Source organism: Miniopterus natalensis, chromosome 4 (assembly GCF_054644295.1).
Source record: "Miniopterus natalensis isolate mMinNat1 chromosome 4, mMinNat1.hap1, whole genome shotgun sequence".
NCBI classification, from domain to species: Eukaryota; Metazoa; Chordata; class Mammalia; order Chiroptera; family Miniopteridae; genus Miniopterus; species Miniopterus natalensis.
Window position 1 is genome coordinate 68,653,823 of NC_142084.1, and position 140,241 is coordinate 68,794,063.

The 140,241-nt window shown below is 50.6% G+C and overlaps 5 protein-coding genes across 9 annotated transcripts; 3 read left to right on the forward strand and 2 right to left on the reverse strand.

The window, feature by feature from the left end:
* The first annotated feature begins 11,815 nt into the window (after positions 1–11,815).
* On the forward strand, positions 11,816–20,848 carry GIPC1 (GIPC PDZ domain containing family member 1). The gene is made up of 9 exons (XM_016219686.2): positions 11,816–11,926; positions 13,714–13,768; positions 15,216–15,304; positions 17,219–17,539; positions 18,218–18,403; positions 18,474–18,654; positions 19,414–19,526; positions 19,865–19,946; positions 20,062–20,848. Exons 4-9 carry the CDS (start codon positions 17,252–17,254, stop codon positions 20,211–20,213), a joined length of 1,002 nt encoding a protein of 333 aa, XP_016075172.1. The 5' UTR covers positions 11,816–11,926; positions 13,714–13,768; positions 15,216–15,304; positions 17,219–17,251; the 3' UTR covers positions 20,214–20,848.
* Positions 20,849–23,998: 3,150 nt separating this feature from the next.
* Positions 23,999–25,804, forward strand: PTGER1 (prostaglandin E receptor 1). Its single transcript, XM_087816027.1, has 2 exons — positions 23,999–24,960; positions 25,538–25,804. The coding sequence occupies exons 1-2, from the start codon at positions 24,019–24,021 to the stop codon at positions 25,802–25,804; spliced, it is 1,209 nt and encodes a 402-aa protein (XP_087672153.1). The 5' UTR covers positions 23,999–24,018.
* Positions 25,805–26,420: 616 nt separating this feature from the next.
* Positions 26,421–49,526, reverse strand: PKN1 (protein kinase N1). Of its 4 annotated transcripts, XM_016219678.2 has the most exons (23): positions 48,802–48,814; positions 48,333–48,397; positions 44,996–45,299; positions 43,520–43,671; positions 41,938–42,073; positions 39,151–39,296; positions 38,610–38,823; positions 37,678–37,872; positions 35,226–35,335; positions 34,992–35,135; positions 32,904–32,979; positions 32,681–32,822; positions 32,500–32,593; positions 30,282–30,361; positions 30,130–30,205; positions 29,944–30,035; positions 28,343–28,519; positions 28,098–28,160; positions 27,901–27,977; positions 27,591–27,733; positions 27,213–27,320; positions 27,042–27,122; positions 26,421–26,692 (listed from the first exon to the last, which is right to left on the reverse strand). In XM_016219678.2, exons 2-23 carry the CDS (start codon positions 48,387–48,389, stop codon positions 26,489–26,491), a joined length of 2,871 nt encoding a protein of 956 aa, XP_016075164.2. In that variant the 5' UTR covers positions 48,390–48,397; positions 48,802–48,814; the 3' UTR covers positions 26,421–26,488. The 4 variants fall into 4 exon arrangements, with proteins under 4 accessions (XP_016075164.2, XP_016075166.2, XP_016075167.2 ...); XM_016219680.2 differs by lacking the exons at positions 48,333–48,397; positions 48,802–48,814 and adding an exon at positions 49,423–49,526; XM_016219681.2 differs by lacking the exons at positions 43,520–43,671; positions 48,333–48,397; positions 48,802–48,814 and having other exon boundaries at positions 44,996–45,115.
* A 9,431-nt stretch (positions 49,527–58,957) lies between these two features.
* On the forward strand, positions 58,958–66,846 carry DDX39A (DExD-box helicase 39A). Of its 2 annotated transcripts, none has more exons than XM_016219674.2 (11): positions 58,958–59,041; positions 62,904–63,115; positions 63,212–63,339; positions 63,961–64,053; positions 64,418–64,601; positions 65,288–65,406; positions 65,753–65,884; positions 65,980–66,089; positions 66,192–66,336; positions 66,462–66,609; positions 66,696–66,846. In XM_016219674.2, the coding sequence occupies exons 2-11, from the start codon at positions 62,908–62,910 to the stop codon at positions 66,710–66,712; spliced, it is 1,284 nt and encodes a 427-aa protein (XP_016075160.1). In that variant the 5' UTR covers positions 58,958–59,041; positions 62,904–62,907; the 3' UTR covers positions 66,713–66,846. The 2 variants fall into 2 exon arrangements, with proteins under 2 accessions (XP_016075160.1, XP_016075159.1); XM_016219673.2 differs by having other exon boundaries at positions 59,012–59,095.
* On the reverse strand, positions 66,830–97,838 carry ADGRE5 (adhesion G protein-coupled receptor E5). The gene is made up of 21 exons (XM_087816174.1): positions 97,830–97,838; positions 82,962–83,154; positions 79,779–79,829; positions 79,471–79,602; positions 78,829–78,984; positions 75,520–75,648; positions 74,820–74,966; positions 74,102–74,248; positions 73,512–73,555; positions 73,332–73,409; positions 71,274–71,451; positions 71,085–71,192; positions 70,654–70,877; positions 69,899–70,075; positions 68,970–69,161; positions 68,476–68,702; positions 68,269–68,335; positions 68,053–68,144; positions 67,809–67,977; positions 67,610–67,708; positions 66,830–67,523 (listed from the first exon to the last, which is right to left on the reverse strand). The coding sequence occupies exons 1-21, from the start codon at positions 97,836–97,838 to the stop codon at positions 67,494–67,496; spliced, it is 2,649 nt and encodes an 882-aa protein (XP_087672300.1). The 3' UTR covers positions 66,830–67,493.
* Between the last annotated feature and the right edge of the window lie 42,403 nt (positions 97,839–140,241).

A 140,241-nucleotide genomic window follows, 5' to 3' on the forward strand; every position in this document is an offset into this window, starting at 1 on the left:
GAAGACCATTTCCTGTCCTCCCTTTATTTGCAGGCCACTGAAACTGCTTTTACTTTGTAACTTTTTTTAAGGAACTGGTTTTACTATAAGGTAAGTAATTACACAGGCTGGAAACAATGTGTTGCTACTTTGCTACAAAAAGTCAATAAAAATAAGACCATATTAAAGTCAACCTAGGAGTGTTTTTTTTTCCTTCCCATTAAAACAATTTAACTACTGAAAACAGTCTGAGACCACTGTCCAAAAAAACTTTGTAGTGAAGGGAATGTTCTGTCTTTAAATGGAAGTTAAATTCAATAAAATTAAAAATTCAATGTCTCAGTCTCTCCAGCCCCACGTTTCAAGTCCCCAGCAGCTGCACATGGTTAACAGCAACTATTAGCACAGACTAGAGGACTTTTCACCAAAATCTAAGAAATTGGCCTCTCAGAAGAGCAGCCACATTGAGCCATTCTAGTTGGGAAGTGACCCCCAGATAGAGCGAAAAAGGACCTTGTCACAAGAGATTACTGAACTACCTCAGATACCAAGAAGACACTTAATGTAGAACTGAACCTGCCCTCAGACAGGGTCACCATCCCCAGGGCTACCAACCCCCTGCTCTCAGTATCCATTTATGTAGCAGGTTCCTGTGAACGTAATATCCAGAACTGCACAGTCTGAATGTGCTCACAGTAATGGGAACTTCGGAAGCAACCTACCAAGGGTGGATTCTTCAGAGCAGTGATTATGGTAAAAAAGACAAAAAGGATTCAAGTAGAAAGAGAGCCTGCTTTTCGGGTGTGCACTATTTTGCCCATGCTGGGCCTGGATGTGTGTCCAGAGGTGTTTGGGGGGTCCACTAGCAGACCACTCCTTCCTGGGCTGCCCTTTAGGGATTCATTTTCCTGTTCTCATGCTGCCTTCCTGGGCATGTTTTGGAGTTCCTTCCCTGTCAGTACGTGCAGAGCTACCCCTTTGACCAACCTCATCTTACTGCATTGCACCAGTAGTGTCGCATTTTTGCATGATTTAAACACAGTACAAAACTCAAAATGTTATCTAGCCTGTGGTGAGAAGTCAAGTCTCCTCCCACCTCTGGGCCTGCAGCTCCCTTTCCCTCCGTGCCAGTATGGACAAGCCATGGCATCAGAGATTTTTTAAAACATGTTTTGTGCATCCCCAGAGCATGCTTATATAAGCATAAGCATAATTTCTAAATTTTTGTTCAATTGTTGGCTATGTAATCACAGTACCAAACTTGCAAGGGCACAGAGTGAAAATCCTCCCACTGTGCTATACAAGTCCACCCCCATCGAATATTCCCAGTGTCTTGTGTGCCTTCCCTGAGATGCTATGTGAGTGCATCTGTTTTTATACAAATAGTACATATCGTACACTCCGCATTTTTTCCCCTTAGGTGGGAAATAAAGAGCTTCCTCATTACTGTTACTCTACGCCTTTATTCTGCCGTGCCTACCCACAGAGGTGTGAAGATCAAGGTCAATGTTTGGTGGTCCCTTACTCTCCCCTAGCCATTGCTCCTGCTTCCAGGTTTGAGTCCCAGCTCAACCACTTTCTAGCTTTGTGATCTTGGACAAGTGACAACCTCTCTGTGCCTCAGTTTCTTCAACTGTGTAACAGGCATAATAATACAGTAGGTTCCCCCATATCTGTGGTTTCTCTTTCCATAGTTTCAGTTAACACAAGTCAAACACAGTCCAAAATATTAGATGAAAATTCCAGAAATAATTCATAAGTTTTAAATTGCATGTCATTCTGAGTAGTTCAAGGAAGTCTCGTGCCAACCCGCTCCGTCCAGCCCAGAGCTGAATCATCCCTTTGTCCAGCACAGCCACACTATACACGCTCCTCTCCTCCCCACCCATTAGTCACTTAGTAGCCATCTTGATTATCAGATCAACTGTCAACATGGTATCTCAGTACTTGTGTTCAAATAACACAGTATTTTACTTAATAACAGCCCCAAAGGACAAAGGTAGTGATGCTGGCAATTCCTATATGCCAGAGAGAAGCCATAAAGTGCTTCCTTTAAGTGAAAAGGTGAAGGTTCTCAATAACAGAGACCACATTCACATAACTCTTATTACAGTATATTGTTATAATTGTGCTATTTTATTATTAGTTATTGTTGTTAATCTCTGACTATGCCTAGCTTATAAATTAAATTTTACCATAGGTAGTTATGTATCGGGGGAAAAAACAGTATATACAAGGTTTGGTACTACCTGTGGTTCCAGGCATCCACTGGGGGTCTTGGACTGTATTTCCTGTGGATTAGTCCGGGACTACTTCAGTACCTCTTCTAGGGTTGTAAAGTAGTTCTAGATACAGGTACACACAGCCCAGGGCCTAGTGTAGAGCCAGCACTGTGTGTCAGTTATTAGCATCACTACATCCTTACGTGAAGCTCTCTTAGCCCACAGTCTATAACCCCAAAGACCGAGGTGTATCCCAGGTCTTTTAGGTCAAGTGCTCTTAGCTGAGCTTTTTGTTGTTGTTGTTAAATATGTTTTTATTGATTTTATTTTATTATTTTTTAATATGTCTTTATTGATTTCAGAGAGAAAAGGGAGAGTGAGAAACATCAATGATGAGAGAGTCATTGATCGGCTGCCTCCTACACCCCCCTACTAGGGATCGAGCCTGCAACCCGGGCATGTGCCCTGACTGGGAATCAAACTGGTGCATGGGACGACACTCAACCAACTGAGCCACACCAGGGCTTGTCTGAGCTTTTTAAAAATCAAATTCCCAGGCAAGTTGCTAAGACCCTCAGCTCAAGCCCTGGCCCCTGCCCAGCTCAAGGACACTATCTAAAGCAGGCTCACTCCCCTGCTATCTTGCAGCAACCTGCTCACAATTCCTGGGCTGAGCCATCCTGGCTCTAAATCCTGGCTCTTCCACTCTGCTATTGAGTGTCCTTGGGCAAGGAACTTCATTTCTCTGAGTCTCAGTGGCTTCCTTTGACCACCAGGGACAATGAAGGTACAAATTTCATGGAGTGTTGTGAAAACTGGGCGAGGCAATATATTAGGAGGCAAAACAAATGGCTAATAACTTGGTTTCTGGTGGTTGGCTGTGCCGAGTTCAAGTTCTGCTCACTGCATTCCCCAAGAAAAATGATGAAACCTCTCAGAGCCTTGGTTTCCTCCCATGTGAAACAGGACTAATCATAGAAGTCACTCTTTCTCACTCCCCCAGAGCAAGAACTCAGCTAGCCACAAGCCTGGCCCAGATCAAGTGTGTAATTAACATGGACAACCTTTCTAAAGCACTTAACCTGCTTAAAACCTGCTCTCGGTCTCCTTGAATGCTACTTATTTTCATTAGATTCTAATTATTGAAGCACACCGCATAGTGCCTGACACATTATAAACATTCATTCAATAAACATTTATTGAATACCTACTGTGTGCCCAGCCTTGTTCTTGATGCTGGGGACACAGCAGTGAACAAAACTAGACAAAATTCCTGTGTTTGCAGAGCTAACAAGTCGGGGGGGGGGGATAATTAAGAGTAAATAAAGCATTAAATATGCTAGATAGTGATGAGAGTGATGAAGAAGTATAAAACAAGTGGTTAGAGAATGTTGTTATAATTTTAAGTAACAAAGTCAGCAAATACCTCACTGAGAAGGTGACATTTGAGCAGAGACTTGAAGGAGGTAAGGGGGAAAGCCAGGTGGAGAGTGAGGGAATAGCATTCCAGGCAGAGGGAGCAGCTTGTGCAAAGGTCCTGAGGTAGGAGCCTGCCTGAGTTGTATAAGAAACAGCCAGGAGCCCAGTGAGACCACAGCAGAGTGAATGAGGAGAGAGTGAGAGGAGGGGACATGGGAGGAGAGAACAGTGGGGGTGATTGGGCAAATGGTGTAGAGGGGGCTGGGGCTGTAGGGAGAACTTTGGCTTTTCCTCTGAGTGAGGAAGGTTTTAAGATTGCGAGGTTTTGGCTTTTTGTTTTGACTTAATTTTTCTTTGCTGGGGGTGAGGAGGTGGAGTGTTATTTAATTGTAAGATAACTTCAAGTCCCTGAAATATGTCATCATCAGTCTCTTGAAATTTCAGTGTACCAACCTTCCATCTTAAAATAGCACAACACGAACATTAGGCATCTATATTTTCTATTAGAATCTAGCCCTTAAAGTGCAGGGACTCCTGTTCCCTCCCACAGACCTGAGAACACTTTCACAGTCTGCTGATTCCATACTTGTCCAAGATGGGGTGGGGAAGGGAGACTGAAACTCTGTGATTATTCAGTCAGACATCTCTTTTTTTTTTTTTCTCTAAATATGTTCTTGTTGATTTTTAGAGAGAGAGGAAGGGGGAGAGGGAGAGAGAGAAACTTCAATAAGAGAGAGAAACATCCATCAGCTGCCTCCTGCCCACTCCCTACAGGGGATTGAGCCCAAAACCCAGGCATATGCCCTGATGGGAATCAGTGGGTAGGATGATGCTCCATCAACTTAGCCACACTGGCCAGAGCAGACATCATTCCCTTTTTGTCATGAGGGGAAGAGAGACAATCCTGGAACACTCAAGAAGGTCCCCCTCCAGAGCCAAGTTTCCTTGAGGTCACCACAATCTTTGCATCCCCAGTGCCCAAAGTGACACCTGGTCCAGAAGTGACCCTCTGAGTGTTTGTTGAATGAGTCATTGAGTGACAAAGTGATTCAGACAAGAGGATCTGCAACATTTGTTCTATGACCACTCACATCAGGGAGTATGCAGAGGAAGGACAACCCAGGCTGGGGCTCTGCTGGGGTTCCCCAGGAAGGGCCTCCCCCTCCAGCTCCTTCAACCCCTACCTGGGAGGAGTGGATGTTCTCTTTGGCTCCAGAAAAGCCCCTCTTTCCTGGGCCCTGCACCTACTTCATGAGTCATGTATTCGTCATTGGGTACAGCTCCTGAGGGCCAGCTCAACACTAGGCGGAGGGGATCCAGTGAGCAACAAACGCAGCAATCTGGGGTACCTTGTGAAACTCAGTCTTCTGGGAAAATACAGACCTCACTATAACAGAGGTTTTAGTGTCCTGAGGCTGTCATAACAAAGCATCACAAACTGGGGAAACTAATACAAGAGGAATGTATTCTCTCACGGTTCTGGAGGCCAGAAGTCCAAACCCAAGGTGTGGGCAGGGTGGGTTCTTTCTGGAGGCTCTGAAGGAGAATCTGTCTCAGGCCTCTCTCCCAGCTCCAGGTGACCGCGGGCCATCCTTGGTGTTCCTTGGCTTGTAGCTGTTTGCTCCAATCTTTGCCTCTGTCTTCACATGGCCCTCCCCTCTGCTTGTCTCTGTGTTCTCTCTATTACAGGAACATGTGTCACTGGATTCAGGGCCCACCCTAACCCAGAATAATCTCATCTCAAGATCTTTCATTATGTCTGCAAAGATCCTTATTCTAACTAAGGTCACTCTCCCAGGTTTGGGGACAGGAAGGAATCATTTTGGGGAGGAGCATCATTCAGCACATTACACTGAGCAAGGAACTTTTTCTATGGCCAGGAGCTTGGAGGGCAGAGGCCCAACAGGCCGTGGACACACAGGCCAGGGGACAGGAGCTTGTTAGGGCTCAGGGATGAGCCATCAGAGCTGAAGTCAGATGGAGGAGGCCCCTTGGCAGAAGAAGGGTGTGGACCCAGCAAGCCTGGGGAGCTTGAGGCCTGGTGTGGTCTGAAGAGAAAGCAGGAGAGAGTAGGGTGGGGCATGCCTAGGATTAAGACAGGCCAGGTGTCTGGGCCCTGCTCAGACAGGCCTGGGTGCCCCAGGCAGAGAAGCCGGTTGAAAGAGTTTGAGTCAGGAGGCAGCATGATTTCCTTTTGCCCAGAAGTTGGCGCTGGGACCTGGGTTGTTTGTCTCACTGGGGGCCCAACTTTCTTTGGGAAGATTACGCTAGATGTCAACATGGCCAGGCCTGGCTCCAGATGAAATACTGCAGCAAAGTGTGTTTTTCAGGGCACGTGGTCTCATGGTCGGGGGTGATTAGCAGAGTAGGGGAGCAGAGGCGGGGGGATCTGATTTGAGTGCTCACAGGAGCGCTCTGGCTGCTATGAGGGAAACAGACTTTGGGTGCAGTGAGGAAAGAGCCTGGAAACCAGAGAGTCAATTGCTGGAGATGATGAGGCTGGACCAGATGGGGCCAAGGTGGTGAGAAATGGTTAGGGATGTATTTTGAAAGGAGATCTGCCCATCCAGAAAATGGCACTGCTGCTAGGTTTTATCGTGTCTTCCTAAAATCCAGTAGCCAAAGGCAGGTGCCCAAGCCAGGGCTGAGACCTGAGGCCACAGGACCTAGCCTAGTCAGGGCCACCTCTTCTGCTTCCCCTCCAGGCCTGTTCTGCTCAGTCCAGTCCTGCCAGGCTTTAAAGGGAGTCCAACCTACAGGCCACTAAGAACCAGGCAATCAAACTTGGAGATCAGTCTGTCAGGGCAATATGCTTTAGCACCATTCTTCCTCAGTCTGCCCTGTCCCCACATCTTAGAGTCAGGTTCAAATTGAGGAAGATGAAACTCACACCCCAAGACGGGTGTCACGTGTGCTGGGGTTGGAGCTGAACCAGTGGCTCCCCCTCTCTGAGCCTCAGTCTCCTCCTCTGTAGAATGGGAACAATATCCAGTGGCATTACTCCTAAAAAGCTGCCAGCACAGTACCTGGCACACAGTAAGAGCTTAATAAAGGTTTCTACTTCTATCACGTTTCTATTATGACTATAGTGTTTATTCATTCCTGTATCCTGAATGCAGCTTAATAACAGCAGCGAGCTGAGCGCTTACTACCTGCCAGGCACCACTGTGGACATATGACACAGAATAGCTCATTTCATCCTAATATAATTGTAACAACTTTATTTTATTTTTTTAATATATCTTTATTGATTTCAGAGAGAGGAAAGGAGAGGGAGAGAGAGATAGAAACATCAATGAGAAAGTTGTCATTGATCAACTGCCTCCTGCACGCTCCCCACTGGGGATCGAGTCCGCAGCCCGGGCATGTGCCCTGACGGGAATCGAACCCTGATCACCTGGATCCTAGGTCGATGCTCAACCGCTGAGCCACGCCCGGCCAGGCAATTGTAACAACTTTAGAATGATCATACCCATAGATTGAGGCACATAGGGGAAGGGGCTCGCCCAGGGTCGCATAGCTGGTGAGCAGTGCAGGTTAAGGAGAAATATGACTGTATCCTGCCTGACAACCCAAGGGGGATTAGAGACGGAATAAAGACACAGGAAAAGTAAAAGCAGAGAATGAATAGAAGAAAATGAAGAATACCTTTGTGATTTAAAAGTAGAAAGGGCTTCTTTAATCAAATTTTACAGGCGCAAACCGCAAAATAGATAAGTTCTATTACATTGAAATTAAGAATTTTCTTCTAATGAAGTGTATCAAGGGTTAAGCAGATCATCACATGATGAAATGGGAGAATATATTTGCAAAGTTGAACACTGTAGCTATCTCATAGGGTCGTTAGGAGAGTTAAATGGTTTAATAAATATAAAATTCTTAGAATAGTGTCTGGCTCTATCTAAACATTATCTATCATTATCGAAACTGACAAGAGCTCTATAACCCAGTTCTATTCAGTAAAACTACACAAGCACATATGGAATTTTAAATTTTCTAGTAGCCACATTAAAATAGTAAAAAAAAAAAAAGTAAAATAAAGCGAAATTAACTTGAATAATACATTTACTTTAGCCCAATACATCCACATTATTATGATGACATGTAATCAGTATAAAAAAGCAGTTAATGAGATGTGATATTTTACAGCCTCTTTTCTTTCCACTAAGTCTCAGAAGTCCAGTGTGCATTTCACACAGCATATCTCAATTTTTATTAGCCACATTTCAAGTCCTCGTGTTAGACAGCTCAGATTGGACAATGTAGATTGAGACTCTGTGAGGAACTCATGCAAACGGACAAGAAAAGATAGGAAGGTCAAGTGCAAACAGGGCAAAAGTTATGAACAGATAATTTACAGAAGAGGAGAACCAGAAGGCCATCAAGCAAATGAGGACATGCTCAAAATTAGAGAAATATAAAGTAAAGCAAATGAGATATCACTTTACAGTGAGTCAGAGTGGCAAAAATTAGTAAGCTGGGAAATACCAGCAGCTGGCGGAAATGTGGGGACCTGGGACACTCCTGTACTGCCAGTGGCTGTGATGGGGGCAGCTAGTCTGAGGGGCCACATAGCAATTGAGTGTGCCCTGTGACCCAGCATCTCTGCATCCAGGTCTCTCTCCTAGGGAGATTTTTCCAGGCCCCTAAAGGGGTATGTCCATGGCTGTCCATACCCCTTTGTGGTATGGGGAGCTGGAGGCTGCCTGGTTACCATCCTTGGGGGATAAATGAGTAAGATATGAGGGATGCATGCCCAGCCGGTGTGGCTCACTTGGTTGAGCATTGTCCGGTGCACTAAGAAGTCACTGGTTAGATTCACAGTCAGGACACATGCCCAGGGTTGCCCACTAGATCCCCAACAGGGGGTGTGCAAAAGGCAGCTGGTTGATGTTTCTCTATTTCCCTTTCCCTTCCTCTCTTTCTAAAATCAATAAAAGCAAATTAAAAAAAAAAAAAAAAGATATTAAGGATGCATCTCATGGAGCATCAAGCATGAGTGTCCTTGACCCAACATCAAACCCGTGACCCTTTGGTGCACAGGATGAGCCACGCAGGCCAGGGTTAAAAGATGCACATTAAATGCATTGGAAGTTTGCCTCTGGGGATGGGAGACAAATGGGGGTATTTTCCCACAATGTTTATTTTGAAAATTTCAAAGCTATAGAAAACTTACAAGAATAAAATGAATACCCATATAGAAGTACCGCTCTTCTGGATTTAGTAGCAGTTGTTACTATTTTGCCACATTTGCTTTCTCTCTCTCTCTCTCTCTATGTATATGTATTAATACTGTTTCTCTATCTCCCTCTCCCTTCCTCTCTCTAAAATCAATAAAAACATATTTTTTAAAAAGATATTACAGATATTAAAAGCAGTATGTGCTTATAGGTATTCATTTTATTCTAGAATACATATTATGATGCTGCATATAAAATACTATATACATATTTTTAGGCAGGACAAAGTATTTTGCAGGTAATGTTGTGTCCTTCACAGGACATTACAGCAGGGGGCACATGAGCATTGCCTGTCCCATCACTGGTGACGTTAACTTTGATCACTTGGTTAAGGTGGTGACTCCTAGGTTTCCCCACTGGTACCTTTTCCCCATTATAATTAACAAGTAATCTGTGGGCTGGTCCTTTGAAACTGAATATCCACTTTCTCATCTTTGAGCCTTGCCTGAATCATTTATTTTATATTTTATTGTTTTAATCTTTATTGTTGAAAATATTACAGATGCCCCCTTTTTACCCCCATTGATCCCCTCCACCCCATACCCACCCTACCCCCAAGCCTTCCCCATACCAATGTCTGTGTCTATGGGTTATGCTTACTGAATCATTTATTCATCTACTGGCTGCGAAATGGTGATTTTTCTAATTCAACCTTTCCTTCTGCATGCAATAGTTGGCAATCCAGAATTTTTTTTTTTTCCCAAAGTGACTTAAGTAACATTCAAATCTGAGCTCCTCACCAGCTGGGTCTCCCAGCCTCAGGTTTCAGGCATGCCTCTTGAGCTCTAAGAGGGTAGGAGGTGCCAGGCACTGCTTTGTGCCCTTGGTCAACTCCCTTACCCTTCTCTGGACACTTCCTCATTAGTCAACAGATGGATTCAGGTGGACTCTGGCTCAGGGCAAAACTGTTCCTTTGGCCCTACATCCTGCCCTGTCCAGGTGTGTAGGGGGCAACTCAGATGCCAGGTGCAACCAGGGCAGTGGGCACAGTCCCACAGAAGGCACTGGGCCAGCCAAGACAACCAGTTGCTCAGTGGGAGTGGCAGAGGTCAGCAGAACAGGAAGAAGAGGACAATAGCTGAACCTGTTGCCATGGCAATCTCGGTGCTTGCCAGCTGGGTGGGGCCCGCCGGCAGCCCTCAGCAGCTAAGCCCAGGGCCCACTCTCACCTTTCACTTTGCTCCTCTGCTGGGTCCTGGGATGCACAGCAGCTCACTCTGGGGACTGCAAAGACCCAGTCATTTAATGAGGCTTGAGCATGGTTGTAGCAATTAGAGGCCTCCAAGGAACTACAGTTTCCAAGAACACACAGTGAGCTCCTGGTCTAGCCCCAGCTGCGTTAGTGGCCGGCTTTGAAGTAGAACAAGGAAATAGCTTACCTGTCCTGGGAACTGAGCGTCCTGGCCTTTGCTAGGTGCGTTTGTGTCTTTGTTTCTCTGATCTCCCACCTGAGCAACCCTGGTTACAGGCCAAACCTGGAGATGGTGAGATTACCTGGTCCTTTCATACACACATGTGTGCTCTGTACCGCGTGGGGTGGCAGGTTGTTCACAATCAGATGGAGGAAACTGAATCATTGAAAGGTCAGTCTCTGAGGGCAGGGGCTTGGGTTGCCTGGGTACCATTTGTACGCCAGCACCTAGTATGTGGTCTATAAATGTTTGCTGGTCTAATCAACAAGTGAACAGGCCATCTCGCCCTGTCTTCCATTCCATTGCATCCTTTCACACTGCTTTGCTATCTCCTACGATATTGCACTATCCTAATGGGCTTTATCTCTCTGTCTGGCCTCCAGGTCATTGTACACGCTGTTCCCTCTACTAGGAGCATATTCAGCTTACTCGTGTGTGTGTCCGTAGAGATAGGACAGAGCCTGGCACCGAGCAGGGGCACATTAAATATTTGATGAGTGTATGAGTGAATGAATGAATGCCCTTGTCCATTGTACACCGCAGGAAGCAGAGACACTCAGGACCCTCCCTATTCATCTCAATCCTCCGCCCGCCAGCCTGGAATGAATGCATCTTTTTATCCGCTCCGAGGATGGCCGGGCTGGGGCAAGGGCAGGCTAGGCGGAGAACTGAATTGGGGGCTGCCCTCGGGCCCCTTCCCAGGCCTCCTAACGGGTCCGCGTTTCCGGACGTTGAGTTTCCCTTCTCTCCCCAAAATTCAACCTCGGTCACCTGGCTCCCACCGCCAGTCCCCTTCCGGTTACCACTCAGTACCCGCCAGAAAGACGGACACTCAGCCCGCAGCGCATGGCCCAGGGCCCCCAGCTTCCCATTGGTCGCTCGTCTCTTTCCTTCCCCTCGATTCACCGGGACCCAGCCTCAGCTCCCCCCTCCGCGGTCCTGCGGTGGTATAGCCCGCCGCGGCTTAGGCGGGGCGGGAAGGTCCACTGCGCTGCAGCGCGGGGGAGTCGGGAAGAGCCGGACGAGGCGGAGGGATCCCTCTGGAATGTTTCCGTAAGATCTACCAGACTCGTTGAGGCGCGGCATGGATTGGCCGCGGGCTCCTGGAGGCCACTCCTGATTGGTCGAGAGCGGCAACTGGCCCCGCCCCCTGTTCGAGGTTGCGGGAGAGGCCCCGGCCCGAGTTTGCAGTGGGCAGAGCTGGGCGCGCGCAGGGAGGCGGCGGCGCAGGTGAGTGATCCCCTCTGGTGGGTCAAGGCGCTGCAGCTCCGGGGACCCTATCGTGATCCTGCAGGAATCGGGCTGATTGTATGGGGTGGGGGCGGCCTCATGGGCGCGGCCCGGGTCGGCTGGGCAGGCAGGGGGATGCCTGAGGCCCCTTCCCAGCCGGGAGCCTCCCTTCCCTCTTGGGGCAGGGGCCAACGCCTCCGGCCGCTGGGATGAGGTCTCCAGCCACACCCCTGCACCCCTCTACACAGCCCCCGCCCAGGCACGAACGGACGCGGGATCGGTATTTCTGAGCTCTACCCAGGCACCTCCCGGAGCTGGCGGCGGCTCAGTCCTCCAGGGCCCAGGGGGGCTTGAGAAGTACTGAGGTCCCGATAATAATAATGAAAAAAATCACCCTAGCGTTGATTGAACACTTCCGTGTCAGGTATTTACCGTGCAGATCATTGAATTTAAACACTTCATAGAAGGCCCTCTTACTTCTTTTAGTAGTGAAGCAGCAGACCCAGAGAGGTGGAATGACTTGCCCAAGGTCACACAGCTAGTAAGTGGCAGATCTGGGACTCAAACCCATACCTCAGAGGCCAGAACTGGAGTCTCAACAACTATACTACATGTCCAGTGGCCCCATGGCTCAGATGTTCCTGAGCAGCTCCTCCACCTGCTGCTGTCCCCCCCACCCCCCCACACACAAACACTATACATACTATCTGGGCCACACCTGCTGTTCTTTGCTTTTCTCACACTCCCACCTCCCCCCTAGAGGTCACCAGACACCAGTCTCCTTAAGCAATAAGCTGCACCCATGCCCCTTCTTCCCTGAGTTGGAAGACAAGGCTGGAGTACCTGGGTCCTGAGAATAGAGTGACATCTTCAGGGAAGATAGGCAGGGGGCCAGGATGCTGGGGTCCCATGCCTGCTGGGTCCCCCTGGGAAGCCTGGGCCCATGCCAGGGCAGTAAGCATTCTCCCCGGAAACACCCAGGAGCTGGTTTTTCAAGACTGAATCAGAGGCCTCCCGCCCTCCTCTCCAAAGCAATATCCTGCTGGACAGGGGAACCTGGGTGTGGTACCCGCCACTAGCTTGTGTGAGCTCCTAGGAACCCCCTTCCCCCGCTTCCTGCCCCCCATTATGATTCTGTGTGGCTGTGGGGTTGCTAAGTTTCAGGCCTTTCACAGGGAAGAGAGGGTGCGGATGCTGGAATTCCAGCTAACCCAATCTGTGCCAGGGCTGAAACTCTTCTCAGGCCCTATGTTCAGGTTTGAGGGGAGCCTAAGAACAAGGGGACAGGGTGGCAGTTCTCCACGGCAGACTTGTTCTGAGGATTTAGGGGCTCAGAGAGCACTCAGAATGAAGATATAAGATACTTTCATTTATTGTACAAATATTGAGCACCTACTCTGTGCCAGGTACTGTTCTTGGTACAGAGGATTCAACAGTAAACAAGACAAAAATCTTTGCTCTTGGGGAGCTGTCATTCTAGTAGGGGAAACAGGCAACAAACAAGCTAACAGGTAAATAAAGAAGATACCTACAGATGATGTGCTATGAATAAAATATGAGGGGCTGGCATGCTAGAGACTCTGGGCAAGGGGGGTTCTCAGAGGAGGTGACTTTGGAGCTGAAGCCTGAATGACAAAAAAGGAACCAGCCCTGCAAAGATCAGGCAGAGGGCACAGCCAGGGCAAAGGCTCTGAGGCTGGACCAAGCTTGGAATACAGTGGCTGGAGCAGGAGATGCAGTCACAGTGGCAATTCTGCGAGTCAAGGGTCATATTAAGGAGTTTGGAGCTTTTTCTCTGTGAGGTGGGAAACTGTTGTAAGATTTGAGGCAGGAGAGTAACATGATCTGGTTTACATTTTAAAATAGAGACACGGAGTTAAATAACAGCCTAAGACTGGAAGACAAGAGTTCTGCCAGGGCAACATGTAATTAAGTTCATGGGCCTGAGCCGTCTGGACCCTAGGGGTGATTCTAAGATGGTGGGGCAAGCTGGGGAGGCTGCTAGGAGGAGGTGGCCTGGAGTAGGCCTTGGCAGGCAGAGAGGACTGGGATGTTCCTGGGCAGGATGGGGAGGAGGCAATATAATAATGACAATAACAATAACAGCTTCCTTAAATTGAATGTTAGGCAAAGTGCTAAGCAGGTTACATGCATAATCTCTTTGAATCCCCACAAGCACTCTGAGAGACTGGAATTCTGTTCATTTTTCAGATGAGGAAACTGAGGCCCTGGCAAGTGAAGTGAGTTGCCTACGGCCACACAGTTGGTAAGTGGTAAGGGTAGGATTTGAACCCAGACCACCCTGCCTCTTCTGGCCTGGGAGGCAAATTCATTAATGACCCACTTTCTTCACCACTGTGATTCCCCCTTGCAGGTGAGGACATGGCTACCAGCCTGAACCAGGGCACTGAGTGTGAGCAGAGAGAATAAGGAGCTTAGGAATTGGTGAATAGAATGTGGGGTCCTGAGGAAAAGAGGACATTTGAATCTTCTGTTTATAGATGGAAACAGTAATAATCACCAATCTTTATAGAACCCTTATATTGTGTGCCAGGAACTGTTCCAGGCACATGTATGATTTCCTTAGAACTCAGAGAGCTTGAGACACTTGCCCAAGGTCACACAGTTACTAAGTGGGGAAGCCAGATTTCAGACTCAAATTCTTAGCATTCTACCTTCCACTGTAGGGTGGGGGAGGGGAATCAGGGGAGGTGATGATGAGGGTTTTGTTGTTTTTTTAAATCATTGAGTGTAATGGAATAACTTGGGGAGGCAGTACTGGTTTATTCATTCAGAATTTATTTTTTGTCAAATATTCAGTTAGTGCCTAATGTGTGCTAGATCCAATGATGGGTACTATCAATGAAAGTAACCAATAAAAGACTAGTCTTCAGAATATATAGTGTTACTATCCAGAATATATAGAGTTCCCACAAATCAATGAGACAAGTTGTGTAATTATTTTTAAATGGGAAAAGACTTAAACAGACAAGTCACAAAAGGGAAAATCTAAATGGTTGATGAATGTATTAAAAGGTATTCAGCATCATTGTCTCTCACAAAAAGGTAGAGAGACAATAACTGTCTCCATGGATAGATGAAGCACCTGCCCTGTGCCCAGCTCTATGCTGAGAAGCAAGGGATAGGGGACCACAGAGGTGAGGCTTGTGTTTTTGCTGGGGAGACAAGACCCTCTTGAGGGCAGAGATTACACCCTGTGCCCCTTTGTCTCCCCAGAGCCAGGCATTGGGTCTGGTGGGCTGGTGAATATTAGGATAAATCATTCAACAAATATTTATTGAGCACCTATTATGTGCCAGGCACTGTTCTCTGCACTGAGAGTGTAGAGATTAATAAGACAGACAGAATTCCCTGCCCTTTCAGAAAACAGACAATGAACAAGATAAATGAATGAAATATATTTTCCACTTGAAAGACGTGAGAGTGAGTTGTATGGATACCAGGGAGCACAGTCAGTGCGAGGCCCTGAGGCTGGACTATGCCTGATGTGTTGGGATGAGGCCTATGTGACTGGAGGAAGTGAACGAGGTGGAGAGTGGGAGGAGATGAGGGCAGGGAGGTCACGGGAGGGGGAGCAGATCTTTGGGGACCTGTGGGCTGAGGGGAGGACATTGGCTTTTACTCTGAGTGAGTTAGGAGCCCTGGAAGGGTTCACAGCACAGGATAGATGTGATATGGCATATGTTTTACAGGATCACTCTGGCTGCTGTGTTGACAAGACACTGTGGGGGGGCAAGGGTAGAAGCTGGAAGACCCGGAGGAGGCAACTGCATTACTCTAGGTGAGTGGTGATGGGTCTGGACCAGGTGATACTAGAGGAGGTGTTGGAGAATAGATGGATGGATGAATGAATAAACGGATGAATGAATGAGGACAGGTGCTGCCCACTGGGCTCGACTGAATCTAGCACAGCTCGTGGAATAGGCAATCTAAAGGGAGGGAACATGAAGTCTTTTACACAGAAAAATATAAATTGGTATAATTTGACCCTCATCGCAACCTGGCCAGGGATAAAATGTCCCCATCTGCAGGCCAAGCATCTGAGGCCTAGGAAGATTGAGTCACTTAGGGGACAGGCTATTAATTGGGCTTGTGAGTCAGACATGAGGATGTAGCCGGTTTCTATGACTTTGGACATGTCACTGAAAAATAAAATCTGAACTCTCCCAGTCTATAAGGCCCTGCAAAATTCCCTAATGTCGCCTCTTTCACCTTCCCTCTTCACACCCTCCCAGTGCTTACTCCACTTCATCTACTCTGGTCTCTGGCCGATCTGTGACCTGTGTCTGTGAATCTGCTCAGAACCCTCCATGGCTGCCACCTCATGCAGAGCAAAAGCCCAGGTCCTCCCTGCAGCGCACAAGGCCCTGCTATATCTGCCTGTCACCTCCCCACAATCTCCTCCTGCTGTCCCCCTTACTCACTCTTCCAGCTACATGGGCTCCTCGCTTCTCAAACATGCCAAGCACCTCAGGGACTTTATACTGGCCGTTCCCTCTGCCTGGAACGTTCTTGCCTCACATCCTCATGTGGTTGCTTCTTCCTATCAGTCAAGTCTCAGGTTCAGCTTCACCTGCTCAGAGAGGCCCTCCCTGACCTTGTCTATGGAACTTTTCTTGTTTTATTGTCTTCATGGGACTATTAGAAGTTACATTAGATATTTATACCTCCTCCTCTGAATTGCATGCTTCTGGACAGTATGACAGGGCCCTATCTAGCCAATATAGCACGTAGGAGTGAATTAGGAAAAAGCAGCCCTTCCTCCCAGCATACACATCACACCAGGGTCTGGTGCTTTTGCACAGTGAACAAACTGTGTAACTGCACATGGTGGCCCCAGCCAGGGACCTTCCTTATTGAAGGCAGTATCTAAAATGGTGAATGGAATATTTTAAATACCAAAAAAAATGTTTGTTGGAAGGGAGGGAGGGAGTAAGAAAGAGAGAAAGAAACAGAGGATTGGGGAAGAGAGGAAAGAAAACTAGTGTATCAATCAGGACAGGTTGTGCTGCAGTAACAAACAACTTAGTGGCCAAACAAAAATCTTAGTGGCCAAACTCAACAAAGGTTTAATTTTTATTCCACGTCTATTGCAGCTTGTCAGGAACTTCCATTCACTATAGTTACTTAGGGCCTGGCCTGATGGAGCCACCACCATATCAATTGTGGCTGGTCACCCTGCCAGGGAGAAACAGACCCCTGAAGGCTCTCCCTCTAGTAATTAAATGCTTCAGCCAGAAATGTCATGTGTTACTTTCTCTCACAACTCATTGGCCAGGACTAGTGACATGTCTGCCCAGTCATAAGGAGGTCTGTAAGTGCCATCTGCCTATGTGCTTTGAAGGGAGAATTGGAAATTTTTTGCACAGCACTAATGACTGCAACTTATAGAAAAATAAAGAGAAATTTAACTACTCCATTTTCTCATCCTTTAAATGGGTGTAATTATCACATAATATGAGCCCTACAACATGATGTGGTGTAACAATTAAATAAGGTCATGGAGCAGTTAGCATGGGTTGTAATAGATATTAGCTGCTAATATTATGTATGAGTGTAAAAGTGCTAGAATGGGGATTGGAACTGAGGCCATCTATTCTCTGACTATGTCATTGGGCCATTAGGGTGCTAATGGGGGGGGGGAGTGGGCCTGGGGCCACTACCCAAGCCCTAAACCTACTTTGCCACCCTGCAGATCTTTTGGGCGTGCCCCCGCTTCCCGCTGCTCATGCCACTGGGACTGGGGCGGCGGAAAAAGGCGCCACCTCTGGTGGAAAATGAAGAAGCTGAGCCAGGCCGTGGTGGGCTGGGCGTGGAGGAGCCAGGACCCCTGGGTGGAGGTGGGGCAGGAGGCCCCCAAATGGGCTTGCCTCCCCCTCCCCCGGCCTTGCGGCCCCGCCTTGTGTTCCACACCCAGCTGGCCCATGGCAGTCCCACTGGTCGCATCGAGGGTTTTACCAACGTCAAGGAACTGTATGGCAAGATCGCCGAGGCCTTCCGGCTGCCAGCTGCCGAGGTACACACCAGGGAGCCCCAGGAGTCCCCATGGTGGGCTAGAGGCCTGGACATGCATTCTGGTCCTGAACTGTGGCTCAGGTGCCCAAGCTGCAGATGCTAAGGTGCACCACACTGAATTATGGGGATTGGAGGTCAGGGTTGGATGCTGAGTTTCCATCAAGTATTGGGAAACCTGTGCCTCAGTGGATTATGGGAACTGATGTCCAGGACTGAATGCTCCATTCCCATGACACATTGAGAGGCTTCTACCCCAGTGGATTGTGGGGATCTGGTGCAAGATATACTTCTCCATGATGCATAGGGAGGCCTGACCCCAAGGACTTTGGGCTCAAGGAAAGAGAGGACAGGAGGTATTGAGCAAGAAATAGCTACAGGGATCTTAGTAGGTTGGGTGGGTGTCTATGCTCTTCATTCCTTCCACAAGCACTTACTAAGCACCCACAGTGGGCCAGGCTCTGTGCCCTGGAATCAACAGGGAGGTTTTGCGAAGACAGAAATTCCAACCCTAGACGAGCTTGACATCCCAGTAGGGGCCCTGCCCTGGCTTGGGGAGGGGGGCGGTCAGGCACTGGGGTGGGAACCCCCAGGCCTTTCCAGACTCTCCTCCCTTCTTCAGGTTGGGGTTGCAAAGGATGAGGGAGGGAAGGTGAGAGTCGAGTGTCTCCTACCTCTGCAGGTGATGTTCTGCACCCTCAACACCCACAAAGTGGACATGGATAAGCTCCTGGGAGGCCAGATTGGGCTGGAGGACTTCATCTTTGCCCATGTCAAGGGGCAGCGTAAGGAGGTGGAGGTGTTCAAGTCGGAAGAGGCGCTGGGGCTCACTATCACGGACAACGGGGCTGGCTACGCCTTCATCAAGGTGCCTGAGGTTAGGGCGGGCCATAGGTCCCAGGGGCGGAGCCACAGGGCTGACACCCCTCTCTCCTCAGCGCATCAAGGAGGGCAGCGTCATCGACCACATCCAGCTCATTAGCGTGGGCGACATGATCGAGGCCATCAACGGGCAGAGCCTGCTGGGCTGTCGGCACTACGAGGTGGCCCGGCTGCTCAAGGAGCTGCCCCGAGGACGCACCTTTACACTGAAGCTCACGGAGCCCCGCAAGGCCTTTGGTGAGGGGCTGCCGCCCGGACCACCAATATACTCCCTGTTCACTTGGGCCCGGGTTGCAGTGCCACGAGCCACCAGAAGGTGGCGCCCCAAGCCCAGCAGGCCGAAAAGGAAAGCGTGACAGCCCGCCCTGCCCTGGGGAGGGGATGCTGGCTCTCAGCCTAGCCTGGGAGGAAGGTGGGGACGACGAGGAAGTTGCCCCCACACCCAGCTTCCAGGAGCCATTAGCCCAGCCAAGTGCCCCCAACCCTGGCCAGTTACCCCCCCCCCCAAGCCCAGATAAGCCAGGCTTGGCTGCCCTGTGCCAACCCCCTCTACTTTTCAGTCTGGCTTCACTAACTCTCAGGAATGGGCTCCAGGCCCCTAGGGTGGGGGTGGGGGACTCTGAAACACTTCCCCAGGCAGCTAGGGCTGGTCCGAGGCCCAGCAGCTGTATCCCCATGGCCCTGGGGAGAACAGCTAGAGATCAAGGCCCCACCCCCTTCCTGACCCTCAAGCCCTAATAGTAGATGTGGCTTCCTTTAGTGTCCCCTTCAGCCTTTCCCATTCCCAGCCCCTGGCTGCCCCTCTCCTATCCATGCCAAGCCTGAGTCAGGAATCCTGCCCTCCTGGGATCAACCTCAGCCCCCAGCTGCCCCTGGAGCCTGCAGGAGCTTGGAGAAGGTAGAGGGGGGTGTCTAAGACCAGGATGTCTGGGTTTCTGTCCAGAACATGCTGGAATTGGGCTTCCTCCACTCTCACACCTCCCCTGCCTCCCACAGACATGATCAGCATGCGTTCAGGGGGTGGCCGGCCTGGGTCCGGCCCCCAGCTGGGCACTGGCCGAGGGACTCTCCGGCTCCGATCCCGAGGCCCTGCTACAGTAGAGGATCTGGTGAGTGTTCCAGCTGGACCCCAGGCCCCCTTCCCTGCACAGTCATAGGTAGCAGTATCACCTTTTAGCTGAGGGGCTCCAGGCACTGGATTCAAACCCACCTCTGCCTCCTCCCAGCTCTAGGACCTTTCTTGGGTAAGTGGGCCTTATTAGTTTCCGTGTCTGTAAAATGGGGGGTAATAATACTAATAATGTCGGGGTTGTCTTGAGAATGAACTGTGGGTTAATATACATAGTTAATAAAGTGGCAAAAAAGAGACGTGACACTTAGTAAATACAATTAGAGTTATATTTACATTATTATGATGCCATTTTCCCTCCTCCCACCCCACCTCCAGCCCTCTGCCTTTGAGGAGAAAGCAATTGAAAAAGTAGATGACCTGCTGGAGAGTTACATGGGCATCAGGGACACAGAGTTGGGTAAGTGGTTGGCACTTGAATCTGTAGGGGTGGGAGGCTTCCAGATCCTGTGGACTGAGTCTGCCCTGAGCACCTCTGCTGTCTGTACCTCCACTCTGCTCCTCCCACCCCACAGCAGCCACCATGGTAGAGCTTGGGAAGGACAAGAGGAACCCAGATGAGCTGGCCGAGGCCCTGGATGAGCGGCTTGGTGACTTTGCCTTCCCTGATGAGTTTGTCTTTGACGTCTGGGGTGCCATTGGGGACGCCAAGGTTGGCCGATACTAGACCTCCCACTGGACCTTGCAATGACCTGAGCCTGGGCTGGTGGGAGCCCCTGGAGGGGGGACACCACAGCCCAGGCTCCAGCATCCGGCTTAGCCTGGCCCTGGCCCAGCAGTCTCAGGATGATGTGGCGCGGAGGTGGAGCCGAGCCCCTGCCCCACTCCAATCGGTACCACCTCCTCCCTAGTTTCCAACCTGGCTGGGGTCCCCAGCTAACCCCCCCATTCCCACCCTGTTCCCCACCTACCTCAGCCAGGTCAGGCTCTGTGAGGGACCAGCCAGATTGGGCAGCCAGACCCCGCCCGCAGCACTTTCCACAACAGCTGCCAAACTGGTCCCTCTGTCTCCCTGGGGCCTCGGGTTCTGTTGGGGGGTCCTGACTTCCCTGGTTTCCTGACACAGGGAATCCAAAAGTGGGGGGCATCCCCCCTCAACAAATGCAATAATCCCCCTTTCCACCATCCCTCCAGAGGAGCTCCCTACCTCCACATTTGAAACTCGAGTCTGCTGTGAACCCCCCATCTCCCCACCCCACTCGTGTGTCTCCCTTGGCCCAGCCCCAGATGGACGGCATGAGGAACAATGGCGGTGGGCTTTTGTATCTGAACTTACTGTTGAACATAAAGACTCTGCTGTTAGACCTGTCTGGTGGCCTTGGGGTGGGAGTGTGGGGTGGGCCCAGGCTGGGAAAAATGTAGCAGCTGAAATCCATCCTCTTCGGGCTCCAAATGGAATTAGGAGCTGGCCCTGGCTGCCCACCCCCTCCCACCCGTTCCGCCTGATGAGGCTCCTGGCTGTGGGCCACCAGGCTTCCAGGCAAGGCCTGAGCTTTTTGGCCTACTGAGGGTTCAGGTCCTGCTCCCTTTTGAACAATGCCTCCTGCCACCCCAGCCTGATGTGCACAGTGGGCACCAGGCTGCTGGCTACAGCCCAGGGCAGTGGGGAGCACCAGGGCCAGGAGGTGTGGAGGCCTGGCTTGGAAAAAGGAAGATGGGCGGTAGGGGGTTCAAACGGAGCCTTGGGCCTGCTGGGGCAAGTGCTATGGGGAGGAGCCCACCCCTGAAGCTGGGGGAACAGTCATGGTGCTCCCACACACCACGTGACTGGACGTGCAGGGTCTGTGGGTGTCCATGGCAGGCTGTGCTGTGCACTGGACATAAACCCGGCCTGCTTGTTTTGACAGCCCACTTCATCCTTGAGGATTGAAAGGGGATCAAGGAAGGGGGGGACCCCGGCCAGACCAGGAGGGAAGAGCCAGGATTGAAGGGAGGGGAGCCAGCTAGGCTGGAGGTCCCTGCACGAATGTTTAGGGGGTGAGCCAAGAGGGGAAACGAGCCCAGTCCACTCTGTTTCCACTGGGTGGGCAACTGGCCCCCTGGGTGGGGGTGTGGGGGCTCAGCTGGGCTGGGCGTAGTGTCTCTCGGGGTTACTCCATGCATTCCTGGGCACCTGTGGGTGTTTCATGTGTCTGTGCCAGTAGGAGCCTTCTACTGAAAGGGTATGGTGTGTCCCAGTGTGGAAAGTAGCACTGGGTGTATCAGAACGTTGACTTGTGACCATATTGAGGGTGTCTGGGTATAACTGGCAGTGTCTACATGGAATGTGGCTGTGTGACTAAAACTGTGAGCATGTGTGTGTCTGGATATTCCTGTTTCTAGGGTAGGGGGTGACCAGAAAGTTCTCAGGGTTGCCACTCCTTGTGTCTCAGGTGGGGAGTGTACTCATGGAACTTGTCTTGGACTATTAGGGGGTATCTCTGGGTGATATGGATATGGCTAGGGGGCTGTATTAGCGGTAAGGGTCTCAGGAGGCAGCATTTCAGAAAATGCTGAAAAAAGTGGCCAGTGATAGAGTCAGTAACTATGGGGATATCTCTGGTGCTGGGGGGTGCAAATGTCTTAGTGAATTCAGGGTTATGATGATGGCTGACCTCAAGGCTCTGAGGAATGTGGTTGGCTGGGGACAGGCTGAGATGCTGGCTGGTCTCAGGGTGTTAGGGGATATGATAGTGTCTTTAGGTGTGAGACTGTGTGTGTGTCCCTACTTCTCGGCGCAGGAGGTGAGGCTGCAGCCATGTATCCACAGGTGTATCCCAGGTGTCCCTCACTACATCCTGAAGCAGGATCTAGGAGAGTACCCTGGTCACTGGGCCTCCCCCCCCCCCCCCTTCCAGGGGTATGACTCTCTGCTGCACTGGCCTGGGCTTTAAGTCCCTGTGTAAATAGTGGGTGGATCTCCTGGCCTGGCTGGGCCTGACCCAAACTGGTCCACCTAAGGCATTGCCCACCACCACCACCCACCCAACATCCATGAAGGCTCTGGTAGGGCAAAGAAGTGCTGCTGCCCCCATAAGGGCTAGCCCCTCAACCTCAATCCCTGTGGATGCAGCGGCACCCCCTGCAGCCGCCCCAGCCAGCCCCTGGTGACGCTCACATTTTCCAGTGTTTAGATTTTATCCGCTTTATTAATGAGGCAGGCAAGAGGCCCAAGCCTGGAGGGAAGGGGGGTGCTCCTACCCTACCAAGAGGAAGGGGTCACGGGGGGCGGGGCAGGACAACTCCCTGGGAGCCCCCGTTCATCATAGGGGGAGAGTGGCCCCTATCCATTGCCAGGAGTACGGGGGGGGGTTGTCTCTGCCACCCCAGGTCCCCCACAGGCTGGTCCTGGGTGGAGCGGCCCCTGGAGGCCTGAGTGGACAGCAAGAGGAGGCAGGGAGCCGAGGAGGCAGGGAGCCGAGGAGCCGCCCCTGTAGGAAGGGAGGGAGGGAGCGGCCTGCTGGAAAGCTGGAGTGCAGCGGGCGGTGCAGCGGGCAGCAGGGACTGAGAAGCAGGCAATGGGGACCCAGTGTCGCAGGCACCACCAGGTAAGAAGGCTGGGGTGCAAGGGTCTCAGGTGGGACTGGAAGGCACAGAAGGATGGGGCCATTGTTCCCTTTGCCTATCCATCCTGTGTTCCTTGACTCTCAGCTCTATCTATATCTATCTATCTATCTATCTATCTATCTATCTATCTATCTATTCCTGTCACTTATCTGTCCCTTCTCCTTTCCCTTCTGAATCATGGGGCAGTTCTGCCCTCTCAGCCCTCACCACCAGGTACTAAGGGATGGGTGATCCTGGGTCAGCCTGGAGGCCGCTGGGGCAGGGACATGGAGCTGGCAGGAGTGAAACCCTGGGGTATCCAGGGTGAGGCAGCTGTGGTCAGGGGGTAAGGCCTAAGGGAGAGAGAGACGACAATGGAGCTTAGAGATGGGAATGTGGGGGACGGATGGGGCTGTGGGGGACAGAGATGCGGTCACGGGGACAGAAATGGGACCATGGGGACAGAGACAGTGCAATGGAGAAAGATGGGCCCACAGTGGCAGAGGTGGAGCTGTGTGCACCGAGGACGAGACTGGAATAAAGGTGACATGACTGTCAGAGATGGGGTAGTGGGGTCATGTGGAGCCCTGGGATCAGAAATGGATCAGTGAGTATCAGATGGGGCCAGGGACCAGGAATTTGCTATGGTGTAAATGGGAGGTGGGTCTGTGAGGCCCAGAGGCTAAAACAGACAGGAGGGCTGGAGCCAGGGGAGCCACAGTGAACAGAGAAGTAGGCAGTGAGGGCAGAGTGAGACGGAGCAAGAGCTGGGATGGTAAGAGGCCAAAGAGAAGTCAGGAAACTTTGGAGTTGCCATGGGGTCATGTGGGCCCTAATGCTCCAAGAAGGGACCATCAGCTGGCTTCAGCCCAACAGTGAGCGCTGTGCCCTGGGCTAGCCTCAACTTGCCTTCCTCTTCCCCCCCAGCCCCACCCCCGGGACCTGACATGAACCTCTACCGGCCCCTCAACCTGAGCCTGGCAGGCGAGGCGACAACGTGTACGACGCCTGGGGCCCCCAATGCGTCTGCTGGGCCACCCTACGGCCTCGGGGGCGCATCGCCGGCGCTGCCCATCTTCTCCATGACACTGGGCGCGGTGTCCAATGTGCTGGCACTGGCGCTGCTAGCGCAGGCCTCGGGCCGCTTGCGGCGCCGCCGCTCGGCTGCCACCTTCCTGCTGTTCGTCGCCAGCCTGCTGGCCACTGACCTGGCTGGCCACGTGATCCCGGGCGCGCTGGTGCTGCGCCTGTACGCGGCCGGGCGCTCGCCGGCCGGAGGAGCCTGCCACTTTCTGGGCGGCTGCATGGTCTTCTTTGGCCTATGCCCACTGCTGCTGGGCTGTGGCATGGCCGTAGAGCGCTGGGTGGGGGTCACGCGGCCCCTGCTGCACGCGGCGCGGGTCTCGGTGGCCCGCGCGCGCCTTGCGCTGGCTGCGCTGGCTGCCGTGGCCTTGTCTGTGGCTCTGCTGCCGCTGGTGCGTGTGGGCCGCTACGAACTGCAGTACCCCGGCACGTGGTGCTTCATCGGCCTGGGCCCGGCGGGCGGCTGGGGCCAGGCAATGCTCGCTGGCCTTTTCGCCGGCCTCGGCCTGGCTGCGCTGCTCGCCGCGCTCGTGTGCAACACGCTCAGCGGCCTGGCCCTGCTGCGCGCCCGCTGGCGCCGCCGCTCGCGATCGCCAGCCCCGACCCCAGGCCCCGACAGCCGCCGGCGCTGGGGCGCGCGCGGCCTCCGCTCGGCCTCCGCCTCCTCGGTCGCTTCGGCCTCCACGGCCTCCCGCGGCGTCCTGGGCCGTGGCTCAGCGCGTAGAGCCCGCGCCCATGACGTGGAGATGGTGGGCCAGCTCGTAGGCATCATGGTGGTGTCGTGCATCTGCTGGAGCCCGCTGCTGGTGAGGGGCACACCGGCCCCTCCAGCCAAACCTTTTCCTGCTCCCGCCTCCGCCCTTACTACCTTTTCCATCGGAGGATATTTGGGTCCCGCCCCCTTCAAGCCCCACCTGTCAGGAAAGCCCGCCCTTTGCCCCCTCTCTCTGACGTCTACCCCTCTTCCAGAGTCCTTATCTTACTCCTTCTTGGGGTCTTGTTGCTCACCCCAACCCACACAAGCGTCCTCCCCAGCTCCACACCTCTAGGCCCTGAAACTTCATTCTCTGGCCCTCTTCCACCGCCCCCCACCACCGTTTTACTTCTCCACTTCAGTCCCCTGCCCTTTGGAACACCCAGGACTTATCTCCTTTCTAGCTCGAGCCTCCACCCAATTAAGGCCTTTGCTTCCTTTAGGGCCCCGCTTCTTCACGATCTTTCCATAGCTCTTTTTCACAGAGACACCCATTTACCCCTGTGATGCTCTGCCCCTCTTCACAACCCCCTTATCTTCCAGTCATGCTCCCATCCATCCCAGCCCCACCTTTCGCTGGTCCCCTTCTCTTGCACCCACCCCACCGCTCACGCCGGCTTCTCCCGCAGGTGTTGGTGGTGTTGGCCGTCGGGGGCTGGGGCTCCAGCTCCCTGCAGCGGCCGCTGTTTATGGCCGTGCGCCTCGCCTCATGGAACCAGATCCTGGACCCGTGGGTGTATATCCTGCTGCGCCAAGCCGTGCTGCGCCAACTGCTTCGCCTCCTGCCCCCAAGGGCCCGCGCCAAGGGCAGCCCCGTGGGGCTGGGCCTAACCCGGAGCGCCTGGGAGGCCAGCTCCCTGCGCAGCTCCCGGCACAGTGGCCTCAGCCACTTCTAGGCACACCCGGAGGCCCAGCAACTAAGCCAGACCACTCCAGGCCGGGCAAGGACCGCAGCGCGTAGCCTTCGGGGAATAAAGGCATTTTGCAGACCAGCCCAGGGCGGTGTGTCCCGTTGGTGCCGCAGCACGCCTGTGACCGCGCGGGGGGCAGAGGCACAGGGTGCTCCCATGGAGATGCAGTTCCCGGACTTGCCACGCGGGGGCCCAGGGCTGCCAGACGCGGAGCCCGAGCCGAAGGAGCATGCGCAGATTGGAAGCAGAGCGAGAGGGTCGCGGAGTGCTTTTTGCCCCTGCGGCTGCCAGGGGGGGACTCCGGTAGCCATTCGCCCATTGCGGCTCTGAGCTCCCCCAACACAGCCCGAAGACCGTACCCCATCACAGCCTCTAACTCCCGACCTCCCTCAACATAGTCCTGAAACCCTCCCTGCGAGGCGTGTCCGTGCTCCCTACCATAGTGAGGTCCCCAAGTCCCCGCCCTCCCCTGACCCCTTTCAAATCACGCCCCACTATAACCCAAGACTCTCCCCATTATGTCTCCCCACCCCACTCTTCCCAGCTCTGATTATGCCCCTCCCTTCTCATTACTGTGAACAAGAAGAGCCGGGGATGCATGGAGGGGACAAACCCCAAAGGCATATTTAAAAACTAACAGCTGGGTGGGAGCAAGGGCAGGGGAGCGGGCTAGCAACCCCCAGCCACGAAGTCGAAGTCCCGGAAGGCCGCCTGCTCTGTGGCAGTGAGAGGCCTCGAGTCTCGGGGCGGGCTCAGCGTGGGGGCCTCCCCGGTGAATTCCTCGTCGAAGTTGCTGACATCCGTGCGGCCTGACAGCGTGGGCACGAAGGGCGGCGGTAGGCGCCGGGCCAGCAGGGCGTCCCAGCCCAGGGTCTGCAGGGTGAGTGGGGGAAAGTCAGTGTGGGGGGCTGAGGCGCATAAGGCATGAAGGGCCAGCCCTTGCGCCCCATCCAACTCTGGATCTGTTGAGGTTCATCTAATGAGTCAAAAGATTGAGGGGAAGAGTAAGAAGGACTGAGGGCTCGGGAAGGATCACTTGATCAGTGGAAGAGCCTGGACTCATACACAGGGCAGTGGTTCCCACCAGGCCAGCCTGGAGTAGGTTTAGGAGGGTCAGTGAGGGTGAGGGAGGAGGAAAGAAAGGGGGCGACAATGTTGGAGGTGAAGCCATCAGGTCTTAGGGGGAAAGGGCCTTGCCCTTGGTGGAAGGTGGGTTCCTCACCCTGAAGAAGGGCTGTTTCTTCACATCCTCTGCATCCCTCTCGCTGGATCCCAGCCTCCGCTCTGGATTCCTCCGCAGCAGCTGGGTGGGTGGGGGAAGCATTGTATCAGTCCTCCCCTTCTGGACCTCGGAGCCCCTCCCTAGTCCCACCACAGCTTAGAGGGTCCTCACCCTGCGCATGATGCCAATGGCTTCAGCTGACAGGAATCGGGGGTAGCGAACCTCATCGTTGACGATGCTATCGAATACTTCTTCCTCATCGTCCCCTGGAAAAGGGGACTGGGGACAGGGAGAATAGGGTGAATGAATTAAGCACCTCCTCTGGCCATGCCATGCCCAGCCCCACCAAAGCCCTCTGCTCTGGCTGTACCTCCACACAAAAGGTAAGTATCCCATTTTACAATTTGGAAACCAAGGCCAGGAAGAAGCCACCTGCCCCAAATCACACAACACATGGTGGAGGCAGATTCTGATTCCACCCCTGTGGGCACACACAGGTTCCAGTGCCATCCCAGGGACAAGCAGGGTGGGGGCAGCCTATGGCCTCACCTCGCCAACCAGCATCTCATAGAGCAGCACGCCCAGCCCCCACCAGTCCACCGCCCGTGTGTACGATGTATCTGTCAGCACCTCGGGGGCCAGGAACTCCGGGGTTCCACAGAATGTGCTGGTCCGGTCCCCATAGCCCATCCCTGGGGCAGCAGGGACATGTGAGGTTATTGGGGGGATAGAGGGGGTCCAGCCAGCCCTGTCCCAGGATCAAGGGTGGGGTTGTGAGATACCCTGGGTAGGGTTGGGGACTCCATTCCTTCCCCCTCCATTCTGTCTAATGCCCTCAGATCCCAGCCCCGCCCCTCACCCTCCTTGCAGAGGCCAAAGTCTGCGATCTTGACATAGCCCTCGGTGTCCAGGAGCAAATTGTCCAACTTCAGGTCCCTGTGAGGGGTTGGGGGGTATAAAGAGGAATGAGTGGGAATAGGGGCTCTGCCTGAAGCCTGAGTCCCCCCCAGTGGGCAGAACATGCATGCACAAGCATGTGCACACACATGCACACACCTGTAGACAATCTTGTGTTCATGGAGAAACTGAAGCCCCAGCACCACACAGGCTGAATAGAAGCTGCAGAGAGAGGTTGGTATGAGGGAGCCAGGCCTCCCAAGGAAGATCATATAAACCTGGCTGCCACATCCTCAAAAGGGACCCCCCTCAGGTTCCCCCAGACTCCAGGAGGTGGGGGGAGGTGGGGTCTATAAAGGAGTGAGAAGGGGGCTGAGGCATGGGGTGCAGGAGGCCAGGCTCACATGGCTCGGGGTTCGGAGAAGACATCACTGTGGATGTGCAGCATCAGGTCCCCACCAGCCGTGTACTCCATCACAAAGCACACATGCTCCGGTGTCTGGAAACAGCCAAACAGGTTCACCAGGAAGGGGTGTCCTGCACTGGTCACTGCTGCCAAGATCCGCTTCTCACACATCAGGCTGGGCAGGGTGGGGACAGGGGTCAGAGAGCACAGTAGCTCCCTACTCCCAACTCTCACACTCCCTAGAGTCTTCAAGCATTGGATATTTGTTGAAGGCCTCTTATGCCTGTGCAACCTTGGGAAAACTGCTTAACATCTCTGAACCTTGGCAGCCTCATCTGCTAAACAGGCACCTAGAATCCACCTGTCATCCTAGTAACAGTCCCCCAACTTCTCTTTGGGGAGGTGGCAGGGGTGGGCTTATAGGAATTTTTTTTAAAATATGTTTTTATTGATTTCAGAGAGGAGGGGAGGGAAAGAGAGATAGAAACATCAATCAGCTGCCTTCAGCACGTCCCCTACTAGGGATTTAAGTCACAACTAAGGCATGTACTCTGACTGGGATCTGCTGGAATTTTTAAGGAAGAAGGGCTCAAGTTGGGGTGGAGGGAATCTCTGCCCTTGTAAGGGGACTGCAAAGCCCATATACAGGAAAATAGAACTGAGAGACATCATCTGAGCACCTGGATACAGCCACAGCCATGCCTGAAGGCAGCCACCCCTGGACATTTCTGATCCGAGCAATAAATTCCTCTATTTGCTTAAGCCTGCCTGAGTTGGGTTCCTGATTAACAAAAGGATGTCAAGAAGACAGGGGACAATCTCAGTGTTTCTACCAAGCATTTACAGGGAGCCAGGCACTGTACAGAATGCTCTAGATTCAGTCTCTCATTTAATCCACCCGATTACTCTGCAAGAAAGGCATTAGTATTCCCCTTTTGTAGATGGGGAGGCTGAGGTTCAGAAGGGTCTCCCCAAGATCTCTAAGCATGTCTGTGGCAGAGATGGGACTTGACCTCAGGGCCCTGACCCCAAAGCAGAGGCAATGCAATGGCACCATTAAGAGCACAGGCTTCAGCCCAGGCATCAGTGGCTCAGTGGTTGAGCATCGACCTAGGATCCAGGAGATCATGGTTCGATTCCCGGTCAGGACACACACCCGGGTTGGGGGCTGGGTCCTCAGTCAGGGGCGTGCAGGAGGCAGCCGATCAATGATTCATCATTGATGTTTCTCTCTTTCTCTCTCCCTTCCTCTCTCTGGAATCAATAAAGATATACTTTAAAAAAAAAAAAAAAAGAGCACAGGGTTCAGAGCCTGAGTCCCTAGGTTTGAATCCTGGACCTGCTGCTTACTGGCTGTGACCTCAGGCAACTTTCTTAACTTCTCTCTGCCATCACCAGACTGGGAACAATAACAGTATTTACCCCCTAGGGCTGCTGTGAGGAACAAATGAGTTACTGAATATAAAGTGCAGAGTGGATGTTTTCTAAGAGTTAGAAAAGTTAAGTACTAGCTCAATAAGTGTGAGAAAGGACTGCTCTGTCTCCCATTTCCCAGAAGAGAAGACTGATGTTCTCAGAGTGCCTGAGCAGGGTCCCCACCTCTCCACCTCATCTCGGGCCACAATGTCCCCTTTCTTCAGAGCCTTGATGGCAAACAGCTCCCCACTGGGCCGGAATTCAGAAAGCAGCACCTGGAACCATAGTGGGCAGGGGTGGCCTTAGCAACCAGCCCAGGGACCCAGGGGTATAGACTCCCAGCTCTTCAACCTCTTGCCCCCATCTCACCTTCCCAAAGTGGCCCCGGCCCAGCACTGCTAGGAACTTGAAATCCTCAAGGGTCAGGGGTGACTTCCTGAGAGGACTGTGGAGAGAGGATACTGGTGGGAACTGGGACAGTGGGCAGTGGTGGTAGGTGGTGGACAGGGGAGGGGTGTCACCTGCATAGGGTGGGGCCTGGGGTCTCCTGGGTCTCCGAAGGCAGTTCAGAAGTGGCGGTTGTATCCTGGATTGGCGAACTCTGTAGCAGAGAGAGGGGGTCAGATAGAGGGAGGCCAGAGACACCCCATAACCACAACAGCCACCAAGGCTCCTGTCACGTCTCTGACCTCACCTCTCCTCCCACTTGCCCCCTTGTTCACTCCCCTCTAGCCACAAGTCCCTCTCACTGTGCCCTAATAGACCAGGCATGTTTCCACCCTAGTACCTTTGCACGGACTGTTCCCTCTGCCTAGAACTCTCTTTTCCAGAAACCTGCACAGCTCCTTCCTCATCTCCTTCAGGCCTTTACTCAACTGTCACCTTTGTAGGTGAGTCAGCTGACCACTCTATTAAATAAGTAACAGAACCCCAACACAAACATTCTCTATTCCCCCTTTTCTGCTTTATTGTTTGCCCCAGCACATTTCAGGCTGTAAATGTATTTTATCATTTATCTACTTATTCCCTTTATTGGTATTAGCCCTCCAGAGCCACTTAATTCTTTATACCACATCTATATGTAACTTTGAAAAGAATCAAAATTAATATTTTTATGGGAAAAATTACCTACCGGTCCATCAGCCTCCACAATAGATACATTTCCAAAAATTTAATCAGTACAAAAAGGTTCAACACGGTCCTTTCCTGCTTCAGCTGCCCTCCCTAGAGCCAGCTGCTATTAATGATTTCCTTGGTATCTTTCTAAATATATTTCATACCCACATGAGCAAAAGTGCTCGCACAGGCTCCATTTTTCTTGTACCCACTACTGACAATATTCTAATCTTGCCTCTCCCACTGTACAATCTGTCTTGGAAATCATTCTACGCCTGCACACCAGACTGGTATCATTTATCACAACTGTGTACTACTCCACTTTGTCATTTATTTAGCACTGGTTCCTCTGGATGGACCCTGGGGTTGTTTCTACTTTTTTGCCTTCACAAAGCTGTTATAGTGAGCATCCTGGTGGTGTATATGTGAAGGTCCAGGGTAGATGTCCAGGAGTGGGGTTTCTGGGTCAAGACAGTGCCCATTTCTAACTCAGCCAGCTAGACCCTCCCAAGTGGATGTAGCAATTGGCACGCCTCCCATGGGCTGCCTGTTTTCCTGCATCTTTCCCAGCCATTGGTGTTATTAACTTTTGGATTTTTTTTTTTTTATTTTTGCCAAACTCATCTCATCTAATATAATGAGATATCTCATTTAATTCAATGCCATGAAGCATATATTATTTTCTTTTTTAATCCTCACCCAAAGATATGTTTTTAAATTGATTTTTAGAAAGAGAAGAAGGGAGAAAGAGAGAAAAAGAAACATCGATGTGAGAGAGAAACATCAATCGGCTGCCTCCTGTACGCGCCCCAACTGGGGATCAAACACGCAACCTAGGTATGTGCCCTGACAGGGGAATCGGACTCACAACCTTTTGGTGTGCAGACAACACTCCAACCAGCTGAGGCACCTGGCCAGGGATTTTTTTTTTTTTAATGAGATATAAAATGTACTCAGTGAGGTAGGTAAAGGGACCAGATGTCATATTAGTTACCTTCCGCATGTGTCTTGACCTGGGTCCCCATGCCTAGACCAGGGCGGGCAAATGCTGTTTTTTCTATGGTTTGTGAGCTAACGATGGTGTTTATGTACATATATATATTATACATAAGTTTTTGAATTTTTATAAGAGTTTATTTGAGCCAAAACTGAAGACAATTACTGGGAAGCAAGATCTCAAATGCTCTCTAAAAATCAATGGAGCCTGGCCAGTGTTGTTCAGTGGTTGAATGTCAACCCATGAACCTGGAGGTCATGGTTCAATTCCCAGTCAGGGCACATGCCCAGATTTTGGGCTCAATCCCGAGTAGGGGGCATGCCGGAGGCAGTCGATCGATGTTTCTCTCTCATCACTGATGTTTCTATCTCTCTCTCCCCCTCTTTCTTCCTCTCTCTGAAATCAATAAAAACATATTTAAATAAATAAATAAATACATACATAAAAATCAATGAAAAAAATATCCTTGGTTCAAGGTTAACAACAACAACAAAGAACTGGACCTAGGCTCTGACAGAGAAGTGCTGTGTGACCCAGGAAAATTCCTGGTAGCCTCTGGGCCTTAAGCTCAGAAGGAGGCCCCTGATGCTGCCTAGCCGGGCTTAGGGGAGGAGAGAGATGCTCACCAGACTTGATGGGCTGGAAGGAGGGCCCAGAGGGCTCTTCTGGGGGGAGCTGTCCAAATCAGCCCCGAGGTTCAGCTTCTCCATGGATATGTTGCTATAGTACAAAAAAGGAGAGTATATCTGAGACCCAGCACCCTGGAAAGCAACTGGAACAGCCGGGACCTCCAGAGCCTGTTCTTACCCTGTGGATCGGGCCTCAGGTACGGGAGAAGCCCCTGGGCTGAAGGTGCCTGTGGCTGTGGCACTGGGAATGAACCTTCGAAGCAGCCGCACCCAGGTGGCAACGTCGATGTTCATCTGCCTAGCACGTTGGAATGCCTTCCCTGGGGTGACAGGGGCAGTGTCACCCTCCATGACACTCTCGGGACTCCTGGCCTCTCCCCTGCCCCAACCTATCCACTCACCTTGCTGCTTGGAGAAGATTTTCTTCTGCCGTCGAAGCCGGGGTATCCTCTCAATGACAGGGTTGCGGAAGGTGACCTGGGGAGAGGAGACAATGGGTGAGGACCCTTGCCCACCTCCAGGCGGCTTAGTGGAGAAGCCCTTAGGAGCAGAGGTGTGCACATCCATGTTTTTTAGGGTCCAATCCCTGTGGCATCACATCATATTAAGGGGTTACAAACCAATCCACCACTTGGCAGGGCCACTTCCTAAAGTGCTATCTTGGAAACACAAGAAGCAGGCACCCAGGCCTTCCTCCAGGGGTGGGGAGGGAGTCTGACCCAACAAAATGCACATTCAACTCCAGCAAACAGGTCCTACATCATTTAGTGCCCCGATTCCCACGGGTGGTCCCAGACCTGCAAATCAGCATTACTGGGTAAGGTGCTAGAAATGCAGATCCTTGAGTCCCCCACCTAGACTCACTGATTCAGAAACACCAGGGGTGGGGCCCAGCGGTCTATTTCAATAAGCCCTCCAGGTGATACTGGTGCCCACCCAGGTGGGGCAACCACTGGTGTAGTTGAATTCTCCAAACTCCAACACATCTTCTAGAAAGTGCTAAAGTCCCAGAACTGTGTCACTTTATGTTCAATACAGTAGCCACTAGCCACATGTAGCTATTTAAAAGAAATAAAATTTAAAGTAACATTAACATTTCAGTTCCCCAGTCACACTAGCCACACTTCAAGTGGCTACTAGGCTGGCAGTTACTATACTGGATGCAGACATAAAACATTTTCTCCCACAATAGAATGCGATTATTGTTGGCTCATCGACAGAACTACAGAACGTTCTACTGGATGGCATTTTGAGGAAGCATAAAACAAAATCAAATGCTATAAACCTTGAAGACTTCAGAATTTGCCCCTGGGGCCACCCCCCACCATTCTCGCTTGGTTTTAGACAGTTCCTAACAGAAGGAACTGCCCTGCCACTGAAGTCAGCCCCTCTCTTGTTTCTTTCAGTGGTCCTGGATTATGAGATCACGTAAGAATTTTCACATGGGGATAAAGATATGGGAGGTATGTATGCATACATAAAACAGGGCACATAGATATGTTAGAGGCAAATTTTTAAAAATTTTAGGATAATTTTGGCCAAATGAAGGGGCCAGGGACTTTCCTTCTCTGTGCCTCAGTTTCTTCCTCTGTCAGCTGTGCATTGGGTTGTTGTGAGGATTAATGATTTAAAGTCAGCAAAGTAATTGGGACAAGGCTTGGCTCATACTACAAGGGGTCAGCTAGGAATGTTATTTAGGCCATGGCCTCTTGACCAGGGAACACTGGCAATGTCTGGAGACACTGTGGCTGCCACAACTGGGTGGCTGCTACTGGCATCCTGGGGGTGGAAACCAGGATGCTGCTCAATACCCTACCAGGGTACCCGATGGTCCCTGCAACTGAGAATGATCCAGCCCCCAATGTCTACAGCGCTAAGGGTGGGATACTGACTTGAACCCTAACACCACTGCAGAGGGAATCTCTCTCTAATCGACTATGGCTCTAGTAGCACATGTTGCCATGGGCCATGATATGTTGCCAAGTTTTGTTTTCTTTTCTGTCTTGACAAAATTCTGTGATTTAAATTTAAAAAAAAATCCTCACCAGAGGATATTTTTCCAATGGTTTTCAGAGAGAGTAGAAGGGAGGAAGGGGGGGGGAGGGGGGAGAGAGAGAGAGAAACATCAGTGTGAGAGAGAGACATCGATTGGTTGCCACCCACACGTGCCCTGACCAGGGCAGGGGACTGAGCCTGCAATGGAGGTACATGCCCTTGGCTAGAATCAAACTCAGGACCCTTGGGTCTGTGGGCTGACACTCTAATTACTGAGCCAAATCAATTAGGGCCGTGATTTAAATTTTTTTTTTTTTTAAATCTTGCCTCAAAACAAAACCAACCCGAGCTTAGGTCATGTCACTGATGTGACTAATTAGATGTATTATTCTATCAAGGTTCTGAGATCAATTGAAAACATATATTCCCTTTCTAGAAAACTGGGAGCTGGAAATGCAGGAAGTATTTTCTCAGGGTCAGGGGTCCGGCTGTACCTCAGCCACCAGGCAGCCCTGGGGTTCCATGTCCAGCTGGACCTCATGCCTCTCGTTGTCCAAGAAATCCTCCAACTTCAAGAATTTGAGGGCGCACAAGCCCCGCTGGTCCCGCCAGAACACAGCCAATTCCAGTTCCCGTGCCTCAAGGGAAAGAAAGAGGGCCATCATTTGGGGTGCCCAAGGCCCAGAACCCTCCTCCTTCAGGCTCCATTTTCCCCCAACTTAGCTCACCCTCTCCAGCTCCAGCGTGAAGATCTGGTCCCAGGTGTTGGGGCCACATGGCTTCCAGGATGTCTGTCCCACCACTGTATTATCCAGCTTGAGCACAGTACTAACCTCACCTGGAATGGGGGAAGGGGGGTGGGGAGTGGGGGGAATGAAAGGGTCAGGAAATGCTGGAGCAGGGATATAGCTCTATATCTTATTAAATATATATGCATTTTTTTAATCCTCACCCAAAGATACTTTTTCCATTGCTTCTCAGAGAGAATGGAAGGGAAAGAGACAGAGAAACATCTATGTGAAAGACACACATCGATTGGTAACTCCTGCATGAGCCCCAACCAGCTGGGGATTAAGCCTGCAACCAAGGTACGTGCCATTGGCCGGAATCAAACCTGAGACCCATCAGTCTGCAGGCTGATGCTCTAACCACTGAGAAAACTGGCTAGGGCTTATTATATATTTTAAAAATATTTTTATAATATTTCCTATCATAATATTCTGCTATGCTATCTTGACAAAACTTTACTGTTCTACCTTTCATATTAAGGCCTTTAATCCACCTCCAGGTGGATTTTTGTGTATGATGTGAGGTAGGATCCAAATTCACTCTTATTCTATGTGCACATTCCAGCAATATACTCCTAAATATTTACCCTAGAAAAATACATGCAGATATGCATCAGGAGATGCATAAATATAATAGCCCTAAACTAGAAACATCTCCCTGTCCACTAACAGAAGAACTGATATACAGGGTATCTCCCCCAAATGTATACACACTTTAACAGCTGATGGCTCAATTTTGAAAAATGAAATGTATTTTAATAAACACTACCTTTATAATTATTCAGTGTGTATATATTTTTTTGGGACACCCTATATAAATGACAATGTAGTCTTATTAGCTAAATCATGATACTGCTGATATTCAACTATTTTTTACCTAAAAAAATCCATGAGCCCTGGATGGTGTGGCTCAGTTGGTTGAGCGTCTTCACAAGCACCAAAAGGTTGCCAGTTCAATTCCCAGTCAGGGCACATGCCTGGGTTTCAGGCTCGATCCCTCAATAGGGGCGTGCAGGAGGCCGAAGATTGCTGTTTCTCTTTCCTCTCCCTTCCTCTCTCTCTCTTAAAAAAAAAATCAATTAAAAGCACATATATATGTAAAAAAAATATTTGTTTTAAAAAATAACAAAAAGACATCAATTTGTTGTGTGCTCAGTTTAAAGACAATGCACTATTAAACAGGAGTAAAAATGAATGAATGAACTAGAATTCCACACCAATATGGATCCGTCTCCCAAACAATGTTGAATGAAAGAAGCCACTGCTATGGAATACATTCTGTATGCTTCCACATATGAAGTCCAAATATCAGGCAAAATTAAATTATGTTTTGAGATGTATACATGGGTGCTAAAACTACAAAGGAAAGAAAAAATAAAAAGATAACCATAAAGTCAGAAGAGTAGCCTACCTCTAGGACAGAGGAAGGGGCTAGAATTGGGGACCAGACCTGAGGGGGCTTCCAGAGAGCTCTATTTCTTGACCTGGGTGGTGGATACGTGTTTGCCCTACTGTTATCCTTTCTTAATACACACTTTATATATATATATACACACACATACATATATATGTGTACACACACACACACACCCTAGGTGTTTTTTTTAAATTGTGGTAAAATTCACATAAAAGTTAGCATCATTTTTAGGTTGTTGTATGACCATCACCACCACTCATTTCCAGAGCTCTCTCATATGCCCAAACTGAAACTCTGTCCCCATTAAACATTAACTCCCTCTCCTCCTCCCCCAGTCACTGGGAACCACCATTCTTTCCATCTCTATGAATTGTACTACTCTAGATACCTCACATAAGTGGAATCAAGATAGCATTTGTCTTTTTGTGACTGGCTTATTTCACTCAGCATAATGTCCTCAAGTTCATCCATGTTGCAGCATCTGTCAGCATTCCCTTCCTTTTTAAGGATGAATAATATTCCATCATATTGTTATACCACATTGTGTTTATCCATTCATTCATCAATGGACATTTGGGTTGCTTCTACCTTTTGGCTATTGTTGAGTCATCCTGCTATGAACACAGGTGTACAAACATCTCTTCAAGACCCTGCTTTCAACTCTTTTAGGCATACACTCAGAGGCAGGCTTGCTGGGTCACATGGTAATTCCATGTTTAATTTTTTGAGAATCTGTCATGCTGTTTTCCACAGTGGCTGCACCATTTTACATTCTCACCAACTGTGCACAAGGGTTCCAATTTCTCCACGTCCTCCATAACACCTGTTTTGTTTTGTTTTGTTTTGTTTTGTTTTATAGTATCCATCTTAATTAATGTGATGTACTCATTAAGAGTGTTAGAGTGTTACAAATGTGGGGCATCCCAGGACCCCCCCACCCCACCTCATCCCTCCAGGCTCTTGATGCCCACTCACTGGTGTTCTCGGCTTCTGCTTTGAGACTGCTCCGGCCACTAAGGCTTCCACTTCGGCTGTAAAGGCCCCGAGCTGGGCGGCCCAGGAAGGGAGTACGGCTGTCCAGGGTGCCAGGCCCTCCCGTTGAGGGTGAGGGGTTCCAGGGGATGGTCTCTGGAAGGTCCCTGCAGCCCACCACACGCACCTCCAGGGTCCCTAAGGGAGGGTCAGGCTCAGGGGGGGGCTACAGTTGGGGCAGGTCGAAGGGAGGGGACCCCAGGACATACACAGAAATAGCCAACATACAAGTAGAAGTTGGTGAGGGACAACCAAAGTGGGGCAGGGGGTCTGATACAGGATGGCTGTGCCAGAAGTAAGAAATATGGGACCAGGGGGAGCAGGGGAGGCTGCAGCAGGCCAGGCTGGGGAGGGGCTCTGGATACCGGGGTTTAAGGACAGAAAAGGATGTAGCTTGCAAGTCCAGGCAAGGAGAAGCAGAACAGAACTAAGCTATGATTCAGACAGCTGATCTGAGGTCTGTGGCAGGGGCTGAGGCCTACAGTAGGGTTGGTCTGGTGAGGTAGTGGGGCTGGGATGGGGTCAGAGGTTCAGGGCTGAGGGTTCTGAGAGTGAATGGCTGGACTAGGGGGACTATGGCTGCAGGAAAAGACAGGGCTAGGTGGGGAAAGTGAGAATGGGAGTATGGGAGACAAGAGTCCAGAATCAGAGGACAAGGGGGGGCAGGAAGTCCAGGGTGCATGGGGCTGTCTGGCTTAAAGAAATGGGGCCCAGGCTAGAGGGTTGGGGTGAATGGAAAAGCGAGGGAACAGTAAGATGGGAGTCTGGATCTCTGGGTGGGGGATGAGGGGTGGGAGTCTTGGGGTTGGGGACAATGAGGGTTCGGGAGTCCAGGGCTGTGGGGGTGGGTTCTGGTATGAGAGGTTGGGACCCACCTGTAAGCGGTGCGGGCTTGCATAGGGTGCTATAGTGCATGGCAGGGAAGGGCCCGGCCAGGCGGGCACTGAAGGCTGCAGACGAGGCTGCAACAAGTTCCTCACGCAGCAGCTGCCCCTTGGGGTGGTCGGCGGGCAGCTCCCCGAGTCGCCGCTCCAGCGCCTCTCGAAGGAGCCCCAGCTTCTGGTTAGACTCCGTCAGCTTCTCCTGGGCCTGCAGGAGGAGCTGGGTTGGGCTGGGGACGCAGCTGGGCTGGGAGTGCCCTTCTCCAAGCTCAGGCCCACGCTCCTCCCTTCAACTAAGTCCTACTTAGGGCTCCTTGTCCCTGGAGACCCCAAACCCAAACCTTCTTGGTCCTACCCCTGAGCTTCCAGAAAAGTAGGCGCCGTCCACGGAGTCACCGCCCCTTGATGAAGCCCCACCCCTTACCGTGGCGCTCCCAAGCCAAGGCCCCGCCCCTTTCCTGCAGCCCCACCCCTCACCGAAGTCCTACCCTCACTGAAGGCCCCGCCCTTCTCCCGCGGAGGCCGGGCAGCTCACCTCACTGACGGCCTTGCGGTCAGGGGCCTTAGCGGCGCTGAGCAGGCGCAGCACATTCTTGGCGCCCTCGGCCACCGCGTGCTCAACTCGGAAGTGGTGCCGCAGCTCCTCAATGCGCAGCTCCACAGCCCCCAGGTCCGGACTCCCTGTGGGCACAGGACACAGGGCAATGAGGCCAGCTTGGGACCCAGGTCTAACCATCCTTGTCCCAGACACAGTCGTCCGCAAGAACAGGTACTGGCCCCAGACATACTACCATCAGCATGCATTAAGTTTCACCCAAGGGGCTGTCAGGCTCTTTTATCCAAATGCTGTCACTCAGACGGATGGTTCCAGGGACAGGGGCTGTCACACTGGGGCAGTCATATACACAGGCTTAGGGACAGAAACATTGTCAGAATCCCACTTCATCCCCAGGGACTGTCATGGGGACATCATGGGCAACTGGACAGCCACAAGAATACAGTCACACAAACACAAGGACTTTTTTTTTTAAAGTAACTTTTATTCATTGCTGATGGGAATACAAGTTTCCTTCCCATGGAGGCAGTTTGGCCATGTCTATCAAAATCACAGCCCGGCCGGGCATGGCTCAGCTGTTGAGCGTTGACCTAGGATCCAGGCGATCGGGGTTCGATTCCCGGTCAGGGCACATGCCCGGTTGTGGGCTCAATCAATGACTCTCTCATCATTGATGTTTCTATCTCTCTCTCCCCCTCTCCTTTCCTCTCTCTGAAATCAATAAAGATATATCTAAAAAAAAAAAAAAAAAAAATCACAAATGTATTTACTCTTTAATTCAACAATCCCAATTCAGGGACTGTGTCCCATAGAAACACCTCTGCACTTGACAAAGGTACACAGTTATTCATGGCAGCCTTCTTTCTTAAGAGCAAAAGGCTGGAAACAACTCAATTTTGGCAAAGGGACATTGTCATAGGGGCAGATGGACAAGATCACAACACCCTTAAGAGACATGGTCCCACCATGGCAGAACTCCCAGGACTCTAACTCCAGCCCAGGGAAAATCACAAGAACATAATCACACTGCCACATAGATAAGGCATAGAGATAGGCAAAGAAATGCCATCACACTGTCACACAGGCACAACAGTGTCACTAATCCCCACAGACATAGAGACCCAATATCAAAAAGGCTGGTTGTCACACCCAGTGTGAAGTCACTGGAACGCAGTCATAGCCTGATAAAGGACACAGCCAATTACCCAATGCACAGGAACAGGCACAAGTACATACTGACAAACAGGTGTAGGAAACTTGTCACCCAGAGGCACAAGGTCATGGTCACACTTATCCATGGCTGTGGGGGACAGTCTCACTGTCCTGTATAATGACCCAGACTCAGACCCTGGAACTCAGTCATAGGGAGTCATACTGTTACCCACAGGTGTATGACACTCATCTAGACACCAATAACACAGACAGTGTTACAGAAACCCTGACATTTATAGGCATGTCATCCTACAAACAGTCACACTCTTGCTTCTAGGCCTGATGTCTCATGGCACTCAGACAATCACTGAGACTGTTACACTTACAGGGGCAAAGTCATGCTGTCACCAAGGTGATATCACCCAGAGGCATATGGCCATGATCATACCATCACACACTATCACTAAGAAGCTCACAAGGGTATTCACAATACAGATGGATAATCACAAGGACAGTCACACTAACCCCCCCCCAAAGACACACAAATTGTCATCTGAGTTACAAGTCCTACTGCTATAGTCTGAATGTTTGTGTCACCCCAGAATTCCTATGTTGAAACCCAGTCCTGATGAGGCAGTATTAGGAAGTGGGTCCTTTGGAAGGTGATTAGATCACAAAGGTGGAGCCCTCATAAGTGGGATTAGTGCCCTTCTAAAAGAGACCCCAAAGGGATCCCTCACCCCTTTTTGCCACATGAAGATAGCTAGAAGACACTGTCTATGAACCAGGAAGTAGGCCTCACCAGACACCAGAATTGCCAGTACATTGATCTTGGACTTCTAGCCTCCAGAACTGTGAGCAATACATTTCTACTGTTTATTAGCCACCAAGTCTATGGTTCTGTAATAGCAGCCCAAACACCCTGACACCCACCAACAGCTGACACTCTATCTGTCATGGTGACACACAAACTATCATAGTTACTAGGGCATACACTCAACTGCTGGTCCCCACAGTCTGTGTCACATGAATACTGACATACATCAGTAGCACAGACACAGTCACACAATACATCAAGACCCTGTCACAAGTTCAGGTTGACAATCAGGTTGTAACAGCCCTCAAACATTCATTGACAGAGACACATATGCTGTGGAAACCCACAGTTCTACACAATAGGAACCAACATGACAAGGCAACCACTTAGTCCAAGTGTCTGCAATTTTTTCTATAAAGAGCCAGGGAGTAAATATTTTTTACTTTGCAGACCACACAGGCTCCATGGCTACTACTCAGCTCTGTTATCCCAGTGCAAAATTGACCTTAGATCATTGTAAATGAATGGGCATGGCTGTGTGCCAATAAAATTAAAAAAAAAAAAGGCAATAGCAGATTTGGCCTGTGGGCTATAGTTTCCCAATACCTGATCTAGTGTAAACCTTGAGTGGGACAAAATGGGAAAATGAAGCCCAGAAAGGGTTGGGAATGGGTTCTAGTCACAGAGTCAGTGACAGCACTCACCTCTCTGCCAAAGAAAGGAATCCCTCTCAGGGCTGGGAGCTGAGTTCTGCAAGTCTAAATGCAGGCTAGGTTGTCTCAAGGCAAGGGGCTCACCTTGGGCCTCATCTGGGGCTGCCTGGCTTTCCAGCTGGCAGGCCTGCAGTGCCCGGCGGAGCTGCATGCGGATGATGTCAATTTTGGTCTTACTGTCCTGTAGCATCTGCTGGGCTGTCAACAGTAGCTTCCGGTCCTGGGGTCAGAGGTGGGCTGTGAGAAGATGGCTGGACAGCTGGGGTCCAACCACCCACCCTACTGTCCACACAGTGCAGGCCTGGGGTGACCGTGAGACAGAGTGTTTGTGTCTGTGTGTTCCTGGATATAGAGGGGTGATGCAGCCCATGCGGCCTGAATCCTGGCTGTGCCACAGCTGTGTGACTTCAGGCAAGCCACTTAACCTTGTTTTTAATCTGGGCTTGTTCTTCAATCTGCAGGAATAGGATCATTACTAAGAGCACTGATCCCCACTGGGCTGAGGATTAAAGGAGCTGATCTGTATGAAGAACTCAGGGCTGTGCCTGGCACCAGCAGGCACTGTATTCATGTCAGCTGTTAGCCTGCTCTTAGCACACATGAACATCCCCGTGGCAGGTGTAGCCCTAACTGTAGCCACATGGGTGAGTCTCCAAGGATGACTGGGAGGGTGTATGAGGCAGTTTGCTATAAATGGGGCCCCAAGTGTTTGTGTGTGCAGTTTAAGGTATGGCAGTGACTGGGCATAGCCCAGGACCCTGTGTGCATACAAGTGCTGGAAACTGGTTGTGGATTTTTCCATCCACTTTGTGCTGTGTTTCAAAACCAGGCAAAGTTAACCTGTAGTGATGAAAGTATGGGTATTGACTGAAGGGGGCAGGAGGTAGCTTTCTGGGAGACTGGAAATGTTCTGGATTTTGATGGGGTGATGTATACACAGGTAAAAATTAATCAGGCTGTACACTTAAGTTTCCTACATGTTATGTCTGTATGTTACACCTTAAGTAGAAAAAAAAAATCTGTGTGGTCTATGTCCTTGCATTTGTGTTTGAGTGTACACATGAGCATGGGTGAGCAAGTGTCTCTAGCAGCGTGTCTCACTGTTCTTGTCTGTGTGAGCATCTCTGGGTATTGGTACAGACTTGTGACAGTGTCCCCTGTGTTGGTATGACTGGAGGGGTGTGTGTGTCTGTGTGACAACTCTGGTCTCTGGGTGTGAATTTAATGGTGTTATCTGTGGGTCTAGGTGGTTTCTCTACATGTTATGATGGTGTGTGTGTCTAGGCATTGCTGACTCTTACTCTAGATGTTATGACATGGGTATGGCTCTGTGTGTCTCTGGATGTTAGGATGATGACATGTGTGCATCCAGGTGTTGACTTGACTGTGTGGACATGTGTCAGAGAGATGCCACTGGCAGTGGGCTGTGTGTTGACCTGACCATGGGCACCCTCAAGTCTATGGGAGAAGACTAAGTGTGGGAGGACAGTCTCTGCCATGTATCTGTCTTGACATCACACAAGTCACCCAATTTCCCATATGCCCCTAGGAACTGTCTGCACCCCAGTCCTGCCTCCCAGCCACCCGTCAGCCTCTGCCCCCCGCCCCCCACCCACGACCTGTTTGTGGGCATACATGCACATAGGGGTGCCTGCTTCTGCCCCACCTTGGTGCTGCCGTTGCTGTACGTCTGGATCATGTTCTCCGCCCCCTGCTTCACCTTCAGCTCGATGGCCAGCTGCTTCTCCAGGCCAGCCACACGGCTCAGGTTGGTGGCTGAGCAGGCCGGGCCACCCTCACCAGGGGACTGGGGGGCATCTGGAGAGGGTGAGTATGATAGAGTCACCAGGACCCTCACCTCCATCTGCTTGGGAGGTTTGGCCCAGCTGAAAGGATCTGCCCTCTGTCCAGCCTGGATTCCATCCCCGGGCCAGGGCCCTGAGGATCCAACCACCCCAGACCTTTCAGGGAACTCCCTCAGGGCTGGGGTGGGACCAGCATGAATGAGCATGGGCAAGTGTCCAGGTGTGCCTGAGTCCTCAGTGTTGGTGGGGCTGTGAATAGAAATCCCTGATTCTTTATACAGCTGTGTGGAGTCCATGGGTGTGGGTGTGGTTACGTCTGTAACGCATAGGGTGTTGGCATGACGAAGCGAGTGTGTGTCTCCCTAGGCACTTGTGTAACTGTTAGATAGCAGGTGTTAAAAAGACTGCGAGATTCTGGATGCTGGGGCAACCCTATACATGTGTTTCCAACTGTTGGCACAACTATATGTTCAGATCTCAGGCTGGTACGACTGTGTCTGAGTGTCCTGGTGTGGGTACAGCCAGATATTCATGTCTCTGGATGCTGGCATGGCTCTATGTGACTCTCTGTAGAATGGTGTGACTGTGGGGGTGACTCCAGGGGCCGATGTGACCATATGAGATTCTGAGTGTTGACCTAACTCTCTCACTGTCTCAGAGTGTTGACATGTCAGTGTGGGTCCCTAGCTGTTGATATGCCTATCGTATGGAAAGGCTGGGTGTTGGTGTAAGTGGTGTTGAGTCTTCGGGTCTTGTCCCATTGTGCATGTAAGCCTCTGGCTGTATACATCTGGAAGGGCTGGACAGCTGTGTATATGCAAATCTGTGGGGGTTGGTGTGACCATGTGTAAATCTCTGGGTGTTCGTTTGTGTGTTGGTGAGACTCTGTGCATCTGTTTGGGTGTTGGGTGGCAGTATGGAAGTCTCTGGACACTATGGTGACTCAGAGCCTTTCTGGGTATTCACATGATAGTGTCTAGGTCCTTGGGTGTTGTCTGGGTGTTGGTGTGACTGTGTGAGTCTAGATACTAGTATGATACCATGTAGGTCCTTTGGTATTGTCCAGGTGTTGCTGTGACTATGTGTGTCTTTGGGTACTTGTGTGACACTAAGTTTTTGGATGTTGTTCAGGTGTTGGTGTGACCACATATACCTTTCTCTGGGTGTTGGTCTTGATGTTGGCTCTAACTATATTTTGAGGCTGGAGGCTGTTGTGACCGAGTGTGTCTCCCTGGGGGTCAGTGGAGATGGGGCTAGCCTAGCTCTGGGAACCTGAAGCTGAGCCCTGGCAGTGGTACCCCTAAAGTTCTGCCTCCTCTGGGCAAGGCCCTGCTTACCATGGGTGGCAGCCACAGGGTCAGGCAGTACCACATGAGCGTGCAGCTCCTGCAGCTGCTGGTGCAGCAGGTCGAGCCGGCGTGAGGAGCCCCGCAGCAGCAGCTCCACAGGCCCAAGGCTGCGACCCAAGTCGGTGGTGGCCCGCCGCAGGTTCTCGGCACCTTCCTTCAGCTTTAGTTCCTTGCGGATCTCTCGCCGCAGCCGCTCCCGCTCTAGTTCCAGCTGCTGTTGCACTCCAGGAGCTGCCAGGTCTGCGCCTGCCAGGCCCAGCTGCTCCAGCAGGGACCAGCTGCGCAACTCACTCTGTGGAGGACAGAGCAGGGTCAGCGGGGCCAGGAGAATGCGGGGTAGACTGTCCTCAGCTAGCCAGGAGCCCCTCCTCCCGGCCTGGGGCTCCTATGACAGGGTCTGCTCGACATCCTCTGACCCCCAAAACTGGGAGGTGAGACAAGGCCCTGTCTCAGGGAACCCATAGGTACAGTCCTATCTTCCTTCATCTGTTTCTTACACAGTGGGATTCTGGAGGACAGGCCCCATTGCCCCACCACTGTGCTCCCCAAACTAGTGGGGGTCTCCTAGGACAGGCCCTATTTCCCTTACATCATCCTCCCAAACTAGGAGGCCCCAAGGATAGGCCTTGTCTCCCTTTCATTTCCCCTCAAATGACAAGGTCCTGAGGGTAGATCCCTTTCTCCTCTTTGCTGTCCCTCCAGACTAGGAGGTTCCTAAGAGTAGGCCCCATCTTCCTTCTGCTGCCCCCCAATCAAGGCAGTATCAAAGGGCAGGCTTCTGCTGTCCCCCAAAGCTATGAGGTTGGGGTCCGGAGAACAGGCTCTTTCTCCCCTTTGTTATGCCTCAAACTAGTAAGTGCCAAGAACAGACCTCATCTTCCCTATGCGGTAACCCCAAACTAGGAGGTCCCAAGGAAAGGCCCCATTTCCCCTCCTCTCATCCTCTACAACCAGAACCCTAAGGAGCAGAGCCCTGTCTCCTTCTTCCTCTATCTCCCTGATGTGGGAGCCCCAGAGCCTCAGAGAGTTTCATTACAAACAGAAAACTCCAACCTATTTCCTCCTCCCCTCCGTCCAAAACTGACAGGTTCCAAGAGCAGGGCCTCTGGCCTATGCCGCTTGGGGTCCTCTTCTGCCCTCCTCCCACATGGACCCCAGTTCCCACCTCCAGCTCCTGGTCCAAAGGGGGATCGGCCTCCGCCATCCTGGGTCCCGGCTGAGGGCCCTGCCCTCTTCCTGAACCTCAGCCCTGCCAAGCAGGGCCTCTCACTGGCCACTTCCTCTTTCCTGCTAGCTCCCAGCAACCCCTGCGCTGGGCCAGCTCCGGAGCTCTGGTGCATCTAGGGAACCTTTCCCCAAGGCCACCATCTGATGGAACTTGAAGGCAGGCTCCCCCAAGTGTATACAGGCTCCTGGGGCTGACTTGGGGTATGCACGCTCTCATATAACTACAGGCATGTGCACAGACCATAAATGTACACCAATATGCAAATACCCATGAATGTTTACATGAGCCAGCCCCTGCCTGCAGATACAGGCCGTTACAACTTCCGGCTTCCTCTCTGGGTGCCCACTGCTGCTGACTACAGCTTGGAGGCTAGAGGGCCTGGCTCGGCCAGGGGCACCTCCCTGAGATCTACATCATGAGAAAACAGCACTGGAGGGGTGGGGTGAATGTACCCCAAACCAGCAACCCTCTGAAGCTCAAGTATGATTTTAGTAATAATAATAGTAATAATAACATTAGTTAAGACAGGCTGCACCCTGGTCAACTAGTGAAGTCCGTGAGGCAAGTGCTATTATCGCCCCATTTTCAAGATGAAGAAGCTGAAGCCCAGGATGGTAACATAACTTGCCCCAAGGTCTCACAGCTAGCAAGAGACAGAACCAGGATTTAAAACAGAAATGCCCAGAATCCTAGTACAGGCTAGGCTGTCAGGTTCTCTTCTCCCACTGAGAACCCATTTCACAGATGAAGAAAGTCTTCCTTGGCTCCTGATTAAGCTTGAGGGCAGCTGCCCCCAGGGAGGGTTTAGGCAGACCAAGGGCCTCATTCCAATAATCCTACCAATCACTCACATGAATCCTGAGCAGCTACTATTATTCTCCCCCACTTTACAGGTGAGGAAACTGAGGCTCAGAGAGATGACAGAACAGTTCTCAATGTGAAGGGGGTAGGGTGGGGATTTTGCACATTTGCACATTCCACCTCTGGGGGCATTTGACATCATCCAGAAACATTTTGGTTGTCACAACTGGGGTTGGCGAGGGGGTGATACTGGCATCTAGTGGTTTGAGAGTAGGGTTGCTGCTCAACACCCTACAGTGCACAGAACAGTCCCCACCTCAAAGAATGATTCAGCCCCAAATGTCAATAGTGCTGAGGATGAGAAACCGTGGGTTAAAGGACACAGACTGACACCCTGGGCTGCTGACCATGACTGTCAGTAAGGATTTCATAGGAGCCCCACCTGCAGAGTGCTGGTCTATGTCTCTCCCAACCATGAACACCCTCTTAGTCCCATTTTTCTAATAGCAGAACTAATGCTAAGAGAGACAAAGACACCTGGCCCAGGACACACAGCAAGGAAGTGACAGCGCGGGAATTTAAACCCAGGGTCATCTAATACTACCCACTCCCAACCAGGCCGTGCCCACTGCCCATCCGCCCTCCTTCCCCCAGCAGGCAGAGCAGGGGTACAGCCAGGAGCAGAACCATCTCAAATGGGGTTCCAGGCAGAGAGGAGCAGGTGCCCTCTGGCAGCTGACGCCTGAGAATATGCAGAGCAGGGAGGGAGGAAGGCCCCTACCCAGAAGGCAGGAGTCACCAGAGGGCCAGCAGGGTGAACCCACGAATCAGGGGCCTGGCCCAGCCTTAGAGAATCCTGGCTCCCCCACCTCTCACTGAAAAGCAGGAGACTCCAGGTTCAGAGGGCCCACCTCCCAGATCTTCCCCTCTTCCAAGACCAACCAGGGACCTAGACCTCCACGTCCGGAGATTTCAATGCTTTGGGCGTTTCCGGAATCTGGACAGGACATCCGTTTGCCGGACACAGAACAGACAGGCAAAGTTAGGACAGACAGAGGGACAGGGTGGCAGGTCCAAGCAGCCACGAGAAAAGGAACAGGAGGGGGGTAAAAGCAGGCAAGAGATGGGAAGGGGAACCAGGGCACAGGTCCAGCCTCATTCCAGGAATCACAGCCTCCATCCAGGTCATGTTTGGTACACACCAAGCACATGCATGTGATGGGGATTCCTAAACAACCCTCCCAGGGCCAGGGGGAGAGACAGGGACCCTGGCCCTCCCCAGCCCCAAGGTCTGACCTTGTGTGATCTGCAACACCATATACGCCCAGCTCCTCGGCAAGGCTGGCAGGCCATCAGCAGGACTGGGGTGGGGGACACAGGGTGACATGGGGGAGACACAGAGGGGATGGAGGGCAGGTGCAGAAGGAGACGAGAACCTGGTTACACAGCACCACAGGATGACTGTGGGATGGTGAGGCACTAAGGGGTCACAGGACACGTCTCAGATTTGGGTCACTAAACCAAAGGTCAGAAGTCACCCTGGCCCTGCTTGTCAAAGGTGGGGAAGGTGAGTTCAGGGCTGTCATGCCCACAAGGTGGCACAGGGAGTACATGGCTGGGCAGTAGGTTGGTGCCAGTCACCTGTCTGTGTGTGTGTATACATTTGTGTGTTGGGGGTGGGACGGTGACCCATATCTGCTCCCCATGCCCAAGTAGGATTCCGGGTATGAGAGAATCCCCAGCTTGTTGATCCAGGTATTCCTACCTGGGATCAGGTTCCACCTGGCAGCCCAGAGGGTGGCCCTGTGGATTCCCATTCCCCCCACCTAATGAGGTGACTCGGGCACTTCTGCCAACAGGTGCCAATCGTAGTGGCGTCGGGAACCTCGTAAAGCTCAGTCCGAAGGCGGGGGCCGCTGGAGCTTTGTTGTTCGGGGGAAGGGCACGAGCAGGGCCGGGTGGCCTCCTCCTCTCCCGAGGCGCCATGCCAAACACCTGCCCCAGGTGAAGCGGCACCTGCCAGGAATCAAACCCTGAGGGGAAGGGGGGCGAGTGATGGGGGCGACAAGCACTAGGACGCACAGCTAGCCTCAGACAACCGAAGTCGCACCTCCGTGGTGCCCCCTCAAATTCTCGGGGAAGGGTGGAGCTTAGGGTGCTGCAAGGGCCTCCGGGATCTCCTCGCTCCCCCCTCCCCCCCGTGCGTACCTCCACCTGCCAAGCAGGGGGCCGTGCTGGCTCCACAGGAAGGGCCCAGGGAGGGGACCCCAGGCGCTCGAGAGTTTCCCGCCCTGGCCACCCTGGTCTCGGGGATCCCGGCAGCTCGCGGGCGGGGGTGTCCGGCGCCGGGCGGCCGCAGGGCAGCGGCGGATGCAGGTGCGCCTACCTGCACAGCGTCGCTGGCCATGTCCTCCCGCCGCCCGCCAGGGGTCTCGGTGCCGAGGGAGGGGTGGTGGGGGAAGCGCGCGTGCGCCCAGCCCGGGGTGTGAAGGGCGTGGAGGGGGCGGGCACAGCGGGACCCAGGCCCAGCGCGAGGCCCGCTCCGGCCTGCTCCGCTCGGGCCGGCTCGGCCAGGCCGCGGCGTCCGCGCGCCGCGCCCTCCGGCCCTCACTGCGGCCGGAGCCGTCACGTGACCGCCGAGGTCGGCGCCCGGGGAGGGGGCGGGGCCGAGGGGCGGGGCTCCCGGCGGCCCCTGGGGCTGCTGGCGCGCGGTGCTGGGCGCCCCCTTACTGCACCACTTCGTCTGCCCCCGGGGCTTTTCTGGATCTGCGCTCTGCTCAGGGGTCCTCCATTTGAGTGCGCGGAAACCCGAGAAGAGTGAGCCCCGTCAAAGCAGGGAGTGGCGGAGGCCTTTGGCCTCCCTGGACCCCTCAAAAAACAAGTAATTCATCTCCCCGTGTTCGCAAACTCAGGCCTGGACCCATTCGGCCTACCAGGAATTCAAGTTCAAGTGCATGGGAGCTCCTCTCCCATTGCCTGCAGACAAGCTCTGGGCAGATCTGGGTTCAAGTCCCAGCGCCCCGTGCCCGGGGGGCGGGGGTGAGCCCCAAACTCCTAAGAGCGCCTCATCTGTGAAACGGGATTTATCAACACCCATCTCTTGGGTGTTGATAAAATGAAATAGTGCGGGCCAAGTGCTGAGAACACAGTAAGCACTCCATAAGTGCTGCTGTCATTTTTGTTATTTCCGTTGTTATGAAGAGGATTTGAATCCCAACTGCGTCACTGCCTCGCTGTGCGCCGTGTGGATCCTGTGGCTGCCAAGCCTGTTTTCTCCGCTCTTCCAGGCTGCTGTACGCAGTTGGCACTCCATAAATGCAGACTCGTGCCCAGGGGGAGGCGGAGGGTGGAGGCTTCTGCAGAACTTCCCCAAGGTCTTCTGGAGTCTCTGGAGAGTGCATCTTGGCTCATAGCCCGCCCCGCACTCCCTTTATTACCTACCGGCTCTGAGCCAAACTGCGTTCCCTGGAGTGCGAGGCGGGGAGCGCTCCCTGGCGGCTGTGCCCGCAGTGATGCCCTCCCGGGACCCGCCTATGCGTGGAGCGCTTCGGGTACCTTGGTGACTGCTGTGCGTGGTTTGCGTTGTCCCAGAGACCGTGGCGCGATGTTTTCTCTCTCTTTCTCCTTTTTCTCTTTGGGAAAGAAAAAGAAAGAGGAGAAGAAATTCTACCAATCCAGAATCCGCCCACTTCTCTCCCCTCCAAAGGTCCCCACCGGGTCCAGTTTCCTTCCATCTTCCCTCACATACCAGAGTCGTCTCCTTTCAGGTCTTTCAGCTCCGCCTATCACCTCATAGTCTTTTCCCCCCTTAACAGGCCAAGGGTGTCTTCGAACAACTGTCAGCTCACATCCCTCTTCTGCTTAGATCCCTTTATTGCTCCCACCTTTTCAGAGTAAAAGCCAAAGTCCTAACCACAGCCCACAAGGCACTGCACGGTCTGCCCCTCTGCCCTGTCACCTTGTCACCTTCCCCCTCCCCCCCCCCCCCCACGTTCCACTGTTCACTCCTTCCAGCCACAATGGTCTCCTGGCTCTTCCTTAAATATTTATCAATTCAATGAAAGAACCCTTTGAGCTAGTTCCTTTGCTCCAGATTTGCAGATGAGAAAACTGAGGCTCAGAGAAGCCCCTCATCCAAATTATGAACCCAAGATGTTTATGGCCCTTGCCCTGAGGAGCAGGATGTCTCTCTAATTCTCCAACCCACCCATTTTACAGATGGGGAGGATGTGGAAGAGTAAGACTCCCAGCCACCCTGACTAGGAATGGGCCTCCTGCTGCCTGCCAGGTTCCAGGCTGCCTCCCCAGATGTCCCAAATTCTCACTTCAACCATCCAGCATTGGTTTACTCAGTGATTATTTATCTATGCCTGTGGGGGACTTTAGTGACACTGGAAATAGTTGCACTCCAGGCTTGAAACTTGAGGACCAAGAACTAATTGTACAATTTTGACCAAATATGATAACTGCAGCTGCTCTGGCCCCTCTCCAATCAGCTCTGGGGCCTTGGAAACCATAAATCACACCTCACCCCCATTCCTGCCTGCTGGAAAACCTGTTCCAATCTCTCTTGAGCTCATAGGAAAAACTTTCCACCCCTCACCTGGTCTACAAGGTGGTTCTATCAGGCCTCTCCCCACCTGGCTAGCTACATCCCCCCTTCACGCTCCCTCACCCCACCCAGCAACACTGACCTCCTCTCTGTTCTTCAAATATTTTCAACTTACTTCCAACCTCAGGACCTTTGCGTTGGTTGTTCCCTGGTCTGAAATGCCCTTCCATCATATGTCCTTAAGGCTGGCCTCTTATGATCATTTAGGTCTCTGTTTAAATGTCATCTCCTCTCAGAGACCTTCCCAGATTACCTCCATGCCCTGTCACATATGGCCCATGGCCCTGTTTTATTTATTTTAAATGTCGCTTCTTTCTAAAATTGCCCAGTGTCTGGCTTATGCTCACTTAATCTTCATGGAGTGAGTGATTGGATGCAGTGTGAAGGGAAAGGTATTCCAGGCCTGTGGAGGCTTTGAGGAAGCAGTCATCCCACTGTGGAGAAGGCAGAAAGGCTGGCACTGAAGTTGAGTTGTGAAGAACAAATTAGGAATTCGCAAAGTAGATAAAAAGGAAAAGGGTATCTGGTGGAAGGAACAGCAGGAGCAAAGGTTAAAGGTGGGTGAGGGAGAACCTGGCATGCCCTGATTCCTCGGCCCTCCCTTGCCCTCGCTCATTCTACTCTGGCTTCACAGCCTCTTCACTGCTCCTCAAACATCAGGACTTTCACACTACCTGTCCCCTCTGCTTGCAGTGCTTTTCCTTCTCATCTTGGCATTCTCTCTTCCTCACTTCATTTCCATTTTTGCTCACTTTCTTAGAGAAGTCTTCCCAAACTACATCCCCACCTAAAACAAGCCCCATGCTCTCCCTACCAAATTCTACCCCTCACATAGCTTGATTTTTCTTCCTTACAAATTTCAATAAATTTCACTCTACTCTTTTCTTTCTTGTCTGTCTTGGCCAGGAAGATATCAGTTCCCCCAAGACTGGAATCATTGCCTTTCTTATTCACTGCTGGGTCCCTGGTTCCTAGAACAGGGTTTAGCACAGAGAAGATGCTCAGTAAGTAGCTGCTGGATGTATAGATGGATGAACAAACATAGGGGCATGACTAGGGTGTGTAGTGCTGATGAAACTGGAGCGGGGGGGCAGGCTCCAGATGTTGCAGATGGTGGGGGTGGAGTTCAGACTTGACCCTAAGAACTGTGGGAGCCAGATAGATTCTTAGCAGGGGAGGAACTGAATGAGAATTGTTTCTCTACAGATAAGGCTCTTTGCTAACCAACTCTCCACCAGTAAGGACCAGAGAAAGAAATGGATGTAGATTTATCTAACAGCAGAAGAACTAAATGTGTCAACAAGGCTAAGGTCAAAAACAACTCCTTGAGAGGGGATAAAAAAGCAAGTAGGGCCCTGGCCGGTGTGGCTCAGTGGTTAGAGCATCATTGGCCTGTGCACTGAAGGGTCTCAAGTCCAATTCCTGGTTAAGGGCATGTACTGGGGAGGTTGCTGTATCTCTTTCACATTGATGTTTCTTTCCCTCTCTCTCTCCCTCCCTTCCTCCCTTCCACTCTCTGAAAAAGTAATAGAGAAAATACACTTTGGTGAGGATTAACCAAAAAAAAAAAAAAAAAAAAGCAAGTAGGAAAAAATTGATACCATTTGATACTGTTGATATCATTAATAGAGAAAGTAAAGCTATATATCAAGTTTGTGGGTAAGTATGGATTAGTATGCTTATAGTGTGCCTTGCATCCTGGCTGAGGAGGATCAGGCTACTTGGGTTCAAATCCTGACACCATCACACACTAACAGTGAGACTCAGAACAAGTTACTTCACTGCTCTGTGCCTCAATGTGTTTATCTGTAAAAGGGGACGATAGTAACAGCGCCTACTTCATAGGGTTGCTGGGAAGCTTAAATGAATTGATTCTTGTAAAGCACAGAAGAGGGGTGTGGTCATTGTTCAGTCTCATTATTTTTATTGGGGATATTTCTGCAATGCAGGGAGGGGAATGGAGTTAGGGAGGTGAAGATAAGTGACTTCCACTTTCACTGTAATGTGTTATGTCATTTATTTTTAATTATAAATTATTTTGAGGTGCAATTTACAGATGGTAAAGTACACAGATCTTTTGGTGCACAGCTCTGTGAATTCTTATATATGTATACACTCCTGTGGCCAATACCCAGTCCACTACCCTGATGCGTAGATTTTACACGTGTCCTTTCCCAAGTAACCTCGTCCTATAGATTCTATCATCATAGATTAATTTTGCCTCTTCTTAAACTTTGTACTGCATGGAATCATTTCATGATTTTTTTTTTTATGTCTGGATTTTTATGTCTGGATTCTCTCAACATGTTTTGTTTCTATTGAAATAAAATTCACATACCATATAATTCACTCTTTTTAAGTGTGAATTCTAGTGATTTTTAGTTGTTATACAAAGTGCTGAGATCCCAGAAAACCTCAATGTATTGTTCTTGGATTCCCAAAGAAATAACCCAGAGGACTGGCTGTGAAAGACATGGGTTTCTTATGACTTATATGTACACCAGTGGTGGCTGACCTATGAAGTTGAACCAAGTCCCATCTGGCTGGAGGGTGGGTGTGGAAGTGGCAGCCTGCCAGTGCTTTCCCACCACAAGGTTTTATAGAGTACAGAAAACAGAGAAAAACAGGGCATGCAGGGGGAGGGGGATGTGTTTTCTCAAAAGCTGTGTGAGTTCAAAACTGCTATCTGTTTTCTTGACTGAGGAGCTGGCGAGGCTCCCAAGGTCTCACAGGCTGCTTATTGATGGACTTGAGCATGGGAAGGGGCCTCTGTTCCCATTTACATTAGTATATTCACAGTGAACATGTTTTTGACATTCATTGATAATGTCATGAGTATCGATAGCTCATTCCTTTTATTTCTAAAGGTATTCCATGATGTAGAATGAAGTTTCTTTCTTCATTCACTTGTTGATGGACATTTGGGTTGTTTGCAGTTTGGGGCTATATATGCATAAATAATGTTCATTGCTGGTTATCTTTTTGTGGGCAAAAAGTATTTCATGTACTGTTATAGCTTTACCTAAGAGGGTTGTTTAATCATGAGGTAGGTGCCTGTTTAACCCAATGGGTCTCATCTGGGCTGATTTTGTCCCCTCCCCCAAGAAGAACATTAGCAATGTCTGGAGATGTGAGAGATTTTGGGTTGTCACCATTGGAGGTGGGGTGGTTGCTATGCATCTGCTGGTCAAGACCAGGGATGCTGCTGAATACCCTACAATGGGACAGTCCCCACCACAAAGAATGATCTGGCCCAAACAGCAAGAGTGCTGAGGTTGAGAAACCTGCTTAACCTTATTACAAACTGCCGAATCATTTTCCAAAGTGACTTTCTCATTTTACGTGCCCACCAGAGTCTCTCCAGCCCCTGGCACTGTCAGTCTTTTTAGCTATTTGGGCAGGTGTGTTTTAAATCTTTTATATCTTAAAATAATTCTGAATTGATCAAGCTAATATGAAAAATGTTAATGTTTGTTAATCTTGGGTGGTTGTAGTGGGTATACCTTAGGAGGCTCTAATCTTTTCCTTTTCTGGATATATAGTTTGGGAGAGGTGATTGTTTTTTGAATCACCTGGCTTCCCCTGGCTGCATGGATGGTGGGCGTACTGGAGTGTTTTCGTTTTCCCAGACTTCTCAACTGGACTCAGCTCACTTCAGCGACCTCCTCCACAACTCATCTCAGATGATCTAATTACTCCCAAGCTTGCCTCCCACCTGCTTTCCTGGGGCACCTCCTCTATCCCCAGGGGAAATGGTTTTCTCCAGGCTTTGGTCTCTCTACTTTCACAGGATGCTGGCCAAGTCTAATGGAGGGAGATGGCCTAGACTTAAATCCCTGGCAGCCTTGGGCCTTGGGAGATTAACCTTCTCTGGACCTCAGGTCACCTACCTGACAATGAATATGCTAAAACACACCCCTCTTCGTAGGGTGCGGATTCAATCTGTGTATATATAGGGTGTCCTAAAAAGTGTATACACACACTGAATAATTATAAAGGCAGTATGTATTAAAATACATTTCATTTTCAAAATTGAGCTATAAGCTGTTACAGTGTGTATCCATTTTGGGGGGACACACTGTATTTAGATTTCTCAGGACAAGGCTGAGTACTAGGGCAGGGCCTAGGGTGAGGAGAGTGAAGTCATTTCCTCAGGTACAAAATTTAAGGGGGTGCCAAAAAACTCATGATACATGTTTTAATGCAATAATTTTAAAAATTTAATGCAAAAAGTTCAAATAAAGACAGCACCAGTAATCTTTATCTTTTTCTTCTGCCTCAGGAATCAACACGGCTTGGCATCATGCAGCACTGTTACTGATTCCTGTCTACTTAAAAAATAATTTCAATATGTTTTTATTGATTTCAGAGAGAGAGGAAGGGAGAAGGAGAGAGAGAGAAAAAAACATCAATGTGAGAGAACATCGGTCAGTTGCCTCCCGACCAGGATGGGACCTGTAACCTCGGTATGTGCCCTGACCAGGAATGGAACCTGAGACATTTTGGTACACAGGACAACACTTCAACCAACTGAGCCACACTGACCAGTTGTGCAGAATCAAACTGTTTGAAATCTATAATGAACAAAATATCAAAATTTTAAGCCCTGGCTGGTGTGGTTCAGTTGGTTGAGTGTTGTCCTGTGCACAGAAAGGTCTCTAGTTCAATTCCAGGTCAGGGCACATGCCCAGGTTTTGGGTCTGATCCCAGGTTGGGTGTGTACCAGAGGCAACTGACTGATGTTTTTCTCTCACGGTGATGTTTCTCTCTCTCCCTCTCTCTCTCTCTCTCTCTCTCTCTCCTTCCCTCTCTCTCTCTCCTTCTCTCTCCTTCTCTCTCTCTCTCTCTCTCTCTCCTTCTCTCTCTCTCTCTCTCTCTCTCTCCTTCCCTCTCTCTCTCTCCTTCTCTCTCCTTCTCTCTCTCTCTCCTTCTCTCTCTCTCTCTCTCTCTCTCTCCCTCTCTCCTTCTCTCTCCTTCTCTCTCTCTCTCTCTCTCTACTTCTCTCTCCTTCTCTCTCTTTCTCTCTCTCTCTCCTTCCCTCTCTCTCTCTCTCTCTCTCCCCCCTTCCTCTTTAAAATCAATAAAAACATATCTTCGGATGAGGAATAAACAAAATAAAACGTTTTGATTTTCAAATAGTGCATTCAAGTATTATTTATCTTGATGACTGAGGTGTTTTTTGTTTTATTTTTGGTGTCCCCTTAAATTTTGCATGCCTCACTCTCATCCTGGCCCTGTTAGTCACATAGCAGGTGATTTATAAGTGCTATGGTGTAATTATTACCTACAATATCTACTTATAGTATGTAAAGCCTCCCTCTGGATGGACTGATTTCTCTTCATTGGGCTTTTTGGCTGAAACTATACCTCTAGTGACTTCAGCTTTATATGCGTTGTCTAGAAAATAGACCCCAAGATAGCCTTGACTAAATAAAGTTGAAGTGCTAGAACCTCCTTGAAAAACAGTGGTGGAAAACTGTGTCATGGGCTTAGGGAGACTAGAATGCTAGAGCAGGCTTATCTTTTTGACCTGCTTAGCTGCACTAGCCTCCCTTGAAACCCCAAATCAAAACATAGCTGACAAAAGACTGACTATACCAGCCGTGGGCAAGGACTGAAAGTAACTGGAACTTTCACAGGGTGCTAGTGGGAGTGTGAAGTGTAACTATCACTTAGGAAAACTCAGGACCCACCTGAAACTAATACAAAATATTAAATGTAAACTGTAAAAAACAAAAGACAAAACACTTCAGGATCTACTAAAGCTGCACACATGACCTAGGGCCCACCAATCCACTTCCAGGTATTTACCAGGGAGAAGTGAACTTATGCTCATAAAAATACCTGTACAAGCTTTATTCATATGGCCAGACACTGAAAACAACCAAATGTCCATCAATAGTGAATGGAGCCCAGCCGGGTGTGGCTCAGTGGTTGAGCATCGACCTAGAATCCAGGCGATTGGGGTTCGATTCCTGGTCAGGGCACATGCCCGGGTTGCGGGCCCCATCCCCAGTTGGGGGCGTGCAGGAGGCAGCTGATCAATGATTCTCTCATCATTGATGTTTCTATCTCTCTCTCCCTCTCCCTTCCTCTCTCGGAAATCGATAAAGATACATTTAAAAAAAAAAAAAGTGAATGGAAAAACTATATTGGTTATATCCTGGTATAACCACACAGTGGAATACTACACAGCAATAAAAAAGAACGAAACATTGATGTGTGCAGCAACATGGACACATCTCAAAACATATTTTAATGTGTTTTTATTGATTTGAGAGAGAGAGACAGAGATAGAAACATCGTTTTGAGAATCGTTGACTGGGTGCCACCTGCACGCCCCCTACTGGGGGTCCAGCCGGCAACCCGGGAATCGGACCTGCAACGTCTTGGTGCAGCCACACCAACAGGCTCCAAACATTTTGTTGAGCAAAAGAAGCCAGACTGAAAAGAATTCATTGCATATTCCACTTATATTAAATTCAAGAACAGACAAAACTATAATGATAGAAATACATATAGGGGTTGCCTGGTGGGGCGAGGAGGGTGGTAGGGTGGTGAGGGGTGTGGTTAACTGAGAGGGGCACAGAGGAACTTGTTGGAAATGTTCCATACCTTCACTGGGCAATAGTCACTCAGGTGACAATCTGTTCCCTTCACTGTAAACTTTATCTCAGTAAAGTACTAGGGGAAAACAACTTGATTTTGGTTTTGTGGCCTGAACCTGCACGGCCAATAGCACAGCGTCTGACTCCGGACGTGGCTCTCAGCAAACAGCAACTGTTGCTAAGACCATTTCTCTCACTACTGCCCCCCCCTCCCCCCCCCGGGCCACTTCCCCACTGCAGGGGCAAATGTCCTCTCCACGATGGAGTCATTCCAGGCTCCCCATTGTCCTCACAGCCTTTTCAGAGCCAATCCCCTGGAGGACAGGGAGGTCGCGATTATCGCCACTACAAAAGCCCTAAATTCCGTGCTCAGCGTAGATAGCACATTTCACGAGAGCTACACACTCATTGCACGTCAATCTGCCAGGCTTCGATTGCCAGTATCGAATATGGCGGCGCCCACCTTTTTCCAAACCCCGGTCACGTGACAGTACGCAGGCAGACGCAGGCCCAACCCACTTGGGCGCCTATTTTTAGATTGACCAATGAATCCGAGGCAAGAGGCACGCCCTCTTTCCTCTCTCCACTAATAGCATCCCGACATGTTTCTCAGGACCCAATCACCGCTTCCGCCTCTCTTGACTGATAAGCCAGCGGTCCAGTGAGCAGACCCTCAGTCGAACGCAGGCGGCAGGAAGCACTATAGCTCGTGTCCGGGGCGCGGGACCGGCAACCGTGGTCGGGCGACTCTCCTCGGAGCACGCGGAGGCGAACGGGGAACTCAGGTGAGCGGCAGGTTCTGGGCGCGGTGCCGCGGTGCGGAGACGTCGGACCTGCTGGTGAGGGGGCTAGGGGGGACGCCAAGGGTTGAGGGGAGAAGGATGAGGGGGCTCGAGACAAGGGGGGGCGGGGCGGTTGGGGTGCCCGCGCGCGAGGCTGCGGCCGTTGGACGCCGGGGCGCATGCGCCTGCGGCGGACGGCAGTTGGCGCGCGGGGCGCGGGGCCCGTTTTCGGGAGATGCAGTTATGGCGCCCGGCGCGGCGAGCCCTACTTAGGGGAGGAACCTACCTGTTCGATGAGACCTCGAGGCGTCTCGGGACTGTTTGGGGAGGGGTTCGGAGGGGTCTGGGGCCGCGAGAAACGAGTTTGTAGACGTGACGAGGTTCTCCAAGCCCGAGGGACTTCCCCTCCCCTACTCGGCTCTGTTCTTGCACCGCCTTTTTGGAGGATTTGTGGTTCCAGAGATTATGTCAAAAACCATGTTCAAGTAGGGAACAAAATGAAGTGGATATCCTTCCTGGGATTTGAGGATGAAAGGGTACGCGTGCGTGTCTCAATTGTCACTTGTGCCAGCTTCCTACTTCATCCGCTCCTGGGGCTTCAGCAGTTTCTTTCTCCCCCCTCTGGGCCGGACAAATCTTGCCATATCCTCTCCTGATCTAATTTGTTTTGAGCTTTTTACCCTGGCTAGAAAATTTTGTGCCTCAAACTCAGTATGTTCGCAAATCTGTCTACCTTTTAAAACAAAACGAGTTTGTTTGACCTCTTCGTTTCTTTTAAATACACCATCTCTTTTTGGTCAGCTACATGAAGGCCAGCGTAGCAAATGCTGGCTGTCTTCTGCCCACAGATCCCCCAGGGCATGGTCCCACCTTGTAGAGTGGTCCACCCTCTTCCCTACTAAATAAATAAGGCCCCTATCTTGGTTAATCCTCTTTTCCTTGGTGACTGGTTTTCCCTGATGCTGGTCTCATCCCCAATTCCTACTGCTAGTTACTTGCTCTTGGGCAAATGAAAGGCAAATACTGATTGAGTCACTCAAATCTAAAACCTTATCAGAGATTCCCTAGTACAAACGCCCTGGACCTGACCAGTTCTTCCACCTTTGTCTTCTGCCGCTGTGTCAACCAGCCAGTCCTACTCTTCATTCCCCTAAAGGGTTTTGGAACTGACCATTTGTCCTGTTCTCCCTGCTGCCTAGGAAATGACCCCTTCCTGTCTTTGCCAGTCAGAATCCTCAGGGTGGTATCAGATGGCCTCTTTCAAGAATCAGATAAGAGTTCATTCTCACTTTAGCCTCTAAACTCTTCCTTGAGGCTTTGATTTTCCATTTACTCAGCCATTACTGTTGAGTGCTTACTTGGTATATGCCAGGTCCTGTTCTAGGCTCTTGGCTGGCATGACTTGAGGGGTGCTTTTGAGATTGGGGCCAGCAGGAAATGCCTTTCTGTAGCAACATGCCTGAAGGAAGTGGAATTTGTGACCATTCTGGGCAGGAGGAGCAACAAGTGCAAAGGTGCTGAGGTATGTTTGAGGCCCTCCGTTTAAGGCCAGTGAGGGAGGGCAATGGGAGAGATGAGATCTGACTACAGATGGGATCAGGTCGTGTAGGGCCTGGTAGGATGGTGAGAACTCTTTGAGTTTTATTCTGAGCCCATTGGGAGCCTGTGGAGGGTTTTGAGTGGGAGTGACATTCTCTGACTTAGCTTCTATGTAGTCTCCTTCTGGCTCCTGTGGGAGAGTAGGTGGAGGGTCATGAGAGATGGAAAACGGGGACACCATTGAGGGGGCTGTTGACATAATCCAGGCAAGAGATAATGGTACCCAGATTCTCATCCGACTGTGGATAAACTGGTATTGTATTCCCATACAACGAAATATTCACACATGAAAAGAAATGAAGTACTGATACATGCTACAACATGGATAAATCTTGAAAGCATGCTGTGAAAGAAACTAGATACAAAGGACCACATATTATACGGTTCCATTATATGGAATGTCCAAAATAGGCATATTCAAATAAAAGAAAGACTAGTGGTTGCCAAAGGGGATGGGGGAATATGATGATAGTTAAAGGGTAAAGAGTTTGTGTGAGGTGGTGAAATGTTCTAAAACTGACTGTAGTGATGATTGTATATATCTATGATTACACTAAAAACCGTTGAATTGTACACTTTAATTGATGTAGCATGTGAATATCTCAATAAAGTTGTTCTAACTTTATTAGTATTACTTTTTAATCCTCACCCTAGGGTATTTTTTCTATTGCTTTTCAGAGAGTGAAATGGGGGGAAGGGGAGAGAGAAACATCGATGTGAGAGAGACATTGATTGGTTGCTTCCCACTCTCTCCCTTACTGGGGTTGGGGATCGAGCCTGCAGCCAAGATACGTGCCATTGGCTGGAATCATACCTGGGACCCTTCAGTTGGCAGGCCGACGCTCTAACCACTGAGCCAAACCAGCTAGGGCAAGCTGTTCTAACTTTAAAAAAGAAAGGTAATGGCAGCTTAGGACCTCCAAGGTAGCAGGAGTGAGATCTGGCCTGATTGTTTGGGTGGGATTTGTTGGCTGATTGGAAAGGTGAGAGAAGAGACAGCCCTTGAGAGAATGGAATTGCCTTTTCTGAGATGGGGAAGCAGCCTGTGGGGAGAAATGGAGGGTTTTGCTCTGGGCATTTTGAGCTCAGCTTACAAAGGGAAATGTGGAAGAGGTGGCTGGTAACAGTCTGGAGTTGAGGGGAATTGTCGCTGTTAGAGACAAGTTTGTGAGGCCTCAGCACAAAGGTGAATACTCGGGCCAGATGAAGTTTTGGAGAGAATGAGTGACAGGAGGGCCATAAACTGGGCCCAGGACCCTCTGCACCCAGCTCAGGAAGAGGGGCTCCTTCAGCACTTCTACCCTCTAGATTGGAGGCTGGGGTGAGGCAAGAGTGACAAAAGATAGTATTGTCAGGTTTGGGTCCCTGTAGCACATCTTGCACCCAGTAGGTGCTTTGTGTGTATTGGATTAAATAAAGCCAGGAGGTGAGGTAGCTTTGTGTTCCATTTACCATCTCAGCTTCATTTTTATTGGCCCAGGCCCAATGGGAGGCCTTTTCATGAGAGCATTTAATTATTCCCCAGTGCAGACCACAGAGAGCGGGAGGAGCCAGGGCTGGGCAGTCACTGCTCTCTCACAAACTCAGGTCTTTGCAGCATCAGTTGGATACCCTTTGGATTGGTGGTGATTGATAGGGACAGGGTTCCTGTAGGCTGAGTCATCTTAGGCATTTCATTAGAACTGAGACCAGAATGCTGTGAAGGAGGCATTTGTGCAAAGGCCTGGGAAAAGCTCATTCTGATGTCAGTGGGCTGTAAAAGCTTGGGGTAGGGATTAAGTGAGTGAGCAACCAAGCAAGGCTGGGGTGATTTGAAAGAGGTGGTATGGAATGAGGTTGGCAGGGGCCAACGAGGTGGGTTGTGAAGGCTGTGGGAGGAATTGGGATATCACTCTTGAGAGCAAGTGAAGCCTTTATGGAGGGTGTGTGCACACATGTGGGTATAGCTAGCAGGGTGCAGGGAGAGCTGAGGTGGTTTAGATGAGAGAGGTAGAGATGTGGCCACAACAGCCTGAAGCTGGGTGGTGCTGCACAGATGGAGCTGATGAGATGTGCTGCTGGAGTCAGTGTGGGGAAATGATATCCTGTCTTGGCTTCATCAGCTGGGTGGCTTTCTGGGCTAGCCCCTAAGATGTGACCCCAGTGCATTGCCCCTCTTGGACCTGTGTCAACCACCAGCAGCTGCTGTGTAGCCTTCTCCTTTACTGGTGGGTTTTCCTGCTTGCATCTCAGTTGCTTCTCTGGGCCCTTCCTCCTTTGTTCTCAGCATTATGGCAGAACAGGATGTGGAAAACGAGCTTCTGGATTATGAGGAAGATGAAGAGCCCCAGGCTCCTGCAGAGAGCACCCCAGCGCCCCCCAAGAAAGATGTCAAGGGGTCCTACGTTTCCATCCACAGCTCTGGCTTCCGAGACTTTCTGCTGAAGCCTGAGCTCCTCAGGGCCATAGTGGACTGTGGCTTTGAGCATCCATCTGAGGGTATGACTCCCTGTTCCTCCCCCGTCACACTCCTCTGACGGCCCATACAAAGGGAGAATCCGGTTTCCAATCACTCGTGGGCTTTTTCTTCCCCAGTTCAGCACGAGTGTATACCCCAAGCCATCTTGGGCATGGATGTCCTGTGCCAGGCCAAGTCTGGAATGGGCAAGACGGCGGTCTTCGTGCTGGCCACTCTACAGCAGATTGAGCCGGTCAATGGACAGGTGGGTGGGCGTCCTCCCTCCCAGGCCTAAGCTACCTGAGGTAGCTTAGACTACAACGTCTCCTGTTACAAATTTCTGTTTTCACATTCTTTTTGTGGGTTTTTAAAATGAAGTACAGTACTTACTTTTAACAAAATCCTCTCCAAAATAATAAGCCAAGAGAAGCAATAGGAAAGTGTCCACAGTTTTGCCATCCAGAAACATGGTTGTTATTTCACTGTGTACTTTCTAAATTGTCCCTGTTTTTGAAGGAGGGTTATACTGCACACAGCTTTGTTACTGCTATAGTTGCTGACAGGCCGTAACTGTCTTCTTATGTCACGAAAATTGTGTTCCACTCTCTCGGGGGATAATTGAAGTGAATACCAGTGTTCTGTTTTTGTCATGTTGGGACAACATCCTTGTGCTGTATGTGGGTGCACAAGCCTTTGTTTCCTTAGGGTACATGGTGAAGGAGGGAGGTTTAGTGAGAGGCGGTGGTATGGTTTCAGAAGGCCAGTGTAGTTGGAGAGCAGAGACTCAGCACTGGGCCTATCACTGGCTAGAGAGCAGTAGTGTGGGCTCTAGCTGGGGAAGATTTAGGATACTGCCTTGAGTGAGTCTTTCCTGCCCACCCTACAGGTAACGGTCCTGGTCATGTGCCACACTCGGGAGCTGGCCTTTCAGATCAGCAAGGAGTATGAGCGCTTCTCCAAGTACATGCCCAGTGTCAAGGTAAGCCCTCTTGAGCTGTTCCTGGCGCCATATAGTCCTCTGCAGCCTGGCTGGCCTCAGCTCTGGCCCAGCCAGCATTTACCAAGCTTGGCTGCAGCAGCTGCCTTTGAGGTTTGCTGTGGTTTATACTCCTTAAAAGCCTGATGAATTAGGCATGGCCTCCAGAGGCCTTCACAGGTCCCATCCCTGGGCTGCTTTTCCGTGGAGCTGTGCCCAGGCTCTCAGGCCTCTCTAGGCTTGGGGTGTTGGGGCCTGCTGCAGCCTGAGTTGGCAGCGCCACAGGCTGGGTGGCTGTCAGCATGGAATGGGGTGCATGGCTTCAGCCCTTAGGTGGGCAAAAGTGACTTTTTCTCCACCTGTATAGGTATCTGTGTTCTTCGGGGGCCTTTCCATCAAGAAGGACGAAGAGGTGTTGAAGAAGAACTGTCCCCATGTCGTGGTGGGGACTCCAGGACGCATCTTGGCACTTGTGCGGAACAGGAGCCTCAACCTGAGAAATGTGAAGCACTTCGTGCTGGATGAGTGTGACAAGATGCTGGAGCAGCTGGGTGAGTGTCCTTGCCGGGTCTGTGAGCACTACTGGAGACCCAGCCAGCCACACCTTCCCCTCTCACAGCTCCCCAGACTTCAGAGCCAGGTGGGCCCTGACAGGGCAGGCCGAGGGGTTCCCCAAAGTGGGGTCACGTGGGTGGCTGGCAGGTCTGTAAGTGCTTTTAGGGCAAGTTCTTGTTTTGGCCGAATGAGACCTGCTACTTCTGACCCCAAGCTGAGTTGGGACCACAGGACCCAAATGAGCCACTGTCCTGCACATATACACATTAACCCTAGGCTTCCATGGCCTCTTCTCCTGCCGGGTTAGTTCTAGACTCCCCTGCCTGCCCTCAGTGAGCCCTGATAGGGCCGGTCAGAGATGGGGCTTGTGTCCTGGGAGGCAGCTGCAGCTCTCACCCCAGCAGCTGTCTCTGCCTCAGGCTCCCTTCCCCGAAGCGTGGCTCGAGGTGCCCTGGCACGGCTGCTCCGCTCTGGCAGCGTGTAAGTGGATTGCAGCTCCTCCTGGGCCTGCACTTACCCCAAGTCCAGCCCCACAGGCATTGGGGACTTGCCCCTCCCTCCATTCCTTGCTCACACCGCCCTCATCTTGGTGCCAGTTTGGGAGGGGCTGGGACTGGTCTTGGGGGGCGGTCAAGATGTGGCAGGTGCTCATGCCCACCTTTTTCTTGCCCTCCCCACCCAGACATGCGGCGGGACGTACAGGAGATCTTCCGCCTGACGCCCCACGAGAAGCAGTGCATGATGTTCAGCGCCACCCTGAGCAAAGAGATCCGGCCTGTCTGCAGGAAGTTCATGCAAGACGTGAGTAGGGCAGTGGCCGAGACCTCAGTGTAGCAGCTTTGGTCCTCCTGGGTCCTGGGGCCCAAGCTGACACTGCTGCATGACACCCACACTGCCCTCACAGCACAACAATGCTGGGAGGCTTGCAGAGCCCTCCATCCTCTGTCTTGTCAGATTGGGAGCTGAGCTTGGTCCACACCTGAATCAGACCAGAGCTTAGATCCAGCTGTTGGGAGAGAAATGTTTACTGGGTACAGCAGCCTCTCTGGGAAGCATCGCAGCATGGAGTCACTCCTGGAAGGTTCTGGGCAGGCGAGGTGCCCAGAAGTAAGCCCAGCCTGCCCCTTCCTGCTCCCCTCCCCCCCAGCCCATGGAGGTGTTTGTGGACGACGAGACCAAGCTCACGCTGCATGGACTGCAGCAGTACTATGTCAAACTCAAAGACAGCGAAAAGAACCGCAAACTCTTCGATCTCCTGGATGTCCTAGAGTTTAATCAGGTGACATTGCTGTTGCCTGTTGAGAGGGGTGCTGGGCCTTTGGAAGGACAGTGCATTGGGACTCTGGCCCTGACTTCGCTGCCTCCCTCTGGCAGGTGGTGATCTTCGTGAAATCAGTGCAGCGCTGCATGGCCCTAGCCCAGCTGCTTGTGGAGCAGAACTTTCCAGCCATTGCCATTCACAGGGGCATGGCCCAAGAGGAGCGGTGAGTACATGCCGCCATGAAGACCTAAGGCAGGACTCTCAGAGGGAGTGCTACCCAGTAACTCTGTACCTAATGGCCACTTCTTGTTCCTCTTGCACCTAGCCTGTCACGCTATCAGCAGTTCAAGGACTTTCAGCGGCGGATCCTGGTGGCCACCAATCTGTTTGGCCGAGGGATGGACATTGAGCGAGTCAACATCGTTTTCAATTATGACATGCCTGAGGACTCGGACACCTACCTCCACCGGGTGAGTGGCCCCACAGAGGTGTCACCTCCCTGATGACCCCTTCTTGGGGTGGAGACGTGGCCTGGCTTGTCCTCAGATCTTGAGGTTGTGTCTTTGACCTGACCTGTGCTCCTGTCTCCCTGCAGGTGGCCCGTGCGGGTCGCTTTGGCACCAAAGGCTTGGCTATCACTTTTGTGTCTGATGAGAATGATGCCAAAATCCTCAATGATGTTCAGGACAGGTTTGAAGTAAATGTGGCAGAGCTTCCTGAAGAAATTGACATCTCCACATACAGTAAGTGACTCGGGCAGGAGGGGTATACTGGGGCCCTGGGGGCCTCTCCTCCTCCTCTCACTGGCTTCCCCATGTGTGTCTTACAGTTGAGCAGAGCCGGTAACCACACATCTGATATCCCAGAGGCACCCTGCTTCCCACGTGCTGCTTCAAGGCCTCTTTCTAGGTGACAGTGGGGCTTTCTTTTTACTGTTTAAAAGCTGTAGATTTGTGTAAGAATAAATTTTTATTATGGAAGCCTGGCTCCCACCCATCTATTTGTTACTGGTCTCTTCGTATTTCACGGACACAATGGGCCTGGTCCTTGAGCCCCCAGCCAGTCAGCAAAGCCACTTTCTATATCAGTGTGAAGTTTAATTTTAAGTCTCAACATTGAAAAGTTTATACAAAAAACCCCAAAAACCTTACACAACATCCATGACCTTCAAAATAGTGAGAACCCTCTGCCCAGGAGGCAGACTGGCTTCTGTACCGTGAGCCACAGCAGCAGGGCCAGCAGGGGCCCTGCCCTTCTCCCATCCTTGATCTCCGTCTTAGCTTAACAGGAAAGTTGAGCCCCAGTACCCTGGCCTGTTGTTCTGTAGCAAAGACAGATAAGTAGGAGACCAGGAGCCCTGTCTGTCTGGGCGTTGTGTACCAGGGCAAGGGGCTGCAGCCTTGGGCCAGCTCCTGCCCACCCTGGGTCCCAGCTGGGGTGTGGCAGAGGCAGCCACAAGCAGGTCCATCAGTTCCAACTCCACCCTGGCTATGCTCCTGGGCTTGTGCCAGAGAACTGTTGATGCCCCTTTTTTGGGGCAGGAGGGCAGAGGGAGCCAGGGTGGTGGGAGAGGAGGGCACAGTTTTCAGCATGTGCAAAAGCTGCTGGCCTGGCCAGAACCTCGTGGTTACATTCCAGACTCTGATGGCCTGAGGACCTGGAGAGAGAGGAGCCAGTGAGGACTGAGTTTGGCCCAAGGTTGCCTTCTGGCCCCGGCATCTCCACATCAGGCTTGGCCCTTACCCTAGTCTGGTTGTTGCTGGAGCTGGATGTGGATGTGGTGAAATCCGAGTACTTATTCCCAGTGACCATGCAGGCCCACTTCTGGTACTCCTCTCTCACCTGCAGGACCCAAGACGCTATGTCAAGGGGGAGAGGCAGCCCCCAGAAGTAGGGGAAGGGGGAGGGTACCAGCCTCCCCATAACTTGTCCCAAAGCCCACCTTCTTGTTGAGCAGGCAGTGCAGCAGGAAGAGGAAGACACCCTGCAAGCAGTTGAGGATGGTGAAGGCATAGGCCAGGACCTGGCTTCTTGGGTTGAAGAGGAACAGGCCGAAGACCCATGTGCAGCCCAGCACCAAGAGCTGTGCGATGGCTGTGATGGTCAGCACCCTGGGGGGAGGAGGGCAGCTGCAGCAGGGGGCCACCCCACACATCCCCCCTCTCCCTGTCAGCTCCTGCCCTCACCTGGCCTTCTTTAATTCCTTCATGTCTGGGTTGATCTCAGAGAACTTCTGAGTGAGCTTCCAGACAGTTATCACAAAGATGACAGCATTGCACTGGATGGGGAGCAGAGAGTTTGGATTAGGGGTTGTCCTTGGAACCCGGAGAGAGCTGGTCTGTTGGGCTCAGTGATGAGCTAGGAGACTCAAGCTTTAAGGGGTGAGCGTGGGGGGCAGTTACCAATATGATGAATGTCACAGGTCCCAGGAAGCTCCAGAGGAAGCCGTGGGCGGGGTCCAGCCAGCAGCTGGATGAGAAGGTTCTGATCAGGAGCCAGAGGGGGACTCGAGGGGAGTGGGGCACTGTGTGTGTTGTTAGCCCCACGCCCCTGGCCTGCCCCTGGCCCTGTCCCCCAGCCCTCCCATCGGCCCACTACTACACACTCACTAGATAGTACGGCCGTAGCCCTTGCTCCGGGTGGCTGCCGAGATGGCCACAATGAGCCCGGGAACGCCATAGCCGATCAGGTAGAGCCAGTGTTTGCTCAGGCCCTGGCCCCGGAATACTCGCACCACGAGGAAGTAGAGCTCCAGGCCCTCGAGGCTCATCCAACAGAAAGCAGCCAGGAAGCAGTAATGCAGCAGCCCGGCCACCAAGCGGCAGCGCAGCCCGACCTGTTGGGCAGGACGACATAAACGCGGGGCGGGGACACAGGCTGCCAGTTCCCTACCAGAGCATTGTGGTGGGCGGTGGCATGGGCTGGAGGGTAGGCGGGGTTGGGGCGTGGCTAGGACCTGCTCAAGCTGGTGTGTGGACTGGGCCAAGTCTAAGGGGGGTTCTCCCCCACCTAAACCTGGGAGTGGGCGGGACTACTACTACCCTGGTACTCAATGGCGGAGCACCCAGGTGTCAGTTGAGTACTCCACGGGGAGGGGCCTCACCTCGCCTCCTTGGTTCTCAATGCCCGCTAGAAATACGGCAGAGCCCAGAAAGAGGCATATGCAGAGATGCAGGTGCATGGTGGTGCGCGAGCCCTGTATGGGCCGCACTAGCAGGAAGGTGAGGATACACAGCAGCAGGCAGACCAGCGACAGCGCCAGTCCCACTTTGGTTATCAGGGCCAGCTTCAGGTCCTAGATGCAGGATGGGATGAGTGGGGCTTGATCAGCACCCTGATGCCCTCTGCCCTCCTTGGTCACACAGCCCAGACCCACCTGGGACCTGCGTGGCCTGCAGGACTCAGATCAGGCTGATCACCTCCCCCCACCTCTTCTGCCTTCAACATCTGAGCAAACCTGCTGCGTCTCTGTCATCCTAAATAACCCCCCCCCCCATACACACCCATGGGTGCAGCAGGGATCCCAAAAGTTCCCCAGTGAAGCCTTGACTGTCACATCCTTTTCCAACACTGATGGGTCCCCTTCTCTGACCTCATCTCCCGCCCCTATCAGCTCACAAGTCCTACATTTTAGTACTTCCTGGGCCCCTGGCCTGGACCACCTACCTCCTCTACTCTGCCAGGCCCATTCCAGTTTTGCACATGGCCCAGCTTGTTTATGGATCACCTGAGACCACACAGAAAGTTGTGCTCTAGCTTTTAGCAACATTTAACAACTGGATCCAGGTGGGTTGTCAGAGGGGCACTAGCTGGAACAGGGCCTCCAATGTTAGGCCACACTGTTTAGTTGCTGGGTCATGGGGGTGTGTCTATGGGTCCCAGGGAAGAGGCTGAGGGGGCATGATATGGAACCACCTGGGCTGTGCAACCATACAAAACCAGTTGGGCCACACTATCAAGAACCAGCTGCTTATCTCACCTATGCCAACCTTCCCATCTGTGGGCTTTTGAGGTGGCCCTGGAGCTGCTCACCTGTATATCATAGTGGGCCATAAGGATGGCAAAACTGCTCAGGTGGCTGCATTGGCAGGTGGTGCTCCCATTCATACTGCCTAGCCTCTGGCAGCCTGTGGTGGCCCAATACCCACCACTGTCGTCACCCTTCCAGAAGGCACAGATTAGCTCCTGCCGTGTCCCGGGCTCCTGTGGCTGTGGACAGGTGGGAGTGGTCAGAGATGTTAGCCTAGAGTCCACTCTTGGGTTCTGAGCTTGGGCTGGATCTGACGAAAGCTGCTTTTCATTGACAAGGATTTACTAAGCACCTACTGTGTGTGCCAGGCCAGGGCACAGCAGTGAACAGGGCAGACACAAATCCCTGCCCTTGTGGGGCTGATATGCTCATTAGGGAGACAGGCAGTAAGTAATAAACCTAAAAGATAAGTAAACTAAATAGTGTTTTAGAAGGTGATAAGTGCTATTAAAAAAATTAAAAGCGGATAGGAAAAAGGTAGGGCATTATTGATTACACATTGTAATTTTAAATAAGGAGGTCAGAGAGAGCCTAAAAGAGAAGCTGGCATTTGAACAAAGATTAGAAACAAGTAAAGGACTGAATCATGAGGGAAAGGTGTCCCAGGCAGAGAGCACAGCAAGTGCAAAGGCCCTGTGGTATGCTTAAGGAAGTAGCAGAATGAAAGGGAGTGGGGAAATGAAGACTGCAGAGGGGCCTCCATGACCTTGGCTATGAGGTGAACAGTGGGGCTGATCCTCCCCACCCAAAGACTCACAGTGTGGGAGAAGTAGAAGGTGACAGGGGGGTCTAGTTTCTCCGTGTTCTTGTTGCTCAGAAAGACGGTGTTGACAGCTGAGAGGAGCCTGAGCTGAGCACCTTTGACAGGACTTTCATGTATTCTTTCCAGCTGGGTTTTCTTCTCAGAGTCCAGCTCCAAGGAGGCATTGGCCACCAATTTCTGCATGTTCTTGCTGGAGAATATGCCTGCCACAGTGGGGCCTAAGGGACAGACATGCTGGCTGCCTTCTCCTGGCCTTTCTCCCACCTAAGACATCTAAATTAGGCTTGGCCAGTCCATGGTGATGCCTAGAGTCCCTCACAATGGCTCAGTTTCCAATTGTTACATATTTGGAGCCTCATCCCTAGCCACATCCCAGCTCTTTCTTCCCTCTCCCATGGGTGCCCACTCCGGCTCCCTGCTGTTACCTGAGTCCCCGACTACAGCTGCCTGAGTCCAGTTCAGCAGCATTCGTGCGTGGGTCTGGCCCATGGTGACGGTTCCCTTCCCTTGATCCTGGGTCATCAAGGACAGCTCTGAGGGGAGAGAGGCAGTGACTGGGGGCTCTGGATGCAAGATGGGGCCCGGCACTGGGGCAGGGCAGGAAGAGGCCTCACCTGTGTTCAAACGGGAATAGTAGGTGAAAGAGGGTTCAGGTATGGTCTTGGCCAGATTCCTCAGGACTTCTTCGAGGTATGACAGCAGGTAGGTGGCCATGCGGTGCCGGTCAGGCAGGGCCAGGGCCTCCAGTTCCCCAAGACCTTCCAGTAGGTCATCCAATGACTCGATGAGTTCCTGGGGGTGATGGGTGGTAGTTGCTGGGTCACTGCACCACAGGGACTGCCCAAAGGACCCTGATCTCACTCCCTCACTAGGGAACACACTGGAGAACCACCCAGGTTGCCTGGGGGACAGACACGGGAATCATCTAGACACACAAGACAAGTATGGGAATCGAGTATGCGCCTGTGTGCACCTATAACCATGGCACTTAGCATTTATCAGTCACTGACTTTCTGCCAGGTTCTCTTCCAAGTCTGCACTGTCCAGAACAGTCTCCACGAGTCATGTGACACCATATTGAAATGGTAATATTTTGGATCTATTGGGTTAAATGGAATCTTCATGTTAATTTCACTTGTTTACTTTTTTTTTAATCCTTACCCGAGGATATTTTTCCATTGTTTTTCAGAGAGAGTGGAAGGGAGAAGGAGAGAAACATTGATGTGAGAGAGAGAGACATCAATTGGTTGCCTCCAGTATGCATTCAGAACGGGGCCAGGGATAGAATCTGCAACTGAGGTACGTGCCCTTGGCTGGAATCGAACCTGGGACCCTTCAGCCCACAGGCCGACGCTCTAACCACTGAGCCAAACTGGCTAGGACTACTTTTACTTTGTTAATTACTATTTTTTTAATCCTCACCCAAGGATTTTTTATAGATTTGAGAGAGAGAGAAACATTAATGTGAGAGAAAAATCGATCTGCTTCCTCCTGTATATGCCCCAACCAGGGATCGAACCTGCAACCTTCTGGTGTATGACCTGACACTACAACTAATGGAGCCACCTGGCCAGGGCTACTTTTACTTGTAAAAATAAAGCCACTGTGCCTGGCCGGCATGGCTCAGCAGTTCGGCATCGACCTAGGATCCAGGAGATTGAAGTTCGGTTCCTGATAGGGGCACATGCCTGGGTTGTGGGCTCAATCCCCAGTCAGGGGCATGCAAAAGGCAGTCGATCAATGACTCTCTAAGCATTGATGTTTCTCCCTTCTCTCTGAAATCAATAAAGACATATATATATATTTTTAAATATATCTTTATTGTTTTTAAAGAGAGGAAAGGAGAGGGAGAGACAGAGATATAAACACCAATGATGAGAGAATCACTGATCGAGCCCGCAACCTGGGCATGTGCCCTGACTGGGAATCGAACCCCCATCGCCTGGATCCTAGGTTGACGCTCAACTGCTGAGCCACGCCTGGCCGGGCAATAAAGACATATTTAAAAAATAATAAAGCTACTGGAAACTTTAAAATGACATAAGGGGCTCATATATTTCTACTGGGCTAAGTGCATATACTAAAACATCTAATGCTTACTGTGTGCCAGGCATTATTCTTTGAGCCTTTTCTTAGTTCATTTAAACCTTAACAACCACTGTATGAAGCAGGAGACAGACCCAGAGGGGGAGTCACTGGCCTGAGGTCACGGCAGTTAAGTGTGTGGGGGATTTGAACCTTTGTGGCTCGGCTCCAGAGGCAAGGTTCTTAATTGCTCCATTCTGCTGCCATTATATCCCTCTTGAGTGTGAGTGTGTATTCATGGGCCCTGTTCCAGCCACTGGGAGACCCAGGAATTGGGCTGTGTATGTACATCTATCTGTGTTTGTGTGATGGGGATATACAGGGTGTCCCAAAAAATGTATACATACTTTAACAGCTGATAGTTCAATTTTGAAAATGAAATGTACTTTAATAAACACTGCCTTTATAATTATTCAAAATGTGTGTACATTTTTTGGGGACATCCTATATATGGTGTGTGTATATTGTGCATACAGCCACATGTGTTTCTCTGATCGGAGATCCCTCCTTGACCTATCTCCACTCACACTGAAGCATTCCCCAGCCACTCCACACTGTCCTGGGGTCCCCCCAGGTCATGTCCTTACCCGGGCGGTGTCCTGGGCTGAGGTGGGCTTCAAGTCTCTGCCCAGATCCTGGAGTTTTTCAAAGAAGTGGGAGAGACTCTGGGGAGAGAGATGAGGGGTCAGAGAACCTCACATGTGGGTGGGGGATCATAGAAGAAAATGGAGGCACCTTGCCTTCTAGTCCCTGCTGTAGTCACTCACCTGGCTCTTGATTCCAGGGGGCAGAGTCCAGGTGGGGAAGATCTCTGCAGGGGACAAAACAGCTGTCCATTAGGTATGAGAGAGTGTGTGTAATGTGTTGGAGGCAGGGTCTAGGGTCAGGCCAGGTACCTTCATATTGAGCAGTCCTTTATTCAGGAATCCAGGGCCCCTCTCCTCTCTGTCTCACCCCCTTCCCTGTGTTAGTGCCCCCTGCCCCCCATCCCTGGGCTAGAGGTGATGACACCTGGTGACTGCACATCCCTGAGTGGCAGACACAGGGATTATGGGAAGTGTGCAGAGGCCTGACACATAGCAGTTGAGCCACGTATAGATGTACAGGTTGTGAGATATTAAATACCTTTGTCCCAATTAGTTATTAGATACTGCTTGGGATCCCCCAGGAGCTTTCCCCTTGGTACCTCAGCTACTTCCCCAGGATCCACAGATCTTTTCCCATTCAAAAGAATTAAAGCCTGGCACAGCCGGGCACCCTCAGATTCATTCTGTTGGGTTCCTGCGGGTGCCACTGAGTATGTGATCAGATGGTTTGGGTTGTGGGTCTTTGAGAGTGTGGGATCTGAACTCTGAACCTTCACAGACAGTGTTGTTTCGGTCCCTGGAGGAACCAGGAATCGGCTGCCAACCAGGGAGACAGGAGCACTTATAGCTTCCGACAGTGTTGAGGCAGTTGGTGGATTTGTGGCAGGGGTTTTGCTCTGAGGTGCATTCATCCACATCTGAGAACAAAGCCAGAGCATGAGGTCCTCCACTCCCTGCAGGCATCCTTCCTGCCCCTTCTCTCAAATTCCTTAGTTCACACCGAGGACACCCCTATTAAGTCCCATTTACCAGCCACCTAGCCTGTCAGGATACAAATTTGTGATGACATTTTCCACTATAAAAGCACCATAAGCTCAGAGTGTCCCTGCAAGGTGGATAGGGTAGGACTGTGTGTGTGCAAGTGTCATCCCAAAGCTGTGTCCCCCACGTGTGGTGTAGATGGATTGCGCGGGGACCTGTGATGGACTTTTAACCAGGGAGGCTGTGACACTGATAGCTCCCCTTGTGTTGGTGCTGTGGGTTGTGGCACTTCTGCCATCCAGAGCTGCATTCCTGCCCTTACTAGAACATAATCAGAAGCTCAGCCCTGCCCAGCCCAGTCCTCTTCTCCTCCCTGCCTGCACTGAGGACACACCGTTGCTGAAAGTGCTGCCGCCCCTCCTCTGCCAAAGCTTGTTACGGCAGCTTCCTTTAAGATGGCTCAGCAAAGTAAAGATGCGGTACATTTATGGGATCTGAACTCCGAACCTTCACAGATGGTGTTGTGTGGGCCATTGGGGGACTCAGGAATCGGCTTCCAGCCAGGGCGGCAGCGACACTCATAGCTGCTCACGATGTTGAGACAGTGGGTGGATTTGTGGCAGAGGTTTTGCCCTGAGGTACATTCATTCACGTCTGAGGACAAAGCCAGAGTGTGAGCCCCTTGCTCCACTTCCTGCACCCACTTCTCATTGCCTGGCACTAAGGACCCCACTGTTAGTACACATACCACTACCTGGTGACCTTCAACTTCACCCTCAAAGCACCTTATGGTGGCCTCCCTGCAGGATGGACATGGTGGGGACCATAATCTCCAGGTTATAGGTAGCAAAACCAAGAGGGAAACTGAGTCATGGGGGCTGGACTTCTTGACCAAGGACTCCTGCCTTCTCCCTTCTGGGCCCTGGCCCTGGCGCCCTTTCTGGGAACCGGAAGTCACCTCCCTTTGCTGCATGTGACAGATGAGGAAGGGAAGGGTCTGGGGTACTCACAGGGCTCCGCAAGGAAACCCAGGCCCAGAAGGCCCTGCCACCTCCCTGCTCTGTGGCATGACCTTTTAGGGAGGTAAATCGATAGGGAGGCCCTTGGCAGGCCATTGGTGTGTCTCCTGTCTCCTGGGGCTGCGGGACCTGCCTAGGCTCCTTCCTCAGCTCCAGTCCAGCCTCACAGTATCTTCTGGGGCCTCTACCTTTGCATTGCTTCGGGTCCTCCGGTTTGAGCTCAAACCCTGGCAGGCACTTGCAGGTGTAGCTGCCCTCGGTGTTGACACAGGTGTGACTTTTACAGATTCTGGGGTTCTGCTGACATTCATCCACATCTGCAAAGGGAGGGAGGGTGGTGGATGCCTGCAGCCATGGGCAGCCTTCAGGACTGGCAGCCACGTTTCCTGGCATAGAGGCATCTGGAAGGCCCCACTACCTGCTCCCAGGTGAGTGGTGCCTTTTCTGATTCACATGGAGGTATCCAATGGTTAAGCATGGTGGCCTAGATGCTCCATTGTCCAAATGTGTCCAGAAGTGGACCAAGTCCTCCCTGCCAGCTCTGACTCCCTGGACTCCTGGGCAGCTCCCAGCCAGGACAGGGACATCACTGCTACCTGTGTCCCAGCCTGAGGACTTAGGCAATGGCCAGGTGGGCCTTCCTGGAACGAAGTGCAGGAGAAATGCCGCATTCCCTGAGCAGGGCTTATTTTGGTGGCCTTTGTCCTGACTCCCCCATGGTGGGTGCTGTTGGCTGTGTTCTCCTTGGAATCCTGGTGACTCTGCTGAGACAGTGCTCTCCCATCCACGTGAATTCTGAGACTCCAGTCCATGGAGATGGACCGAGAACCACCCCTAAGTCTGACCCCACCAGGACAAGGCTTTTAGGCAAGGGCCCAGACTATGAAAATGTGCCAGATAGATCAGAGCTACCTGGACAGTGGGTGCCAGGCCATGATGGACAGTGGGGCTCACATCCAGCATGCAGCCTTGGGGCAGTGAAGGTGCCTATTCTGATCCCTGTGAAGGTAGCCCCTGGGCTGGCAGGAAGTGATGAGAATCCACATGTGAGCAAGGCCATTGGTGGTCAAGGCCTGGTGCTAGAGCAGGGAGCAGGAAGCAGGAAGCAGGTGCTGATGGGTAAAGGGGCAGGTGTTTCTGTCGTCTGGCTCCTTGTTCTCCCACTTGGTACACAGGCCTGTGGGCCTTGACAAGAGGGGCCCAGCCTCCATCTTTTGTCCTCCAGTGCCCCCCGCCTCTTCGGGAGAGGGCCAAGCCTGGAGCAATGATCCCCAATGATGCCCTCTCTTGTCATCTGGTCCAGATGGGAGCCCCTTCGTTCACCCAGCTCTCAGAGCTCAGGGCAGGGTGAGGGAGGTTGACATCACCCTGCCTACCCCTGACATGTAATCTTTCTGGGTCCTGGTCATTCAAACTGCCCACAGTCCCATGAACTGAAATTATTGGGGAGGGTCAGGGTGGAGGCTTGCTTGGGGAAATAGATGGAGACTGAGTGGCTGAGAATTGGGGTCAGGGTGCCAGGAGGCATCTTCTCCAGGTGGGGGTGTCAGCCAGAGGCAGAGCCAGCTGGGTGAGGTGGGCCTGAATCTCCCTTCTCCCAATTTTCTTGATGGGGTTCCAGGGTCCATTATGGTCCAGGGAGTCTGAGAGGGCTCCTCACTTGGCCAACCCTGTGTTGGTTCCGGTGGCATCAGGTCTCATCCCAGCAGTCATTGGCGATGGTGAAGACATGCTCTGTGCCATGAGCTCTTGAAGTATCTTGAATGCCATCACCCTCATTTGTTTTATGCAATAAGATGCCAGGTTAGCAGGGAAGACATCCCAAACTTCTAGAAATGGCCTCTGCAGAGGTTTCTGAGCCTTAGGGCTCAGAGAGGGTTGGGAGACCAGGTAGGTGCCTGGGCTGGCCCTTTGATGCCTGGAGAAAGTGGGGCAAGCAGCTGAGGATGTGGCCTGGGTCTCCTGCTCAAAGCAGACCTCATGGACCATGACGCGAGTAGACCTGTCCTCAGGTGCGGCAAAGGCTGAAATGCTGAGCTGGGCAGGTGCACAGACGGCTCCCTGAGCCCATCACGAAGCTACGTCTTCAGGTGGCAGGTCCTGACCCAAACCAGCAGGCTGCCCTCTCCCTTGAGGTCCCACCTCTCCCACCTCACTCTTGTCCAGCCACATCTCTGCCCAGCAGCTCTAGCCCTACCTCTCAGCCCTGGCCTGCATCTAACACAGCAGCACATCTCAGTACCCACAGCCACCACTCGCGCACAGCGCTCGCAATAGTCCAGGCGCACTGAGTGGGATCCACGACCACCATGTGCAGCTGGGCAGGTTGCTCACTGCACAAGGGTGTCCAGCCAAGGAGGCAAATGGGGGCTAAAAACCAGCTCACTCTCCATTCCCCAAACCCACTGTGTTCACCTGGAGACGAGGGACCTTTTTCCAATTCACATAAACGCTCTGCCCTCTGGCCAGGCTACATATTTGGGGCATAACACCCACCCACAGAGGCCCCTGTGGACCAGAAGTGCGGTGGATAGAGCCTCCCACTGATGCCCCCTTCCCTTCCCCCAGGAGGCTCTGCCACCTCCCCCTGAACACAGGGCAGGAGGGAAGGGGATGGGACCCTGGTTTCAGGTTCTACTCTCGGCAGCAGGGCCAGACTTCACACCCTCCTCAGAGTCCTCCAGGATCCTCAGCTCAGCCTCCTCCCCTCTGTATTCTGCACTAGCCCCCTCTCCCTGGGTGAGTCGTGGCTTCTGCCTGACCACTGCTGGCCCTATCTGCCTCTGTGGATGCCTAAAGTCCCTTCCCTTCCTGCCTGCTCCCCCTGGAAAGGGGGCAAAGCTTGGTGATGCTTGGAGGCCTGGCTCCTCCTGGGTCCCTGGTGAGGAAATGGGCCGAGACAGCTGTTCTCTGAGCAGCCACCCTGGGGCACGGTCCCCTGGGATGTCCATCCTCGAGTGGGTGTGTTAGATCGGAATGATTGTAATCTAAAAACCCAACAGCCACCACCAAGTTGTGCTCTATGATCTCATGTATCTTCCTAGCAATTCTGTGAGGTAAGTACCATTGTCACTCCCTTTTATAGATGGGTAAACAGGCACAGAGACGTGAAGAACGTGTTTGAGGTCACAGTTAACAAAAGGAAAAGCTACTTTTGTTTTTATCTGTAAAAGATAGGCACTCTTTTTTTTTTTTTTTTTAACACAAAAATCACAATAATATTATCACATCTCACACATTACCACTGATTTCTGAATAAATGTCCTGGCCAGCATCGTATACACAGCTGTCTGGTAACAAAGCCAGGATTTGTGTCTTTGGCTCTCACGCCACCCTGCTTCTCTATGCTGGTGGGATGGGCACAGGCACACTTGTCCCTACTCAGACCTGGGTGCTGCACCTCTAACCAGGACCCTGCGCCCTTTATGCTGCAGGAATGGCTCTGGTGACTCCAACCCTCATGGACGGGGAGACGGAAGATGCAGGGTCATTCTTACCTTTACATGTGTTCTCACTCTCAGTAGTGAAATTTGCTGCCCCAGAAACAAGCTCATATCCTGGGCTGCATGTACAGTAGTAGCCCCCCTCTGTGTTCTTGCAGTCTGCGAATTTTCCACAGGACACTTTCGAGGATGATCTGCATTCGTTGATGTCTGGAACAAAACGGGGTAAAGAGTCACCTCCCAAAGGCATGAGTGCCCTCAGGGCAGACAGCCTCGTGTCCTACTAGCATGGAGCCTGATGCATAATCAGTGTCTTCTGGGAAAGAATTAGACTCTCAGGCAACACTGCTGCGGCTGGGCTGTGGCTGGAGCAAGCCATTCCTGAAACCCACTCAGTCAGCTCTGCTCTTCTCAGCTTTCTGCCTGTCACCCTGGATTTGGATACAGGAGGAAGTGCTGAAGTGGTGGGTGGATGGAAGGTCCACATCCCCCTCCCCAGTCCTGGAAGGGCAAACTGAGGCACAGATTCCAGACTCCTGGAGACCAAGCTCCTCTCTCTATGAAGCTTCTCATTTTTCACCTTCATATCTTTTTCTTCCTCTTTTCTCTGTCCTGATGATGGTCTGAGAACAAAGGCTGAGGACCCCAACCACCATCACGTCTCCATGTGCCCCTCCACCACCCCAACCTCTGTACCATCACAAGGCTCCGAGTCGACGGTGAAGGTGAAGATCTCCCCAGATGGAGAGGTGAATCCCTTAAGGCAGCGACAGGCAGTGTCATTTACATATTCAGAGTGTGGAGGGCACCATGAGTTATTGGCAGAGGCTGTGGGGATGGAGACCATAGTCAGATGATAAGGGCTGAGCCAGAGGCTGGAGGGGGCAACCCTGAGCACCTCCCCCCTCGCCCCTCTGCAACAGGCCTTTCTCCTGCCTGGGCTGAGAGCTGCAGGTGGGGGTTGGGACTCTGGCTATGGACTGAGTTACTCCCAGCAGACTCACCCCTGGTGTTCTGGGGTCCATGTTCCAACAGAATCAGCAAGACACACAGCGCTGGAACAGAGATGGAGGGTCAGGGGGAACACAGAACAGGGGAGGGTTAACAGGGGCCTGAGGGTGACACATCTGAAGGACAGGGACTGCTCACCCCTCCTAGGCTCGGGCTCTGTCCATTACTGAAGGAGACACTGGGCCCATGGCTAGAGGGTCTGCTCCTATCGCCTGAAGGTGGCTTTTAGGAACTGAGGATGGGGAGGGGTCTGAGCCTGGCAGGGGTCTTGGGTTCTGCTGACCTGCGGGCAGCAGTTCAGGAAACAGACTGGAGCCAGGTGGCCTTCGTTCTAACCCCAGACCTTGTCAGGTGCCTCAGTCCCTCAGTTTCCCCTTCTGTAGAATGGGATGAAGAGGGGACCCATTTCCTAGAGTAGTATGAGAGTTAAGCACACAAGTACTGCCTGGTGTGTCCAAGTGTTTACTGTCATAATTTCTTTATGTAAAAATGAAGGGGGTTGGACCAGGTGTTATCTCAGATCCTCCAAATCTAAGGTGCTCCGGTCCCTACTCCCTTCCTCAGGGATACAGATGCAAGCACACTGTACCCATATCTGTCAGCCACAACAACCAGCTTGGGACCCTGTAGTGACATTTCACCCTGGCTCCCTGCACACAGGATGATGCTGTGGGCTCATGTTAGGGGTGGTGCTGCATGGGCACCCCAATCCTGCTCTTTCTGCCACTCAGGGCACCCCTTCCCAGGGCATGTCCTGGGGGTCCTCCTCAAGTTATCAGGGGTTCTAGAGATGAGGACCTCCTTGCTGTTCACCAGAGAGACAGACAAGGAGACAGAGATGGAGAGAAAATGAAGAGCAGACAGAGACAGGGAGACAGACAGAAAGAGGGACAGAGAAGGCGCTAGAGACATAGAGAGGAGAAAGGTGACAGAGAGGTGGAGAGAAAATGAAGAGATGAGAGAGAGACGAGACACAGAGAGATGGAGAGACAAACAGAGAAGCAGAGTTAAGAAGACGGTTCTCGAGAGAGATGGACAGAGAAATAGGGAACTCCTAGAAAGAGAGAGAGATGCCAGAGATTCGACAGAGGGACACAGAGATAAAGAGACTGAGAGCGAGATACAGAAAGAGAAACAGAAAGAGAAGGGGAAGGAAGGGAGAGTGGAGGGCGGCTGGGCAGCATGTGGGGGTGTGGGGAGGGCTTGAGGGATCCATCCAGTCCCTGCTGATCTAGAAATGCTGGGGAGGCAGCCCAGACCCTGATAATCCAGGGAGACCAGATAGGGGAACAGTAGATGGAGGGATGGGGGCCAGAGAGGTGTGGCAGGCATGAGTCATTTCCTGGGCCAAATGAGGGGATAACTCATGGCTCAGTCCCCCATGGAGGGGCTCCCAGGGGAATTTTGGGTCAGTCATTGTGACCACAGCTTGAGGAGCTGTGGGGGTGCAGACTGGCAAGTCCCCTGAGCACTCAGCCCCAATGTCCAAACTCGATACCCCTCAGGCCAGCAGAGGGCAAAGATCGCCCTCCCCAGGCCCTCCTAGATGTGGTAAACAGGTTGGAATTCCTGTCTTCCTCTTCTGGCCACAGGGTTTAGTTCTCCCTCGGTGGACACCCAGTTCCTCTCTGTAGGACAGACCACAAAATGACCTTCACTGGCAGGGTGGGACCTGGGTCAGTTCATCCCCAGCTCCCAAAGCCCCAATAGCAACTTTCATGCTCACAACTGCCCTAGGAGGCAGAGGCTCTGCTTATGCCCATTCTGTAGATGGACAAACTGAGGCTTAGAGCCCAGAAAAGGCTTATGGAGAATCTGGTGTAGACGGGGCTGGGGAAGGTGGAAATGAGGGGTCAAGTTCCCCAGAACCTGCTGGGAGGGGTTCTTTGTGTTGAACTGGGCTTTCCTCCCTCACTACAGAAGCTGCTGGGCCAGACCTTCTCCATCTGGGGCCTTGGAAGTCACCCAAACAGGAGCCTGGAGAGGAGCTGCTGGCCGTCTGCTCCCAGTGCCATCTGGTTTGCATTCCCCTAGCTGAGCCCTGAGCAGTCAGATTCCTGCTTAGGGACCCTGTGGCAGGGGTGGGGCAGTCATTCTCTCCTTGCTCCTCCAGCTAGGACCCCACAGTGCATCCCCCCCCAGAGCCACCAGTGAAATAATAATAGTAACATTAAAATAATAATAAGTACTGTTTACTTAATTCTTACTGTGAACTTAACCCTTAACTCAACCCTGTAAAGTGACCAGTCTTGCCCTGCCCCATTTCACAGAGGTGGAAAGTGAGGATCAGGGGCTCTGTGACTTGGCCCCCTGAACATCAGCCCCTTCAGGTGTCCTCCACACAGACTTGGTAAATTTCCTAAAAATCATCTAATTGTATGCATGCAACAGATGAATTATATGCTATGTAAGTTACACCTCGATAAAGCTATAAAAAACAGCTCACGCCTGTCACCCTGTGCCAGCACAGGGAGCCCCATCCCTGTGGCCTGGGGAAGTTCTGATTGGCACCCCAAATGTCATTTCTTAACTCTCTTTGTTGCCTGGTTGCCCAGGCAACGAACTGCCCTGATAACCGTTAGAGCCACCGGGGTGGGGCGGGAAGGGAGGCAGGGGAAGTCACAGCAGAACTCAAGTTCCAACCCACAGCTGAGTCCCAGCTGGGTCTGGGGGAGCAAGAGTGGGGTCTCTGGGGCTTCCCTGCCGCTGAGACGATGGGAGATGTATTGGAGTCACCCCATAGTGGAAGGGTCCCTGTCTTCAGCTCCCTAACGCCCGGCTATGCCACCTGTTAAGAGTGACTTCCTGAGGGGGTCACAGCACTCACTTTTTGCCCCTCTCCTCCCCTCGCTGTACTTTGCCCTCTTAGGGAGCAGCTTTCAAAGTGGATCCAGAAAGGAGCTTGGAGATTCCTCTGGGGGTGGGGGAACAAGCTCTTACAGCACCCGGGGGGTCCCTGCCCTGGGTGGGGTTGCCGGGCACTGCCAGCTGCTCTCCCCATGTGCCGGTGGCATCTGCCTAACCATGTGGCTTCCTCCATGTCAGGCGCCAGGACTGCCAGCTCTGCCTATTTCTCCACGGGTGGCGGTGGTGGGGAAGACGGGGAAAATGGAGGAACCGAAGGGGTGCTGCCAGGGGCTCCCTGGCCCCTCCCAGAGAGGTCCCCAAATTCTCACCGTGTAGGACGTGGAAGACGCGGAGGCGCCGACCTCCCATGGTCTGAGCTGCCGGCGGGGGAAGCAGAGGTTGGCAGGGCGGTCCCGTGTCTCCAGGATGGGCAGCTGTGCCTAGTTTTGTGGTCTCTGGACCTTTATAAAGTGTGTGGGGGGAGCCACTGCAACAGGTCCCTCCCCGGAACTGGTGGGGCAGCTGGAAGCCAACAGGAAAATGCGCTCAAAACAGAGACCCAGGAGCGCTGCGCGCGCGCGCACACACACACACACACGCACGCACGCACACACACGCACATGCACACACGCACACACACGCACATGCACACACGCACACACACACACATATGCACGCACACACACAGTGTGTACCCTGCTCTCAGATCCTCTGCCAGCTGTCCCACCGTTTGAACTTCTGACAAACATTCTGACCCCCTGTGCTCTCTGGCACTTACCCCAGGGCAAAGGGGGGCAGTGAGGGCAGGGGTGGGGGAGTCTTGTCCAGGGGGCTGTTTAGATTGGGAGGGGCCACGTCTGAAATGCCTCGGGGCTTACAAATTGGGGACTCCCCTGTGCTCACTGCCTTAGAATGTCCTACTCTCCAAGGCCAGCCCCTGAGCTAAGGGTACTCCCGCCCCCCTGATTTTCAGAGGAGGAAACAGGCACAGAGAGTCCAGAGTCCACATAGGGGCTGGAGGAGCATGAAGGTGTCCTTCATGGATCCCAGGCAGGCAGCAAGTAGAGAAATTTCAGACCACCAAGGGGCCACAGTGCTGGAGACCGCCTTTCTGGGCGAGGGTTTCCCCTGGTGGGAAACTTACATTTCAGGGGTTTGTGGGCACCGAGTTAACCAACAGAGAATCACATGGTAGGAAAGTTGTTTCCTTTTTGAATAAGTCACATGACTGGCTTGTCTCTGGGGCCATCTAGTAATTTTTAAAATAGCCGACTACAGGATTTATAAAGAACTTAATCTGCGCCAGGCCTGACTCAGGTGCTGTGTCTATTTCAACTCATTGACTGCAAAACACCTATGAGGCAGGTGCAGCTCTGCCTCCCATTTATAGAGGGGGAAGCTGAGGCACAGCTAACAAGTAGCTCAAACAGAGATCCACAGGCAGGAGCCTAGTCCCCGGGGCCCAGGAGAAAGTCTCTACTGGGTACTAATGTGTCTTTAACACCTTAGTGGCCCTGAGGTTTATCCCGCTAGCATCCGTGGTTTTATGTTCCTTGTGTTATTATTTTTAAGTTTATGAGTCTCAGGGCAAAAAAAAGGTTTTCTAGTTATGACATCAATATATGTTTCGTTTTTAAATGAACAGATTCAAGGATGCAAGAGTATAGAAAATTAAAGAAAATATTAAGTCCATCATAGTTCAAAAGGGGAAGACTGTGGTCATGGAAAAATAAGGTGACCAATGGCTGAAGGCAGAGAGGCAACATCCCAGGGACAGTGGAGCATCCTAATCCCTAGAATTAACCCCTTCCTACCCACTGCCATTCCCTTCACCTGAACAGGGAAGGGGTTCCAAGGGGCCTGGGGAGGGAAGTGGACATTGGAGGAGGCTCGGAGGAGAGGGGGCCAGACCAGGTCTAGAGTGCATTTTGGCTCTTTTCTCAAAAAGCTGGAAACCCCAGGGCTGGACGTCCTGCCCTATAGGCCAAGGTCTGACAGCTGGTTCCCGGAGAAGCTGGGGGGGGGGGGGGTGAGAGTCCCAGCCTGGGGGAGGGGGGATGTTTGGCTCCAGGGTGTTGTCCCCACACTGTCCACATGGCCATCCATTGTTTTGCCTTCTCATCCCTCAGGATGTGCCTTGGGCCCTTGGAGCAGGTCTAACCTGTCTGGGACTCAGTTTTCTCCTCTGATGAATGGGATTTAAATGCCTACCCAATAGCCTCAAGGAGCAGGGTGAGGAAGAACAGGCGTAACATAGGAGAAGAGGCTTTGAGATGTTTGCTACAAGCTTGGGGGAAGCACGAAGAGGAACATCCCTGCCACCACCACTATAATCTGGCTGTCACCAAGCCCAGTGACTCTGACTTCAACTAGATCCCCAATCCTCTCACTTCTCCTCATTGGCCCCCACCCTGATCTAGTCCCATCATCTCCCACATTGGTACCCTGGCTCCTGTCCCCCACACTCTGTTCTCCTCACAGTAGACCAAGTCTGCCTGGGACCTCCTGAGTCAGGGCACATCCCTCTTCCGCTCAAGAACCCTCTGTAGCTCCCACCTCACTCAGTGTAAACCTCCAATAGTGCTGAAGGCCCTGCAAGTTCTGTCCTATCACCTCCCTGCCCTCAGCTCCTCCCTCACCCCCCTCAGTCACTTGGCTGCCATTTTCCTTGTGGAAAACACCAGGCACATTCCACCTCAGTATTTGACTTTTGCAAGGGTGGTTATCTCTGCCTGGAGCACTCTGGCCATGATAACCTCCTGGTTCCCTCCCTCCTGTCCTTCCTTCATGTTTTTGCTCAAACATTCCCTGACCTGTCTCCCAAGTCTGATATATAATCATCTCTCATCCTCAGCAAGCCCAATTTCTCCCCACTTTCCCCATTCTCTGTAGCGCCTCATCAGACCCCCATATGGAATTTACCTGCTTCCCTGTTTACTGCCTGCCCTCCAGCCCATAGCCTGTCAGCCCAGAGGGCAGACTGTGACCCCTCTGTGTCTCTGCACCTTGCAGGGTTCCGTAGTTAGTGGTACCACCCCTGCTGGTGCTCCCCACTGAAGGAAACCTCCTCAGGCTCCCTGATCTGGCCCCTGCTGGAGTGTCAACATTATTTCCCCTCCTTGCTTGAAGTTCTCTGGAGTTCCAGCCCCGCTGACCTACTTGGCAGCCCCCGGACAACCTTGTGACCTCTGTTCCACATGGTATGGGGCAGGGATGTGGGTCCCCATTTGTCAGATGGGAAACGGGCACCTGGGGGGTTGGGCAACTGGCCTGAGATTCCCCAGCTAGGAAGTGGCTAAGCCAGGATTACTCAACCAATAATAATAAGAGTATTATTATATTATATTGTATTATTATTTTCATTATTACAGCTGCAACAGGAACAAATCTTCATGGTGGGTGATAGTAGTCATCCTGCACCTACTATATACCTCACTTTCTTCTAAGCACTTCACAGGGATTGAACTCACTTATCTTTTCAGGAGCCCTAGGAGGCAGGTACTGTGATTTGCATTAGACAGATGGGGAAACTGAGGCACAAAGTGGTGAAATGACTTGCACAGTTACAGGGCACCCTCCCCCCATCTCACATCAGAGGTCCTGGGCAAAACCCATCTCTTCCAGTTTTGAACCATGTGGTCTCAGGTAGGTTAAGTAACCTCTCTGGGCCTCAGTTTCTCCATCTGTGAAATGGTCAGAACCTCAGTGAGCATAGGTGAGGGTCATAAGAGAGTGAACAAATTGCAGGGGCTCAGAGTGGATGTGCTGTCAACATCAGCAGTGACTGTTAGAATAACCACTTTCTCTGCAATGCCCTTTGCTGCGGGGAAGACAAAGGGACCCCAATGTCCTGCCCCCTTCTTATGCCACCAGCCCATGCTCAGCACCCTTACAATTCCCAGGTGAGTCAGGGGTCATATGGGGTCTATGGATGGAGGGGGGCATAACAGGAAGCCCCCTGACTGGGAGACAATGGCAGAGGAAGGGGCCGGGCCAGCCCCCACGCGGATGAGCCCAGCTGCTGGCTCCAGGAGGGCGGCACAGCTATTGTGAGGCCAGACAGCTGTCCCCAAGCAGGAAGTCCCAGAGAGTGAGGAAAGAGGGTGGGAGGCTGCTAGCCAGCCCTGACCCCAGACCCAGGGGCAGGTGGACAATGGACCCTTTGTCTCCTCTTGCAGGCTGGACACCTGGGTTCCCCCAAGCCAGGCTTTCAGAGTCTACTTGACCAGATACTCCTGGTCAGACCCTGCCCAACCCAGCTGGCATCCTCCTGACCCCTCCCCCCCACCCAGCTGAGCCCAGGGAGTTGGAGGCAGCACAGAGCTGGGCCATATATATAGTTCCCTGGCACTGCCGAATGAACTCCTAAATATAGAGGCCGAGCTATTTGGGGCCTTGGCCTGGGGCAGAGTGGGGGTGGGGGCACCGCACGTGTGCCTCCCTGGCCTGCGTCCCCAAGGCTTGCCTGGGCCTCTCAGTTTCTGGGGCTGGGCAATGTCTGATTGAATGAAGATACAGACGAAACCTGGTGGTGGAGCCCAGGTGGTGGAGCCCAAAGTGATGAGAGGAAGCAAGAGGCTGTGACGCCTTAGAGTAGCGATTTTCAACCTTTTTCTTTCTTTTTTATTTTCTACCCCCCTCCCTTAGCCCTTTTCATCTCATGGCATACAAACTAATTACTAAAATTATTTGGTACACTAAAAAATTTATTTTTTGCTGATCTGACAAAAAATAGGTATAATTTGGATTCATTCACACTGGATGGCTGTTGTGTGGGCTGCTGTCATTTTTTATTTGACAAACTGAGGGAAAAGAAGCCGGTGGTCTTGACTAAATAGTCAGGTATTGCATGTTTTAAAAACTCTTGCTGCACACCGGTTGAAAATCTTGAAAAATCACTGCCCTAGGGGACACAGTTCTGAGGGGCAGAGGGGGAGGGGGAGTTTGTTGTTGTGGTCCCAGCACCCAGTTCCTCTGCCTTCTTCACCCCAAAGCCTGCTGTGGTAGGAAATGGGGGCTGAGCTGTCACCTCTGAGTGTTCTCTGCTTCTAGGAAATGAAGGCCTTCAGGAAGCTGCAGGGACACCCCCAAAGCTCAAACAAACCCCAGCTCCTAGCAACCCACTTCCCCTTCCCCATCAACACTGCTGCTGTGGTCACGGGGGCTGGCATGGGGGGCCGGGTCACGGACTGGGGGTGGGGTTGGGTTATAAATAGCTGGTTTATAAGCAGCTGCCAAGACAGCCAGGCAGGGATCCCCCAGACAAGCGGAGAGGGCTCCTAATGGGGCAGCTGGACCTCAGAGTGTCCCTAGCTTCACCCCCTCCCAGCGATTGCCAAGATTTGGGGAAGTAAGGGCGAACTGAAGGGTGAGTTGTTTATCAGGGGCAACATCAACGATCTTTTAAGGCAGCCCAGGAACACAATGGCCATTAAGACTTTAATGGGCCTGGCCGGCGTCGCTCAGCTGTTGAGCAGCCGCCAAGGATCGGGGAGATCACAGTTCAATTCCCGGCCAGGGCACAACATGCCCCGTTGTGGGCCCAATCCCAGTCGGCAGCATGCAGGAGGCAGCTGATCAATGACGACTCTCATTATTGATGTTTCTGTCTCTCTCCCTCTCCCTTCCTCTCTCTGAAATCAATATATATTTTAAAAAAAGAAAAAGTAATGGGCAAGAAGCATAAGCTATAAAACAAAACAAAACAAAAAAAAGACTTAATGGAAACTTAATGCTTCCTCAGCCACTGGATAAAGTGGATTAGAATATTACACAATTGTGAAAAAGAACCCCAGGGGCATACAATGAGATGGCTGGGTCTGAGCAATATACCCTTTCTCGATTTTAAAAACTGAGTGAAGTGCAAACATCTTAATTTGCTTGATGGATTTTGTAGTAGAATCTTATTTTTTCAGCTTTACTGAGGTACAATTGACAAATAAAATGGAAATATATTTAAAAGGTATGACCTAATGATTTGGTTGTAGTAGAATCTCGAGCAAAAAGGAAGTCCCCAGAGCCCCATACAAAAGCCACCTTTGTCTTAAAGCTCCGACATGGAGAAAAGGAAACAAGACTTCGGCGTACAAATGTACAAGAAACACACAAACAAATGAATGAGAGAATAGGAAACAGAATTCAGGGCGGTGAAGGGAGAGAGCAGGGTCATGTCCCAGTTCTTGGTGGGGGGCTGATGGGAGGGCCTTCTAGGGTTTAAAAAAATAAATGATTAAAGTAAACTAAAGTTGGTCATGGGTAGACCAACAGTCACCAGAATTATATTTAATTGATTCCGTGAACCTGGGACCCTGTAAAACTTATTTTAGAATTTTTAAAATGTTTTAAGTCTCTAATGAGAAGTGGTTAGAGGAAGCACAGGAAAGAGAGATGGAAAGAGGTGCCCAGGGTGGGGGTGGCCGGAGGAGGGAGGCCCAGCTGGGGAAGGGGATCAGCAGGGGTGGGGGTGGCGGTGGGCAGTGGAGGAACTGACAATGGCCAACAGGAAGCTGTGCAGAACAGAGGTGGGAACGCTCAGTGCTGTGTTGGCCTCTTTCTCGAATCTCTCAGCCTCTTCCCCATTCTGCAGGGGCTCCTGGGAGTGGCAGGCTGGGAGCTGACAGTGCCCAGTGACGATGGGTTCCAGCCTCCCAGGGGCCCTGCAAGGGGGTCCTAGGAAGGGGGTTTAGGCTGAGTGCCCAGGTCAGCCTCTCCCAATGCCTCAGTTTCCGCAGCTGGGCCCCCTGTCACAGGTGTTTGGGGTCCTGAGCAATGGTGCTAATGGTCATGACCAGTCTTAGAAAGAAGCGATATATTCTGAGAGCCAAAAGCTTCAGTGAGACTATGGCCATCCCCAGCACTCTATCAGATTGGGGTCACCCTTCACCAGCTGTGGAAAACATTTTGGTGCTTCCTCAGAGTTAAACAGAGTTTCCCTATGACCTAGCAATTCTGCTCTTAGGCAGGTACCTGAAACAACTGAGAGCAGGGACTCCTACAAATACTTGTACACCCATGTTCATTGCAGCATGATCCCCAGTCGCCCAAATGTGGAAACAAACCAGTGTCCGTCACCGAATGTGGAGAATGTCAGGAATGGGAACACTAAGCAGGTTAGTGAAGGGGGAGGAGATGCTGGGGGGGCTATGGCTGAACAAAATGTGGTCCATCCACACGGTGGAATAGTATTTAGCCACAAAAAGGAATGAAGTTCTGATAGAGGGGGTGGTCACCCAACATGTGAATGTGCTGAATGCCACTGGATTGTTCACTTTTAAATGGTCAATTTCATGTCTTTGTGAATCCCACCCTAATTTTTAAAAGTCCTAAGTGGGTGATGGCACTGTCACCAGTTCCACCTTGGGCATCTCTGCTGTCACAACCTCTCCTTTGTGGCTCACAGGTTGCCCCAGGAAAGACAGTTCATCTTTCTACAGTCTGAGGTGAAGTAGGCATTACCCTCCTCCTTTTACAGATCTGACAGTCATGTATTCACTCAACAAACACTGCATGCCAAGCACTGTTCTAGGTAATGGGGTGGATGTGTGAACAAGCCAGAGCAAAACCTCTACCCCATGGAGCTAACATTCCCACGCGAGAGATCATGAACCTGATATATGAGAATGTCAGGAATGGGAACACTAAGCAGGTTAGTGAAGGGGGAGGGGATGCTGGGGGGGCTACTGCCAAACTATATAGGGTGGTTGGGGAAGCCCTCACTGAGAAAGTGACATTTGAGGAAAGACTTGAAGGAAGTGAGGAGGGAAGAGCCCTGAAGATATCTGGGGAAGAATGTTCCAGGCAGAGGGAGCCCGTGCAAAGGCACTGAGGCTGGAGAGTGCCTGGTATGGAAAAGCAACGAGGCCTGTGTGGCTGAAGCTGAGTGAGCAAGGGGGAGAGAAGTGACAAATAAGGCCCGGGAGACAATGGGATGACACTGTATGCAGCAAGCAATAAAGTCAGAGGTGAATTCCAAATATTTAACACCCAGTTAGTCTGGAGTTGTCAGCCCTGTGTGGGTTCTCTCCTGTACCCCTCATTTCTGATGGCTTCCACTGAGTGTCTGGGGGACTGGGACCCTCCACTGCAGCTCCCCTTACCCCAGGGACAGCATGGTCCTCCCCACACCTGATATGGGCTAGAAAGGCCCATGAGCCCTTCTATAGGGGGGGATAACTCAGGGTTATATATATACAGGCAAAGCTGGGAATCCTGATGCTCTCTGCTACCCTGGGGTGGGAATGTGGACTCCGAGTGACTTCCTGCATCCCGCAGCCATCATCACTCACCTGGACCAGTGCAATCACTGCCCTGTTCCCCACTTCTACCTTCACTCCCCACAGCTGCCAGAGGGTGCCTGTGAGCACCCAAGTCAAGGACTATCCCTCCTGTGCTCAAGAATCCTCCATGGCTCCCACCTCACTCAGAGCAAAAGCCCAAGTCCTCTGGCTTGACCCTGAAGACTGTGCCCTGTCCCCTCTCTGCTCTCCGTATCTTTTTCTGTCCTCACACACTCTGTCCCGGCCACATAGGCCTCCTCACTGTTCCTCAACACTTCAGGCATGTTCTTGCCTCAGGGCCTTTGCATGGACTGTTCCCTCTGTCTGCACCGCCCTTCCTCCCCCAGACATCCACACATTGCCCCCCTCACCTCCTTCAGCTCTTTGTTCAAATGTTATCTCCTTACTGAGACCTTCTCACCCCCTCCTCAAAATTGCAACCGTCCCCAGTCTCCTTTAACCGGCTGTACTTTTTTTTTTTTTTTAAGCACTGATCTCCTTCGGAGTCACTTGTTTCCATTGTTCACTGTCCTCCTTACTCCAGCACACCTGCCGCTGCCATGGCTGTGTCCCCTGCACCTTCAATAGAGCCCCATACGCAGCTGGTGCTCAATAATGGCTGCATAAATGAATGCCAAGGTCTGAGTTTATTGCAGCTATATCTTTGACACCTTTAAACACCTCGGTAACTTTTTTCTGTTTTATTTTCCTTTTTCTCTTTCTTTTTTAATGAAAAGAGCAGTCTCTTTGATCCATGGCTGGAATAGAGGCCGAGGCTTCAGCTGTCAGGGCCCTGGGAGCGCAGACACAGGCGGGAGAGAGCGCAGCCCCCTACACTTGGCTCCTGGGCGCCCCACTCCCCTCACCCTGGTCCCAACTCTGAGCCTTCAGCAGGCGGTAACATTAACCAAATTTACTATCACCCCCATCTGCCATGGTCTTTTCTTTTTTCTGCTTTCCACTTATGGAAATGGCCCTGGCTTCCTCTTGTGACAGTCGAGTAAGATTCCTTTCAAAATAAATTCATTTAAGAATAAGAAAAAAAAGAAAAGCAAGTCGATTGAAGGAACAACCTGGTTCATGGAGAGAGGAATGAGTGATGTCTGTGAGCTGCCAGTCAACTGCAGGAGGCAAGGATGGGGCTGCATGTCTGGGTTCTGCGTGCAGGTGTGACAGTGCCTCGGCCAAAAGTCCTGTAGGTGATGCCATCAGGAGCTGGGGAGGGATGAACGTGGAGCTGGAAAAAGAGCATCATTTTTTTCCTGAGGGGGTCCAAGGAGGGACTTTTTCTGAGATCATTTCCTGTTGGCACTTCTGTATCTGGGGGCGTGGGTGTCACTGAGGTTTTTCGTGGCCCCTGGTGTGAGTCTTGACGCCGAGTGATGAAGTTCAGTGGCAATGCCTTCGTGGAGGGGCTTCCACCACGCCTGCCTCTTGCCCCCAGCTTCTGCCTGGCTCAGGAAGCTAGTCCCGAGGAACCCCCAGCCTGCCTGGGGCCCATGATGCCAGGCAGCCCAGGCTTTGGCAAAGAGACTAGTACCCACACCCTGAGCTTTCCTTAAAACAGAGTTGTTAAAATCTCTAGACAAATCGCCAAGAAGCACATGAAAAGATGCTAAATATCACTAATCATCAGGGAAATGTAAATCCAAGCCACCACGAGATATTGTAACCAGAACCTGAGTCTGGCTTCCTGCCCCCCAAACACCAAACTCATTAGACAGATGTTGGTGAAAAAGGAAAGAGATTTTATTCAAGTGCTGGTCACCTGAGGAGATGGAGGACTCTTGTCACAAAGTCCATCTTAATGTTTTAGTGCAGGCAGAGGTTTTTATAAGGAGGGAGAGGCAAAGCAGAGCAAAGAAACCAAGGGGGGAGGGGGTCGATAAGATCTCTATGCACAGACCAGCACAGTCCATTCTGATAAGGACCTTGAAGTGGGTCAAGTGATGGTCTGGTGTGTGTCATTCTGGCCTTTGTCATCCTGGTTCTACGTCATCCTGGTTCTACGTTTGAAGGTCAGCAAAGCTCCCGGAACTGGGATGACTGAAGGCGGGAGTCTGTATCTTCTGAAGTTAGTCCCTAGGATTCTTACACAAACATGCTGTTTATCTACAAGCTGCATATAAGTCAGACATCTACAGAAACAATGTCAAAAGGATGGTGGGGTGGGTTACAATCCCCACTGTTACAATATCACCTCCTTTTATTAGGACAGCTACAAACAAACAAACAAACAGAAAATAACAAGTGTTGGCAAGGATGTGGAGAAATTGGAACCATTGTGCACTGTTGGTGGGGATGTAAAACGGTGCAGCTGCTGTAGAAACTGTATGGCAGTTCCTCAAAAATTAACCAGAATTAGCACATGATCCAGCAATTCCACTTTTGGGTATACACCCAAAAGAATTGAAAGCAGGGTCTCAAAGAGATATTTATATACCCATGTTCATAGTAGCATTACTCACAATAGCTAGAAAGTGGAAGCAACCCAACTTTCCATCGATGGATGAGTGGATAAACAAAATGTGGTTGTATGCAGACAATGAAATATTATTCAGCCTTAAAAAGGGAGGAAATTCTGACACACACTACAATGTGGATAAACCTTGAGGACATTATGCTGAGTGAAAGAAGCCAGTCACAAAAACACAAATGCTGCATGATTTCACTTACGTGACATATCTAAAGTATCAAATTCATAGGAAAAAAAATAGAGTGGTGGCTGCCTGCTGCGTGAGGGGGGAGTTAGTGTTTAGTGGGTGTAGAGTTTCAGTTTTGCAAGATGCAGAATTCTAGAGGTTGGTTGCACAATAGTGTGAATGTACCTAACACTACACACTTAAATGAACCGCACACTTAAAAATGGTAAATTTTGTTATATTTTTTACCACTTAAATTTTTTTTAAAAAAAGGAAGGAAATTTTGACACATAGTACCACATGGATGACCCTTGAGGACATTAGGCTGAGTGAAATAAAGCAGTCATAAAAGGACAAATACTGTATGACTCCACTTTTATGAGGCCCCAAGAGGCTTCAAACTCAGAGGCAGGAAGTGGGATGGTGGGAGCCAGCGGCTGGGGGAGGGGGCTGGGGAGTGAGTGTTTAATGGGGACAGGGTTCCAGTTTGTGAAGATGAGAAAGTTCTGGAGATGAATGCTGGCGGTGGTTGCACAACAGCATAAACGTACTTAATGCCACTGAACAGTCCACTTAAAAAAGGTTAAGATTGCAATTTTATGTTACGTATATTTCACCACATTAAAAAAAAAAAAATCCAGGGCAGGAGGCTAACAGTGCCACACACTGTTTTCTTTTCCTTTCTGCCCAGACAGTAACCAGGTGAGAAGGAAAAGCTCTGATGCTTTAAAGCCTTGAGATTTGGGGTTTGCTTGTTACTAGAGCAGAGCTGAGTCCACTCTGACTCGGACGTGGCAGCTGACACCTGAGTCCTCTCTGTGGGTGCTGATGCCCTCAACCATGAACCCCAGGGCTGGGACTAGGGTGAGAAGTGAGGCACTTGCCTCGCGAGCAAACTTTAAGGAGCGCCACATAACTCAATAGTCAATACAGCTATTATTTGGATGCAGTGTTTTAAAAAATCAAAAATAATGCAAAACGTTCATGATGATTGAAATAGCAAAATGTTAGATGAAGACTGGATTTTCCGCAGCAATGTGCCGAGAGATTTTAGAACTGAGGCAAAGGGAACAATCAATATTTATGCCTCATTCATCTCACTGTAGTCCCTGCTCTGGTGAACACCCATGACACTGCCTGGGGGCCTTCTGTGGCCCACGTGGCTGCAGTTCAGAAATGAAAGGGAGTTAGCATCCCTGGGAAAACCCCTCCATCACTTTTGGTGGATCAATACCCCAGGTCCCTCGCTCCTCAAGGATGTGTCCTACACACTCTCTCAGAGGTCCCTGGAGGGGCTGAGCTCCAGGTGCCCACCGCAGAAATATGCTCATTCAAACTCTCAGGGCCTGCTGCCTACGCCTCCCTATCTCACTTCACTTCTTCTCTACTCATGCTTTGTAAGATCCCCTTCTCATGAAGTACCTGCGCTCAGTCCTTGTCTCAGGCTCTGCCGCCGGGGAAGCCAGCACAAGGCAGATGTCTATTACAATTTCATTTCAACCTGGCAAACACTATAACTCCTGATTCATCTCCGAATCTCTGCCAAATCTGCTGTCAGTGATGTATTGCTGTGCAACAAATTGCCCCAAACGTAAGGGCTTAAAATAAGAGCAAGCAGTGATGATCTAGTTTTTGTGGGTCAGGAACGAGGTATGGCTTCACTGAGTTCTTTGCTTCAGTCTCTAATGGGCCACAGTGTCATCTGAGGGCTTGATAAGGGAAGGGTTCACTCCCAAGCTCACTCAGGTGTTGGCAGGATTCAGTTCCTTGCTGGCTGTTGAGGAGGTGGCTCTCAGCTCCTTACCACATGGGCCTCTCCACAGGGAACCTAATCTTGAAAGTGACATTTCGTCACCTTTGTCTTACTCTAGTGTTAGAAGTGAGTCATGAGGCATTGCCCACACTCAAAAGGAGGGGATTACACATGGAAACCAGGAGGTGGGCCGCCTTGAAGTCTGTCCACTAATTTCCCCTTCTTAGTGTATGGTTCCACACCAGCTCAGTTGTTCAAGCCCCAAGCAGGATGTCATCCTGTTCATAAGACATTCTAACTGCTCCAAATGGCCCTCCTGATCTCACCTCCTTCTTTTATCCTTGTGTTGACCTTCCTTCTCTTCTTGAAAGCTCAGTCCCACCTCAGGGCCTTTGCACCTGCCGTTTCCTCTGCCTGGAACTCTCTTCCTTCAGACATCTGCATGGCTCCTCCTTCAAGGTCTTTCACCACACTGCTGTCCATGTGTCAGCTGGGGCTGCAGTCTCATCTGAAGGCTGGATCAGGTAAGCACCCACTTCCAGCTTTAGCTTTAACATGAACTCCTTAGCCCTGGCCAGTGTGGCTCATTTGGTTGGGCGTCGTCTGGTGCACCGAAAGGTTGTCGGTTCAATTCCTGGTCGATCCCAGGTTGCGTGGGCTCTATCCCCAGTAGAGGGCTTGCAGGAGGCAGCTGATATATGTTTCTCTCTCTCCCTCTCTCTTCCTCTCTCTCTGCAAATCAATAAAAAATCTTTTTAAAAAAACAAAAACTTGACTTCCTTAAATATGCACTCCTGGTCCACTATTTAGTCCTGCCTATTAAAGAGTTAATTCAGCGGGCTTGGGGTTCTCTAATCCTGCACCTTCCAAAGGAAGGCCTGTCTGCATGATGCCCTTGTCTTTCTCCTGGGAAGTCATCTTTAAGGCCCTGGAGTGTCTTGCCTAGTAAGAGTGTCTGTACACCTCAGACCTTAGACCACACCAGAGAGTCATGCTCAAAATATGATTCATGGTGGAGGCCTTGGGCCACCATGCACTAACAGCTTGTCCTCTGAAGAGGCTGAGGTCAGTCACATGAGTGGTCAGCCTGGCCCATGTGACCAACTTGCAATAAAAACCCTGAACACTAAGGCTCTGGTAAGTTTCCCTGGTTGGAAATACTCAGTGCATGTTGTCACACATTGTTGCTGGGACAGTTGAGAGCTGGGATTCCACCAGGAGGGGATACCTGGAAGCTCATGCCTGGTATCTCCTGAGTCTCCCACCCATGTGCCTTGTCCTTTACTGATTTTAATTGGTATCCTTTCTCTGTAATAAATTGTGACCTGGCATATAACAGCTTTTCTAGGTTATGTGAGTCTGAGTGAGTCATTCACCCCCGACCCAAACCCCCATCCTCCCAACCACCCTCTTTTGAGATCATTGCCATTGCCAGTCACTGAATGGTATGTTCTTCCTCATTTGCTGTTTCCTGTCTCTCTTCTCTGGATCAAACAGAAAACTGAAACCTTGTCTACAGCTCTCGTGAGAGGCAGAAGACCAGAGTGGTCAGGGGTTAGGTCCTATCTCTGCCACTGTCTGGTGGTGTGGCCTGAGTGAGTAACATCACCTTCTGTGCTCCAGTCTGTCCATCTGTAAAACAGGAACATGAACACGAGTTTCTCTTTCATAGACCACTGAGAGATGGATGGACTGGTTTATTAAGGCCCAGAAAGGCCTCTATAAATACTAGCTTCTAAGTGCTGGTCGCTCTGTCTCCCCAGTAGCTAGAGCAGGGGTCAGTGCTCAGTTAAGGACAAATGAGTTAAGATCCCTCTGAGGCCTTTGACATGGAGAGCAGGAGGGAACCAGAGATGCCCAGATGGTGGACAGGAGGACTGGAGAAGTGCCAGGGAGGGCTGGACACTCGCCCTGTGGCTCTGGCCACACACAGGCCCTGCCAGGGCTATTTGGGACTGCTAGGGGAGCCAGTTTTGTGGAGCCACTGGGAAGGAAGTCCCAGGAAGTGGTAGAGCTGGATAGAGAGGCAGAGGGTGGAGAAAACCAAATCCCACAGTCAGGGCTCCTAGGAGGAAATGTGTGGGAGGGCTGGGGGCGGGGTCAGGGCTGCTGTAGCCATGGATGTGGTTGTGGTTGTGGCTGTGGCTGGGCAGGGGAGGGCCCCAAAGAAAGGCTGGGCTGGGCGGCAGCCAGTCTGGCCTGGCCTGGGAAGATGCCTCCCTTCTGCTGGGTGCCCTGGAGATGCTGCTGGGCTTCTGGACACAGCCCTATCCACCCCCACGGGAGGAATGTGCCCCTTCTCCACCCCCTGCTTCCAGACTCTTCCACATAAGGCTTTCAGGGGTGCTCATGCCATATGAGTTCAGGACAAAGGAATCAGAAGCACATGATCTGAGTCCCCAGGGAGGAGTAGTTCTGGAGACAAGACTAAAAGGAAGAGAACAGGGCCAAAGGGGGAGCACTGAGATGTGGACATGAGAGGCAGGGGGAGGAGGTGCCTGGCTCTGAGCAGGATCTGTCCCTCACGATATCCATACCGCCAGAGCTCTCAAATCAGGGCCATGCCTTGGTTGAGGATGAGGGCCACTGTAGACCCCTGTGCAACCTGGGCCCCTCCCTCTGCCTCTCTGGGCCTCAGTGTTCTTCCTAGTGGCCCAGGCGCTCAGGTTAAAACACTAGAGTCATCCATGTGTCCCTGTCTCGGTCCCTCTCCATCTCCCTACGGCTGCATCAGCAAACTCTGAGGGCTCTGCTTTAAAAATCTAACCAGAATCCAGCCACTCTGCACCTCCTCCATGGCCCTACCCTGGACCAGCCCCATTATCTCCCACTTGGACCAGTCCAGTCACCTCTGCCCTGAGCTTTCAGCTCCCACTCCACCCTCCCTACAGGCTGTTCCCCCATCAGTGACCAGAGGGCAACCGCTGCTCAAGAACACTTGGTGGCTCCCACCTCATTCAAAACAAAAGTCCAAGTCCTCCTCATGACCCACAAGGCTCTGCATGTCCTGCCCTGTCCCCTCCCTGCCATTATCTCCATCCACTGTCCCCTTACTATTTCCTCCGGCCCCACTGGCTTCCTACCGCTCCTGGCACACTCTCACGCCTGCACTCCCCCCACCCCGCCTTTGCACTTGTGGTTTCCTCTGCTTGGTGCCCCCCCCCCCCCCCCAGATCTCCACACAGCTCCCGCCTCGCCTCCCTCAGGTCTTCACTCAGCCATCACCTCCTTAGAGAGCCCTCTCTCCTCCCCGCCCCCTGACTGAAAACTGCACTCTCCTGGGCCTGCTGCTTTATTTTTCATACCACGTCACCATCTGACACCCTGTAGGTTTTAGTTCTTGATCCTGTCTCCCCAGGAGAATGTCAGTCCCACGAGGGCAGGGCTTATTGTCTGTCTTTTCCCTGCCCCGTCCCCAGTGTTCAGTGTTCAGAACAGGGTCTAGCACTGCAGGTACCTGTTGATTTAATTAACTGGTAACTGTCCCATCTATGGATTTATTGGGGTGACTTTTTTATAGCTTTATGGAGGTACACTTTACATAGCATATAATTTGCCCATTGTGTGCAATGCAGTTAGCTGATTTCTAGCACATGCACTGAGCTGGGCAGCCGTCCCCACACTCCAGTGTTCGAGAGCACTTTCATCACCCAAAATTTCCCTTGTTCTCCCTTTGCGGTCCATCTGCACTCTCTTCCCCTGCCTCTGGCAACCGCTGATTTGTTTTCTGTCTCTATAGCTTGACCTTTTCTAGAAATTTCACATAAGTGGAATCATACAAGACGTAGCATTTTCTACCTGGCTTCTTTTACTCCATACAATGTTCTTGAGGTTCTTCCACATTGCTGCGTGCTCTCAGCAGTTTGTTCTTCGTCGTTGATGAGTAACATTCATTGTTTGGGGGCCACATTTTGTTTATCTATTCATCTGTCGGTGGACGACTGGCTTGGTGCCACCTTTTGGCGACTGCGTGGATGCTGCTGCTGTGAACACTCCTGTACAGGTTTCTGTGTGGACATGTGCTTTCACTTCTGGATCATATTGTAAATGTGTGCTTAATGTTTTTTAAAACCACCATATTGTTTCCCAAAGTGATGGTACCATTTTATATCCCCACCACGAGTGGTTGAGGGTTCCAGTGACTCCACCCTCACTAACACTAGGAATTGTCAGGCTTTTTAATTTTAGCTTCTCTAATAGGTGTGTGCAGTGGTATCTCATTGTGCTTTTAATTTGCATTTCTCTAGCGACTAATGATGTTGAAGATCTTTTCGTATCCTTATCTGTCACCCAAATAGCCTCTTTGCTAAAGTATCTATTCAAATCCTTTGCCCACTTTTTTAAAAAATATGTTTTTATTGATTTCAGAGACAGGAAGGGAGAGGGAGAGAGAGATAGAAACATCAGTGAGGAGGGTCATTGATGGGCTGCCTCCTGCAGGCCCCCTGTGGGGGATTGAGCCTGCAACCCGGGCATGTGCCCTGATTGGGAATCGAACCGTGACCTCCTGATTCATAGGTCGACGCTCAACTACGTCGGCCAGGCCCTTTGCCCATTTTTAAGTTGGCTTTTTGGTTTTATTATTGAATTGTTTTTTAAAAATATTTTTTACTTGCTTGTTGCTGGTATATAAAAATGGAATTTGTTTTGCCTGGCTGATGTGGCTCAGTGGTTGAGCATCGACCTAGGGTCCAGAAGATCACAGTTCGATTCCCGGTCAGGGCACATGCCTGGGTTGCGGGCTCCGTCCCCAGTGTGTGTGTGGGGGGGGTGAAGGAAGCAACCGATCAATGACTCTCTCATCATTGATGTTTCTATCTCCCTCTCTCTACCTCTCCCTTCCTCTCTCTAAAATCAATAAAAACATATGTTTAAAAAAATGGAATTTGTTTTTATATATTGACCTTGCATCTAGGGAATCTCGCTAACTTCATTTAATTCTATTAGTTTATCAGTAGGTTTTATATAATCATGTCATTCAGAAATAGTGAGGATTTTATTATAGTGCATTGCGGTTTAAAATTTTCTATTATCTTTTCTGTCTTTGTTGCCCTGACTAGGTCGTCTGGTGCAATGTTGAAGAGAAGTGGTGATAGAAGCCATCCTTTTCTTGTTCTAATCTCAGTGGAGAAATCTTTCATTATTTCACAATTAAGTTTGATATTTGCTATGGGTTGTTGTTTTTTTAATCTTCACCCAAGGATATTTTTCCCATTGCTTTTCAGAGAGAGTGGAAGGGAGAGAGAGAGAGAGAAACATCGATGTGAGAGAGACACATCAATTTGTTGCGTCCTGCACACGCCCAGACTGGGGCTGGGATTGAGCCTGCAACCGAGATACATGGCCTTGACTGAATTTGAACCCGAGACCCTTCGGTCCACGGGCTGACCCTCTAACCATTGACCAAAACTGGTTGGGCTGCTGTGGGTTTTTTGGTACCTACCTTATATCAGAGTTTAGAAGTTCCCTTCTACCTTACTTAAAGAACTTTAAACATGAATGGATGTTGCATCTTATTACTGAATTTTGGGAGCTCTTTATATATTGTGGATACAAATCCTTTATTAGATAGATGATTTGCACAAATTTCTGCTGGTTTGCGGCTTGTCTTTTTGTTTTCCTGATGTCTTTCCAAGAGCACAAGTTTTCATTTTGATCGTGCTTTGGTGACAAATCTAAGAAATCCTCACCTAAGTCAAGGTTACAAAAACTTTCTCTTATGTTTTCTCCTAGGAAACAGTTTTATAGTTTTAGGTTTTACATTTAGGTCTACAAACCATTTAGTTACTTTTTGTATAGGATGTGAAGTAAGGTCTAAGTTTTTTGGTGGTTTTTTTTTTTTGGCAGGTGTCTCTCCTATTCTTAGGAAAATTGGAGGGGGGATATTGCTGTTTCTGGTAGAGTTAACGGTTGGCACATGCTCCCCTGGCTGTAATTCTCCTACCATGGCCAGGGCAGGACTGCAGGAGAGAAAACCATAGGAGCCTGTCCAAACAGGACGTTGCCCAACCCTCAGGGCTGAAATCCAACCTCAAGGGTCCTTATCAGCACTTCCATCACGGCTCTGGCCCTACCCTTTCCTATGGCTCCGGCTTAGGCAGGACAGAGCAAGGTGCCAGCGAGGCCCCGGCGGACCTCTGTGCCTTCTCCACGGGGGCAGCCCCAGCCTCTGCAGCCTTGCCCTCCCGGGCCTGGGATGTGGGCGACCCAGCTTCCTCCTCTGCTCCATCTCCAAGCTAGACCAGGCCTCCCTGTGCCCCAGCGCTCCTGTTCCACCCACTTAGAGAGCACAGAGAGCAAACATCCTCAGCAGCCCCGGCCAAGTGTGTCCTGGATTGGAGTAGAGCTGGGGGCTCCTTGTCTCCTGGGGGAGGGGGCAACCCCAGATGCCCTGTCCTCCCAGCCCCTCACCCCACCCATTTATCTCCCCATGAATGATGGGAAAAGACAACAAACCAAATCACAGACGTGGAGACCATAGGGACTAGAGACCCAGCCTGGGGTTAAGGACAGCTCGCTCTGAGGCCAAATCCAGTTGTTTCTACATAAATATCTCTCTGTGTATACACTTTGTCAGTCTGACCATCAGCCTGACCACCTGTTCTTCCTGTGAACACCTGAATCAGGTCAGATCCCATCTCTCTGCTCAGAACCCTCTGTGACTCCCATCTTACCCAGGATAAAATCCAAAGTCTTCCCTAAGGCCCATAAGGCCCCGCATGATTTACCCCGTCACCCGCATGCCTCACCTCCCACTCCTCCCCTCATTCACTCCCTCCAGCCACACAGACCTCCTCACTGGTCCCCAAACACACCAGCCACAGTTGGGCCTCAGAGCCTTTGCACTGACTGTGCCCTCTGCCTAGAATGCCCTTTCCCAGATATTGTCATTCCTTCGGTTTCAAGTCTTGGCTCAGATACCACCTCCTATTTCAAATCTCAGCTCCCTTCCCCCATCCAACCCTGTCCTTCCCCCCTGCTTTAATTTTCTGTATAGCACATGACACCTTCTAATATCCCTGTAATTCACATCTTCACCTAGAGTGTGAGCCCCACAAAAGCAGGGGTTTTTCTGTATTGTTCACTACTGTATCCCCAGCACCCAGACCATGGCCAGGCACACAGTAGGTGCTTAATAAACCTTAATAGAACCAATTGTCTCCCCTCTCTTCCACCCTTTGTCCATGAGGTGGCTGGCTTTACCTCCAGCACCACATGACCCAGGCCTGGCCAGTAGGCACATTCCATCCTTTCTGGCCACAGTGATCGGTCCCTAGATGACATGTGATCCCAGTCTGTCCAATGAGAGGTAGCCCCGAAGTTTCTGCTAGAGTTATTGGCCAAGTGGCTTTCTTGTTTTTCTCTGGAGTTTCTGACAAAATATAAGCCAGGGATTGCTAAGGTCATTTTATGCCCGTGGGAAATGGCTGCCTGAGAGTGAAGCTCCCACAGGAAAGCTTAGTTTCAAGGGGCGAGATTACTTTGTTTGAGCCTCTACATCCAGTTATGCTTGAAGTCAACACACCTTAGACTTTTCAGTTACAGGAAACAATAAATTCTTTTGGCTTTTTTCTCCAGTTTGGGTATGGATTTTGACTTGCAACTAAAATAGTCCTGACCAATTCTTCCTTCCTCCTCCTCTCCCTCCCTCCCTTTCTCTCTCTTTCTCTTTCCCTCTCCCTTATCCCTCTCTCCCTCCCTCCCTCCCTCCCTTCCTTCCTCCCTCCCTCCTTTCCTCCCTCCCTTCCTCCCTTCCTCCCTTTCTCCCTTCCTCCCTTCCTTCCTTCCTTCTAAGGCTAACTTAATCCTATCCCATCCTGGCCTGAACCACCATCCCCCAACACACAGCCAAATCAAAGCTGTACTTTTCACCTTCCTACCAAACAGCCCTCCTCCCACCACTCCTTCCGGAGCCTCCCCAGGCATAGCCCTCCCCCGTGCCTGCGGGTGGGATGCTCACTAATGTGAGTGTGACGCCCAGCTCTCCCACTAGAGACTTCACCTCTCTGGGCCCCAGTTTCTCCATCTGTAAAATGGGAGCAGGATATCTGACCCCAGTTCCCAGGTCTGCCTCCTCTCTACCTCTTCTGACAGTAGTCACCTGAGCCTCACTCTTACCTGCCCTGCTGGTTCACTGTTACCAAGCTCTGCCCAGAATCTTGAGTGCATCCTGTGACCTACAGAAGAAGATCCCACCACATCCTAGCCTCTGGGACCACCACAGTCAGGGCCCAGGACCCTGAGGGGACTGTTGACATCACCATTTTACAGATGAGGAAACTGAGCCCCAGATCACTCTGCCAGGATCTAAACAAGGCTGTGTTTTCTCAGAAGGGTAAATGCATGATAGGTTAGAGAGTTCCCAGGGAGGGAGCGGTTCCTGGGGAGAGAGAATAGTCAGAGAGCTTTATGGAGGAGATGACATTTTAGATCCAGAGCTTCCCAGACACAGCACCACTGGGCAGGGAGTAAACCAGGCAGGGAGACCTGCAAGGGCAAAAGGCCTGAGGTGGGAACCGGTATGGTGTGTTTAGGGCCCAGCGAAGGGGTCAGGAGGAAAGCAGGAGGGAGATCAGATCTAGTACTGACATTGCTATGAGCCCAGGCAGAGGGCACTAGGAGGAACAGGGTGGCTGGAGGGGCTGGGTGAACTCCCACTGGGGGCTGTCACCTGGGTACCCATCAGGGCCTCCTCTCTGTGAGGACAGCCTTTCTTGAGTGCTTCATTTTGTTCACTCTTAGTGCCTAGTTCGTTTCGGCTTTGGCCCCATTTAACAGATGAGGAAATAGGCTTCAAACAAGCCCTCCCTTGGTCAGAATCGTCAGCTTTTCAGGCCTTGCCGCCCCCCCCCCCCTTCCCGCCAAGTAAAACAGGATCTTAGGAGCCCTGGGCCCAACTAGGGGTCACTTGGGATCCTTAAAACCAGCCCTCAGCTACCTCTTCCAGGAAGCCTTCCAAGTTAATCTGGCCAAAGACCTCCTTCCTCTGAATTCAGCCCTTGCCTGTGTCAGGCCCAGAAAGTGGAGGTTTTGCAGGCAGGCTGGTGGTTTTGGTCTTTCTGACTCTGCCTAGCCCACCACACACCTCCATGCAGAAAAACTGAGAAGCTGAGGGAGGGAGGCTTTTGGGAGGGAAAATATTTTGGTTCTCAGAAGGCTCAAGAATTGCCTGACTCCCAGTCGATTAGGAGTAATTAACCCTTCGCGAGGTAGTAATTAAGTCTGTGCCTCTAAAACCATAATTAGAAGCTCCAGGAGGCTCCACCCCCTCCCCAAGAGCCAGGCAGCCCCCAAAGCTGAGGCAGCAGGGACTGGGGACAGGGCTCTGTTCTCCTCTCGGGGCTGAGGGAGACCCACATTATCCCTCGTGCCCCCTCCCTGAGGACAGGGAACCAGGGAACAGCATTTATGGAGCCTGTGCCCATCCCTGCACAGTCCCTTTTGGGGTTGTCAGACCACACAAGGGGACTTTCCTCTTGGCAGGGATGAAGGTGGGGATTGGGCTGGGCTGGGGTCTGGGATGTGGGGCCGGCAACAACCCTTGAGGACTTTTCTCTCTGGCCAAAGAGAGCTTAAGCAGAAACTCCTGCCTCAAATGAGGGTGAGGACACCAGGGACACAGGCTGGCCGCAGAAGGATTAGGACAGTCCTACCCGGGCTCACAGAGGCCATGGGATGCCCTCTGGTGGGAGCCCTCACCACAGTCAATAGGCATTGGTCAGGCTGTGTGGCTCCTGGCTCTCCCAGGAGGGCAAGGAGGGGGCTTTGCAGAGCCGGCCCCCTGACCCAGTGCACATGGAGCGCCTGGTGTGGGGCAGCTGGCACACAAGGAACCCTGGACATGCAGGCCACACGGGCACCTGCTTTGCCCTGTCCCAACAATCTAACCCAAGGAGCTGTCTCAGGCCAACTCCAGGTCCCCCAGCCCTAGGCCAGCCACCACCCAGTTCTCTCTCCTGCGCATGCCCCTTGGTGGTGTAATTGCCCCCAGTATCATCAGAGGCACAGGCTGGGGAGAAGGCGGTGGGGTGGGTGGGCTGAGCTCTTTCTCAGGGAGGGAGACCTGGTGCCAGGCTGTTGTGGGGGGGTGTGTGGCAGGGGGGTATCTGTGTGGAGCTGGGTGGTGCTGAGGGATTTATCAGGGTGAGGTTTATTCTCCCCTCCGGAAGGTGGCGCTCCAGTCGTCTCCAAAAGGAGAGCTGACGTCCCACCCCACCTCTCCAGACACCTCTCGGCTCTAGCCAGCCAGACCAACTTTCTTCCCGTAATGCCCCAAGCTCCTTTCTGCCCTAGGAACTTTGTCCTCAGTGCTCCCCACTGGATCGCCATGCCCCTCTCTTGAGGCTGGGGCCTATCTCCCTTCAGCCTCAGGACGAACATTGTGTCGGAGGAGAGCCCTCCCCACTCACCTCATTTAGAGCAGGCTGCCCCTCTTGTTTCCTCTCTCTGTTTATTTTCTCCTTTAAAACACTTCTCTCTGCCAGCAGTGGCCTCCAGAGTTACTGTCTCCTTGCTCTTCTGTCTTCTCCCAGGCTACAAATTCCAGAAGGGCAGGGAGGTTTACCTGTTCTGTTCCTTTTGTGTCTGAACCCAGAACAAAGCCCGGTACACAGTAGGTGTTCAATTAAGTGTTTGGTGGTGGCGATGGTGAATAAATGGACAAGGTTAGCGTGCATGGAGCGGCTGGGAAAAGGCGAACGTGGAAGAGAATTTCGTAGGTATGGGCTGTGTTGTACACTGATGCCCACCCCGCCCCCCGCCCTGGAAGTAAAACGCCCTCGCCCACCGTCTCGGGAGGCGCACGCGCCTCCCCACAGTGGCCCACAGGTGGCGCTCGTTCCCCGCGCTGCAGCGGCGCGAAGCACAGGTGGAACCTCCGACTGCGGGGTGATGCGGGAGGCACCGCCAGATTTAGCCTCCTCCCCGCCTGCCTCCTGGGGTCAGCCCCGAGTTTGGACGCCAGGCCCCGGAACTCTGCGTCTGGTTCCAACTCCTGGGGTCTGGGAGGCGCGGGGATGGCAGCTGAGTGTTGAGGGGGACTGAGAGCTCCGCCCCTCTGCCCCACACAAGCCCCTGCTCCCCACAAAACTAGTTAAGCTGCCCGTGCCTGGGGGAGGGGTAAGTGCGGGGAAAGCGCTTACTATGCGCATGTCCTGCCTTTAGAGCGAGGCAGAGTGCAGGGTCCTTACTGGGCCCTCGGTGCATACTTGTGAAATAATGAATAGGTGAACCCCCATTTTACAGATGGGGAAACTGAGGCTCAGGGAGGCTGCATGGAGTACCCAGGTTCACGAAGCCAAAATATGGTGAGGCTGGGGTTGGAGCTCCAGGTGTGTCCAACTCCAGGGTCAGCTGGTTTAAAAAACATTTAAAGGCCTGCCAGCTGGCATGGTTCATACATTGAGCATCCACCTATGATCCAGAAATCACGGTTCATTCCTGGTCAGGACACATGCCCCGGTTGCGGGGCTGGATCCCCAGTAGGGGGCGTGCAGGAGGCAGCCAATCAATGACTCTAATCACTGATGTTTCTCTCTCTCTCTGCCTCTCCCTCTCTCTGAAATCAATAAAGACATTTAAAAAAACAAAACACATTTAAAGATGGATTTTTTAGTTACCCACAGTGATAAAGAAATCCCTCTGGAAAGCTAAAGACTTCTGTGACCCTCCTTACTTCAGTCCCCAGACAGCAGGTATGCCCTACCTCTGCATTCACACACATACTCGGGGCAGGGTTGCGTCTGGATTTCTAGCTGGGTTGCTGGGCATAAACTTCCCCTTTCTGAGTCCATTTCTTCATCTCTAAAGTGGGCTTAATGGTCATTAAACCATCTCCCCAGCTGGCTGTGAGGACTGAATGAGTTATACCCACAAAAGTCTTTCAAGCAGAACCTGGCACACATGGGCTGTGCCCAGACCTGTGGGTCCCTTCTGGTGGTCTACACATCCTGGTGGGAAGCACACCAGGCTTAAGAGGTCCTGGTGCAAGTGTGTATCTGTGGCCTGAGGCCACCCAGGACCCCACTGTGCATCTGTGTTTGATGTGTTACCCTCAGCTGTTTCCACGTGGAAGTCAGTGAGTGTGCCACGGTGTACTGGCAACTGGCTCCTGTAGACCAGGGTTCTCAACCTCAGCGCTTCACATCGGTACCGGATCGCTCTTTGCTGTGGGGACTGTTGTGAGCACTGTAGGGTGCTGAGCAGCATCCCTGGCCTCCACACACTAGATGCCAGTAACACCCTCTATCTCAACCGTGACAATCCCAAATGTCTGCAGACTTTGCCAAACCTGCCCTGAAGGGCAAAATTACCCCTATGGAAAACCACCGCTGAATACCCTCCTGGTGTGTGCACACACTGGCCAGTGCACGCTTGTGAACTTCTGCCCTGGGTGCCTCGGTTAGGCTTCCTCCAGGAGCAGATCCAGACACAAGGATCACAGGGTGCTTGGCTTATTTGGGAGATACAATGGTCTGAATGTGTGTGTCGCTCTCAAATTCATATGTTGAAATCCTACCCCCAACATAATAGTGTTAGGAAGTGAGGTCTTTGGGAGGTGGTGAGGTCATGAGGGTGAAGCCTTCATGAATGGGATTATTCCCCTTATAAAAGGGGCCCAGAGAGCTCCTTGTCCCTCCCACCATGTGAGGACATAGCAAGAATGTAGCCATCTACATGAACTTGGAAGTGGGCCCCCACCTGAACCCCACCATGATCTTGGACTTCCAGCCTGCAGATCTATCAGAAACAAATGTCTGTTGTTCATAAGCCACCCAGCCTATAGTATTTTTGCTATAGCAGCTGCAGTTGACTAGGACAGGAGATGTTCACAGGGAACTTGGAGAGGGGGGAGAAGGAAAGGAGGCAGCTGGGTCCCCCTGGGCCCTCTGGGATTCCATGTGGACCATGCACTGGCCGGGAGAGGAAGCTTGGGTATTTACCCACTAAGTCCCTTCCACCTCCTGCCAAGGGCTTCTCCTGGGGCGTTTATTCCTGAACTTGTGACTCCTGGCCACAGGCATTACTGTGGTCAGGGCCCAGATGTCTGGCTCTGTAGCATCTGTGCCAAAGGAAGTGTGGATGTGGGGGGGTGGTCATTCCTGGGGTGTCTCTGGACTGCCTGAACAAGACTGTAGGAGCCCACCCCGATTTCCGCAGCCGGCTGTGTGTGTATGTGGTGCGCCAGTGTGTGTTTCTCTGCCATGCGTGTGTTTGCGTCTGTATTTATCTGGCACGAGTGTGCTGTCTTTGTTTTCCCTTCTGCTTCGTCTCCGAGAATGTGGGGGAAACTTCTGTTTTTAATCAAGGGCCAGGGAACTGTCTGGTCGTCGTCGCCACAGTAGCAACGGTGTTATTAATTGGGCTGATTGGAAATTACCTTTCTGAGCCTTCCATGACATGGGGCCAGAGGAGGCTTGTCCCGGGACCCTCACAGAGGGAGCAGCAGCAGGAAAGTGCCCCGCCCTCTCCCTGTGTGCCAAAAAAGGAAACTGAGGCATGGCTGTAGGAGGCCCCTCAGTTTGCAGCCAGGGGAAGGGAATTAACATCTCCTAGAAAATAATTATGTGTAAAGCATTTTACATGCATAAAAGCTTGGTGAAGTCCCTTACACATAGGAGAAAATGACTTCTCACTCCCATTTACAGATGAGTAAACTGAGGCTGGGGTGGGACCCCGAGCTCGTGTGAGGCCAGAGACTCAGTCTTCAAGGCTTGATTCTTTGTTCCTTCAAATGGTAACCACTTCTGAAGTTGTCCAGGGCTGTTTGGTCCTCCTCTATGCCTCAGTTTCCCCTTCTGGTCATCATAAGGCCTTCCCTGTTAGCCAGCCCAAGGGAGGCTTAAAAATCCATGTTGCCTGGCAAGGTGCCAGCTTTTTCATACTTTCCTTCCTTCATTGCTGCAGACCCAGGGGCCTGGCTGGCTCTGTGAACACAGATATTAATTAGTGTTAATTAATAACCCTCTGTGGGGTGGGGGTGCTGCCTGTGGATCCCTAAGCTCTGACAGACTGAGAGGCTGACTTGGATCCCTGATGTGTGGTGGTTGGAGCCTGCGGACAGGCAAGGGCATGCACCAAGACCAGGGCCCAGGGATGGCATCCCCTGGAAGGCCTTCACTGGCCAGGGTCGCCTCCGGGGCCTAAATCTGGAAGGCTGAGACCCAGGCCCTGTGTCTTCCTGTAGTTTCAGAACCTCATCTGGGCTGGAGGGCACCCTCACCCTATTATCTGGGAGATGGAGCCTGTGATCCCCGGAAAGGTCACATATTCAGCTCAAATCCCCATTCTGACACCTACTGAAGTATGTGGCTTACCCTCTCCTGGCCTCAGTTTCTTCATCTATGACATGAGGGTTGTTGGAAAATATTAACGACCATGTGCATTTCATGGCAGTTACACACTGTCCCTGTGGAAGTCAGTAACCAGTAGCCACTGTTGTGACAAAAGGCCACTAGGGCCAGCTCTGTTGCTTACCAGCTGAGTGACCTGAAAATTGGCATTCAGTGTACTGGATATCACTTTTGTCATTTGTTAAATGGGACTAACACAGTATGAACTTCATGAGGTTCTTGTAAAAGTTAAGTAAAATATGCCCCTAAAATGCTTACAACAGTGCTGGGCATGTTATAAGTACACAATGAAATTGGTGAAACCAAGGGAGAAAAGAAATAGCTGTGATTGGGCTAAAGCTTAGAGGTATGGGGTCCAGGTAGGAGAATGTTCCATCCTAACACTGGGATGGAACCCCCCAATGGGAGCGCCCCAAGAGGTTATCTCAAATGTGGGCTGGAGCTGCCCAGTGATGCTACAGTCTAGTTGAAATGATGCTTTTGTTCCAGGGAGATCTGCAGAAGCTTTCTTAACCCATCCCTAACCCCAAACCCTGAGGAGGCTGGGAGATCCAGAGTGCAGGTGATCTGGGAGGTGAGTCCAGGAAGTGTGGGGAGGGGAGAGAGGGAGTGAGGAAGGGAAGGAAGGGTGTTGGGTGGGGGCGTGTTCACGAGAGTCTCCACTGGGCAACTGGGGTCCGGTGCTGCTGGGGAATGCTGAGACAGAGCAGAGCACATCGCTCAGAGTTTTCCCACAGGGGCGAGGGAGCTGGGGTACTTATCCACCCCCCCACTCCCACTCCCACTCCCACTCCCACTCCCACCCCATCAGTCACTGGGCAAGAGTTGCTACAGCGGTGGACTTGCTCTCTGGCATTTTCTGTCAGCCCTGGGGATGGCCGCAGCAGCTAGGGGCTGGTTGATGGACACCATGGGGTCTTTGTGCCCAGGAGTGCCATGGGGATGTGGGTGGGCACTGACACTCTAGGGAAGACAATACACAGAATAAGTAAGTCCCAGGGCATGTTTGAAGCGGTACCTGTTCAAGAAAAAAGGACAATTAGAAAAGGGCAGAGGTAAGGTGATGACCCTGCTGGCGAAGCCCCTAACACCGAGCGCAGCACCCAGTAGGGAGCTAATACATGTTCTGTGCTCCCCTCTAGCCCTTGGAGCGACAGCGAGAGGGAAGCCAGTGTGAAATAGATGCCTGGGCAGGGTGGGAGGGAGGGAGGGAGAGGCTGGTAATGATGTGAAAAGTAATCGGCCCTTCTCTCAGGGAGGCAGTGAAACTCTAATTAGAATGAAAATGTGGTTTAATGAGGATGAAAACGGTAATTGTGCTGGGCAGCTCAGTCCCTACGCTGCCACTCTCCCAGGGGGCCCCTTCTGGGTCTCTGAGGGGCTGGGCGTGGGTGAGGAGGACTTGGGTCTGAAGAGGGGTGTTGACGGGCCTCCGTTTCCTCCCAGAGGGTCCTCCCAGATGCTGGGCAGAGCCCCACCAGCCCCCGGGGCTGGTCCCAGGTGCCCAGGCCCCATTTTTCCATCCCACACCTTGTGCTCAATAACAATACAGCAGACAGTGATGTTTGCTGAGCATTTCTATGTACCAGGCACTGTTCCAACCCCTTTACAGATGCTAATTCATATGACTGTTAAAATCATCTCCATTTTACAGATGGCAAAACTGAGCCACAGAGAAACCATTGGCCCTGATAGGAATATATTAAAGAGTGGATGAGACGGCTTGCTTCTGAAGCACAGGAAGTCCTCCCATCACATGGTCCCCCTTCCTCAACAAGCTCATGCAGTTCACCCACTGAGTACATCACCTGCAACGCCCAGGCAGCCTTCACCTTCTTGCAGCAGCACTCTGATGTGCCCCACGACCTGTCCTTCGACAGCAGTGACTTGGTGATGCTCAAGTCCCTCCTTGCAGGGCTGAGCCTGCCCAGCAGGGATGCAGAGCTGACCAAGGCCCCCACGAGGAGGGTGAAGACCAGAACTCGGCTGGCTCCCTGGCCCTGGTTAGCGTCTCCCTTTTCACCCCGCCGACCACAGCTGAAATGGCCCCTTACACGAAGATGCTTTCCCGGAGCCAGACCATCAAGGATCTGCTAGAGGTTCTGAGGGACAGATGAGAAGTCCCGGCAGAGACCCAAGATCCTGGGCTGCTCCTCCACCAGCACGCAGCAGCTCGTGCTCCAAGGAGGAGTTGTGCTGCAGCCTGGCCTGCAGCCTGGCCCTGGGCTCCATCCAGAACAACCCCAGCATCACAGCCTGCTCCTTGCCACATTCGTGTATCGCCTGGGCAGCTGGGGTTTTGAAGTGGTGCAGACAGCCCTCAGGAACCTGCCGGAGTACACCCTCCTCTGCCCAGGGCTCCGGGCTGTGCTGGGCATGAATGGCCAGGTGGACACCAGCGCCCAGATCTCCGAGGCCCCGAGGCTCCTGCGCATGGAGGCGGTGATGCGAGCCTGCCATAGCTGACCGCACGCCAGCCCCAGGCCCCTCGACTCATCCACTAGGGTTCCCCAGGCGAAGCCTGTGGGGAGGAATCTGCCCCAACACTGTTCTGCCTGCAGTGACAGGGACTCGGCCCAGCTGGAAGAAGAGTGTTTCATGGCAAGGGGCAGGTTTTATTTATTTTTTAAAATTTATTTTATTATTATTTTTAATCCTCACCTGAGGATATTTTTTCCATTGCTTTTTGGAGAGAGTGGAAGGGAGAGGGAGAGGGAGAGAGAGAGAAACATCAATGTGAGAGGAAACATCATTTGGTTGCCTCCTGAATGTGCCCTGACCAGGACTGGGGATCGAGCCTGCAACTGAGGTACATGCCCTTGGTCAGAATCAAACCCTTCAGTCTGAGGGTCGATGCTCTAACCACTGAACCAAACTGGCCAGGGTGAGGGGCAGGTTTTTTATTTGTTTTTTAAAAAATACATCTTTATTGATTTCAGAGAGAGGAAGGGAAAGGGGGAGAGAGATAGAAACATCAACGATGAGAGAATCATCGTCATCGTTGATCGGCTGCCTCCTGCAGGCCCCCCACTGGGGATCAAGCCCGCAACTCAAGCATGTGCCCTGACCGGGAATTGAACCGCAACGTCCTGGATCCTAGGTTGATGCTCAACTGCTGAGCCACGCCCGACCGGACGAGGGGCAGGTTTTAAATGAAACATTCTGAACTCATGGGGAAAAAAAAAGAGTGGATGAGAAAGGCAGGCTCAAGTAGCCAGAGGCCTCCTTCTTTCCTTAACCAGGTGGATGCTGGGGGCACCAAGGGTTTACCAGCCATCAAGGCCAGGGGACCCCTCCTGCCTGCCTCCCACTCACATAGTTTCTCTGACTATGGTGCCACCCATCTTGCTCTATCTACCACTTGGGATCCACTAGAGGAGGTGGGTAGGTATGGATGGGTGTGGCTTGGTAGAGGAATGGGTATAGCTGACGGGCCTTGGGCATGGCTGGATTTACCAACCCCCTAGAATCCAGAGGAAGCAGAAGCTGAGCCATAACAATGGGCTGCAGAACTGGAACACAAAGCTGGGGCTCCTGACTCCCAGGCTTGAGCTTTCTTGCCATGGAAAGCTGGGGGGTTATTTAAGTGTTGGTCTGGATAACATGAGGTTTATAAAATCTAAGGGTCTCCACTTTTGCTTCTGGAAGCACCACCAAATCCTCACCAGCCTACAGTGAGGACTCATCAGAACAGAAATATTCACTGAAGCCAGGTGGGCAATAAAAGCAGGCCTGTCTGGCCCTGGCCAGTGTGGCTCAGTTGGCTGGAGTGTCGTCCGTGCACCAAAAGGTTACGGTTCTATTCCTGGTCAGGGCCCATAGACAGGTTGTGGGTGCAATCCCACTCAGGGCACATTTGTAAGGCAACCGATTTCTCTCTCTCTTTCTATCTGGCCTTTCAAAGTGGCCCCAGAGTGGCCCCAGAGACAGAAAGATTAGATTGCTTACTACATATATGACAGACAAAACACTGAGTCTTAATATACAAAGAGCACTTACAAATCAATAAGAAAAAGACATGCCAAGTGTGAAATTGGCACAGGGCGTGAAAAGGAGGTTTACAAAAGAATGACAAAAAGTCCACAAACTTCTGCAAAGATGCTCAGTCTGGCCACTCATCAGCTAAAGAATCACTTTTAATTCTCAAGCTTACCACTAGCATGTGTGAAGATTTGAGGATGCACACACGCACTCGTGCACTCTCATGTGAGTGTAAACTGATACGATCTTCTTGGAGGGAAGTCTAGATATTTGTGTTAAACATTTAAGTGTGTGAGCTCTCTGACCCAGCAAATCCATCTTTAGGAATATGCAAAAATATAAAGAGTAATTCAGGGTGCTTAAGGGCCCCAAAGTCAGACAGTTGGGGTTCAAATCCTGGCTCTGCCACCTGCAAGCTGTGTCACATCAGGCACATGACTTGATGTCAGGGAGCCTCCATTTTCTCACCCATACAATGGGTGTATCATGAATACTCCATGAGGCAGTGTGTGTGAAATGTGTAGTTAGTCTCTTGCCAAGCACATAATAGGTGCTATCATCATCATTATGAAAACCTTTAAGGAAAGCTGGAAAAGAATGAAAGTGTCTGTGCCTAGGGGGTTGACACAGTAGAAAATGAAAATGATAAAACCTATATTCACAGACACTGTGTAACCTCTGTGATATATTAGTTAAGAAACAAAATGAAAACAGATTTCAAACATCATGTAGAGCAACATATATCAAGCATTTTGATCAAGATTCAAATAATAATATATATATTTTTACATTGCAATGTAGTCTACTTGGATTCAGAACAGAAACAAAAGTTTCATGAAATAATACCCTTTCTCTGTGCAGTGGGTTCTGATGTTTTCTATTTGTTTTTGTCCTGTTTTAAAAAGCAGATCATTCTCACAAGTACAATATTTTTTCCTCTTCAGGATCCTGTTCATTGATGTCATCTGGACCACTAGGGAAAGGTGGTATCTAGATAGTGACAAAGAAAAGGGTTGGGGGACAGAGGAAAGTGATGGTGCTTACCCACTGGTTTGATTGCATCCCCACTAATGGGTTGCTGTGTATATGTGTGAACTCATGTACATGTGTGCATGAGTGCATGTATGTGTGTATTTATGCATGTGTATGCCAGGGCTGGGACAAGGGTGAGGTGAATGAGCAAAATTTAAGGTGTGTTATCAACATAAATTCAGTCACCAAGATACATATATTAATGCAGTAATTTTTTTAAATCAAGATATGAAAAATCCACATGAACAAAGCACCAAATTTTTAAATACAGCCAGAATCTGACCCTGATTTGCAAGAATCACCTTACCCTGATCTTGATCCTGTGTACCTGCATGCATTTGCACATGTTTTCATGCCCTTGGGTATCCATGGGTGTGAACACACATGTGTTTGCATGCTTCTGTGCACTTGTGTGTGTGAAGTGTGAACTGTGTACGCATGAGTGCAAGCACGTATGCATTTGCTGGCAGGTGTGCATGTATGTGTGTATACCTGTGTATGTATGTGCACACCTGAGTGTACAAAGAAACATCCAGAAGATACCCTCAGAGTGTTGACCATACTTCCTTCCAGGAGGCGAAAATTCAGGTATTTTCCTCTCTTTGTACTTGCCCATATTTTCTGCCCCTTGTATGTGTCATCTTACGATGAGAATAAAAACCATAAAGCCACTTTCACTATGGAAAGAAGGTCATAGGGCAGTGGTGCCTCCTCAGCGAAACCCACCAGGAGAGGGGAATGGGAGAGATCTCTGAATTTACTGACCATCAAGAGCTGTTGACATTCACTGGGCATTTCACCCTGGGCCAGGAACGGTGCCAAATGTTTTCAATGTGTTATATCTGTGTTCTTGGTCCACAGCTGAATCCATGGCAGGTGGTGCTAAACAAATAGTTGTTGAATTAATGAGTGAGTAAATGAATGACCTCTCGCCTGACCCAGGGACCGCTGTGGTCATCCTTTGCCTTTCCCTCTATCTACAACACCCTCTTGATAGTCCCTACCTGGCCAGCTCCTTCTCATGATCCAGACTCCAGTTAATGTCACCTCCTCCAAGAAGTCCTCTCTACTGTCCTGTCTACACCAACCCACCAGCCCATTTAAATTCTCTAAATAGTGTGTTTCCTGTTTTTATTGCTTATCTCCCTGCTGAGGACAGACCTCACCTCTCTCATTCATCACTGTGTCCCCATGCCTTGCACTCAGCACCTGGCACATAATAAGTGTTCAATAAATATTTGTCGAATAAATGAATGACACCCTCCTGCCATTACAAATGAAGAAATTGAAGCACAGAGGTTCAAAGTCACCCACCTGCCCAAGGTCACTGCATTTTTTAGGTGGTGGGACCAGGATTTGAAGCCTTGTCCTTCTGATGCCATCAACCTATGTCACCAACCAGGAGGCTGTCCTGTCTGTCAGATGGCACCAGACCCTCTGTCAGATGCTCTCACGTGTCATCTGGGTCCCTGAGGCTGTTTGCAATTAGACCAGCTGCCAGGAGAGGCCCTGAGGATTATGGAAACAATAGATTCAGTTTGGTGAGCACGTACTATATGCCACTAAGAGGACGTCAGAGAGGCTGTGCTATGTGCTAGCGTTCCACAACTGATACATGGGACATGGCCTGTACTGGGGGTTAAATTATGCCCCCAAAAGATATGACCAAGTCCTAACCCCTGGAACATGTGAGCGTGGCGTTATTTGGAAATAGGTATTTGCAGATGTAATTAAGTTTAGAATCTCAACTTAAGAGCATCCTGGATTATACAGGTGGGGCCCCAATCCACTGACAAATGTCCTTAAAAGAGATAGGAGAAGACACAAGAAGAGAACGATGCCACGTGAAGATAAAGGCAAAGATTGGGGTGATTCAGCTCAAGCCAAGGAGTAACAGGAGCCCCTAGGAGCTGGAAGAAACAAGAAGGATCCCCCCCTGGAGCATTTGGAGGGAACACTGCCCTGTAGACACCTTGATTTCAGACTTTTGGCCTCCAGAACTATGAGAATAAATTCCTGTTGTTTTAAGCTCCCTCAGCTTGTGGTAATTTGTTATAGCAGCCATAAGAGACAAATAAATCTATTCTTCCACATTTCAGCATAAATGTTGCCAAATGTGCAGAAAAATTGAAAAAAATGCCCAGTGAACACCCACTCATACACCTACCACCTAGAGTCTACAGTTGACAGTTGGCTATATTTGTCATTATCCATCTTTCTATCCACCTATCCACCCATCTTATTAAGAAAAAATTTTTAATTAAGAATTTTTTAGGGCAGTTTTAGGTTCACAGCAAAATTGAGTGTAGGATACAGAGATTTCCCATGTACCCCCTGCCCCCACACCCGCAAGCCTCCTCCATTATCCACACCCCACTAGAGTGGTGCACTTGTTATAATCGATGAACCTACACTGACACGTCTTCACCCAAAGCCCAGGGCTTACATTACAGTCCACGCTTGTGAGGTGTAGTCTATGGGTTTGGACGAATATAGAATGGCACGTATCCACCCCCGCAGCCTCATACAGAGTATTTTCACTGCCCTAAAATTTTTCTGTGCTCTACTTATCCATCCCTTACTTCTCCCAACCCCTGATCTCTTTACTGTCTTTATAGTTTTGCCTTTTCCAGGATGTCATCTAGTTGGAATCATACAGTATGTAGACTTTTCACTTTGGCTTCTTTCACTTAGTAACATGCATTGAAGTTTCTTCCATGTCTCTTCCTGGCTTCACAGCTCATTTCTTTTTAGCTCTGAACAATACTCCATTGTCTGGATGTACCACAGTTTATTCATTCACCAACTGAAGAAATATCCACCTCATTTTTGAATGTATTTCAAGGAAAGACCCTATCTCTTCCCTCATTTATTTAAACACAGTGGCCAAAGGGATCTTTTAACGGTCAGAACATGCTCCTGCCCTACTCAAAACCTTTCAGGGGTCCCCACCTCACCCGAGTGAAACCCACACGCTGCACTGCACCCCCTGCACCCCTTTTCCCTCTCCCTGGTCCCCCACATCCTCCTGATCTACATCAGTCTGCACAGTCACTATTGGCCACATGTGTGTACTGAGCACTTAAAAATGACAGGTGCGAATTGAGATATGCTCCAAGCGAAAACATACAGGATTTCAGAGACTTAGTACTGATAAAAAGAATGTAAAAATATCTCATTAATCATTTTTATATTGACTACGTGTTAAAAGGATAATATTTTTGCTATATTGGGTTAAATAAAATATATGGTTACAATTAATTACATCTATTCCTTTTCTAGTTTTTAAAATGCTGCTACTGGAAATTTTTAAATTACATATGTGCCCGCATTTGTGGCTTCATCATATTTTTGTTGATTGGCGCTGGCCCAGGATGTTCACGCCAAGTGAAAGGAGGTCTTAGTCACTCAACAAGTGTTCGTTGAATGAATGAATGAACGAACCCAAGCTGAACGACACCAAAGAGGTGGCGCTAAGTCAAAGATTTATCTGCCCCTGGAGCATGACGACCTCAGCTCTTGCCTCTCTGGAGCCACCTGGGCTCTGGGGCTCTTGAACGGGGGAAGCGGGCGCAGATAGGCCCCCAGCTCAGCGCAGCCCCAGGATGGCTGCTGGTTGCTCCTCTCCAGCCCCTGGGACAAGAGCAAGTCTCAGTGGCTGGGACTTCCTGGGGACAGTGCAGGAGGGACGAGCAGGGAGTAGAAGCGGAGCCAGGAGCGGGGCTGCGGGCAGGCTCCACCCAGCCAGGGGCCCCTCCGGGGCTGGGCTGGCGGGAAGGGGCCGGGCTGCCGGGCAGGCCGGACGGAGTCGGGGTGTCTGCTATCGACCAGCATGGGCGGCGGCAGAGAAGCTTTCAGACCCACCAGCGCGTCCCGGCGGGGACAGAGGTCGGGGCTTCCCCCTCCCCTGTGTGGGAGAGGCCACGGGGCTTCCTCTCAGCCCCACGCGCCGCCCACCAGCGAGCACTGCAGGCTCTGACCGCGAGGAGTGGGAATCCCAGGGCTCCTCAACCCACTGTCACCGGGCGGGGGAACCACTTTCCCCGGGACCTGCTCGAGATCACTGGCCTCCAGGAGGCCCAGGCCTGCGCGCCCTATATGCGCGTGCAGCCGGGCCTCCCAGCCACCAAAGCCTGACCGTATCCACCCAGGAGGCCCCAGACCTGTCCCATCTCTTTCATCCCCTACCCCCAACTACCAATATTCTGATTTCTATCACCATGGGAGACTTTCATACAAGCGGAATCACAGGGGCGCCCTCCTTTGTCTGGCTTCTGCACAGCATCAAGCTTTCTGAGATTTATCAAGGGTTCCTGCTCCAGCAGCTCGTCCCTCTTGATGGCTGCAGAGTATTCCAAGGTATGGATGGGCCTCAGTTTGTTTATCCAGGCTCCTGTCGGGAGACATGTGGGTTGTTTCCAGTTTTTTGGTGATAATAAATAAAGCTGCTATGAACATTTCCAGCTGATCTTTGCTCCAACATATTTTCATTTCTCTTGGGTAAAATACCTATGAATGGAATTGCTGGGCTGTATAATAAATGTATAACTGTAAAAATCAACAAACCAACAAACCTGGCAAACTGTTTTATGAGTACCAGCAGTGGGTGAGAGTTCCAGTTCCTCCGCATCTCACCAGCACTTGGTATTGTCAGCCTCCACTTTAGACATAGTGATGGCTTATAGCCTGGACTGCTGCGTCACCTCCGCCATGAACCCCCACCTCTGCCTGCCTTCCTGTCAGTTCTTTCTCCCCTCAGGAGCCAGAAACATGGTTTGTCTTTAATATTTCCTTTCTCATTATAGAAAAAGTGCAAAAGTAGAGAGGAGAATGTGAAGAGCCCACACGGTGCCATCACCTGACTTCAAGGATAATCCACATTTTATGCATCTTGTTTCATCTCTCACCTCCCCAATTTTTTTTTAATGGACTGTTTTAAAGCAAATCCCAGATACCATTTTACTTCTGTTAGTATCATAAGAATCTTCTCAAAATGTAAATCAGATAACATCATGCCTTCCTTGAAATTAGCCAGTGGTTTCTCACTGCTCTTGGAAAAAGATTTCTTCCCATGGCCCTCAGGACTGGCTGCTGGCCCCTCTGCCTCCATGTTCGACTGCTCCCCCTTCTTCAGTCCCTGCTTCAGTCACACTGTTCTGACTATACGCCAAGCTTGTTCCTGCCTCAGGACCTTTGCACATGCTGTTTCCTCTGCCTGGAATGCTCTTCCCCCAGAGAGCTGAGTGGCTCCTGCAGCAGGCAGCATCTAAGACAGCTTCTAACGGTCCCTGCCTTTTGATCTTCATGCCCTGTACAATTCCCTCCCTTTGAACATGGGCTGGACCACTCGCTTTTAACCAATAAATCATGGCAAAAATGATGGTTCCAAGATTTGGTTCTAAGACTGTGACTTCTGCCCTGTTGAACTCTCCATCTTGCCAGCACTCTCTCTTATCCTCCTGCTTGTTCACTCTAATGAGCCAGTGGCCAGGATGTAAACTGTCCTATGGCAAAGGACTAAGAGTGGCCTTCAGCCAACAGCCAGCCAGGAACTGAATTCTGCCAGCAGTCCCATGTGTGAGCTGGGAAGTGACTCCTCTCCAGCTGAGCCTTGAGATGATCATAGCCCCAGTGGATGTCTTGAGTGCAGTCTCATGACGCACCCTGAGTTAGAGGACCAGCTAAGCGGCAGCCAGATTCCTGACCCACAGACACCATGAGATCATCCACGTTACTGTTTTAGGCCACTAGATTTGGGAGTAATTTGTTATGTGGCAATAGAAAACTAATACAGCTCTCTCACCTCCTTCAGCTCTTTGCTCAAAAGTCACCTTCTCTGTGAGGCCTTCCCTGGCCACCTAATTAAAATTGCACCCCCATCATCAGCCATCCCCATTCTCTCTCCCAGCTTTATTTCCCTTGTAGAACTTATCATCTATTTTATTTAATGAATTCATTGTCTGCCTCTTCTCACTGGAACATGGGCTCTGGGAGAGCAGAGGCCTCTGTCTGTTTTGTTCATTGCTGGATCCTTAGTCTTAGAACACTTCGAGGCACATATTAGGCCTCACTGGATTTAAAGATACATACAATACTGACCCAGAAATCCCACTCCTGGGTGTATACCCCAAAAGTTGAAAGCATGGTCTCAAAGAGATATTTGTACACCCACACTCGTAGCCTTTTTAAGGCTGAAGAATATTTCATTGTACATATTCACCACATTTGATTTATCTAGTCATTGGTCGATGGACAGTGGGACAAGGGTGCTCCCTGGGGTCCCTTTTATAAGGGCACTAATTCTGTTCCTGAGGGCTCCACCCTCATGACCTAATCACATCCCAAAGGCCCCATATCCTAATATCATCAACTTGGGGTGTAGGATTTTAACATATGAATTTGGGGGAAACACATTCAGTGCACAGCACCCCCTTACCCCCTCAGTGACATCACTTTCACAGCTTGAAATTAATTAAGGTAGGAGAATATACACCATGGAAATTGTCAAACTTTACAAATAAATCTCAGCTGGTTTACATCATTGCTTACTTCCTAAAGATGGCCCATCTCAGCTGACATCTTCCCACCCACCTTTCAGGACAGACAAAACCCCTTGCCCTCAGGTGGGGCAAGACAGGAGGCCAGTCTGGGGGAGGAGGCAGACGAGAAACAAACATCAAGACAGAGGGCGACAGAAGGGTAGGGAGAAAGTGAAGGACAGGGGCTGCTATTTTAGATTGAGGGGTAGGGAAAGCTCCTCTCTGCCCTTTGTGCAGACCTGAGTATCTTCCTACTTCCCACCTCTCCCCAATCAGCCACTTGAGTACCACCAAGTCTTTTTGAGACCTGAATCTTTTTTCTCACCTCTCCCTCTTCTCCCACCCCATTGAGTCCTTAAAGCCCTTGCCTAGCTGCCCTGAGTCTGTCCTGCTCCCTGGAATTTTCTTTTTTCTCTCTCTCTTTTGGTGTCCTTAATTGGGAATCGAACCTTTGACCCTTCCATATGCAGGCCAATGCTCCAACCACAGAGCCACACTGGCCAGAACTGGAATTTTCATCATGCAGAAATGTCTCAGCTCTGGCTCATTTCTGCCCATTGAACTCATCTTTCACCCCAAATCAGCTTCTTTGCTTGCTCTGGGAAACCTCTTTGCTCTTATTCAAATGGATGCACATGGGAAGTGACTCGGAGGTCACCCTGTCCTTTTTTGGTAGTTCATGGTCAAAGACTCACTCTGTCCACACCCAACCTCACAACCACTAAGGGGGCTCCCTAGGCTGGGGGCAGCCCCCATCCCACCACTGGGCAGACCCAAGGCTTGTGTGCCCCAGCATGAGGGTGGGTTGGGGAGGGCATCAGGTGCACTTCCTGTGGTCCAGCCTTCCTTGCTCCACCCTGCCTCGGTTTCCCCATCTGCTCACCCAACCTCTCCCAGAGGAGGTTCTGGAGAAGAATTTCCAGGCACAGAAGGATAAGGCAAAGCCATCTCTCCTGTGCTCCCTCTCATGCCAGTATTGGCCTAGGCGATCAGGAAATTCTAGATCTTTCTCAGACCAACACTCCGCTCAAACTGGACTCCCAAATGATGGTGATTCCCCCTGAGCTTGAACTGGGACAATTTTCATCCTTCTAGCACCTGGGAACCCCCCAAACCCCCTGTTGTGCCCTCCCTGCCGCCCCCCCCGCCCCGCCCCTGCAAATCCCAAAGCTGAAGTCAGAAGCCTTGTCCTCTGTCTATAGATGGGGGGAGGGGGCTGGCAAATTTTAAAAGCTCATTAAGACCTGAATTCTTTTTATAGATGAGGTTTTCTGCGTCTTTCCTTTTCTCCACCCCTCCCTGCTTTCCCAGCACTGTATTTATTTGGGTTAGAAAAATAATGAGGTCCCTGAGGTTGTACACAACACATCGGCTCTCTAATCAAAGTATTGCTGTGGAATTAAAAATATATAGAAATATGTGTGTGTTGGCGCATGAGCCACTGGCCATGGACACAGGGCATGCTCGTCCATTGCCAGCCAACCCCACCAGACGGGCTTCTGGAGAGGGATATAATTAGCTATTTTCCAGCAAAGTCTCTGGGGTGGAGAATGGGATGGAAATGCCCACAGCCCTCCCAAGTGGGGGGCTGCGGGATGGAGCGCAGCGCACTTGGAAGGCATCTTGGGGTGAAATGAGAAAGAACCGAGGCTGGATCCCACCGGGCCTGATGTGGCCAGGGGTGGAGCCTCAGGGGTACCGTGGTGGGGAGGCCAGACCGGGTGTAAAGGGCAAGAAAACCATCAGAGAGGAGGCTCCCCAGGGGTGCACCCCACCTCAGGGGCCAATGGACCCCACTAATAAACCCCAGTGTCATGGGTTGAAGTATCCCCCTGCACTCCAAAATTCCTGTCCACCGAGAACCTCAGCAATAAGCTCTTTTCAGAAGAAATCAGGTAAGGCTCTCAAGATGAGATGCTCTGAGCAATGGGCCCTTAATCCAGCGATTGGTGTCTTTATAAGAGAAGAGATTTGGACACAGAGAGGAGTGATGTGGCCACAAGCCAAGGAACATCTTCGGCCACCAGAAGCTGGAAGAGGCCCAGAAGGATCCACAGGAGGTGCAATACCCTAAAGACACCTTAATCTTGAACTTTCAACTCCCAGAACTGTGAGTGGATATATTTCTGTTATTTTTAAGCCTCCCCCTGCCCCCCCAGTTTGTGGTCATTTGCTACAGCAGCCTCAGGAAGCCCCCACCTCTAAAACCCTCTGTGGACCTGGCTCATTTGGAATTAAATGTGGATTCCTGACTGTGGCCCCAGGTTCCTAGGCAGGTGGCTCCTGCCTCCCCTAGGCCTTCTTGTCCGCAATTCTCCCTCTTGCCCTGTGGTCAGATGAACACCTGCCTCTTGGCCTTTGCCTGTGCTATTCCACCTGCCTGCAGCTCTTCCCAGCATCAACTCACTTGAATCTCAGTCTACACATCAGGCGTCCCCTCCATCCAGCTCCATCTCAGTTTTACTTTTTTTTATATCCTTTATCACGATGTCACATCTTCACTCACGTTTGTTTAGTGTCTGTCTCTCTGGGACATCAGCCCCAAGTGGGCAAGGATTTCTTCTCATCTACCCTGGTGCCCAGAACAGAGTCGGACATGGGAGGCACTTGATCAAATGTGCAAAATGAATCAGTGAATGAGCAATGACAAAGGACCTCAGTGGCCCCCATTACTCCAGGCCTGGGGCAGCTCTTCCTCCAGCCTCTACCAGCTCCACCTTGCCCTGGAGGCCTGTGGGATGCTGGGAGGCCTGTGGGAGGCCTGTGGGGGTTCTGGTTTCAGAGGGTGGTGTTTCCTCTAAATTTGGCCAATCCTAAAGCAGAGGGATTCAGCACATCTTCAGTCTGGTGGGGAGCAGAGGGGCCAGGGCCTGGCCCACGCCTCCCCTCTCACCCTGGCCTGCCTGGGCCAGAGCAGCTGGTAACATTTACAGAGTCTTAGGGTGGCTTTGAGGGGGGAGGGGGGACCATGGGAGTTTGCAGAGCTTGTGTGTGTGTGTTTGTGTGTGAGAATGCGTAACTGAGGATTTGTGTGAATGTGTGTGATTGTGGGAATTTGAGGGGGGGTGAGGGAGTGTGAGCACATGACTGTGTGAGCACGTGTCGAGGGACGGGTGACCTGTTTGCTCAGGGCACACATGGACCTTGGTTCTCTCCTCCCTCAGTGGCCCGCATTGCTCCACTCATGCTGCCTCCTTCCCTAATTCACCCCTTTCTCCTCGGGCTTCCCTCTTTCCTCCTCCCTCCGATCTTTTCTGTTTTGGGACTTTGACTTCACATTTGAGGTTCTGGGGCCTATCACCTGATCCTCTGTCTTTCTCCCCCGCATTCCCCAAGGAGGGTCAGAGGGCAGGAAGGCAGGGCCACCACCTCAGAGTCTTCTGTACCTGGGGAGGTCTCAGATCCCCCAGTTGCACAGGGGAGGCCCGGGGAGGCCCTGGGAAGAAGGAGGTGGGAAGGGGAAGGGGAAGGGGACAGGAGGCAGGGCGGGGCAGCTATTGCCTGGGCAGATTCTTCCACCCTCCTGCTGAGAGACTGCACCTGCCCCCCAAGGGGGACTGAAAACTGCCCCTCTGTCTGGTGATTCTCAGCCCTGGCTGCACATTAGGGTCACCTAGAGGAGCTATAGTATGTCTCCTGTCCTGAGGTGACCCTGTTGCACCACTAGCTGGAAGTAGCTAAAAGTACAGCGGGGAGCCAGAGCCTAGGGCAGAGCTCCCAGTCTCTGAACTACTGACAGTGTGGACCAGATTCTCTGGCATTGGGCCCCCTTGTGTGCATTGTGGTGTGTTGAGCAGAATCCCTAGCCCCCACCTATCAGATGCCAGTAGCACCCTCTCTCCCAATCATGACAACCAAATACCTCTCAGGACATGGCCAAATTGCCCACGGTGGACAGATTCAGATCCGCGCCTGTGAGAACCTCTGGGCTTGGGGACAAGTGGGCCTCAGATGGGCACCATAATGCAACCCTGTACTGTCTTCCAGGGCCCCCAAAAGCTCTGGGTTGGGAGGGCTTTCTTTTTGCCACATGCTTCCCCCAAATCCCTAGGGTAACAGAGGGAAAGTGGGACGAGGCTTGGAGAGGACCTGAGAGCCCAGGATGACAAGCAGTGGGGGTGAGAACCCCCTCAGCTGCCCTAAGCACTGGCTGGCTCTGAAGGAAATGGTTTCCACCTGCCTTCTCAGCAGCACTGCCCCAAGGCTGCAGATTAAGAATCAATTAAGAGCGGGACGGAGGATTTGCCAGGCGGAGGCGGGGAGAGCTGGGGGCACTGGGCTGCAAGATGGATGGGGGTGACTGGCAGGGGTTGGGGGCTCAGTGGGCCCCAGGCAGTAAGGGGGAGGCTCTCTGAGACTGCAGTCTGGAGTGCTGGTAAAACAATGCCCATTTTATAGGTTGTTGTGAAGATTTAAATGTGTACAGATTTAGGTGAATAAAAATTCATCTTATTTTATTTAGCTAACACTTATCTATCACCTGGTACTAGATAAGTGTTTGCTAAATAAAAATAAAATGAATGATGGGGCTAAGTCCCACCCCCAGCTATATATGGCTGATGGCCACGTGGGAGAAACTGCTGATGGCCCTACCCAGATCCCCTTCTCTGGGCCAGTGACTCCATCTTCCACCTGCTTCAGGTATTGGCTGCCAATGGCTCCCACCTGCCTTTTCTCTGGAGAATATCTTCTGTTCATAGGAGTCCCCTTTCTCTGGAGATGCCAGGGGGGCTGCTCCCTCCCCCAGGTACAGCCCACAGCCAATGGCTATCTGCTATGAGGGTGAGAAAGGCCAGCCTCCATGCCTCAAGTTAACAACTGTATAATGCAATTCATGCTCCAGAGCTCCCAGAGAGATCAGGATGGGGCTGGGCCCAATTAAACCCACTACCTAGCTGAGCCCCTTCTCTGCCCCGTTCCTGTTCCCATATTCTCTCTCCCAAGAGTCCTCCCCCCAAAATCACAGGCATCTGAGTCCCTGTTGTGCTTCTAGGTAGGTGCTATGGACTTAATGTTTGTGGTGCCTCCAAATTTATATCAGATGCCCATTGACTCATGATGGGGCTGGGTCCTGATAAACCCAGCGTAAGATGAAAACATCTGAAGTCAGAAATGCATTTAATACACCTAAACCTACCAAGATCATAACTTAGCCGACCTTAAAGGTGCTCGGAACACTTACATCAGCCTACAGTTGGGCAGTTATGTTGCATTTCATCTCAAGAGCAATTGCCTCCCTCTTCTTTTCAGCAGAAACAAGAGACACAGGTGGGCATTTTTCAGACATGATGGGGAATGAAAACACAAACACAAAACACAATGACCAAAAAATCCCAGCAACACAGGACATTGCAGAGTAGTGGTTTTTCACCCTGTGATCACGTGGCTGGCTGGGAGCTGCAGTCCACTGCCCTGCCTGGCATCGCAAGAGGGTATCTGCTGGGTATTGCCAGCCAGGGAAAAGATCACAATGCAAAATTTGAAGTTCAGTTTCTGTTGAATGCGATATCATTTTCACACTATTATAAAGTTGAAAAATCAAGAGTCAAACCATTGAAAGTTAGGAGCCACCTGTACTGAAGTCCTAAAGCCCAAGGTGATGGCATTAGGAGCCAGGAGTCTTTGGGAGGTGATTAGGGTTAAAAGAAGGCATAAGGGTGGGGCCCCATGATGGGATTAGGGTCCTAATCACCAGAAGAAGAAACCCGACCTCCCTCTCCCTCTCCCTCTCTCTCTCTCTCTCTGCCACATGAGGACACAGTGAGAAGACAGCCACCTGCAAGCCAGGAAGGGGGCCCTCACCAGGAACTGAATCTGCCATCACTTTCATCTTGGACTTCTAGGCTCTGGAACGGTGAGAAGGAAATGTCTGGTGTTTAAGCCATTCAGTCTATGGTGTTTTGTTATAGCAGACCCAACTGACTTAGATGGTAGGGAACCTAGCCTAAGATGGTCATCTTAATAATATGCAAAGCCCACTATGCACAACAGCTCGAATGCAGTCCCCAAAACTGAACCCCATCCCCTACAAGCTCCAAGCTGACTTCCTTCTCCCCTTACAATTCCAACTCCTATTTCTAATTACATCATACTCCTGTCCCCGATCCTCACCTCTCTGAATTACCCTTGCCCTCTTCAGCCAAGATGATCCTTTTTGATTTCTAATTATTTGTCTGATCAGTAATATGTTCACATGTTCAAAAGTTTCAAATACACAAAGAGGTGTTCTTTGAAAGCTCTCCCTTCTTACCCTAGTCTCCCACTGGCCCAGTTTGCAAACCTCCAACAGATGTCCACTATTATCAGAATCAGATAATCTTGCCATAGTGTCTTTTTGCAAACACAGGCAAAATACAAATTAATTTTCCTATCCCTTTTTTACAGAAAAAATAGCAGACTTTATGTTCTATTCTACAGCAAAAAAAATATTTTTAAAGAATAAATAGGGTCATGGGTCTCCTCAAAATTCTCCTAAGCTTTGATCTGGGCATCTGGGGCAGGGCAGTTCTTAATGTGTGACTTGTTGTCATAGTGCAGAGTGTTACGTGTCCCTGCTCCCATACCCAATTGCATTAGCAACTCCAGGCATTGTGACAGCACCAAACTCCTGCACAATTCCACCCCTCCTCCAGAGGTGGTATTCTCTCTCACTGAGAACTACTGCAGCCCTTTTCAACCTCTCTTTGGCCCACCTCCCTTGTGCTCCCTCCACTCTGGCCACACTAGCTTCCTCACTGTTTTCTGAACACCCCAGACATGCTACTACCTCAGAGCCTTTGCATAGTCCACTCCATCTCCTTAGAATTCTCTTCCTCAGATACTCACTTTATTCCAATCTTTGCTTCAATGTCACCACTTGAGAGGGGGATTCATTAACTATACATTTAAATAAACTCCTTCAAGTGTCATTATCTATTGCTATTTTGATGAATTACACCAAATGTAGTGGCTTAAAACAGCATTTATTATTTCACAGGTTCTGAGGATTAGGAATCTGAGACTGGTTTAACTGAGTGGTTCTGGCTCAGGGTCTCTCATGAGGTTGCCATCAGGATGTTGGTTAGGACTGCAGTCATCTGAAGGCTGGACTGGGGCTGGAAGAGCCTCTTCCAAGAGGGCTCTCTAATATGGCTGTTGGTGGGAGGCCTCAGTTCCTTTCTGTGTGGGACTCTTTAAAGGACTGCGTGAGTATCCTCACAACATGGAGTCTGGCTTTCTCTTGAGCAAAGTGATCTGAGAGAGAGGCTGAAGCTCTGCCACATTCTATCACTTGTGTCACATGCTACTCATTAGAAGATGGTCACTTGGCCAGCCCACACTCAAGAGGGTGGTGGATGGGGCTCCATCTCTTGAAAGGAAAAGTATCAAAGAAGTTGGGACAATTTAAAATTTTATTTTATTAAAAACATTTATTGAGATATAATTGACATATAACATTGTATTAATTTTAGGTGTATAACATAATTATTTAATATACAGACTGTCCCCAACTACGATGGTTCAACTTACACTTTTTCTACTTTAGGATGGTGTGAAAGTGGTATGTATTCAGTAGAAACCGGCTAGGTTAAGCTGTGATGTTTGGTAGATTAAATGCATTTCCAACTAAAGATATTTTCAACTTATGATCAGCTTATCAGGATATAACCCCATCCTAAGTTAAGGATCATCTGTGTGTGTGTATGTATATATATAATCGAACTGAGAACCATAGTAAGTCTAGTTAACATCCATCACCATACATAATTGTAATTCTTTTTCTTGTGATGAGAACTGTTAAGATCTACTCTCTTAGCAACTTTCAAGTATACAACACAGTATCATTAACTATAGTCACTGTGCTGTACATTCCACCCCCGGGACTTATTTGTCTTATAACTGGAAGCTTGTACCTTTTGACCCCCTTCGCTCATTTTAAAACCACCACACCCTACTGCGTTTTTCTTTTCTTTTCATATGGCCACCTGAAGTTATATATCACTCATTTCCTTATTTGTGAGTTCTGTCCTTTACTACTAGAATGTAAGGTCCCCAAGAGCAGAAAGTCTCTTCTTTGGTCCCCAGCACAGAGCGGCTACTTAATAACAAAGCTTTACTTTGGGTTCCTCAGAAGCAAAACCTGAGATAAGAATTCAAAACCAAGTTGTTTATCTAGGAGGTGACCCCAGGAAACACCAGTAGGGCACAGGGGCAGGTGGAAGACAGCTGATGATGGATGTATCATCAAGCCAGTTACCACTGTGGGCACTTGCAGCTCAGTCATACTGGGGACTTCTGGGGATACGGTGTAGGACACTGTCGAGGAGTGAGGGAGGTTGCCCATGTGCTCACCAACTCCTGTCAAGTTGAGGGGTGCTCCCAAGGTATAGGGATTATTCCCTGGCACTTCCAGCCCACCACACTCGGGGCACAGAAGCCGTCAAAAGCTTTGAAGAAAGCCCTCTCGCCAGGAGCTGCTGCAGGCAGCATCAGCTGATGGCAGCAGGAGCCTGTTGAAACTGGTGAGGCCAGAAGGATATGAATTGGGCATCAAGACCTTTTGCTACAAAGGAAAACAAGATGGCGGCGCAGGTAACAGCTGCACCCGCCGCCTCCCGCAACCACATCAAAATTACAACTAAAATACAGAACCGCCATCACTCAGAGCCTCCTGAGATCTGGCTGCACAGAAGCCCCACAACCAGGGAACTGAAGGAGCATCGAGAATGGTGGAAGGGGCGGAGACGCGGGCGGATCGGGGCTGAATCGTGGAGACATGGCTGCGGGCCCACACCCAGTGCCATGGTTTAAACCCGGGAGGGAATCTCGGCGGTGGAGTTTTCCCGGAGGAGGGAGGGGTCCCAGCCCCAAAGCAGGCCCCCAGCCCAGGGCTCCAGGGCCAGGAAGAGACGTCCCCACAACTCTGGGCTCCGAAAACCAGCGGGGACTGTGGCTGAGGGTCGCGGAGGCTGCGGGAGCCCCAGCAGCTCCTCTTAAGGGCCCGGCACGGACTCACTCGGACGCTCCCTCTGCGCCCAGCGCCGGGCAGCAGCCTGAAAGGACCCGGGACACTCGGGGAGGAACTAACCTGCCTGAGATCCGGGCGAGAGGTGGAGGGGCCGCTTCCTCCCAGGCAGAAGGGCTGGCAGAGGCCATTGCTCCTTTGGCGAGTCCTCCCCGCACACATCAGGCACGCAGGCGCCATGTTTGAATCGCCAGCACCTGCCTCACACCTTGGCCCCGCCCCCTGATTCCCAGAGGCCCCGCCCCTCCCCACCTGCAGCTCATCCAGGCCATTTCCAGGGGCTTTTCTGTGCAAGTGGCCTCTTGAGCCTCATGCTTAGGACTTTCCTAAAATCTCTCAAACAAGCAGCAGCAGGTCCCATACGGCTTGATAAGTGGCCCCAGGCCTGGCACTAGCGGCAGCCTGCATTGGTTCGTAGCTTGGCCTCTCCTGGGCACCTCCAAGCCCAGCACAAGGAGCAGCCAACTACGGTTTGCTGTGTAGCTCATGCTGGGTGGCCCTGGGCAAGACACTGGCAGCGGCTGACTGTGCACCTCCCCGGAGGCCCCAGAGACAGTGCACCTGGTGGTCAGACTCGACCATGCTGGATTACAACCCTACCACATCCACCATGACACACTCAAGGGGTGCACTTGTGAACACCAAAGCTCCACTGAAGTAAATCCTGCTCCATAGGGGTGTCTCCAGCACAGCAGCTCTCTGGCTGTAGTTGCAGCTGGTCCTCACAGCTGCTTGGTCTGGGGGTCAGTTCCTCCCAGTGACACCAACAGCAACCAAGGCTCAACTACAACAGAACAGTGCACACAGCCCACACAGGGGAACACCTAGGAGGCCCAGCTCAGGTGATTGGGGAGGCTGAGCCCCTGGACCCTACGGGACACCTACTACACAAAGCCACTCTACAAATTCCAGGAGACATAGCAGCTCTACCTAATACATGGAAACAAACACCTGAAAGCAGCCAAAATACGAAGGCAAAGAAACATGTCACAAAGGAAAGAACAGAAGAAATCTCTAAAAAAGGAACTAAATGAAGGAGATCCAAGCAAGCTAACAGATACAGAGTTCAGAATAATGGTTATAAGGGTGCTCAAGGATATTAGTAAGAGTATGATGAAAATAATTGAGAAAATCGATGACATAATAAAGTACCAATTTGAAATGAAGGCTACACGAACTGAAATGAAGAATAATTTACAGAGAATCAATAGTAGAGTAGAGGACGCTGAGAATCAAATCAGCAATTTGGAACATGAAGAAAAAAAAACACCCAACCAGACGAGCAAAAAGAAAAAAGAATCCAGAAATATGAAGATAGCATAAGGAGCCTCTGGAACAACTTCAAGAGGCCCAACATTTGTATTATTGGGGTGCCAGAAAGAGAGGAAAGAGAGCAAGAAATTGAAAACCTATTTGAAAAAATAATTACAGAAAACTTCCCCTATCTGGGGAAAGAAATAGACTTACAAGTCCAGGAAGCACAGAGGGTCCCAAACAAGAGGAACCCAAAGAGGCCCACAGCAAGACATTAAAATGCCAAAGGTTAAAGAGAAAGAGAGAATCTTGAAAGTAGCAAGAGAAAAGCAATTAGTTACCTACAAGGGCGCACCCATACGACTGTCAGCTGATTTCTCAACAGAAACTTTGCAGGACAGAAGGGAGTGGGAAGAAATATTCAAAGTGATGAAAAACATGGAACTACAACCAAGATTACTCTACCCAGCAAAGCTATCATTTAGAACTGAAGGTCAGATAAAGAGCTTCACAGACAAGAAAAAGCTAAAGGAGTTCATCACCACCAAACCAGCACTACAGGAAATGTTGAAGGGTCTTCTTTAAGAAGAAGCTAATGAACAAAAGAATCTGATGAACTAAATAGATCCAGAGACATTGACATTGACGCATGTAACAGATGATCTTATTTCAGAGGGAAGAGGGAAGGGGAGTGGAGGGTGGGAAGAGATTAACCAAAGAAGTTATATGCATATATGCATAACCCATGGACACAAACAATGATGGAGTGAAGGCCTGGGGAGGGGGTGGGAGCGAAGTGGAGGAGGTCAATTGGGAGGGGGGAATGGGACACCTGTAATACTTTCAACAATAAAGATAAATTAAAAATAAATAAATAAATAGACCTTTTGCTACAAACTATTAGTTGAATAATTGAGTTAAAATTTTTCAGTAGTTGCCCATAACCTAAATCCACTTCTTAGCTGGCACATAAAATCACTGTGACCCAGCTTTATTTCTCAATGCTACATCAGGGGTGACAAACTCAAACATCTGCAGAGATCACTGGGCAGGAAAGATAAGGGGAAAGCCAGTCAAGGGTGAGAAAGATGTAGTTCCTGGATTTATTTCATTTTCCTTTTTTAAATTGAGGTGTGAGTATGACTAGGTCTTGCTCTATCACAGGGAAAGCAGCAAACACTGAACAAGATGGTAAAATGGTAAAAGACCTTGGCCACAGTGTTGGGGGACAATGGGGAGTGGTGGTGACTGTGGAGAACTGGAAAACACTTTTCTTTTTTCAAAAATACATCTTTATTAACCTCAGAGAGAGGAAAGGAGAGAGAGAGAGAGAGAGAGAGAGAGAGAGAGAAACATCAGTGATGAGAGAGTCATTGATTGGCTGCCTCCTGCACACCCCTGACTGGGGATGGAGCCCACAACCCGGGCATATGCCCTGACAGGGAATTGAACCCCAATCGCCTGGGTCCTAGGTCGATGCTCAACTGCTGAGCCACACCTGGCCGGGCTGGAAAACACTTTTCTAATATGCTCTGGTCAATTACTGCCTATGGGGATGCAGGCCCAGGGTTACTAGATTTTCTGGATTTTTTTTTTTTCTAGAAAAGCCTGAATTATTATACAAAATCCTTAACTATTTAAATCTCAGTGATCAATCCAAATATTTCTTAAAACAAAGCATACCTGTGGGCTAATTTTAACCAGTTCTCACACTCTGTGCTACCTTATAAGCACGTTACAGTTTAAAGAAACAGATATATATTACAAAATTTCCATTATTTTCTATTTACTGCCAGACAAGACCCACTTTATTTTTGTTTTATGCCCTAGAAAGTAGCAGTTGCATGATTGGGGTAAACTACATATTCCCTTTGGAGTCAGATAAATTTGAATACAAAATGAAGCAGTTGGTGTAAATCAAGACTCTTAAAATCAGATGACAGGATAAAAAGATTACAAAACTGAATAAAATGAGCTGAGCATAAATTAATAAGAAAGGAATAAAAGTAAAGAACTGGTCACACTGCCTGCTCTATTTAATAAGGGTAACTACTATGCAATAGTGCAAGTCCAGTGTGATTTTAAAGTGGAAAAGTAAATTCAAAATTGTATGTAAATTCTATAAACGTTTACCTTTTAGAAACCAATGGAAATTTATTTTTTAAATCATCACCTGACCCAGTTTGACCTATGGGCTGATAGTTTATGATTTTTTAAAATATATATATCTTTATTGATTTCAGAGAGAGGAAGGGAGTGGGAGAGAGATAGGAACATCAATGATGAGAGAGTCACTGATCTGCTGCCTCCTGCACGTCAAGCCAGGAATCCGGGCACATGCCCTGACCGGGAATCGAACCACGATCTCCTGGATCCTAGGTCGATGCTCAACCGCTGAGCTGTGCTGGCCCAGCTAGTTTATGATTTTTGGAGTAAACAGTCTGAAAGGTAGTTTTCAGTTTGTCATCCTGAGTCTGATATAATGTGATTTTTCATTCTCTCTTTTCTTTCTGTTGAGTACAATAGCAACCTACTGATTAATTTCAGAAGCAAGGAATTATGGCCAAATTAAGGATTCCTGAAATAGATTTTTTAAAAACAAAATTTTCTCTTGCTATTAATTCATATAGTTGCAGATCGTCTAATTTATATAAACAATGCATCACTGACCCTTTTCCAATTAACTTTTTAACACCTAATTCAAAACAAATAGTTGTTGAGTGTCTGAAATTCAAGAATTCTACTTTTTGAAGCTAGATTTACTGCTGACATAACCGAGAAAAATCACTTTTACATAAAAGAGGCACTTAAAACAAATAAGGCTCAATAGTGGAACTATACTGCTTTACTGACAAAGCTTCAGATCAAGAGATCACCTGGAATCCCATCGTCCAGAAAATGAATGCTAAGAGCACACTAAAGGAAATGAATGTATCTTTAACAGATGTAGGCTTTGAACACTAAAAAGAGAGATGGTTTCTTATTTTACTTATTTCAATTTTTAAATTAAATTTATTAGGGTGACATTAGTTAACAAAATCATATAGGTTTCAAGTGGAAAAACAAAACAAAAAAGAAACTGATATATCTTTTAAATACCCCAAGCCTTTGCACATGCTTTTCCTGCTGCCTGGCCTGCTTTCCCACTCTTGTGGAAAACTCCTATCCATCCTGCCAAACTCTAACCAGAAATGACCCAAAACAGGACTCCCCTGGAACTCCTATTGGACATTTTCTTATTTTGTTGAAGAGACCTGTCTCCCCCCCCATCTGTGAGCACTGTGGGTACCCCCTCTGTGGGTCTTGTTCAGCTCTGTGTTCTCAAGGTTCAGAGATCGGCATGACAGAGCACAAATAGAGATGTTTCAAAGCATGTCCTTGCTTTATCTACACTCGGTAGTACAGTGAGTGGTGTGTAAACTAGCTCTTAATTAAAAATTAAAAAGGCCCTGATTTGTAGCATCTGCCAATTTCCATACTGTAAATACTCCCACCACGGCTGATTTCAAGATACCAATATTTTTTACAAGCTACCGATGTAACATCACTGAGTGGGGAAGAGCTGTGTCCAGTATGAGGCAGCTCCAGCACAGCCTACATCCCTACCTTCCCCCTAGCGATAACTTACCCTCTTGCTTCAATGACAAAACAGAAGCCCCTTCCTGTATTTCTCCTGGAATGGCCATAGGCATCTTTGTTTTATAAACTTCTAAAAATATTTTTTACTGGAACATAACATACCGCAAAGTGTGTGTATCATAAGCATATAGCTCCATGAATTTTTATGACATGACTACTCCCATGTTACCAGCATCAGATCAGGAACAGAACATTCCAAGCCCCCCAGAGACCCCCTTCCATTCTCTACCCCTTTGCCCAATTTCTATCATCACAGAAGAGTTTTGCCCATTCCAGAACTTCATATAAACAGAGTCAGACAATATATCTTCTGTATTCACTACCTTTCTCCAATATTAAGTTTGTGAGAGTCATCCACGTTGATGCAGGGAGGCAATGGGTTTCTCTTTTTCATTGCTGCATAGTGTTTCATTATCTGTACCGCAATCTGTCCATTCTCCTCTTATGGACAGTTGGGGAGTTTCCACTTTGGAGCTATTCGCCACAAGAGCAGAACCATGGGGTGATGCAGGAGGTCAATATTCAGCTTCTGTAGATGAAATGCAACAGTTTTCCAAAGTGGTTTTATCATATACTCTCCCACTGCTAGCGTGTGAGATTTGAGTGGCAGGACCTCTTTTTAAAACGTAAATTAGAGCAAAACGCTTTAACGATTCCCTGCGGCTTTTAAGATGAAGTTCAAACTGACTAACATGGCCTTTGTCCTCCGCTGGCCTTTTCCACACCGGCCCTCTTCCACTGTCCCTTCCTCATGGCACTCAGGCCAGAGCCCATCTCAGGGACTTCCATACACTGTTCCCTCTGCCTGGAAGGCTATCCCTTCATTCTTCACCAGCTAACTGCCACATCCCTTAACTTAGGTCAAATGCAGTATCTCGAAATCACCTTTCTCAACCTCCCTCCCCATTTAAATTGGTTCTCCCAGGGGGCTTATTCTCCTAGCTCCCTGTTCCTTTCCTTCCATGTAATAATGACAAACTTGGGTGACGTAGGTATTTATTTCACCAATGTCTAGGTATCAGTCATGTTCTATTTCTTGACTGGGGTTGCAGGTATATTGCTTAGTCATTAAATTATACATTTAAAAATATACTGAGTCCTGCCAATGTGGCTCAGTTGGCTGATTGTTGTCCCGTGCACCAAAAGGTTGCTGGTTCGATTCCCGGTCAGGTCACAGGCCCAGGCTGTGGGTTCCATCCCCTGTTCGGGTGTGTAAAGGAGGCAACCAATTGATGTTTCTCTCTCTCTCCATATCCCTTCCTCTCTCTCTAAAAAAATCAATAAAGACATACTTTATATAAATATATATTGAAGCCCTGGCTGGGTAGCTTAGTTGTTTACAGCATCGTCCTAGTACACCAAGATTGCAAGTTCGATCCCTGGTCAGGGCACATACAAGAATCAACCAATGAAAGCATAAATGAGTGGAACAACAAACCGATGTGTTTTTCTCTCTCTTTCTCCCACTCTCCCCCCTTCCCTTCCTTTCTCTTTCTAAAACCAATCAATAAATAGAAATATAAATGTGTGTGTATATATACATGTATATATATAACATATATAGCTCTCAAACCCCTGTTAGGTACTGTTATAAGCATTTTTCAAATATTAATTCATTCAATAAATTCATTTCACTTTTCAAATATTAGAGAAATGAATTAATGGTGAAATGACTACGTTTCACTTTTCAAATGTAAGTTCATTTCATTAAGTCCTCAAAATAGCCCTAGAGGTAGATGCTGTTATTACCCTACCGTACATGTGAGACTATGGGGTACAGAGACACTGTCCTCCTCCCAGGCCCCCAGTTAAAGAAACCCAGAGTCCTCCCCTTCATCCTTCACACTTGCCTGGCTGGTTGGCTGATGCCAGAGGACAGGGGTGGAGGACCCGGTAGGATATTTTAGGGTCCTATCGGAGAAGCAGACCAATCATTCTTCTGTATCCCACTGGCCAGAACTCAGCCACATCACCCTGCCCAGTGATAACAGGCTGGGAAATGTAGTCTCCCTGTGTGCACAGGAAGAGGAAACAGGTTTAGGGAGAAGGCTCTGTGGTTGCCATAGTTCATAAGCGCCTACTAAGTGCCAGGTACTTTATTCATGATATCCTGTTCACTGCTGGTACAGTTAAAAGTAATAAATAAATAAAGTAAACAAACACATCATAATAAGTTATTTTAAAATACATTTTTAAATAAACAAAACTTTTAAATTTTAAAATACTTTTAAATATATGTATATATCTTTATTGATTTCAGAGAGAGGAAGGGAGAGGGAGAGAGAGAGAAACATCAATGAAGAGAGAGTCATTGATCGGCTGCCTCCTGCACGTCCCCTGCTGGGGATCGAGCCCGCAACCCAGGCATGTGCCCTGACCAGGAATTGAACCTCGATCTCCTGGATCCTAGGTCGATGCTCAACTGCTGAGCCAGCTGGTCTAAAAAATACATTTTTAAGTAAATTATAATTAATACATAAAGTGATCACATAAAGTGTGAGTGTGTGTGTGTGTGTGTGTGTGTGTGTGTGTGTGTGTGTGTGGAGAGAGGGCCTGGGGTATGGAGTTGGGATGATCCTGTCCTTCTGCATGGGGCCAATGGTTCCAGATGGCAGAGCCCACTCCCAGATGAAGCAGATCCAGCCAACAGAGTGAAATACTAACTGCCCCCCACATCTACTCTCTTCTTTTTCTTTTTAGGATTACAGCCTCCTGAGTTTCACCTGGGCGCATAGCTTTCCCATTAAAGACTACATTTCCCACTCTCCATTGAAGCTAAGTTTAACCATGAGACTAAGTTCTGGCCAATGGGATGTGTAAAATTTCTGAGACTGTCCTTCAAAGAAAGTTGCTGCCCTTTACCTCCTTTTACTTGATTCCCCTTGGAACCCCAGAGGGAATTCACAGTGATGGGGACGGCAAAGCTGTCTCACTAGCCCTGGACCATTAACCTCTGGACACTTACATAAGCAAGAAATAAACACTCCTCTTGTTATAGCCACTGAATCATTGGGCCTTTTTGTTACAGCATCATGGCTTGTGCTTGACTAATGCAGCATCAGCCCTCACCTCAGGCTAACCCCTTGGGTGCTGACTGAGCTCCTCCATTCCTGTCCCCACAGTAACTACCTCCCCTCTCTGTGACTCTGATGCCCTAAACAACAGTGCACAAATCTTCCTAGATTGTGTTCTGAGTAAACATGATTATGTGAGAATCAAGAATCAGACAGAGTTTAAGTCCAGACTTCATTGGTTCGAGGTCCTAATGCTATGAACTAATTGCACCTTAGGCCTCAATCACCAGCCTATACTAAGTCCCGGCTCATGGAAGTCTGATGTTTTTGCCTCCTGGCACCCCTTTCCTTTTTTACAGTTTTCCTTCGAGGAAACACCTCTACATCATTTTAGTCCATGTGGGACACCACGGCAGAGAGGAGCGTGTGGCCCAAGAGGCAACATGGATCATTGTGATCCATGTTGTTGTTGTTGTTGTTGTTGGAATGTGGGATAAGGGCCATGGGGGGAGGGCTTTTCCTCCTTTCACTGTCCAAACTTTAGGAATTTAAAAGTGGCTTGTTGTGTTTTTACTAGGTGAATCCATTGGGCCGTGCCTGCTGTGTGCTTGACAAGGAGGTGTGCGGAAGATGGAGGTGAGTCAGGGGGGCCCTGGGATGCCAGCCTGGGCTGCTTTGCCCTCACACCCATTTTCATCTTTATCCTGGCCTGGCTGAACCATCCCAGTGTGGCCAGAAGTGGCCTCTAAACATTCTACATTCAGGCCTCCAAAACTTCACACTCCTTCCTCTCTCCAGGCGCTCTCTCTGCCTTTGTCACCTGTTGGCTGGGCCGAGAGGGACTTACAGAGGGCTCTGAGACACTGGAAGGAGGTGACACCACAGTTCAGAGGGAGGCTGGGTTTGCAAGTGGAGCAGGGCCGCCCGCTATAAGAGTGAGAAATAAGCCTGTAGTGTGTTAAGCCTTGAGGGTTTAGGGGTGCTTGTCACAGCCACTGGGGTAAACTTACTCTGGCTAATCCAATATTTGAACTTGCTTAATCCTCAAAACAACCCTAGGAGGAAAGTTCCATTATTATCTCCAATCTATAGATGAGAAACTAAGGCACAGAGAAGGTCAGCCACACACCCAAGGTCACACAGGAAGTGAGAAAGCTAGATTCTAACTGAGACCGGCTGCTTTCAGAACCCACTCTGACCTACCACAGTAACCTGCCAGAAAATGCAACTCAAGGGAAAGACACTTCCCCGTCCTGGCCCTGAGGTCCCTCGCCCTACAGTGTGTTTCCTGGTCCTGTGGGGTGGAGCCCCAGCCCCAGCCTTGCCCTCCCTGTGTTATCAGGGAGTACTAAGATGTGGCTTGCCCTGCTGCTCTTCTTCTAAGAGGAGCCCACCCTGAGATGATATGTGAGGGGCTTGGTGCAGTGCGAGTCCATAATAAACTCTCAACAAATGCCTGAGATTATCATTATCACTGATGGTGGTAGGGCACTGGCCACGGGGCAGCATGCTCAGTGGTTAAGCCAGACAGGCTGGGATGAAAGCCCGTATCTACCACTTACTAGCAGTGTGACCTTGGGTAAGTTACTTTACCTCCCTGTGCTGCAGTTTCCCCATCCATAAAATGGGAATAACGATGCTATCTATTTCATAGGGTTATTGCAAGAATTAAGATATAAAATGTTCCACAGTGCTTGCCACTAATGGTAGGTTTTACAATTGTTCTAACACTGTTCCCATCCAATCTCACCTCCTAGAGCCCTAGGCATGGCACAGCTGGTTCTGACTGGGGCATCCCCAGGCTGCTCATTACCTGAGAGACTCCCCTGCCCTCCCCCTCCCTTGACTCCTGGCCACCACTACCCCGAGCCTGGGTTCCAGCACCATCTCCTTTCTTCTCCTTTGCCCCTGAGCCCCAGGGTGACCAGAACCCCAGCCTCGTGGGACAACTTTCTAGCACTTTCCCCTTTTTAAGAGATTGACTGCAATTTCTATAATAACATCACATTAGCTAGAAATTAATGTCCTCATTAAGACAGCAATTAGGCACATTAGTGCAGCAATAAAAGAGAAGCTTATGAAATAATTGCTGGTTCCAAAATGCCTTTAATTTAGTATTTTATA

Coding starts and splice junctions, on each gene's coding strand:
- DDX39A (XM_016219674.2), top strand. CDS start 62,908: ATGGCAGAACAGGATGTGGAAAACGAGCTTCTGGATTATGAGGAAGAT. Junction 65,885..65,979: donor ATGTCCTAGAGTTTAATCAG/GTGACATTGCTG, acceptor TCCCTCTGGCAG/GTGGTGATCTTCGTGAAATC. Junction 66,090..66,191: donor GGCATGGCCCAAGAGGAGCG/GTGAGTACATGC, acceptor TCTTGCACCTAG/CCTGTCACGCTATCAGCAGT.
- ADGRE5 (XM_087816174.1), bottom strand. Junction 74,967..75,519: donor GGACCCGAAGCAATGCAAAG/GTAGAGGCCCCA, acceptor CTTTGTCCTCAG/ACGTGAATGAATGTACCTCA. Junction 70,076..70,653: donor CCTTCTACTTCTCCCACACT/GTGAGTCTTTGG, acceptor ACCTGTCCACAG/CCACAGGAGCCCGGGACACG.
- PKN1 (XM_016219678.2), bottom strand. CDS start 48,389: ATGGCCTGCCAGCCTTGCCGAGGAGCTGGGCGTATATGGTGTTGCAGA. Junction 30,036..30,129: donor GCCGGGGCCACTTTGGGAAG/GTGAGATGGGGG, acceptor CTATGGTTCCAG/GTGCTGCTTTCTGAATTCCG. Junction 27,734..27,900: donor CTTTGGCCTCTGCAAGGAGG/GTGAGGGGCGGG, acceptor CTGCTGCCCCAG/GGATGGGCTATGGGGACCGG.
- GIPC1 (XM_016219686.2), top strand. CDS start 17,252: ATGCCACTGGGACTGGGGCGGCGGAAAAAGGCGCCACCTCTGGTGGAA. Junction 18,655..19,413: donor GGAGCCCCGCAAGGCCTTTG/GTGAGGGGCTGC, acceptor TGCCTCCCACAG/ACATGATCAGCATGCGTTCA. Junction 19,527..19,864: donor CTGCTACAGTAGAGGATCTG/GTGAGTGTTCCA, acceptor CCCCACCTCCAG/CCCTCTGCCTTTGAGGAGAA.
- PTGER1 (XM_087816027.1), top strand. CDS start 24,019: ATGAACCTCTACCGGCCCCTCAACCTGAGCCTGGCAGGCGAGGCGACA. Junction 24,961..25,537: donor TCTGCTGGAGCCCGCTGCTG/GTGAGGGGCACA, acceptor CTTCTCCCGCAG/GTGTTGGTGGTGTTGGCCGT.